The 144,179-nt window shown below is 43.8% G+C and overlaps 4 protein-coding genes across 4 annotated transcripts; 3 read left to right on the top strand and 1 right to left on the bottom strand.

Moving 5' to 3' along the window:
• Positions 1 to 11,855: 11,855 nt before the first annotated feature.
• Positions 11,856 to 60,593, top strand: EFCAB14 (EF-hand calcium binding domain 14). The gene is given in 13 exon segments (XM_049774807.1): positions 11,856 to 12,064; positions 12,938 to 13,382; positions 14,993 to 15,141; positions 23,526 to 23,671; positions 36,346 to 36,444; positions 41,395 to 41,505; positions 47,756 to 47,860; positions 49,106 to 49,297; positions 51,057 to 51,143; positions 54,713 to 54,824; positions 56,587 to 56,631; positions 56,634 to 56,711; positions 59,866 to 60,593. Coding segments are annotated over 12 exon segments (1,482 nt in total). The 5' UTR covers positions 11,856 to 12,064; positions 12,938 to 13,200; the 3' UTR covers positions 60,042 to 60,593.
• A 6,418-nt stretch (positions 60,594 to 67,011) lies between these two features.
• Positions 67,012 to 67,777, bottom strand: TEX38 (testis expressed 38). Its single transcript, XM_049775489.1, has one exon. It carries the CDS (start codon positions 67,775 to 67,777, stop codon positions 67,127 to 67,129), a length of 651 nt encoding a protein of 216 aa, XP_049631446.1. The 3' UTR covers positions 67,012 to 67,126.
• A 3,633-nt stretch (positions 67,778 to 71,410) lies between these two features.
• Positions 71,411 to 104,185, top strand: ATPAF1 (ATP synthase mitochondrial F1 complex assembly factor 1). Its single transcript, XM_049774917.1, has 9 exons — positions 71,411 to 71,957; positions 74,499 to 74,607; positions 81,788 to 81,838; positions 83,281 to 83,343; positions 85,755 to 85,805; positions 87,315 to 87,362; positions 89,665 to 89,760; positions 91,902 to 92,009; positions 103,119 to 104,185. Exons 1-9 carry the CDS (start codon positions 71,623 to 71,625, stop codon positions 103,311 to 103,313), a joined length of 1,056 nt encoding a protein of 351 aa, XP_049630874.1. The 5' UTR covers positions 71,411 to 71,622; the 3' UTR covers positions 103,314 to 104,185.
• Positions 104,186 to 120,499: 16,314 nt separating this feature from the next.
• MOB3C (MOB kinase activator 3C) lies at positions 120,500 to 135,272 on the top strand. The gene is made up of 6 exons (XM_049775491.1): positions 120,500 to 120,529; positions 123,854 to 124,325; positions 127,615 to 127,817; positions 133,659 to 133,845; positions 134,713 to 134,901; positions 135,154 to 135,272. Exons 2-6 carry the CDS (start codon positions 123,908 to 123,910, stop codon positions 135,270 to 135,272), a joined length of 1,116 nt encoding a protein of 371 aa, XP_049631448.1. The 5' UTR covers positions 120,500 to 120,529; positions 123,854 to 123,907.
• The last annotated feature ends 8,907 nt before the right edge of the window (positions 135,273 to 144,179 follow it).

Consider the following 144,179-nt stretch of genomic DNA (forward strand, 5'->3'; position numbering starts at 1 on the left):
TCAGGGCACTTGAGTGGTGAGGGTGGCCCTGATAGGTTCAGTCGTTCCTCCCACACTACTGTTATCCTATCAGTCTCTCCAGACTTGCTCCCCCATAAAACTTTTCCATTTTCATCCACTCAAAACCATTGCTTATGTGCAGAGTAGAGCCTGGTTGTACTGTGAATTCTGGGGCCTCACTCATTACCTTGCACACTTTGGGGTTGTTGGATGGCTGGACAAATGGATGAATAGACAAGGTCACCAAATGAAGGAGATACAGAAAACTCTGCAGTGTTTCATCTACATTTCCCATCACTTTCCATCACAGAATTCAGCTAATAGTCCCTGAGTCCCATTCTGAGTATCTAAAACACCTCTGATCAAAGAGAAAACTGAGGCTACTAAGTAAAGTATATAAGGTGTCAGCAATTTAGGCAGCTGCACCTGGAATAAGAGGAAATTCGGGACAGCCTGCACCTCTGCCTACAGGGTGATTGAATAATGCTGGGAACCTGTTGCTACTTCCAACTGCCCAGGACAAGAAGAAGAAAAACCATTGTTTCAGTGGCTATGTGACCCCTTTCCTACCACTCAATCCTTCCCCTTCCCATTGTCCTTTGGTCTTTCATCAGGGTACAGGATGCAGCTGCCAGCATAGCACCAAAAAGAATGGGGTAGGGTCTCGGGGAACAGATGAAGACATCTGAGGAGGAAGAGGCCTCCCTGAGGGTACTGCCCAGATGAGGCTATCTGGGCTCAGGCTGCAGCTCAGACATCAGAGGTGCAGAAATTAAACTCAAGCCTCAAGCCCCAGCTTCTGCCATGGAGGCACTATGTAGTCCCAGACAAACTTCTTTCTTTCTCTGAGCATCATCATCCTTCTCGATTAGAACAAGAATAAGATGCTTGCTCTTGAGGATGCAGCTTCATTGAGGCAATGAAGATCCACAGAAGGTTGTCTATTATGTTAACATTTTAAAAGAGTCCTTCCTATTTCTTCCCAGTTCCCTTCAACAATAGCGAAACACCTAGAAAGATGATAACAATGGGCATCATTTTTACAGAAAAATGTATTTTATGTGATGCAAAAAAAGATGATCACAGAGGTCAAAGCAATAGCACAGTGGTAGGGTGTTTGCCTTGCACATAGCACCCAGGACAGACCAGAATTCAATCTCCAGCGTCCTATATGCTCCTCCCCAAGCCAGGAGCAATTTCTGAGCGCATAGTCAGGAGTAACTCCTGAGCAACACCGGTGTAACCTAAAAACAAAAACAAAAGATGATCACAACTGGATTGTCATCAAAAGCGCATGTAATAACTCTAAAATAAGGGGCAGAGAAATAGCACAGTGGTATGGCATTTGCCTTACACACAGCCAAACCAGGACAGACAGTGGTTCAAATCCTGGCATCCCATATGGTTCCCATGCCTGCCAGGAAAGATTTCTGAGCACAGAGCCAGGAGTAATCCCTGAGCACCACCGGGTGTGACCCAAAAACAAAAATAAATAAATAAATAAAATCTAAAATAAATCTCATATATTACTTCATAATCAAGTTAATGAAGCAATTGCTATTGACTGAGCACTCATTAGGGGTCAAACACAAGACTCCTCCATGGCACTTCTGGGGGTTAGAAACCATCATGGAGGGGACTGGAGAGATAGCATGGAGGCAGGATGTTTGCCTTGCATGCAGAAAGACGGTGGTTCGAATCCCGGCATCCTATACAGTCCCCCGAGCCTGCCAGGAGCGATTTCTGAACGTAGAGTCAGGAATAACCTCTAAGTGCTGCCGGTGTGACCTCCAAAAACAACAACAGCAACAACAAAAAAGAAACCATCAGGAAGAGATTTGAAATCTTTGTGGAAGTTGGTCAGGGCAGCTGCACAGGTACCCTGCTTATAAGGTGCCCTATATGCAGGGTCTAGTCCCAAATTGCCATGTTGAAATTTATCAGCCCCCACTATCTAATAACTGTCTCATCAGAAGACCCCCTGAGAAGCCTTTCTTCAGCGTGAATGGCTGACCAACATTTCTGATAAGTGAGGGTGATATTTCTCATGCTTAGTAACAAACATTTATTTGGCCTAAATATGAATTTCCCTTCTGCTACATTAACTGTGTATATATTTGAGCCTTTACTTTCAAACATAAGAGTTTATATAGGCAAAGATAGCCTTGATTAAATTTCTCTTTACCTGGAAAACTCAGCATCAAAAGATACTTAAAAACAACTTTATTTATCATTGTTTTCTAAATGCCCTTGCAGTTTCAAACAAAGGAATATTCTTGTTTTGGGACATCTCTAAAGGACTTTGAATACTTGCTAACTAATTTTCACCTCAGAATTAACATCCAAAAAGTTTGGCCAGGATATAGCATTGGGCCATTGAGAAAACTTTACCAGGTATAGATTTGCACCTCTTTCAGATAAGCTTCTTTCTTCTAAAAACTATTTCTTAGTCAGACCTTAGGAAGTTAGTTATCTGCATTAACCTCTAAAACAAAACCTGTTCCCTCAGAAAAAGGAAGTTTAATAGGAAAAACCAAGCTGGCTCCTTGCAAAACCCTTAATCTATATCAATTTGACAGGCAGGGCCTTGCCAGACAGGAAGTGCTTTGAAATGTTAAAATTCATCTTCTCTTTGTAACTCTGGAGTCTTACTTGAAATGTATCTATTCATCAAGTCTGCATACCACCTAGAGCCATGTGAATTGTTGTTGTTGTTTTTTGTTATTGTTTTTTTTTTTTTTTTTGGTTTTTGGGTCACACCCGGTGGTGCTCAGGGGTTACTCCTGGCTGTCTGCTCAGAAATAGCTCCTGGCAGGCACGGGGGACCATATGGGACACCGGGATTCGAACCAACCACCTTTGGTCCTGGATCGGCTGATTGCAAGGCAAACGCTGCTGTGCTATCTCTCCGGGCCCATGTGAATTGTTTTGTAGAAGCTTCCATTTACAAGAGAGATATGTTGTAATTTAACATAGGAAAGCATTCTTTCCATACCATAGGAAAAAATAAAACTATTGCTGGCAAAATCCCCCACTTATACCCTATTCACATTAAAATCAGAACACTGGGCCGGAGAGAGAGAACAACAGCAGAGTGTTTGCCTTGCATGCAGTCGATCCAGGACAGGCTGTGGTTCAAATCCCGGCATCCCATATGATCCCCTGTGCCTGACAGGAGTGATTTCTGAGCACAGAACCAGAAGTAACCCCTGAGAGCTGCCAGGTGTGACCCAAAAACAAAACAAAACAAAACAAAACAAAAAAAATCAGTACACCTTGTTCTCCCACATAACCTTGTATTATTTCTTCTTATTCTTGTGCATTTCTTCTTATTTTGTTGTAAGTTGTTTGTGCACCCACTTTCCTAGAGAGGATTCAAAGAAGATCTTTATTGATCTCAGATCAAAGCCAGCTGCAGCAGAAATTCTCCATAAATATATATTCCATTTGGAGTCAAAGTATAAGTACAGTGTATGGGATGCTTGCCTTACATGCAGCTAACTCCGGTTCAATCCCCAGCATCCTATGTGGTTCCCTGAGCTCTGTCCCTGAGCACAGCCAGGTGTGGCCCCAAAAAAATCAAAGAACAACAACAACAAAAAAAATATTTCCCATTTGTGTTTTATAAGTAGAATCTCATAAGCAAGGGGTATGTGCTGGGCTCTTGGGGTGTCTCTTCCTGAGAGTCCTGCTTCTCATTATTTGCCCTATGGCTTTGTAGCTGCCTATATACACTCATCATTGTCCCAGAAAGAACACTGGATACAGAAAAAGGGCAAGAAGTTAGGAAATACATGTCAAATTAAGGGCAAGGGCCCCTGACCTCTGAGTAGCCCCTCCTCAGGAGAACAGGTCCCATTTGTGAATAGTAAGCAGCATGACAAGTTGAACAAGAGACAATATATTAAATGGGTGGGGGCAGTTGAGACACACATTGTTCTTGCAATTTCATTTGTGCTGGGCCCCAGAGATTATTTAGCTGATCCCAGGTACAATAATCAGTACCATATCATGGTAGAAACTGATGCTATCAAGTGACAGAGTTCAGACAGGACTTCAATCCTAGAGGAGAAGATCTAAAAGAGCTTCAGCCCAGGAATCAGAAGCTCTAGATTTGCTTCTTCCTGATCCTGGTCAAGTTTGCCTCAACTCGGTGTCTGTTTTCCCTTATAAAAGCTCATGTTCTAAGAAAGAGCATTAGATCTCAAGATCTGGTTTTGCTGGCAAAAATATTTTTTAAGTACTATTACTTACAAAGTGAATAACAGAGTTTCAAGTATTCAATGTCCCAACTCCACTAGTGTTAGTGTCTCTTTACTACTGAATGTAGACCCCCTTCTTTCCTCACTCTACTTCCTTAGCCAGCTCTTTATTTTTCTTTTAATTTCTTTGCTGTTACTTGGCTCATATATTTACACCAATGCCGACTTGTATGGTTTTGATGTTCATAGTTTGTTATATCTACATCACTGGATTATCCAAGGCCTTTGACCATTGTTCTGTTATGGCCAGTCCCTCTCCCCTATCCTCTCCCTCCTTGGCATTTTCATTTATTTTGTTTGTTTTTTTTGGGGGGGGGGGGCCACACCCAGCAGCACTTAGATTGCTCCTGGGTCTGCATTCAAAAATAGCTCCTTGCAGGCTCGGGGGACCATGTGGGATGCAGGAAATCGAACCCAGGTTGTCCCAGGTCAGCTGCGTGCAAGACAAACTCCCTATCTCTGTGCTATTGCTCTGGCCCTGGCATTGTCATTTCTAAAATCCAGGGCCAAGGGTTTGCCCTCATTTGATCCTCTCAATTTTCATCTTGTTTCTCTATATATCAGAGATAAGTGAGAATAACCAGTATTCCATTCTTCCCCCTCTGACTTACTTTGCTTGGCATGATGCCCTCCTATTTCATTTAGATAGCAGGAAATTGTGTGATTTCATCTTTTCTTGTAGCAGAATAGTATTCCCTGTGTTTATAGACAACTTTATCCATTCATCTGTCTTGGATATTTGGGTTGTTTCCATATCTGGGCAATTGCACTACATACTGCAATGAGCATAAGTGCACACATGCTTTCTTAATAAATCTTTTTTTGTGTTTTGGAGATAGATATCAAGTAGTTGAATCACTGGGTCAACTGGGTATTCTATTTTTTGTTCCTTGAGAAAATGCCACACTGTTTCCTATAGGGGCTGACCCAAACAATTTTCCACCAGCCATAAGAGCAATTTTCTTTGTTTGGGGGCCACACACGGTAGTGCTCAGGGGATTACTCCTGGCTCTGTGTTCAATAGTCACTCCTGGCAGGCTTGGACCATATGGATGCTGAGGGTCGAAACCAGGTCAGCCACTTGCAAGGCAAATACCCTACCTGTTATTCTATCACTCTGGCCCTGAGAGCAATTTTTTGTTGCCCATGTTCTTAAGCTATGCCGCCAAGTGGGTTCTTGGGAAGCTGCCTTTACTCCCCTTTCCCACAGAACAACTAAGATAATTCTATCCATAGCAGGAACCCCTCCCAGTGCAGGAAGCACTTTTTCCTGCTATTTCCTCCCTGAAAAGTACTGTGTAGAAAACTGCATGAGACATGGTTTTTTTGTTATTTTGTTTTTTTGCAGGGGTCACACCCCGCAGTGCTCAAGGGCTACTCCTGGCTCTTGTTTAGAAATCTCTCCTCCTGGGCCGGGAGAGATAGCACAGCGGCTTTTGCCTTGCAAGCAGCCGATCCAGGACCAAAGGTGGTTGGTTCGAATCCCAGTGTCCCATATGGTCCCCCGTGCCTGCCAGAAGCTATTTCTGAGCAGACAGCCAGGAGTAACCCCTGAGCACCGCCAGGTGTGGCCCAAAAACCAAAAAGAAAAGAAAAAAGAAAAGAAATCTCTCCTGGTAGGCTCGAAGGACCATATGGAATGATGGAATGCCAGGGATCACACTCAGATCTATACTGGGTCAGCAGCATGCAAGGCAACACACACACACACACACACACACACACACACACACACACACAACTCCAGCCCCTGAGGCACTTTCTTATTCCCCTTTTACAGAGAGGGAAGTAGATGTCCCCAAACTGCTCAGTGATTCACCCACTAACACTGCACTCAGACAGGTTTGCACTCAGCATGAAAATACAGGTCACAGCCTGAGAAGTCCTGGGGTTGAGGGATGGACTAACTGAGAGGGGCTGCCTTCACCATGGGGATGTCCCCTACAGTGGAAGCTATTTAGGAAGGTTTCCAAGAGTTCCTGAGAGCATAGAAACAGCTGGCTAGCTGCAATCAAAAATGACTCAGCACCGGATGAGATATTTACCCAGCCCAGGTGGGGCATTCTGTGCAGTCCATGGACAAACAGGCAGGAGGAGGAACTGAACTAATGACCTGCCAGAAGGAAGCTCACTCCTCCAGCTTTCCTACCTGTGCCCAGCATTGGCCTGTCCATTACTTAAAAGGCTGGCTCTGGCGGCCAGAGGTCACTACAGTTGCATGATGCATCCTCATTGCTGACCCTGATTAGCCTCCTGCACCACCCCCAGGTTCCTCTGCCCTCAGTTCTTACTGGGAACAGCTAGAAGGTCAACTATCTTTCCTGCCTCTCATGGCCAAAGATTGTGTTTGTAAAATGGTTCCTAAAGTCAAGATCCATGTCTGTTCACCCCCACATCCTACATCCTCCAAGATGTTTGAGGACAGAGTTGTCCAAAAATTACCCACTAATTATCAAGATATTCTCCTATAATGATAGATATTTTTGCCATATGGGGTTTGATAGTCACTAGATACGTGTGTTTATGGAACATAGAGACGAGTGAGTCTGGAACAAAAGTTAAGTTTTTATTTGAAATTTTTCGTTTTGTTTTGTGGGCAACCCATTGATCCCTAGGATATATTCCTGCCTCTGCACTCAGAGTTCACATCTGGCTACTCTTGAGAGAATGAGGGAGCAGTATATGCAATGTTGGAATTAAACCCGTTAGTCACATGCAAGACAAGTGCCTTAGCCACTGTGCAATATCTTTGGCCTCTTGAAATTAATTTTAATGATGTTAAATAGAAATTTAAATTGCCTTTTGTGGTTAGTGAACCCAGTAGTAGACAGCACAGCTCAAGAAACATAAAGGAGATAATAAAAACAATAACTGAATCCTTTGGGAGTTTTGAGAGCTTTTCATCAACATCTCATTTCTGTCCCTTTAGTAGATATTTATCCATGTTTCACAAAGGAAAAACTTAGCTCAGAGACTTTGAAAGCTTTTTTTGGAAACAAGATTTAATCCCACATCTCTCAAAACCTCTACTAAGCCCGCTCACAGTTATCACATATTCACTGTCTTAGGTGCCTACCTCTGGGCTAGACACAAAAAGACAAATAAGATATAAGTCCAATCTTTGAGCAGTATCTCTAGAAAAAGACAGTCTGATTGTCCTAATAGAGATAAGGCATCAAAATTAATTTGTGGCCGGCAAGGTGGCGCTAGAGGTAAGGTGTCTGCCTTGCAAGCGCTAGCCAAGGAAAGATCGCTACCGGTTCAATCCCCGGCATCCCATATGGTCTCCCCAAGCCAGGGGCAATTTCTGAGAGCTTAGCCAGGAGTAACCCCTGAGCATCAAACGGGTATGGCCCGAAAAACCAAAAAAACAAAACAAAACAAAACAAAACAAAAAAACAAAATTAATTTGTGACTTTCTTACAAGTGGTTTGTAAAAAGCTTTGCTTTTTTTTTAAATTACTTTACTTTAGTTGGCTTTTTTTTTTTCATAATTGCAAAGTTGTTCATGATTGAGTTTCAGTCAGACAATATACAATACCCTTCACCAGTCCACATTTCCCACCACCTCTGTCCCCAGCTTCCCTCCCACACTCTGCCCTGTCTGCCTCTGAGGCAGGTATTTTTCTTCTCTCTCTTTCTTTTTTCCTTTAGACACTGTGGATTGCAATATTGTTGCTGAAGGGAATATCATGCCTATCAATTTATCTCCTTTCAGTACCCAGTTCTTGTGCAGACTGACAATTTCCAAACTACCATTGTCATAGTGTCCCTTCTTTGCCCTAATTACATCCCCCCCCCCCATTTGTGGCAACCTTCCTACTATGGACTGGCCCTTGTTTCTATTGTCTCTGGATACTATTACCATGCTATCTTATTTTTCTATAATAAGATGAGTGTAATCATTCTATGTCTATCCCTCTGACTCATTTCACTCAGCTAATACTCCCCATACCTACCATGTATAAGCAAATTTCATGGTTTCATTTTTCCTAAAGCTGTGTAGTATTCCATTGTGTAGATGTACCGAAGTTTCTTTATCCACTCATGTGTTCTTGGGCACTTGGGTCATTTCTAGATTCTGGCTATTATGAATAGTGTTGCTATGAGCATAGGAATTCAGAGGTCTTGTCTGGATTGTGTTTTGGGGATCTTAAGAACATATTCCTAGGAGTGATATTGCTAGATCATACGGAAGCTCAATTTCTAGGTGGGTTTTTTTGTTTTGTTTTGTTTTTTTGCGGAATACCCATATTGTTTTCCAAAAAGATTGGACCAATCAATATTTCTACCAGCAGTGAATGAGAATTCTTTTCTCTCAACATCCACACCAGCACTAATTGTTCTTGTTCTTTGTGATATGTGCCAGTCTGTGGTGTGATATGACATCTGATTATTGTTTTGATTTGTATCTCCCTGATGATTAATGATGTGAAAGTGCTTTGCTTTAAATAGCATCTCTATCTGGTGACTCAATTATATATATTCCACCTTCCAAGCTCCATTCAAAGTGGTGATTGTTAGAATCCAGAGTTGAAAAAACGAGACCTCACAATTGGAGTAAAGTTGAACAAAACTTTACTCTGTCAATCACAAGCCCTATACTCACTGATCAAGGCTGTCTCCCAAAGAGGACCAATCCCAAGGTTGCAAATGAGGTTCTATAGGAAAGGGATATAGGGAGGTTGTAGCTTCTGATGATCTTTCAAATGATTGGCTGTTGTCCAGGGTATCTTTCTACTGCCCCCTTCTGTCCTTTCCAGATAGGCTACCTGATATGGCAGGTAGCTTGGGGCAGTGTGACTGTTAATATCTTTTTTTTTTTTTTTTTTTTTTGGTTTTTGGGCCACACCCGGTGATGCTCAGCGGTTACTCCTGGCTATGCACTCAGAAGTGGCTCCTGGCTTGGGGGACCATATGGGACACCGGAGGATCGAACCGCCGTCCATCCAAGGCTAGCGCAGGCAAGGCAGGCACCTTACCTCTAGCGCCACCGCCCGGCCCCGTTACTGTTAATATCTTGAGGAAATTAACATGGCGTACATGTGGTCCTTAGAAAATAGCATCCCTCCTTATTCAGAACTCCAAGTAATAGCAACAGCCCATCTGAATATTGAGTTGACTTTTTATATGTGACCCAAACATGCTATGCTTCATCTCTGTACATAATAATCAGTCCCCTTTCAGGAAGACAATTTTACTCTATATTCCTTCTGCCTTTCAGCAAACCTATAGCAAACACTGTCAGTGTCACCTCAGAAAGTGGTGAGAACACTCCTCATCTCTGCCAGTACATACTTAGTCTATCATCAGTGTCTATCCAGATTGTAAAAGGCTGTAGCCTTTGTACTGACCCTTCCCAATTTTCTCCCTCTCTTTTGTTTGCTTATTTTTGTTTTGCTTTGGGGCCACATCCAGCAGCACTCAGGGTTATTCCTGGCTCTGCACTCAGAAATCGCTCCTGGTAGGCTCAGAGGACCATATGTGATGCTGCGGATCGAACCCAGGTGATTGAACCTCAATCCACCACATTCAAGGCAAACAGCCTACCTACTGTACAATCTAGCCCCAGTCTCTTTTTTAACATTACTTTTTTTAAAATTAGACACAATAATATAGAATTTTTTTTGGGGGGGTCACACCTGGCAGTGCTCAGGGTTTACTCTTGGCTTTATGCTCAGAAATCGATCCTGGCAGGCTCGGGGGACCTAAGGGATGCCGGGATTCGAACCACCATCATTCTGCATGCAAGGCAAATACCTTACCTCCATGCTATCTCACCAGCCCCATAATGTAGAATATTTTTAATGATGGTTTTATATATACACTGTTCTAACACCAGTGCCTCTACCAGAGTGTACCAATTCCTACACCATTATCTTTTCCACACAGTTGTCACTGACCCTTTAAGCATCTAAGCCAAAGCATATGTCCTCTCAGCTGGAAGCACCAACCATTTTCCTAAGTTCTCACCATGAACCAGAAGGTCTGACAAGATCTAGTTCCTAAAGCGACAGGTTTGACCTCATTTCTAACAACTCTTTTTCTCTCCCTCTTCAGGTCCAGCCACATCAAGATCTTCCAGGTCAGTCCTTCCCCAAGGCTACCAATCATTTTTTGTTTGTTTGATTTTGGGGCCACACCCAACTGTGCTCAGGGATTACTTCAGGTGTGGCTTGGGTTCCGGGAATAGAACCCTGGTCAGTTGTGTGAAAGGCGAGTTCCTTACCTGCTGTACCAATCTCTCACAAGGACACTCCTTATCTCCTTTTTTTTTTTTTTTTTTAATTTTCCTCTTTTCTTTTTTATTTTGGGGCCACACCCAGCAGTGTTGGGGGCTGCTTCAGGCTCTACTCTGGGCTTGCTCAGATGATAATCAGAGTATTGAACTGTGAAGCCCAGACAATTTGCTTACAAAGCATATGGTCAGGCTGGTGACCTATCTATCCCTGAGGCCTTCCATTTTCTCAAGTCAGCACGACCTGACATTTAATTTATTAGCCTTGTTGTTGCTCTCCACCATAAAAATATAAATTGCAGTACTAAAAGTTGACAAGTGAAATACAAGATATGCAGTTAAGCTTGAACTTTAGATAAATAACGAATTAACTTTTCAGTATTATATGCTAAATGCTGCATGGATCATATATTAAAAAAAGAAGAAGAAAGAAAGTTTGGAGCTAGAGCACAGCGATAGGACGTTTGCCTTGCACGCAGTCAACAGACCTGGGGTTGACTCCAGCTTCATACATGGTACCAGTGCCTGCCAGGAACGATTTCTGAACGGAGAGCTGGGAGTAACTTCTGAGACTCGCCGTATATGGCCCCAAAACAAAACAAAAACAAGCAAACAAAAAAAAATTGTGTGATTGTTCAATGGGCTAATCTATGCTGAAGGAAGGGTGAATGAATCCTGAGAGCATAGTCCCCTACACATAGACCCCCCCCCCAAGCATGCTGAAATGTCCAGTGAGCCAGCCAGGTGTGGCCTCAAAACAACAAAAATAAATTATTTATTTCAATTTCAAATAGTCTAAGAATGCTGGGGTTTTATTGGCTAAATTTAGCACCCCTACTCAGGAAGGCAGGCACCCTGCTTAAATATTTCAGTTGCTGAATCTCCCATGCCAGAATTGCTCCTGATTCACAAGAAGCTCTTAATAAATATTTATTGAATGAATCCATGTGTTCAACCAGGTCAGTCATCTGTTACACACACCTAAACTTGGAATAAACAGCGAGCGAGTCAGAGGGGCGGGAACCTGGGCCTTAAGAGTCAACCCAACTCCCAGCTGGGAGCTTATTAGGACGGGGATGACCTTCCCAAACCAGTCAAGGAGCTGGATGCTTTTCCGGGCCCCGCCCAAGTACAGCACGGGAAAAAAACACTTCCGCCCGGACTCAGGTGAGCTTCAAGTGGCAGGTGACCCGCACGGGGGCGGAGCCTCCCAAACGATGGGCGGTACCCAACCTCCCGGGCAGCCAGAATCCCTTTAACGCCCCGCCTCCCCGGCACCACTTGCGCCTGGGTGTGACGTCACCCGCCCAGATGCCCAATAGGAGCTCGGGATACTGGCAGGCGGCGCCGGCGGCCCCTGCCAAAAGGGAAGTGAGCTGGGGCTGGAGCGATGGCCCGGCTCTGGAGCCTGCGGCCGCCGCTGCCGCTCCCGGCTAGTCTAGAGCAACCGCGACGGCAGCCGCAGCGGGGGCCGGAGTCGCGGCTGAAGTGGAGGCGGTGCGTGTGAACGACTGAGAAGTCGTCCGTGTCGAAATCGCTCCAACTCGGGGCGGAAGCGCTTCAGGTGGGGCTGTCGAGGTCGACCTCTCGCATCGCGCTCCCTTCCCTCCCGGGGCTGGGGCTGGGTGGGGGGCTCCTGGCTGGTGCAGGACTGGCACCTCCCTGGCTGGCAGAGTCTCTGTCTGTCCTTCTGGTCTCAGGCCCGAGGTCGTTGATCATCAGAGCCTGGTGTTTTCTTGGTGTCCAGGTTAGGTCGGGTTGTAAGCAGCTGGGAGCCTTTTTCTGGGGGGGCCCTTTCCAGCCAGGGGCTCTCTCTGTCTTTCTCTTTCTCTGTCTCTTTCGCCTTCTTCTGGGGTGGGGGCCCTACCAGCCAGGGCCTCTCTCTCTGTCTCTCTGTCTCTGTCTGTCTGTCTGTCTTTTTCTCTGTCTCTCTGTCTCTGTCTGTCTCTCTCGCCTTCTTCTGGGGGACCTCCTTTCCAGCCAGGGGCTCTCTCTCCGTCTCTGTCTCTCTCTCTCTCTGCCTCTTTCTCTATCTCTGTCTCTCCTTCTGGGGGGCCTTTCCAGCCAGGGGCTCTCTCTCTGTGTCTCTCTCTTTCTCTGTCTCTCGCCTTCTTCTGCCCCCCCCCCCTTTCCATCAGCCAGGGGCTTTCTCTCTGTCTCTCCTTCTCTGTCTCTCTCTCTCCTTCTTCTGGGGGGGTCCCCTTTCCAGCCAGTCTCTCTCTCTTTCTCTTTCTCTTTCTCTCCATTCAAGAACAAGTTTCTCTTTTCCCTCTCCTTTGGAAGTCCTGCCCCTTTAACACCTAGTTGTGTTTCCCTAGTTCCAGAGTCCTTTCAGAAATCGTATCTGCTTTCTAGGGCTTCAAATCTCCTCCTTGTCTTGCTTTGAGAGATAAAAGATTCCTCCTAACGTCTCTTAAATAACTGACTTCATGCCCAGGTCCTGAGCCATTTGGATCCCCCAACTTCGTGCCATCTCTGTGACTTCCTCCTCCACCTGAACTTCAGTTTCCTTTGGGCTCTTGTTTCCAAGCCCCAGCGCATCTGGTTCAGTCCCACACTGTGTGGGAGTGACCAGGGGGCTCTGGCCCAGAATTCCCCACCCTGGAAGGCAGCAGCTCCAAGACAGGGAGAGAACCGGGCGTTGTATACGAACCCGGCAAACCTAGAGTGGTGGGTGCTCCACTCACCCCGCACAAGAAGATGAAAAAGCGCAAAGAGCTCAATGCACTGATCGGCTTGTCTGGGGATGGCAAGAGAAAGAAGCCCAAGAAAGGCTCAGGCCACCGCCTACTGCGCACTGAGCCACCCGACTCAGACTCAGAGTCCAGCTCAGAGGATGAAGAAGAATTTGGTGGAGCTGGAAATCGCTCTGGCTTCGTCAAGTGAGTTTATATCATTTTGGTCGGGTGGGAGGGAGGAAAGCACTTCCTGGAATACTGTGGAGACCTTTCCCAGAAGAGAGTTCTTGGGATAAAGAGTGTGGAACTTGAAAGACAAAAGTATGTTAGGGAGATGAGCATATTATGAATGAAGAGTAACTTGGGAATCCGATTCTTTGCCGAAGGAGCCTTTGCTACACCCTCTGGTGCTCAGGACTTACTCCTGGCTCTGCACGTAGCAGTTATACCTAGTGATGCTTGGGGGACTATCTGGGATACCCTGGTATTGAACTTGGGTTGGCTACATGCAGGGAAAGAGCCCTACCCACAGTACTATTGCTCTGTCGTGGGATCTGATTTTGGGGTGGGTGGGGTCACATCCAGCGGCGCTGAGGAGTTACTCTTGGCTCTATGCTCAGAAATCACTTCTGGCAGACTCAGGGAACAGTATGGAATGCTAGGATTCGAAACAGTCCATCCTGGGTCAGCTATGTGCAAGACAAACATCCTACTATCTCTCTGGCCCCCTGGGATATGATTTTTTTGTTTTGTTTTGGTTTTGGTTTTTAGGTCACACCCAGCAGCACTCAGGGGTTACTCATGGCTCTACACTCAGAAATCGCCTCTGGCAGGCTGGGGTGGGGAGACCATATGGATGCCAGATTTGAACCACCGTCCTTCTGCATGCAAGGCAAATGCCCTACCTTCATGCTATCTCTCTGGACCCTGGATATGATTCTTAAGTTTAGAGAAGAGTTCTCTAACTCAGATGGGAGCATGAGCTAGAATTGCAAAGGGCTCTGGGATACTAGCTTGGGAGTAACAATTAACCTAACACCGGCACACTAAGCAGAGTTCTGAGGATGAGGCCTTTATTTTAAAAGTGTTGGAGAGGACCCGATGTTGCTCAGTAGTAGAGCACATGACCCGTGTGCATGAAATTCTGCATTCAATCACTGTTAGCAAATAAAGGGAGAGAGACAGGCAGTTGAGTCTGAATGTTGGCGATGGGGAACATGAATTTTAGAGGTATGAACCTTGAGAGTAGGTGGAGAGGAAGACCAAAAAGAAGGAGCCAGAGCCAGGGATGTAGCTCAGGGGTAAAGTGCTACCCTTGCATGTATGATACTCTGGGTTCCATATGAGGCATGAGGAAAATAATGAAAGCAGAGGAGACAGGGCTGGGGCAAGTCTTATCTTAATAAAGTGGAACAGGTTCCCTAGGGTGAGTGGGCATTGAGAGAGAAATGGGTAGGTAAGTGACAGCAGTAAGGTAGAATTACAGAGAAGCTCTGGTCTTTACACTTACCTACGCTGTACTTGGTCCAAAAACTAGGGCTGATGGTGACTGCAGTGAGCTTGAGGTTCACTATTTTTTCCTATGACCCACAGAACTTTGTGTTGTATATAGTTTAAAACCAATGTATCTGACAGGTGAGCTCTTTCTCAGCTATACTATTTAGTCATTCCAACCTCCTGTTCAAATGTATGTGTTCCGTGGTAATTCAGCTCTTTATACATTGGGGAAGGTCATTATCTGTGCATGCAATTTCCAATAAAGTTTGACTTGTAACCACTTTTGTGCCCTTGGTTAAATTTGTTCTTATGATTAGGGGAGACTACGTTCGCTGCTGCAAGATCTGTTATCCCCTCTGTGCTTTTGTCATCCTTGCTGCCTGTGTTGTGGCCTGTGTTGGCTTGGTGTGGATGCAAGTGGCTCTCAAGGAGGACCTGGATGCTCTCAAAGAAAAATTTAGAACAAGTAAGTGTCATCCTTTCTAAGTCTGATTTTGATTTTTTTTTTTTCTTTCTGGTTTTAGGAGAAAGTGAATCATACTTAAGTAAAGACCTTTGGCCGTTTTGATGAAGCATTGCCACATTTTTTTAAATACTCTTAGCTCCCAGATTGAATATAGTAATAGTTATTTGTTCTTAAGTATACAAACAAAACTTATTTTATGTTCATTCTGGTCAAATAGCTTCAGAAATAATGGAGTAGTCGTTAATGCTTAGGGTACAGAAGGAAGGCTAAGATTTTAGAACCTTGATTACCTTCCACATGTTAGCAGTAGCAACACTGGACAACTTCCTCCTTCCATTTAAGAAGGTATGTGGGAGTGTCTGTCAATCAGTTTCTTCTTTAGACAGGAACATAGGGATGGACAGTAATAATAGCCAGCTTCTATGGAGTGCTATGTGCAAGTCACAAATGTATACTTGTCTTATGAGTGAGTTTTAAATTTTGAGACTTTTTTAAGTTTAAGACTATCTAAAATATAAAGGTATATTTTCACATCCAATGTACTCTTCTGAATGGTGTACTTTTATGATTTTTCTCAGATAGATCCTGAACATTTTATATCTAATAGATGAATAAAGGTCTTCCTAGGTCATACTATTTTTTCATTAAAACCTCCTAGCCTGATTATTGTGTGTTCCCCTGTATTCTATGCTAAATCAACTCTTTATTCATTGAGCAAGACCATTGTGCAGTGATCTATGTATATTGTTTCTAATAAAATTACTCATTCACCTTATGATTTTTAATATTCCTGGTCCTAAATTTCAAGAATTTTCTAAACTAAAAATCAGCTTCACAAATATTTTTATTTTGTTTGGAGGGGCCACATCCAGTGGTTCCCAGGGTTTGCCCCACCCCCTTTTTTTTTTTTTTTTAAGTTTTTTGGCACAAACAAAAAAACCCCGGATATTCCTGGCTATGTGCTCAGAAGTCGCTCTTGGCTTGGGGGACCATATGGGACGCTGGGGGAATCAAACCGCGGTCTGTACTAGGTCAGCTCTGTGCAAGGCAAATGCTCTACTGCTGAGCCACACTCTGGCCCCCACTAGGGTTTGCTCTTGACTCTGATCAAATATCATTCCTGGAGAGCCTGGGTGATCATATAGGATTGGAACCTGGGTCAGCTGCATGCATGGCAAGCTCACTCTATTGTGTACTATCTCTCCAACCCCTTGACAAATATCTTTTTTTTTTTTTGGGGGGGGGTCACACCCAGCAGTGCTCAGGGGTTACTCCTGGCTTAGGCTCAGAATTCGCCCCTGGCAGGCACAGGGGACCATATGGGATGCTGGAATTTGAACCACCGTCCTTCTGCATGAAAGGCAAACATCTTACCTCCATACTTTCTCTCCGGCCCCATTGACAAATATTTTAACATTAATTATATCTACATTTATTATCACACCAGGAAATTGATCCCTGACTTTTTTGTTTTGTTTTTGGGTCACACTCGGCAGCACTCAGGGGTTACTCCTGGCTCTATGCTCAGAAATCACTCCTGGCAGGCTCAGGGGACCATATGGGATGCCGGGATTCAAATCACCATCCTTCTGCATGCAAGGCAAACGCCCTACCTCCATGCTATCTCTCTGGCCCTGAGCTTCCTAGATTTCTGCAATACTTTGTTTTGATCATATATAGCAGTTTTTTATACACTTCAAAACATTACTCAATTCTGTCTTCCAGAGACTCCTTTCTGTACCTGTATTTGTAGGACACCCTGTGAATAAATTCAGAGAACTTCTTTGTTTAGAAATACATTCTTAAAGTCTCTGAATACTATAGACCCAGCAGTCAATTTCTTGGTTATACCACCCCCTGGAAATATCATATGTAGATGCCAGGAATTGTATCTTGACTATGAAACCTGCCTTCTGCCACTGAGCAACATTGTCCTTGGACCTTGGTTACATTTATCAGCCAGCTAAATGAAGCAGGTTTAGTCTTGTCAATCCATCTACTAGTTTTGCTTTGATTTATTGCATTAGCAAACATCAGTAGCTATAACATCTAACGCAGGACATCTGAGGAGGATCAGGGACCTTAGCATAGTCCCTAGTCTGAACAATTGTTGGTCACTTGCTTTTTGTGTAAACCATAATCTTGACTGGTCAGTCTTATTAAGTTTAAGTAAATAATCTTTTTTGAGCTCATGCTTCTAATTTAAATATATTTCAATAGTGGCATTGTTCCTTGCTTTGTGAGAGGAAGTGGAAGTCAACCCAAATGAGACACACAAGCTCTCTCTCTCTCTCTCTCTCTCTCTCTCTCTCTCTCTCTCTCTCTCTCTCTCTCTCTCTCTCTCTCTCCCCCTCTCTCCCCCCCTCGTTTAATATCTGCAAGCAGCTGATCCAGGACCTAAGGTGGTTGGTTCGAATCCTGGTGTCCCATATGGTCCCCCGTGCCTGCCAGGAGCTATTTCTGAGCAGATAGCCAGGAGTAACCCCTGAGAACCAAAAACGAGAGAGAGAGAGAGAGAGAGAGAGAGGAGAGAGAGGAGAGGAGAGAGAGAGAGAGAGAGAGGAGAGAGAGAGAGAGAGAGGAGAGAGAGAGAGAGAGAGAAGAGAGAGAGAGAGAGAGAGGAGAGAGAGAGAGGAGAAAGGAAAGAGAGAGAGAGAACATAGGCAGAAGAGGAGAGAGAGAGAGAGAGAGAGAGAGAGAGAGAGAGAGACTCAAGATTCCCTTGTTCTTGGCTTGAATATATTTTCTAAAGCACTTATGTGCAATAGAGGCGGAACTGTTGAAATATCTGAAATAGAAAAAAAACAGGCTTGGTATTTTTTCTTGTGGCCAAAGAATAATTTGATCCTGGAGACAGAAGAACTGGCTAGCCTCAAAACTCTTAGGTTAGTTTTCTTTTTCCAGATTCAGGTACTTCAGATGTCCACAATTATTCAAAGGAAGTTCGTATTCTTTTTGTTGCTGTTGTTGTTGTTTTTGGTTTTGGGGCTACACCTGGCAATGCTCAGGGTTACTCCTGGCTCTGTGCTCAAAAACCATGCCGTGCAGTCTCCGGGGACCATATGGATTGAACCCAAGATGGCCGTATGCAGGGCAAATACACTACCCATTATGCTATCTCTCCAACCCCAGAAATTTCTATTCATAACCATTTCTCTTTGTCACTCAACTATGAGATGCTCGAGTGAAGGGAAAGAATTCAGAAGAGAAGTTGTATTAATGAATCAGACATCTTTCATGGTCAAATAGGCAGAGTAGCGATTTAGTTATGTAGTATAGAATTTAAAAATGGCTTTGCGGGCCTGGAGAGATAGTGTAGGGCAGAAGGTGCTTTCCTTGTATGACGCTGACCCTGATTCAGTCTCCTATACTGTATATAGTACCACCCAAACACTGACAGAAATTACCCCTGGGCACAACTGGGTATAGCCAGAAAATAGATCTGACAAGGAGGGTCTGTGTCAGCTAGAATATAGTAGTAAGAGTGATGGTCCTAGGAGATTTTGAATCATGACTTGCTCATTACTAGCTGTAAAACTTGGACAAGTCACTTATTCTTGCTGAGCCTTTATTTCCTATCCATAAAACATAAAGATGTATTTGTGCTACCAAGGCACTTTGGGCATTCCTCTGTTCTAACATCTGACATACTGCATAGTAATTATATAACAGCATCTCCCACTAGACTGAGAGCTTCAGGGTCTTTTGGATGCCTTAGAGTCTCGGAGTGCAAGACTGGGCACATAGCAGGGGTTTAATAACAAATCTAATGCATTAAATTTTTTTGAAACTAAAATGGCATCTAAGCATAAAAGTCTGCTATTTGCATTATGTACTATCTGAAACGGATATACAGAAATCTCCATTTCCTAATCTTAAGTTAGTTCTTAGTATTTATACACTAAATTTTAAATGAGTTTATTTCCATGTTGAAAGGACATAAATTAGTAATTATAAATTTCTTGTTTCTGGGCTTCCATATAGTAATCAAATGCCTTAACTTGCCTCAAATTTATTTATTATTCTTGGGTTTTGGGCCACACTTGGTGACACTCTCAGAAATCTCTCCTGGCAGGCTTGGGAGACCAGATAGGATCCCAGCAATTGAACCCAGGTCTGTCCCAGGTCAGCCATGTGCAAGGCATATGCCTTATCACTCCAGCCTATCTTGCCCCATATTAATAGTGACTGAAAGCCCCTCATTGTGGATCCTAAGGATTTAGATAGTCCTCAAGATTAAGAATATTTTAAGGGCTTCTCAGCTTTATATGTTTATTAATCATTGTAATCCAGGTAATTATGTGTTACGTGTTTATCTATTTCCTCATCCATGTCTATCATCTACTTAAACGGATTGTAGTAATAATACTGCAGGTAGGACACTTGCCTTCCTGACCCAGGTTTGATCCCAGTACACGCCAAGAGTGATCCTTGAGCACAATGCCAGGAGTATGCGCTAAGCATAACCAGGTGTGACCCAAAAACAAAACAAACAACAGAAGGCAGATTCTGTGTCACAATTTTCATCTTTGAGTAGCTGAGAATGGCAAACGTGTAAGGTGTGTTTTTATTTAACAACCTAATTAACTGAAAATGTAAAAGTTCAATAAAATTGTTGTGGGAGAAGAGTTCTTGGTATCAGATGAAAATACTCCTGCACACCATGAGTAAGTCAAATGATACATTATAAACACTTTAGGACTAGAAATTAGGGATTAAGGGTAAGAGTTAAGGTTAGGGGCCGGAGAGATAGCATGGAGGTAAGGCGTTTGCTTTTCACGCAGAAGGACGGTGGTTCGAATCCTGGCATCACGTATGGTCCCCTGTGCCTGCCGGGGCGATTTCTGAGCATAAGCCAAGAGTAACCCCTGAGTGCTGCCGGGTGTGACCCAAAAACCAAAAAAAAAAAAAAAAAAAAGAAAAGAAAAAAGAGTTAAAGTTAGGAGAAAATATACTGGGGCCATAGCAGATAGGGCGCCTGTCTTGCATGTGTCTGCCCCAGTTTCAATCCTATTCAGTATACATGGTCTCCACGGGCCTTCAGGAAAGAGTGATTCCTTAGCACTGCCACATTTGGCAACACAAACAAAAACAGTTAAGGATGTTTAATAATTTGTAAAGAAATCGTTACATTTTTTTTTAAACTTGATTGATTGATTGATTTTTTTGTGGGGGCCACACCCAACAGTGCATGGGGGTCACTCCTGGCTCTGCACTCAGAAATCACCCCTGGCAGGCTGGGGGACCATATGGGATGCTGGGAATTGAACTGGGTCCCTCCCAGGTCAGCCGCATGCAAGGCAAATACTCTACCGCTGTGCTATCTTTCTGGCCCCTGGTACATATTTTTAATCTAGTAATACTGACTTTAGGTAGCAGCTTATTTGTAGAAACTACCATTACCACTCATTTTTTGTGGGTATTTTTATTATTGAGTCTATTGATTCAAACAGACTCATTAAGTCTTTTGGGGGGGGGTTCACACCCGGCAGCACTCAGGTTTACTCCTGGCTCCACACTCAGAAATAGCTCCTGGCAGGCTTGGGGGACCATATGGAATGCCGGGATTTGAACCAATAACCTTCTGCATGAAAGGCAAATGCCTTACCTCCATGCTATCTCTCCAGCCCCTAAAAATGAGTTTTTTTTTTTAATGTTTTTCTTTAAAAAAAAATCTAATGGCATAAGATTACTTCATTTTATACACTGCTTGTTTCAGTAGGCAAACATTTGAGTGTTAGCTTTGCGCTGTCCTGCGCCTTGGGACTGAATGCCCATGTAAGACTTTGTTTCTGTCCTGAAATATCTGTCAGTCTAATGGAGACAGATGCATAAATAATCACCACATAGTAAGTGAAGTACAGTGATTGAGTTTGGAATGAGACAGTGTACAGAGGATAGAAGTGGTCTGAGATTGGAGCCCAGCTCTTCGTGCTAAGTTTTGAAAGTCATTAATTAATTTGGAACAAAGCACTATCACTGCAGGTCGGGCTTTTGCCTTGCCTGTGACTGACTTGGATTTGATCCCCAGCATCCCATATGCCCCCCCCCCTCAAGCCCACCAGTGATTCCTAAGTGCAGGACCAGGAGTGACCCCTGAGCATTGCCAAGTGTGGCCCAAAAACAAAATAAAAAAATTAATAAAGGAGCAAGCAAAGGTCAGTTAAGCAGAAAGAATAATGTATTCAGGGCCACAGAGGCTAAAAGAGGTTGGTATGTCATAAAATCTTTATGAAAAGGAAGATAAAGTGACAAGAAATATGGTTGAAAAGTATGGAAAGGCCAGATTTATTCAATCAGTAATCATTATGAATGGCCTGCAATGTGCCAGGTATTTAAATGCTGACCATACAGAAAAAAACATAAAAATGTCTTGAAACTTAGATTTTTGTAATTTGTAAGTCTTATTTTTGATCAATATTTTATGATCAGTATTTTAGAAAAGGAAAGATACTCTTTAAAGGAAGAAAAGGAAGTTCTTTTTTAGGCTTCTGCCTTCAGTTGGCAAATCTAAACCTTTCAGGAGATACTATTTCCTAATGGAAAGGTTATATTTCCTAATGGGATCATCTGATACTTAACATGTTTCTGTAGCTGCTGTTTCACTTTGAGCCTTTTGCTTGGCTTAAGAACACAGCATGCTTATGGCAAAAATGGAAAATTATGAGTCTTCATAAAAGTACTTCAAAGATGGTAAGAATTTAGGGCCAACAAGATAATATAGCAGGGAAAGTGCTTGCCTTGCACATGACTGACCCAGATTTGATCCCCAGAATCTCAGATGGTCCCTCAGAATTGCCAGAAGTAATCCCTGAGAACAGTGCCAGGAATAACCGCTGGCCACCCTGGAATGTGGCCCCAAAACAAAAACAAGCAAGAAAAGATGATAAAAACTCAATATTTGCATTTGACCAGTATGAGATAGATAAAAAGTAAATGTAAACCTCTAGAAGTATCACTTAGGAGGTCATCTTTTTTTTTTTTTTTGGTTTTTGGGCCACACCCTGTGACGCTCAGGGGTTACTCCTGGCTATGCGCTCAGAAGTTGCTCCTGGCTTCTTGGGGGACCATATGGGACGCCGGGGGATCGAACCACGGTCCGTCCTAGGCTAGCGCAGGCAAGACAGGCACCTTACCTCCAGCGCCACCGCCCGGCCCCTTAGGAGGTCATCTTGAGCTTTAAAGGACCAGTCTGTAAGTCTTCATTGATTGATTCAAAACATAGCTTCATAGAGCTGGTATAAAACTTGGCATTTATATATCTTTTAATTGTACACCTGGTCAGATGTGTTTAGTACTTTACATTTACTTTACATTACTTTTCATTTAATTCTAACACTCCTTTGAAGTATATTTTGTCTGTATCATTGATGAAATTGAACTTAAAGTTTTGAATAACTTACTCAAGATCAGATACTAAATTAGAGTTTAGATTCAAATCTAATTATTTCTGTTCATGTTTTGGTTACCTTTAGCTTCCTAACTTTTTTTTTTTTTTTTGTGGTTTTTGGGCCACACCTGGCAGTGCTCAGGGGTTCCTCCTGGCTGTCTGCTCAGAAATAGCTCCTGGCAGGCACGGGGGACCATATGGGACACTGGGATTCGAACCAACCACCTTTGGTCCTGGATCGGCTGCTTGCAAGGCAAACGCCGCTGTGCTATCTCTCCGGGCCCTTTCAAAAGTGATATTGCCAGTACTAAAATAGCCTCAGTAAAGGTTCTGGTGAGTATAGTTTTGCTGAGGAGTATTTTTCGTGAATGTAGAAGGCTCTAGGTTCAATCCTAGTACCACAAATAAGCAAAAAAATACCCCCAGTTAAAATTGAATTTTAAAGGGGCCGGAGAGATAGCATAGAGGTAAGGTGTTTGCCTTGTACGCAGCTGACCCAGGTTGGGTGGTGGTTCAAATCCTGGCATCCCATATGATCCTCCATGCCTGCCAGGAATGATTTCTGAGCACAAAACCAGGAGTAATCCCTGAGTACCGCTGGGTATGAACCCAAAAAAACAAAACAAATTCCGTTTTAAGTGTTAAAGATATGCATTCACATTGTTTAAAAATATAGTTGATAAGTATGAATTCAGCCATTATCTTTCCAGAAGATAACTTTTTTTTTTTTTTTTTTTTTGGTTTTTGGGCCATACCCGGCAGTGCTCAGGGGTTACTCCTGGCTGTCTGCTTAGAAATAGCTCCTGGCAGGCACGGGGGACCATATGGGACACCGGGATTTGAACCACCTTTGGTCCTGGATCGGCTGCTTGCAAGGCAAACGCTGCTGTGCTATCTCTCTGGGCCGATCTCCTTCTTTTCTAAGATATGATCATTTTATGTTTGAGTTGTGAGGAAACTTGATGATGATTTATTTATTTATTTTTGTTTTCAGTGGAATCTAATCAAAAGAGCTCATTCCAAGAAATTCCCAAGCTTAACGAAGAACTAATAAGCAAACAAAAACAACTTGAGAAGATTGAATCAGGAGAGTTGGGCTTGAATAAAGTATGGATAAACATCACAGAAATGAGTAAGCAGGTAACAGAAGTATAATTTTATATCTATGAAAGATATGAATATTTAATTTTGTTTGTTATTGTAAGTGTAATAAATCACTTGTTTTATTTCTTGCATGGTGATTCCAACACATTAAACATAGGTAAAAGAGGTAATAATTGGGGCCGGAGAGATACCATGGAGGTAAGGCGTTTGCCTTGCATGCAGAAGGGCGGTGGTTCGAATCCCAGCATCCCATATGGTCCCCCAGCCTGCCAGGAGCAACTTCTGAGCATAGAGCCAGGAGTAACCCCTGAGTGCCACCACCCAGTGTGACCCAAAATTAAAAAAAAAAAAAAGTAAATATTTAACAAATATTTAAAATGCTAGCCCTATCTGCAAAAGAACAGTTTTATTTAAATCATTTAGAGAAGATGGGAAATTCATCTTTTATTAAGATGTAGCAGAGGTGTCATTTAATGAAGAAAAATGGATAGACTGTTTTTATTAGCTAAGAGAGCTTATTTTGTTTAATAGAGCTTACAAATTTACAGACACAACCTTAGGGTATAATGCTATATCCTATTCTGAAACAACTGTGGAAGCCATCAACAGCAAATGATAGTTTTTTAGAATATCTTAGAAGGGGGAAGGAGAACTAACTTAACCAAGCACGGAAGCCTAACGCAGGAACTTTTCCAGTTCTGAGTTATTCAGCTCACAGTAGGTATTGATGTCACAGGAGAAAATACAAGGAATTTCATCCACAGAACTTTTTTGATTAAGAATTTCATGTGTAAGGTGTCATATTACTGCTGGATAATAATAGCCCATTTCAGGTTTGTTTGGGTTTTGTTTGTTTTTTTGTTTCTGTTTTTGTTTTTTTGGATTAGGAAGGACAAACCCATCGGAAAGAAACAGTGACTAAATGGTACATCTTATAAAGTGTTAAAAACAGATTTGCCCTCATCACTAAGAATTTTTCTTCTTTAGAGTGAAGGCTAGTTATAGTTAGTCTAGTGTCATTTGAGGACTGGGAGTACTATGCAAGAAAACTTAGTATTTGCTAATACTAGTACTTGGAAAGCTCTGCTGTCTTTGAGCTGTAGTTCGGGAACAGCATGTTCAGCACACTAGACTTGGAACAGTGGCTGTCAGAATTTGCTGGAACCTATAGTAAAAACATTGCCAGTAAACTCACGCTTAATACATAGCTGAAATGAAAATGTTTGAAAACATAGCTTACCCTTCATATGGTGATACCTTTTGATATTTTACTTTCTATACAGTTCTTTTTTTGTTTTTGTTTTTTTTTTTGTTTTGTTTTTGGGCCACACCTGGCATTGCTCAGGGGTTACTCCTGGCTGTCTGCTCAGAAACAGCTCCTGGCAGGCCCAGGGGACCATATGGGATTCGAACCAACCACCTTTGGTCCTGGATCGACTGCTTGCAAGGCAAACACCGCTGTGCTATCTCTCCGGGCCCTATACAGTTCTTTTTTATTAATATAATTTTTAATATATTTAAGCACCATGATTACAAGCATGATTGTAGGTGGGTTTCAGTCATAAACAGAACACCCCCCTTCACCAGTACAACATTCTTACCACCAATGCCCCCTCCTCCCTCCACCCCCACCCCCTTCCTGCATTTGAAACAGGCATTCTACTTCTCTCACTCATTAAGATTGTCATGATAGTTATTAGTGTAGTTATTTCCCTAACTGCACTCATCCTCATCACTCTTTGTGGTGAGCTTCATATTGTGAGCCGGTCCTTCCAGTCCTCATCTTTATTGTCTCTGGGCATTATTACAATAATGTTCTTAATTTTTCTTAAAACCGATAGATGAGTGAGACTATTCTGTGTCCATCTCTCTCCCTCTAACATATTTCACTCAGATAATAGATTCCATGTACATCACATATTGGAAAATTTCATGTCTTCATCTCCTGACGGCTGCATAATATTTCATTGTGTATATGTATCATAGTTTTTTAGCCATTCATCTGTTGAAGGGCATCTTGGTTGTTTCTAGAGTTTGGCTATTGTAAATAGCACTGAATGAATATAGGTGTGAGGAAGGGATTTTTGAATTCTATTTTTATGTTCCTAGGATATATCCCTAGGAGTGGTATAGCTGGATCATATCGGAGCTCAATTTCCAGTTTTTTATTTTTTTGTTTTGTTTTCTGGTTTTTTTTTTTTGGGGGGGGGGATCATATCCAGCAGCACTCAGGGGCTACTCCTGGCTCTACACTCAGAAATAGCTTGGGGGACAATATGGGATGCTGTGATTTGAACCACCGTCCTTCTGCATGTAAGGCAAATGCCCTACTGCTGATTATCTCTTCAGCCCCCAATTTCCAGTTTTTTGAGGAATTTCCATATTTTTTCCCATAAAAGCTGGACTAGACGGCATTCCCACCAGCAGTAAATAAGAGGTTTTTTTCTCCACATCCCCACCAGCACTGATCGTTCTTGTTCTTTGTGATATGTGCCAGTCTCTGTGGTGTGAGATGGTACCTCGTTGTTTTGATTTGCATCTCCCTGATGATTTGTGATGTGGAGCATTTTTTCATGTGTCTTTTGGCCATTTGTATTTCTTCTTTGAGGAAGTGTCTACTCATTTCTTCTCCCCATTTTTTGATGGAGTTAGATCATTTTTTCTTTTTTTTTTTTTTTGGGGGGGGTGAGTCATACCCGATAGTGCTCAGGGGTTAATCCTGGCTCTGTGCTCAGAAATTGCTCCTGGCAGGCTCGGGGGATTCGAACCAATGACCTTCTGGATGAAAGGCAAACGCCTTACCTCCATGCTATCTCTCCGGCCCAGATGATTTTTTCTTGTTAAGTTTTGTCAGTATTTGGAAAATTTTTTATGTTAGCCCCTTATCTGTTGAGTATTGGGTGAATAGTTTCTCCCATTGTGGGTGGCTTTTGTATCCTAGGCACTATTTCCTTTGAGGTGCAGAAGCTTCCCATCTTTTTTCTCTGCTTCCACTTGTTTGGAGAGTGCTGTTTCCTCCTTGAAGATGCCTTTAGTCTCGATGTCATGGAGTGTTTTACTATGTGTTATTCTATATACCTTATTGTTTCAGGCCTGAAGACAAGGTCTTTAATCCATTTGGATTTGACCTTTGTACATGGTGTTAGATGGGGGTCTGAGTTTGCTTTTTTGCAAGTGGCTAAACAGTTGCTCCAACACCACTTGTTGAAGAGGCTTTCCTTGCTCCATTTTGGATTTCTTTTCCCTTTATCAAAGATTAGTTGATCGTATGTCTGGGGTGCAGTTCTCTTTCATTTTGTTTTTAATTATGAAACAGTGGATTTGTGGGACCTAGTTAGTATTGCTACATTTGCCTTTCAACTCTTATTAACTAGGAGGAAACAGGTACTTACTCCTACTTTGCAAAAGGGATAAGATAACTGCTGTGCCATACTTCACAGAATAAATGAGTGGTTTGGCTGGAGGTGATATCAAGTGAAAGTAGACCACAGTGAAGCACTGAGGGAGAATTAGCATTTCTCACTGGGATAAGCCTGGACCCCAGGTGGAGTCAGGATGATGTCTGTCTTGCTGAGGTGAAGGGTTAGAGTTAGTTTTTTCCCATCTTATAAATCCACATGGGCAGAGTCACGGAGGAATTTTATACTTTTTGTAAGAGAACACAAGGGTTTTCAAATATTTTGGGGGGATGGGGTAGGGGCCCTCACTTGGAAGTACTCGGCTTACTCCTGGCTCTGAGCTCAGAGATCACTCCTGGTGGATTTGGGAGTGCCAGAGATTTGAACTTGGGTCAGCCACATACAAGGGCAAATGCCCTACCCACTACTATCACTTTGACTTATGGTTTTCAAATCTTTGGGACATATTGTGGTTTCTGAGTTGTCTTTAGTCAGAAAATCTGCAAACAAAATTCTTTTATTCTTGGCCAGTTACTTCCATTGCAAGGTGTTCTATCTAGGAAGGAAGGTCTGTAGAAAGTTTATGTTCAAGAGTTTCCTGATTAAAATAAGAGATCAAGTGTAATTCCTGTCCATTTTAGACTCAGGAGATTTTTAGAGATGATGAAAAGGATGTATGGAACCTACTTAATACACAGGAATTCCTTGCGGGTGTGTTCAGAGCATATGGGGAAGAAAGGAGAACTTTAAAGGAGTTCATTTTTCTCTGTTGGAGTAATCTTCTAAAATTAATATCACTATTTTGAATAGTCTGTTCAAGTAAGACATTTGTGAGCAACCAAAAGAGATTAAAACAATAAAATTAACATTTAAATATATTCCTATATTTTAAAGAGCAGCTCTATCAACTAAGATGCTTTTTTTCCCCTTGGGCCACACCCGGTGTTGCTCAGGGGTTACTCCTGGCTCGGGGGACCATATGGAATACCAGGGGATAGAACCCATATCTGACTTGGGTCAGCCACATGCAAGGCAAATGCCCTACCACTGTGCTACCACTCCAGCCCCAACTGAGATGCTTTTAATGGCAGTTTTTTAAAGCAAGTCATAATGTCTTAAACAATAGGAAAATAAAGTTTCAATAAGAAACTTTCAGAATCCAGTGGGAATTAAAAGTAATGCAGCCTGGGAGAGGATGGGACCCATCATTTTAAAATAAATTGAGTAGATCTTGCCTATAAATCTTTTCTTTTGGGGGGTGTTGGGCCACACACTTTGGCACTTAGAGATTACTCCTGGCTCTGAGCTCAGGAAATGAACCTGGGTCTGTCCCTTGTTTCTACTTTTTTTTTTTGGTTTTTGGTTTTTGGGTCACACCTGGCAGCACTCGGGTTCCTCCTGGCTCAACGCTCAGAAATCGCTCCTGGCAGGCTCGGGGGACATTATGAGATGCCGGGAATTGAACCATTGTACTTCTTCGTGCAATCAAATGCCCTTTTTCCACTCTCTCTCTCAGGCCCCTTGCCTCTACATCTTAAAGCTAATGGGACTGGGGAGGTAATACAGCAGGTAGGGCACTTTCCTTGCATTTGGCTGACCCTGGTTCAATCCCCATACCCTCTATGCTCCCCTGAGCACTGCCAGGAGTGGACTGAGTGCAGAGCCAGAAATTGCCCCCTAAGCATAGTGGGTGTGGTCCAAAAACCAAAAAAATTAAATAAATCGTAAAGTTGAGTATTAGCAGTTTCATTTTCGGGGCCAGTGAGGTGGCGCTAGAAGTAAGGTGTCTGCCTTGCAAGCGCTAGCCAAGGAAGGACCGCAGTTCGATCCCCCGGCGTCCCATATGGTCCCCCCAAGCCAGGGGCAATTTCTGAGCGCTTAGCCAGGAGTAACCCCTGAGCATCAAATGGGTGTGACCCCCCCAAAAAAAGAGTTTCAATTTTCATTTACTTTTCTGTTTTATGAAATCTCTGATGAAAGACTGTTCCTCCAACAAATGTTTAATGGATTAATTGAGCCTTGGACTCAAAAAGAACTCTCGAGTGAGCCCTGTAGGGCAGAGAGAGGTTAGATCAAATGAGTTCCCCAAAGAAAGAAGAGTGTTCTATTAAAACATTAGTATGGTTGATCCTGTCATTGGTAGATTCTATATTTATAAATCCACTTACTTGTTAACATTTGCTACCTCAACTGTCTTTTTAAAGCACTTTGTAGATATTCAAAAATATCACCAAAGTATTTTCAGGGACTTGGTCTTGAGTTTGACTTAGAAGTGATTCAGTCACTAATTTGGTGTTTGCTGACTTTATAGAACATGACTACTGCAAATAATGAGAATTAACTATGTACAAAGGTACAAAGGAATGAAAACCATGGCACACCACTGAAGTAGTGGTAGAAAGATTCAAAAGTGAAGTTCTGACAGCAAGAGTATTGTGGAGTCCCTGAGGACCCATCCTATGGTGCATTCTCCCTGTCAGTGATGCCCAGGGGTTACTTCTGGCTTTTTTGGACACACCTGGTAACGCCCAGGGATTACTTGTGGCTGTGCACTCAGAAATCACTCCTGGCTTGGGGGACCATATGGGACACTGGGGATCAAATGGCGGTCCATCCTAGGTTAGCGCATGCAAGGCAGATGCCCTGCTGCTTGCATCACTGCTCCAGCCTCTTCATGTCTCTTTTAGCACTTGGTCCAGTTACTTTATTTGATAGTTATATTTTTTTTTTGTTTTTTTTTGTTTTTGTTTTTTTGGGCCACACCCATTTGATGCTCAGGGGTTACTCCTGGCTATGTGCTCAGAAATCACCCCTGGCTTGGGGGGACCATATGGAACGCCGGGGGATTGAACCGCTGTTCATCCTACGCTAGCGCTTGCAAGGCGGACACCTTACCTCTAGCGCCACCTTCCCGGCCCGATAGTTATATTTTAATGCCTCTAATTACACTAGAAATTTTTTTTACATGTAGCTTTCAGCTTGGTGATGGTTATGGTGACAATAAAATTAATAGCTGTTTTCCTCGCTGCCTGCTTTATTCAACCACATGTATGAAGGTTCTTTAAAAAAAGAAAAAGAAAAGAAAGAAAATTAACTGGATAGAAAGGTAGTATAGGGTTTAAAATAGTTGCTTTGAAAATTTAATTCCTGTTACCGCATATGATTCTAAGCACAGTCAAAAGTGGCCCCTGGGAGCTGGAGAGATAGCCTGGAGGTAGAGCATTTGCCTTACATGCAGAAGGACAGTGGTTCAAAATCCCGGCATCCCATACGGTCCCCCGTGCCTGCCAGGGGTGATTTCTAAGCACAGAGCCAGAAGTAACCCCTGAGCGCTGCCAGGTGTGACCTAAAAACCAAAAAAAAAAAAACAAAAAAAACAAAAAAAAAAAAAACAAGTGTCCCTGAGCACAGAACCAGGAACATTCCCTGAGTGCTACTGAGTGTTTGCTCAAAACAAAACAAAAGCTAACATGAAAGTAAGTAAAGAAAAATAATGGGATTCTAGGGTTGGAGAGATAGCACAGCAGTAGGGTAGTTTGCCTTGTGCACGACCCATCCTGAGGAGCGCTTGGAAGTCACTCCTGACAGGCTCGGGGACCATATAGGATGCTGGGGATCAAAGCAGGGTCTGTCCTGGGTTGACCACGTGCAAGGCAAATGCTCTACTGCTGTTCTGTCTCTCCAGCCCAGCATACTACATTTTGAACTCCACAGCCCAAAAGCAGTATATCAGACTTTATGGTCTAATAAGCAAATAGTCTTCAGTAGCTTTTTAAATGTTCCTGATGAAAAGTAATATACGTAAAGATCAAGGATCACCTTTTGATTAGAATTTGCCTTTTATTCTTTTTTTTCCCCGCCCCCCTCAATTATTTTTATTTTTGGGGGGTTTTTTTGGGTCACACCCGGCAGCGCTCAGGGATTATTTCTGGCTCTAGGCTCAGAAATCACTCCTGGCAGACTCGGGAGACCATATGGGATGCTGGAATTCAAACCACCGTCCTTCTGCATGCAAGGCAAATGCCTTCTCTCCATGCTATCTCTCCGGCACGCCCCCGCCCCCCAATTCTAATAGTTTCTGCTTAATTGAATTGCAGTGTTTGTTTTTAAGCCATCTGTTCTTAGAACTTGCTCCTGCACGCAGGAATTACTCCTGGTGGTCCCAGGGGACAGTGTAGTTTCAGGGGATGCAGACAAGTACTCCAACTGCTGTACTGTGTCTCTGCCCCACTCTGAGTGAGTGTGAGAGAGAGTGTGTGTGTTGTAGAGAAATTTTATGTTCTGTAATGCTTGAATCCCATCTGACACTTTAGACTATGTCTGTCAGAGACACTCAGAATAGCCCCAGAGATAGTAACCAGAGAGGACCCACTTGTTCCATTCTAGCCACATACATAGCTTTACTATAGAATTCCACAGATTTTGGCATCATTCCACTAAAGAGAAGAACATTGAAAGATAAACTGCAATAGTACACTTATTCTCAATTTTGCATTCTACAGTTATTACTCATGGTAAGCCACATTCCAAAGATATTACATACAACAATGTATTTTAAGGAAGGGCACGTTTACCTCTTATAGCATACTATTATGATTTATAGTTCTGTTTTAATCACTAGTTACTGTTAATATCTTACTATCTCTAATTTATAAATTAATCTTTATCTGGGGGGCTGGAGTGATAGCACAGCAGATAGGGCATTTGCCTTGCGTGTGGTCAACCTGGGTTCGAATCCCCTACATCCCAATATGATTCCCGAGCACCACTAGGAATGAACCCTGAGTGCAAAGCCAGGAATAACCCTTAAGCACTTCTAGATATGGCCAACAAAAAACAAACAAATCAACTTTATCTGGACCAAAGAGATGGTACACTTGCCTTACATGTAACCAAACCTTGTTTGATTACAGAGCCCCTGCACCATATATGGTAACCCCAGGTATCACTAGTAGTGATCCCTGAGGGCTGCTAGGTGTGGCCCAAAATCCAAAATAGGGCCGAGAGATAGCACAGCAATAGGGCATTTGCCTTTCACACAGCCAACCGAGGACTGACAGTGGTTCGATTCCCTGCATCCCATATGATTTCCCAAGCCTTTCAGGGGTGATTTCTAAACGCACCTGAGCTGAGTGTAACCCAAAACAAACAAACAAAATAAATAAATAAACATCATGGGTATGTATAAAACATACAGTTTCCAGTGGAAGTTTCCATTGGCTTATATGGATAAGGAGAGAGGCAGCAGCCTTGAAAAGGGGTTCTGCTACTTTCTATCCACCTCTGCACCACCACCCCCATGATTGGCTGGAAGATCTGGATTTATTAAAGACTGCTCTGAGCCCCTCATGGCACAGACGTTAACGGTTTGTCAGGCAGCTGTTCAACTGCAACTGACATCCGCTTGTCCTGAACAACATCGCACTTGATCCTACACCCTGATTTATTGGGGAGCTATGGTCTCAGGCTGGGGGAGTAATTGCTCTTTGTAGGAAGGAAAGCTGATCCTAGTCCTTACCCAAGCCTTTCGGGTCCATTACCTTTCTCTCATAGAAAAGAATTTTAGTAGATGAACAGTGAAGTATAACAAATTTGTAGGGAAATAAAAGGAGGTAAAGGGAAAGGTATGGTAAGATATTCTCAGGCGAGAACCTAGGCATCTCCAGGGTGGAGAGAGCCAGTACACATCCCCCCATTAAAGTAGGAAAGTGTGAAAGTCCACCTCTCTAGAAGGAAGATGTGCTCCGTACCATATGTGCCGCAACATGGGCACTGGCAACACATCCACTCAGGCAGTATACATGTGAGCTTTCCTTGTCCAAGTCCAGATTATATATACTCTTCCCAAACTTACCATTTCCCAGTCCGTTGCTAGGGTGGTTGCCAAGGGGGAGTTTGGAACAATTGATTTTTTGGGAGGGGGGACGCTCAGTGGTTACTCCTGGTTATGCACTCAGAAATTGCTCCTGGCTTGGGGGGGACCATATGGGACGCTGGGGGATCGAACCATGATCCATCCTAGGCTAGCCTAGCGCGCACAAGGCCTTACCGCTACGTGCCACTGCTCTGGCTCCGCAGTTGATATTCATTTAATATTCTCCATCTGGCCTTTGTTGCACCGCTGGAGCCTTTCCTTCTGTTATTCAGCCACCTCTCCTCTCTGGGACCTTCTGCAGTTGTCCTGGTCTTCTTCATTTCAATAGTTTTCCAGGCTCTTGAGATGAGTTCCTTGTATCAGAAGCTTCTCTGCCTTTGGGATAGTCCAGGTTTTAGATGCTTTTTTTCCCAAAACACACATTATCAGGGCTCCCATCTTCCATCTTCATCTTCCAGCTGTAACAGGCCTCCATTGGGGGTTGTAGAGCATATCTCTAGTGGGTAAGAGAGGGAAGGACTCCTGTGTTTATGGAGTTTATTGCAGTTTATGGAAATATAGCCACTCATCTTAAAAAAAAATAGTGATATATATGTGTGTGTGGAGAGAGAGAGAAATAGTGTGCACAAGAGAAAGCTATCTAGATAGGTGAATAGTGTAAAGTTCTAAGTGATGTTTGGTAGTCATATAATTACCAGTCTAGGTCAGATCTGCAAAAACTACTGTTTAGGGGCCAGAGAGAGCACGGAGGTAAGGCATTTGCCTTGCATGCAGAAGATCGGTGGTTTGAATCCCGACGTCCCATATGGTCCCCTGAGCCTTCCAGGAATGATTTCTGGACGTACAGCCAGGAGTAACCCCTGAGCACTGCCGGGTATGATCCAAAAACCAAAAGAAAAAGAAAATACAATTTAAATAAGACAACTAATACATCCTGGGCCTAGAGAGTTTGGGTGTTGGGAAAAGAGGTATAGAACATTACCTTATTGCTTTGGCTTTTAGCTGCTCCTCTTTTAGGATATGTGCCTCTTTGTGGGCCCTGGCATTACCCTTCTTGAAACATTTGATTACAATAGATGCCAGAAGTTAATCACACAAATTGGTAAGACATTTGGAATAACCATATTCTTGGCCATTAAATGGGTCTTTTTTTTTTTTTTTTGGTTTTTGGGCCACACCCGTTTGACGCTCAGGGGTTACTCCTGGCTATGTGCTCAGAAATCGCCCCTGGCTTGGGGGGACCATATGGGTCGCCGGGGGATCGAACCGCGGTCCGTTCCTTGGTAGCGCTTACAAGGCAGACACCTTATCTCCAGCGCCACCTTCCTGGCCCCCATTAAATGGGTCTTAAGCCATTTCAGCATATGAAGTAAAGTGTACCTGGGGAAGGAGTCCGGTCCTGGAGCTGTATGATTGAGGGGAGTATCTTGGGAAGCCTCGTGGAGGGCATAGATAATAGGGTGAGCCAAGGAAATCAGTCAGCCCTCCAAATTTGTGTTTTTCTTTTGCCTGTGTGTATAGTAGTGAATAGTCTTGTTCATTTTGTTTTGAGGTCACACCTGCTAGTGTTTAAAGGGTTACTCCTGGCTCTGCAGTCAGGAATTATTCCTAGAGGAGTTTTGGGGACCATATGGGATACTAGGGATCTAACCCAGGTTAGCCACATGCAAGGCACGTGCCTTACATGCTGTACTATCTCTGGCCCTAAATAGTCTCTTTTCTTGGGTGGAGGGATGATGGGGACAGATATTAGGACCACATCTGGTGGAGCACAGAGCTTATTCTTGGCTTTTGGTTCAGGGATAACTCTTTGGCAGTACCCAGGGGACTGACTATATGCAGTACAGAAACAAAACTCAGTTCAGCCACTTAGAAGGCAAGCACTTTAATCCCTATTTATTGCCTCACCAGAGAAGTATGTCAGGGTTTAATTAATTAACAAGTAATAGGTTTCTCTTGATACTCCAGTCGTGGATGAATGAAAAGATTTCACCTTAAACACCTAAACATATATGTCCCTCCTAAAAGGAAATAACGGAAGGAACATTAGTGTCTTATTGGCCTGCCTTCTTTACATCTGGCTTGGGGAGTTCTATTTAAATCCTATGCATGAAACATTATCTGAATTGGTTTCCTGTTACCTTCTGTTAGAATTTGAATCCATGAGCATACAACTTGTGCTTTGTTTGCCATTGTCTCCATAGTGCAGTTCCCAGTGCCCAAGAAAGCTGCCAAATGTCTGTTGAAAGAGGTTGAGTTATACCTAATCTTAAGTCCATCTAGTGCCTGCCACAGTGTCAGCCATATAATATGGACCCAGAAACTTTAGTGATTACTCTGTGGCGCCACCTAAATATAATTTTTTTGTTGTTTGTATTTGTAACCCCGGTGGCACTCAGGGGTTACTCCTGGCTTTGCGCTCAGAAATCGCTCCTGGCAGGATCGGGTTGGGGGGGTTATATGGGATGCCGAGATTCGAATCACCATCCTCTGCATGCAAGGCAAATGCCCTACCTCCATGCTATCTCTCCGGTCCCATATCTAAATATAATTTTATTGATGATCTGTATCCTTATCTTACGAGTTTGGACTGGAAAGCTTGGTTTTGAGCTAATAGGAAATGTTAGAGCCACATACAAAGTTACTAGAATATATTCCCTGTAACTTGAAATTTAGGATCACTCAAGTTTCCCCAGTCTCTGTTCTAGAGAAAAGTTCAGCTATTTAGAATTCTATCCCTAAATAGCAAAAGAGGAAAGAGATTTTTATTTTGATCCAGTTCCTATTTTAATACATTCATTGCATCAGCCAGCTAGTCAGTAGGTATTTTATTGAGCCCCTTCAGGGTACAAAGTAGTGCTTTGGTTGAGCTATTGAGTTTGAAATATTAATCACATTGTTAAACCTAAACTAAATCCCCAAGTAGTTGAAAGTGCTGTTCAAGTTTTCCAGATACAGTTCTGTAGACTCTATTTTGTGATGATGGGCATTTACTTTATGATATATGTTCCCACATTGGGCAGGAACAAAAGTTCAGCAAATAAGATGTTATTTTTTATCAAAATGAAATCTTTCAGGGGTCTTTGATCATTAACTTTCCTCCTGTCCAATTGTTGAAAGATTGTGTGGTAATCAGTGCATTTTTTGAGTGATTTAAGAGTTTTGGATCTGGAAGCTGCCTAAAGTAGGGTTGAGAATAATACCTGCCTTTCTCTTTTTGGCACTAATGTTTCAATTCAGCAAGGAAAGAAGAGAGTTATGGTTTCTACCTCCCAGTGCTTGGGTCTATCTGAGGTTCCTCTGTTCCTGTGAGCTGACAGAGTGTATAATGTCTGAATCACAGAAATGCATACTATCCAATCAGCTGATACCATTAAGCGTATAGTTTGTGAAGGAAGAACACTACAAATTCCATTTTCATTATTTTTCCCTTTCAGGTGTCTCTGTTGACTTCTTTGGTAAACCACCTCAAAGCTAATGTCAAGTCTGCTTCAGATTTAATTAACTTGCCTACCACTGTAGAGGGACTTCAGAAGGTAAGTGCTATCCATGTCTAAGCACTGAGAATAACCTGCTCTTGTGATTCTAGATTCTTACAAGTTTTCTTTGGAAACCTGATATTTGAAATAAACTACTCTCTGGTATAGAGAGGAGTTGAAATAAACTACGCTAATAGAGAGTAGATACTATATTCTATAAAGCAGTGGTATTCAAACATAAGTCTTCAAAAAACTAATTGTAGCCAGCTCAGTGATCTAGGCAGACGTTTTTGCAGACTAGCACCAATCCATGGACCACTGAATGAAAACTGTTGTTCAAGAAAGCTCAGACCATGGCCATCGAGATAGCACAGCGGTAGGGCATTTGCCTTGTATGCGGCCAATCTGGGAGGGACCCACTTTGATTCCCAGCATCCCATATGGGCCTGCCAGGTACAATTTCTGAGTGCAGAGCCAGAAGTATCTCCTGAGCACTGCTCGGTGTGGCCCAGAAACCAACCAACCAACCAACCAATCAATCAATTAATCAATAAAAGTTAAAAGAAGGGGCCGGAGAGGTGGCGCTAGAGGTAAGGTGTCTGCCTTGCAAGCACTAGCCAAGGAAGGACCGTGGTTCGATCCCCAGGTGTCCCATATGGTCCCTCCAAGCCAGGGGCAATTTCTGGGTGCTTAGTCAGGAATAACCCCTGAGCATCAAATGGGTGTGGCCAAAAAAAAAAAAAAAGGAGAGAGAAAAAAGAAAACTCAGACCATCTGTATTAGTCTGGTTAGTTAGGCTTTTAATGTAGTTGGCATTTAAAATTCCTGTTCTGACTGGACTCTAAATGTATGTTTGCTATTCATCACTTGCCTTTCCAATTCATCATCCAAAGGGCCTTTGTTGAAGAAAATTGTACATAAGAAGAGATTTAGAACCAGGAAGATAATACAGGAGTTATGGTGCTTATCTTGCTTTCAACCAATTCTGGTCCATTCTCCATTACTATATTAGGTCCCCTGAGCACTGCCAGTAGTGATCCCTCAGCACAGAGCTACAAGCAAACCCTACATACCACTGAGTATGTCCCAATTTAAAAAAAGATTGTACGGGGGACCAGAGAGATATATGCTTACTTTGCTTACAACCAACTAAGGTTAAAGATAATACAGAGGGTAGGGCATGTGCCTGCACAATGTCAATCTGGTTTCCATCTGTACTCCATAAGATTCCCTGAGCATCACTAGGAGTAATTCCTGAGTGTAAACCCTGAGCATTGCCAGGTGTGACTCCACCATGAGAGGGATGGGGGGAGAGAGACTTTTAAATCCCTCTAAGAAGAGTATAAATTGGTATGATTCACTTTGGAAAATAGTTTGATATTTTATCCCCTAAGTACTTTATTTTTAGATTTATATTCTGGACTCTAGGACCTACACAAACAGTGATTTGAGATTTCTGTTTACTTGATCTTTGGGATTTGGGCCTAGAGCAAGACAGTGATTAGTCAAATGATTAATACTCAGGTTTTGCAAGCTGAGTAAGGAAACTGGAGAGGGGGAGGAAGGAAGAAGAGTGTCTACTTTGGGGTCAGAGAGGTAGTACAGCAGATATGGCGCTTGTCTTATATAAGGTTGACTCAGGTTCAATCCCTAGCACCCCAGATGATCTCCTGAGCCTTGCCAGAAGTGATTTCTGAGCTCAAAGCCAGGAGAAAGTGTTGTGCACTACTGGCAGGGGTTGCTCACCAAGAGGGGGAAATGGTGCATGCATAAAACCAAGCAGTATTGTGTCTCCTAATACTGCAGGAAGTGGATGAAGGGATTCTAGGCAAGGTAACACAAAATGGTGCAATGTAGGATCTCTGACTTTTAAAAGTAGACTGTTTGGGGGCTGGGGAAATAGCACAGCAGTAGGGCATTTGCCTTCATGCAGAAAGACAGCGGTTCAAATCCCAGCATCCCATATGGTCCCCCAACCTGCCGGGGGTGATTTCTGAGCTAAGAGCCAGGAGTAGCCCCTGAGCACTGCTGGGTGTGGCCCAAAAAACAAAACAAAAAAAAGTAGACTGGGCTAGAGCAATAGTAAAACAGATAGGGCATTTATTTACCTTGCATGCAGTCCTCCCTGGTATCTATCCCCTGGTATCCTATATAGCCTCCCAAGCACTGTCAAGAGTAATTCCTGAGCACCACTGGGTGTGGCCCAAAGACCAGAAAAAAGTAGACTGATATAAGCTTGATTTGATTGTGTATGTCAGGCTGTACAAATGTAACTTATTTTCACAAAGGAATGAGAAATATCTAAACCCTAAACAAAAAAAATGAGATAATTTTGGTAAATCATTTGCTTTTGTTCCCTAGAGTCAAGTGGGGTGGGGAATAAGCTTCCATGGCCCTTAGTTCAGAAGCCAATGGTTATTTTTTCATGAGAAAAGATATTGTGTTGTAGAGAGCTTTTGAGAGCTCAACAGGCTAAGTGCTGACTTTGCCTGTGGAGAGCCCAAGTTCAGTCCCCTGCACTACATAATCCCTCTCGCACTCCCAGAGTGGCCAAATAAAAGGGGGGGCTGGGGTGTATAAAACATTGTGGATAAAACATTATGGAGAATCTTCCAGTATGTACCAGGCACTTTGCTGTTGGTGAAAATGCTAGTTTCAGGGTTTCACTCTAAAAGTTCACATGCCTCTTGTCAGCTGCTTCCTTGAAACAAACAAGAGCTTACTATCTTCTTGCATCCCAATAGGCTCAAACATTCCAGCCAGTGAGGTTTCTTGAACACTAGGTTTCTTTGAATGCCTGCAGCAGTTTCTGTAACAACAGTTTGCTTAGATAATATCTCAGTGTATCCACTTCTGCCCAGTGTGTGTCTCTGCAAATATGTGTCTTTGTAATGTCAGGCCCTGCTTTTATTGTAGTTTGAAATAACAAATCATCTTAAGTTCCTAACTTCAGTGGGAATGGTGGAAATGTTATTTCTTGTTCTCTTGGATTCTGGTTATAATAGAATAAAAATGCCCTTGATTAAATGCATACTAATGTAACTATAATATTGACACTATCTCTTTTTTTTTCTTTCTTTGTTTTTGGTTTTGCAGCCCAGTGCTTACTGCTGACTCTGTACTCAGGAATTACTCTTAAGAGTTTGAGAAATTGTATGTGGTGCTGGAATTAAACCTGGATTCACCACATGCAAAAGCAAGCACCTTGCTGTATTATCTCTCTGGCCCTGACAGTATCTCTTCATAGATAATGAACACCTATGGCTGTTTCCTTAGGATAGGCCTTTGTGGGAGAGGGAACCCACACCAGCCAGTGCTCAGGGCTGCTCCCAGCTCCATCTTTGGGGAGGTGGTTGCTCCCTGTAGTGCCAAAGCATGTACTTGGCCTTTTCAGCTATCTCTCCCGCTCCACAATGAACCTTTCTATGAGAGAGTGGTTTGGGAATTACATCCCTATAAGAAAAAGTCCTTAAGATTTTCTTGGGCCTGAAAGATTATACAGGAGTAATAATCTCACTTGCCTCACCTGCAAATGACCTTAGTTCCATTCTCAAACATCATATGTTCAAGAATAGCCCCCAGATATGATCTAGTAACCCAAAGTAAACTTTTTTTTTTTTTTCAGACTTTGGGGCCCTTTTGACCCAATGAAAGCAAAAAAAATAAGCTACTACCTATATTTAACTCTGTAGTATTTGCTGACTCAAAAGGGTTCAAAAGTAAGGGAACAAATTCTACCAAGTAAAATTTCCCCTTTTCTCTGCATTGTTGGATTTCCCAAAGCCAAAAATTTCCACTAAAATATTACCATTTGCTGCTACATTTGTCTACAGTGGTAGCTCTGGCAGTCTGCCTGCCTGTTTAGCAAGCTGTGAGAGACACTCCTCTGTGGGTCTGGATAACTGAACTGGTTTCTTCTTTGTTTGGTTTTCCTCAAAGAAATTCCTTTAAATTGGGAGCATTGCTTATTTTCTGTAAATTTCCTATTAATTGTAGAAATATATGATATAGGTAATTCATAGTTTGAAAATAAGTTAAAAACACTTTGTGGTAGTAAGTCAGTGCTGAATATAAAGTAAAACTTTAATAACATATCATTACATGGCCACTAGAAAGGCTTAAATTGAAAAAACTTGATATTCATTAATTAGAACTTGGAGAAATCGGACTCTCCACTTTTATACACTGCTGTGAGAATTTAAAATGCTTATAGTTTGACAGTTTTTAAGAAAGATAGGGGGCCGGAGAGATAGCACAGCGGTAAGGCATTTGCCTTAGATGCAGAAGGATGGTGGTTCAAATCCCGGCATCCCATATGGTCCCTCGAGCCTGCCAAGAGCGATTTCTGAGTGTAGAGCCAGGAGTTACCCTTGAGCACTGCCGGGTGTGACCCAAAATATAAAAACCAAAAAAAGAAAGAAAGATTAATCATGGGATCGGCTATTGACCTCCTAGGTATTGTGAAGATGAGAACATAAAGACTTGCACAAAAATGCTGTTACAACTTTGTATTTAATACTCAAACACTAAAAACAGCTTGAATGCCCATCAGGTGCATAGAACTATGCTGTGATATGCCTGAACAATGGGATGTTGCTCAACCATATGTTGTATAGCTAATACATGGAACAAATCTCAAAATAAATACAATAAATGCAGAGCGAAAGAAGCCATTCCCCTTACACACCACCAACAAAATGCATAGATTCACTGATTCTATTTATATAAAAATTCTAGGGAATGAAGTATATAGAAAGAAAAGTGGATCAGCAGTTGCCTAGGAACAGGGAAGGAAGACTTACAAAAGAACATGAGGAAGTTTGGGTGGTATTGTCATTCGTTATCTTCATTATGGTAATGGTTTCACAGTGTGTCTGAGTCAAAATTTGTTGAGCTACACATTTTGAAGAGGTACAGCTAACTCTATGTCCCATATATCTTAATAAAGCTATTAAAATGGTTTAGACACTGAAAAATAAGTACTGACTACTTTCTGTTTCTGTTCAGAGTGTAGCTTCCATTGGCAGTACTTTAAACAGTGTCCATCTTGCTGTGGAGACAATACAGAAAACTGTAGATGAACACAAGAAAACCATCGAGGTACTGCAGAGTGATATGGTAAGGAAATTACAATTGCTCAAGAAAGCTTACTCTTACCACCATTTCTGTTTAGTAGTCATGATGCCAACTTGCCGTTTAGCTAGTTAGATGCTATTATTGCGCCTTTTTAGCAAGATGTGAAAAGCAGGCCAGAGAGAGATAGTATGGTTGCCTTGGGGCCAGAGAAGTAGCATAGGGTAGGCCATTTGCCTTGCATGCAGAAGGACGGTGGTTTGAATCCCAGCATCCCATATGATCCCCTGAGCCTGCCAGGGGCGATTTCTGAAGGCAGAGTTGGGAGTAACCCCTGAGCACTACTGAGTGTGACCCCCCCCCCCCCCACCAAAAAAAAGATGGTTGCCTTGAACATGGTCAACTGCAGTTCTGTCCCTAGCACCATATGGTCCCCCTGAGCATTGCAGATTATAGCCCAAAGACACACACAAAAATTAAAAGAGAAACATAAAAAACAATGTTTATTGATATTTCTATAACCTATAACTTGAGCAACCAAAATGGATAGAAGTCTTTGAATATATGCTAGAGGAGCCATAGAGATTATTTAGTAGTCACGGTCCTGCTTTGTATGTGCAAGGATCTAAATTCAGTCCCTGGCACCGCAGAACCCTGCAGCTTTGTTCAGTGTAGCTCTGGAGGCTCCCGAGTACTGCTGAGTTGCCCTGGTGGCCCCCAACACCACAAAGCCCAAGCACTGAATCATCTACTTACTGAGAATTGCCAGGAGAACACTGAGCACTTCTTGGGAGACTCTCCCTCCAGAAAATGTGCCAGAGGAGTTCTAATTATTTAGATAAAAGGGAAATTAAGAGAAGGATAGGGAAGTGTTTATTGCTGCATAACTAATCATTCCAAAACATAGTGGCATAAATCAGCAAGCTATTGGGTCTTACTATTCTGTGAATGAGGAATTTGAACAAGGTGCCTAGACTCCAAAATGATGAGAAGACAAATAAAAAGGAACTAAAGCAGAGGTTCCCACACTTACTATTCCTACTGTCCCTCTTGGACCCCTCCCCACAAAAATTTATTTATGCTCCCCCTGGAATCTATCATCTTTAAGGGGTAGGGGAGGAACAGAACAGAAAGCATGTTCCAGGGCCCGGAGAGATAGCACAGCAGTGTTTGCCTTGCAACCAAAGGTGGTTGGTTCGAATCCCGGTGTCCCATATGGTCCTCCGTGCCTGCCAGGAGCTATTTCTGAGCAGACAGCCAGGAGTAACCCCTGAGCACCGCCGGGTGTGGCCCAAAAACAAACAAACAAAAAAAAAGCATGTTCCCTCCCACTTGCACCTAAGAACTACAGCTGCATCTGCTGGGAAACACTTTCAGAAGCTAGCTACAGAACCTCCTCATGTAGATCTCATAACTTGTTTGTTTTTGTTTTGGGGCTACATCTAGTGATGCTCAAGGGTTACTTCTGGCTCTACAGTCAGGGATCACTCCTGGTGTTGCCCTGTGAACCATATGAGATGCAAGGCAAGCACCCTACCCACCATTGTACTACCACTCTGGCTCCAGCTCACATAACTTTAACTTTTTTTTTGTTTTATTTTGTTTTGGAGTCACAATTAGTAGTATTCACTCCTGGAAGATTCAGGGACCACATGGGGTGCTGGAGATTGAACCCAACTTAGTTGCATGCACCCTACCCACTATCCTACTTTTGGGGGGGGTTTGTTTTGTTTTGTTTGGGGGTCACACCCAGTGGCACTCAGAAGTTACTCCTGGCTCTGTGCTCAGAAATTGCTTCTGGCAGGCACGGGGGACCATATGGGATGTCAGGATTCGAACCACCATTCTTCCTGGATTGGCTGTGTGCAAGGCAAACACCCTACCGCTGTACTATCTCTCCGGCCCCTGTCCTTCGACTTTTTAAGAAATTTGTTTAAAAATTGGGCCCGGAGAGATAGCACAGAGGTGTTTGCCTTGCAAGCAGCCGATCCAGGACCAAAGGTGGTTGGTTCAAATCCCGGTGTCCCATATGGTCCCCCGTGCCTGCCAGGAGCTATTTCTGAGCAGACAGCCAGGAGTAACCCCTGAGTGCAGCCGGGTATGACCCAAAAACCAAAAAAAAAAAAAAAGAAATTTGTTTAAAAATTAATTTCTCTGAGGCCTGTAGAGATAGCACAGTGGTAGGGCATTTGCCTTGCACACAGCTGACCCAGGATAGATGGTGGTTCGAATCTCAGCATCCCATATGGTCCCCAGTGCCTGACAGGAGCGATTTCTGAGCATAGAGCCAGGACTAAACCCTGTGCACCGCTGAGTGTAACCCAAAAAAAAAAAATTTAATTTCTCTGATTTATTACCAGTACATGTTAGACTTGTATACCTATTTTTATATACCTATGTACTTGGCGTATCTGTGGCAAAGTTTCTGTGGCAAAAAGGCATCATAAGTGGGAAAAGATTAAGAAGCCTTGCTCTAGGACAGTGTTTCTCAACCATAAAGTCAATTTTTGGGGCCCCAATATATTCCAAGGAAGCCACAAGGAAAATCATGTAAAAAGGGAGCCATGGGGGCTGGAGCAATAGCACAGCAGTATATAATACCTTGCACATGGCCAACACAGGATGGACCCTGGTTCGAATCCCAGCATCCCATATGGTCCCCTGAGCCTGCCAGGAGTAACTTCTGAGCACCGCTGGGTATGACCCCCCCCCAAAAAAAAGGGGGGGAGAGCCATGGCTTGAGAATAGGGGATAGTACAGGAATGTGGGGGTCCCACAAGAAGGGAACAAATGGGGACCAGAGCAATAGCACAATGGCAGGGCGTTTACCTTGCATTTGGCCAACACAGGGCATACAGTGATTCAGTTCCTGGCATTCCCATATGTTCCCCCAAGCCTGCCAGTAGCAATTTGAGTGGAGAGCCAGGAGTATCCCCTGATCTTTCAGCAGCTAAAGCTGTATTTCTCAACCTCTTCCCAACTGTGACTCCATTTAAACTTGTTCCCTTCTTCTATTGGAATTGAGAAGTACAGCTTTAGCTGCTGAAAGATTATCTTATATGTTCCAGCTCTGGGAAAGCTTCCAGTTAAACATAGCCATGTTTGACCTCAGCCGTCTCCATGTGGAACAGGGCACTTTCACTGCTCTATCACCTCAATCAGCCATGGGTACGCAAGAGATAATCAATTGTTATCAGCCAGCCCCAGTTGGGGAAATTATTTTTTATGTGTACATGGTAGCAGAGACAGAAATAGACCCCTGCTGTGCTCAAAATTGCTCCCAGCTCTAAGTTTTCTGTAGTCATTCAGACACTAACTAGTTACCCAGAGGTTCCTCAGATTCATGAAGGAATCATGAAGGGTAAGATAGGAGAGCACAGCCCTTGCTCTCTTGCTAGGGAGATGACATATAACATAAAATCAGGATTATTTACAGCTTGTCAGGCATTTGACTTGCATGCAACCAACCTGGGTTTTATCCCTGGCATCCCATATGCCCTACCAGGAGTAACCTCTGAGCTCTGCTGAGTGTGGCCCCAAAATAAACAAAAACTCAGGACTGTTTAAGGTACGTAAAAGCTTCCTAACTTCTCCACTCATTTCTGATCCACATGTTCTTTTCAGAATTAGGTATTTCCTTTATAAACTGGGCAGTTTATGCCAAGGAAAACTGGACTATCTTCAAGCTCTAGTATAAAGGGATTTTCATTTTCCTTAGCACCTGAACTCTCCACTGTTACTTAATGGGACAGATTCAGAGGACAGAGCACTGGCTGGCCTTTTTATCCATACTCCTTGGGTTATAGTTCCAAATCTGCTGCTGAATAACTATGTGATCCATAATGATAAAGACCTTTCTAACCCTCTCTTTTATCATCTATAGCATTATTATTTAAATATCTTTTTTTTGGGGGGGGGGTTGGGTCACACCCAGCAGCGCTCAGGGGTTACTCCTGGCTCTAGGCTCAGAAATCGCTCCTGGCAGGCTCAGGGGACCATATGGGTTGCCGGGATTCGAACCACTGTCCTTCTGCATGCAAGGCAAACGCCTTAACTCTATATGATCTCTCCGGCACCTATTATTTAAATATCTTAAGCATTTTCTCAAGGTAATCAAATGTTTTGAAGATCCATGCTTGATGCAACCATAGGCATTTCCCCTGCGTCTTGCTTTTCTCTTATTGTTGTTATTTTTTGTTTATTTTTTATTAGTTTACTTATTATAAGAGTATGAATAATAAATTAGGGTTTTAGATTTCAGGGAAAACAACTTTTACTAGTTGCATTCTTTTATAATTCAGTCTACCTTATTGTTTATTTTGTTGTGTCAGGGCTTAACTCAGGGCCTCGTTGCTACAAAGCCTGCACTATCCATAAAGCCCCACCATAGTTCCACATTGGCTTTTATATTGGTTTTGATTTTTAAGCCACACCAGCATGCTCCTGAGATGTTGCTGGATGTTACTCTCAGTAATGCTTAAGGTACCATGCAGTGTCAGGGGTTGAACCCAGGCTTCCATGTATAGAGCACGTGCTCCAGCCCTTTGAGCTTTTCTCCAGCCTCACAAATCTTCTTTTAGATTTCTGTGCCTAACAATAGTAATCCTCCTGCTGGAACATTTTTTAAAATTTTTGTTGTTGTTGTTTTGGGTTGTTCCCGCTGCCACTTGGGGATTAGTCCAGGCTCTGCACTCAGAAATCAATCCTGGCAGGCTTGGACCATAGTGGATGCCAGGGATCAAACACCGGTCGGCTGCATGCAAGGCAAACGCCCTACCTGCTGTGCTATCGCTTGGGCCCATTGAATACTTTATTTTATTTTATTGAAACCATTGTGATCTAAGAAGTCCTTAATAGTTGAATTTCAGATTTACAGTAAATCAGGGCCATTTCCATGGGATACTTTTTTTTTTTTTTTTTTTTTTTTTTTTTTTTGGTTTTTGGGCCACACCCGTTTGACGCTCAGGGGTTACTCCTGGCTATGTGCTCAGAAATCGCCCCTGGCTTGGGGGGACCATATGGGACGCCGGGGGATCGAACCGCGGTCCTTCCTTGGCTAGCGCTTGCAAGGCAGACACCTTACCTCCAGCGCCACCTACCCGGCCCCGGGATACTTTATTTTTTATTTAAAAAATAATTTTGGTTTTTGGGCCTGGAATGCTCAGGTATTTCCTTCTGGCTCTCACTCAGGAATTAATCCTGTAGTGCTCAGGGGACACATGATGCCGGGGATCAGACCCAGGTGCCATCATGGAAGGCAAGTACCCTACCCTCTCTGGCCCTTGCTGGAACACTCTATACCAAGAAGTCATTGTATAGGCTCTGAAAGATTAAAGTTTTCCATTAACAGGGGGGGAAAAATGTAACGTATAGCTCAGAAGGCTACCATGCAGGAGCCTGCATTTAGTCCCCAGCACTATATGGCCTACCCAACCTCCATACTGAGGCAGTTACAGTGCACTGCTGGGTGTGCTCCATAACCGCCCCCCCAAAGGGAAAGGTATATGCATATGCAGTGACTTTCCTCTGTACAAAGAACAGTAGATCGGAAAAGAAGAATAACCCTCAAACATAGATCTTGGCATGTGTTAAAGTTTGAAAATAAATCATGTATATGTTTCTTTGTTGTGCTCAGTGCACTAAGCTAATAGTCCCATAGCTGCTGCTCTTTGAATGTCCAAAATTCTCTGAACCTGGGAAAGTCATAGCATTAGTCGTTTTTAGAATGAGTTGACCCCATAAATGTAATAAGTGATTGGAGAATCTATGTGTGAGTACAGTCAGTGAGGAAGAGGATGAGGTCTTAGGAGTTTGTTTCCTTCAGAGGCTGAGAAGCAGACTGGGAAGATCTCAGTTCCTGGGGTAGTCTGGGTGCTACTGGTCCAGCCCTGCTTCAAGATGGGAATTCCCTAGGGCCTGAACGATAGCAAAATGTAAGGTACTTGCCTTGCATGTGGCCAACCCAGGTTTGATCCCTGGCATCCCATGTGGTTCCCTGAACCTGCCAAGAGTGGTTTCCTGAGCACAGTGTCAAGAGTAACCCATGAGCACTGCCAGGTGTGCCCCCCACCCAAAAAAAAAAAAAAAAAAAAAAAAAAAACAAGCAGAAGACGGACATCCCCAAAAGCACCTGGTGCCCTAGCACAAGAGTGGTGACACTTAAGGTTTCTGGAAAATACTATCCACAGATTAATCTGTGGTTGTTCTGTGAAAGGATGGGCTGTTCTGGGACCATCCAGATAGCCAAGTAGGCTTAGTAACTATTACCTGTTCCTACTTGCATTCCTGTTACCAGAACCATCACTTCTTGATGGAGACCAGTGGAAGCAACCAGACATTTCCATCACCTTCAGCAACATTAGGACTTGGCAATAAAGTCCACAATGATAACGTGAAGCAGGTACTTTTTGTCTCTGCTTAACCCCCTAAAACACATTGGACTCTGCTACAGAGGAGTCATTTTGGACTCAAATGTTGTGGTACCTGGGCATGTGTGTCATGCTTTTATTTGCCTGCCTGCCTGGGTAGGGAGGGATGTGTGTTTTATCTTAAGGATCCAAATGCTTATCTTTCTTTCTCTCTCTGTGTTGTTGTTTTGCTTGGAGGTCACACCAGTGCATGGGTTTGACTTGGGTTCTGCACTCAGAATTACTCCTGGTGGACTCAGGGGACCATATGGCACCAAATGGTGCTAGGTATCAAACCAGTGTCAGCTATGTGTAAGGCAAATGTCCTGCCCACTCTACTGTAGCCCTGACCACCCAAATACTTTCTATCAGCTCTTTAGCATGCTGCCTTTTTTTTCCCTGAATGTCAGTCAGTGAAGTAAATTCCTTTTCACTCCTTGAAAATACATAGTATAGCCTGATTGTCTTGAAACTGTGAAAAACAGTAATCTGAGCAAGTTAAAGATGGATGAATAGCAGATTGATTCAGAGCGATTGCTGTTTTGAACCACATAAACACTAAGAACTTTACAAAGCATCCTTGACAAATGAGAATTTTCTAAAGACAAGAGGAGGAACAAGGATATTGAGTTTAGAATCACATTAAAGAGAATAAAGAAAATCTTCACTGAGAAAAATTCCTGTCCTGACCGTAATGCCCTTTAAAACCTATAGTCATCATTCCTTTTTAAGTAGCAATTAGTACTAGAGAATGTCAATAAAAATAATTGAATCTTGTACTAAATAATGCACCACTTGTTATGGTTTTGTTACATGAGCCAATTCAGTAATTGGTATTGTTCCTAAGGTAGTTTTGTTCTGACAAATTAGGTTAATGGGCATTTCAGTTAATAACCTAGTAAGCTTTTCTGCCAGCAGGTGAGATAAACATGGGAAATCAATTCCCAGGCTCTCAGCTTTCTGGGACCAGAAAGTGAATCATGTAGATAGTTCTCGTCATTCTTTCCCCCTCCTGTCCAGTTTTGGCCAAACAGTTCCGGAGGGAGTTAACTGTAAGCAGTGGGCCAGAGGGGGACTAGAGGAGCGACTAACAAGGCAGACAAGCCATCAATGATGGAAGTCTGGAAAAGGAGTTTTCTTCAGTAGCCTGATGCATGATGGTGGTTCAGTGCTGTTGGCCTGCTGGTCTAGAATATGTCTGTAGCTGGATTCCATAACATGATTTATTTCCACTCCAGGGCATCCTGTTCCTTCACAACTCTTTAGAGGAGGTAAACAGTACCCTAGTGGAGTACCAGAGACAGAATGATCTTAAACTCAAGGTGACAAATGAGACAGTCAGTAATCTTTCGCAGAGAGTCAACTTGGTCGAAAAAGATTTAGTTGCTATGAGCAAGGTAGAAAGGCAAGCAAACCTGTCTTTCAGCCTGGTAAGCCTTTTCAGATCTTTTGTGAATGTTCTGTGCTACGGTGTGTTTTGTCTCTGCATGGATGACATTCATTCCACAGTCTTTAGACAGTCTTTCATACTTCAGAGGCTATACATTTGTGTTTTTCTTAATCCTTGTTTCCTTTAATCCTTATGCTAGCTCTATGAAGTGTGTGGCACAGAGCACTGTTTCCTGATTTGGAAAGGGAGGTGGAAAGACATTCATTCACTTGCCAAGCCTGGTCTCAGTAGTTGTCATGTTATGACAGGCATCTTACTATGTTTCCAGGGACCCATCTGGTAGAAAAGCTGTGGCACGTATTTCCAAGTGAGATCTTTTTGTCACCCTACACTGCCAAGGTCCTGATGTGTATGCTCCACACTGTAACTCTGTTCTCAGCCCTCTGATCTTTTTATTATTAAAGTTGTCAGGGCTAGAATCAGTGACAGTAACAATAACTGAGGAACTGGTTGCCCTTTCTTCTTCTTCTTTTTTTTTTTTTTTTTTTTTGGTTTTTGGGTCACACCTGGCTGTGCTCAGGGCTCCATGCTCAGAAATTGCTCCTGGCAGGCACGGGGGACCATATGGGACACTGGGATTCGAACCAATGACCTTCTGCATGAAAGGCAAACGCCTTACCTCCATGCTATCTCTCAGGCTCCGGTTGCCCTTTTCTTAAGCCTAAACTTGGTTTTTATAGTCACTGTCCTCCTACTCATTAGGGGAACCTTTTCCCTCTAAAGCCAGGAAAGTGGAGTTGGAGTCAAAGCAGCTCTTTGGTTCTAGAGTCAGTGAGTGCTCCCTTTATGCTGTGTTGGCCACACCAAAGCCCCAGGTGCTGGTGCACCACATGGTGGTTTGCCATGTCAGGTTATCATGAATAAAATAATTTTTGTTTTTGGTTTGGTTTGGTTTGAATTTGTTTGTTTGTTTTGTCTATTACCTTTTCCATATACACTGTACTGGGATTCATATGTGTTGTTATTTTTTTTTTTTTGATAGCTAAAAGTCCCACCTTCAAAGATGCCAAACACCAATGATACAGACACAAATAAAAGATGGAAATCAGATACAGGAAAGAAATTGTGTCCTAAATTCACGTAGCCACCACTGTTGGAAGTAAGCCCCCAGTGATGTGGAACTCTGGTACATAGGAAGCAGTATTTGAACTGGCTCTGCCGCCATGGGCCTTGGCAAGTTGCCTGGACTTGCTTTGAGGGAGAAGTAAGAAGACCTGCTTCCCTCCCATTTGATGGGGGTGTGTAATTTACTACAAAGCTGTGAGGATTAAAGGAGCCTTATTTTTAAAAGCCCTTTTGAACTCAGCTAAACTTAAGTAGAGGCCAAGAATTTGGGGTGACTGGATATGTACAATATCTTAAAGGTTTTCGTAACTGATTGTGAAAACTTACCATCCTCACACTCCCACACGGTCCCTTACCTCATTTTATTTTGTACCAGAAGAGGAAATCATTAATCACATCCATCTGTCCTACAGGCTTCCGATATTATACCAGCCTAAGTTCTCAGGAAAAATTCAAATGTTCTCTTGTCTTTTATACTTCATAGATTTAATGTTTGTGAGTAAAACATATAGAATCACCAATTTGACCTTCCATCTCTGTGACTTCTCTCCCTCTCAGACTCATATTGGTACTTTTGATGAAACTGTTCTGGATTGGACCAGTTTGTTCCACCGTGCTAGTTGTTTAAGTTTTAAGTTCGCCTTTAATCTTCTCTTTTCTTCTTTACTCTTTAGCTAGGTAATAGAACTGCCTTTCTGAAAAGAGAGTCTTCGTATCAGGTGACCAACAGAACAAACACAGTAGCAAACCAAAACACCAAGGTAAATAACAAGAAGACTACTCTAAAATAAAAGATGCCTTGGCAATTTTGCATTAATGGACTGACTGCCTATTCCTCAAAAGAAGCACTTTGGTCTCATTTGCTGAAACCTTAAGACAAAGGAATGAATGGTTTAGCATTTTAATTAGCAAATAAATAATTTATTAGGCACATCACCTTTGCCAGGCACTTTGGTAGGACTTGGTGTAAACACAGTGAGCATGATATACCTGGCTTCTTTTCTGACAGTGTTTAAAGTTGTCAATCAGAAAATCAGTAGCATAATTGAGCAGCTACTTAATTACTCATAAGAATGATGAGCCCCACAAGAGAATTGTGGGGTATTAGGGTATGAACAGTGAACAGAAAGACTTTCCTGGGGAAGTGACTTTAAGCCAAGACTTTAAGTTGCTTATACTTTAATGAGGGCAACAAGGTCATAGAATCTTAAAAAAAGAGATACATAACTAGGACCAGAGATATGATACAGGAGTTATGGCATTTGCCTTGCATGCTGCCAACTGCTTTGATCTTCAGTGCTGCTGGGTATGAGGCAGGTGTGGATGGTAAAGAATATATGTATAACCTAAATATTATCCTTTCAGATGGTATCCTCAGTACATTTTATTTATATCTCAACCAGTTCCTTTTACTTTGTACTTTCTCTCTTTTTGTCCCAGACATATAAAACTGTGTTGTGTTCTGATAATCTAGGAAAGTTTGCCGCATCTTTGTGATTCAGGGGTTTACTAAAAGACCTGAGCTAAGCTAAAGAAAAAGTCAGAAAGATGACTGAGTGGCCATAAAACCATCCCGGTTGCATTTATGTCAGATTCAGAGGAAATGAACTTGTCTAGAACCATAGTGCAGACAGCTTTCATTGCAGTGCTTTCAACTGTTCTTTTTTTCTCCTGTCTCCGTTTTATATGGGTTTAGAACTTGATTTTACTTAACTTATATCTCTGTACTAGCTCCCTGAATAAACCAAGAATGATGATCTTCTACACAGTTACTAGTCGGGTAGAAAAAAGATGGGAAAGAATGAAATACATATTGAATAAAAGAATACTCTATTGAAACAGTCATGACTTTTCAAAGTAAACTAAGCATTTAGAAACTATCTTCATATGGGCTGAAGAAAGCTTATTGGATTGAGTGTCCATGCTCTAGGTTCTATCCCCTGCATTTCATGGTCCCCCCATCTTGTCCTACATTATGTATTATCCCCTACAGCCGTTCAGAGCCAGCTATAAAAGGGGTCCACCCCCTTTAAGAAAGATCTTCAGGAGCCGGAGTGGTGGCACAGGTGTAGGCTGTAGGCTGTAGGGCATTTGCCTTGCATGCGCTAGCCTAGGACAGACCTCTGTTCAATCCCTGGAGTCCCATATGATCCCCCATGCCAGGGGCGATTTCTGAGTGTATAGCCAGGAGTAATCACCCCAAACAAAAAAGACCTTAACCAGCTATTAATGGCTGGTTGGGGCTATAACCCTCCTTACCCCTCCAAGAGAGGCCGGGGTGGAAAGTTGGTGGCAGTTTGAAGAGGCAATTAAAGCAGCAATCTGATGGGACTGTTTCTACTCCTGGCGATGCTTTTCTCACTGATTTTGACAGACCTTCAGCTGTATCTTTTTGGACTGCTTATTGTTTACTTTGTTTACCTATTCCTATTACTTGGCCCCCAATCTGACCTTACCCTGGTCCCAAACCCAGGTGTCTCTCCTTCTCTTTCTCCCGGCCTATCCGTTTGTCATAAGACCTCTGGCCTCTATTTAAAAAGTCTTAAAGTATCTTTTCAGAGTCCTGCCTGCTTGGCCTTCGACAGAACCAGTGTCTCCCATAGATACTGCACCCCAGGTACTACCAGGAGTGACCCTCAAGCTCATTGCTGGGAGTAGCCCTTTACAGGGGCTCAGTGCGGCCCAACAACCAAAAATTTGAAATAATAAACTGCCCTCAAGCCTCATAAACAAAACTTCTCTCTCTCTTTTTTTTAATTTAATATGTTAGGCCAGAGAAATAGTTCAACAGGCTGCAGTTCATTTTTTGCATGCAGGGTTCAGTCCCTGGCACTGCACAGTTTCCCAGGCATCGTCAGGAGTGACAATATAGCTCAGAACTGACAGTATTCCCTGCATACCACCAGGTGTTCCCCTTGTCCCCAAGAATAAAAAACAGCTGGACTAGAGAGAGAGCACAGCAGTAGGGCGTTTGCCTTGCACAAGGCCAATTCGGGATAGACCTGGGCTCAATTCCCAGCATCCCATATGGTCCTCCAAGCCTGCTAGGAGTAATACTTTCAAAGTAAGAATAATAAGAACAGCCACCCAAAATTTAATGAAATTTTTATGCAAATTTAGATCATTCTGTGAATAAAGCCAGGAATAGGGAAAAGATGTTTTAAAAGATAATGTAGGAGCCAAAGAGATAGCACAGCAATAATGCATTTGCCTTGCACACAGCTGACCCAAGACAGATGGTGGTTTGAATCCCAGTATCCTACATGTTCCCCCAGTCCTGCCAGGAGTAACCCCTGAGTGCCGCCAGATTTGATCCCAAAACAAACAAACAAAATATAATATAAAAAGTAGACTGAAGGGCCCAGAGAGATAGCACAGCAGCGTTTGCCTTGCAAGCAGCCGATCCAGGACCAAAGGTGGTTGGTTCGAATCCCAGTGTCCCATATGGTCCCCTGTGCCTGCCAGTAGCTATTTCTGAGCAGACAGCCAGGAGTAACCCCTGAGCACTGCCGGGTGTGGCCCAAAAACCAAAAAAAAAAAAAAGTAGACTGAAAAATCTGATGGTTACCAGAGTTAAGGGGACAGAAGTGGGAGGAATTGGTAGGTAAATCACCCCAGTAGTGTGAGGGCTCTGAACTTTGATGGTACTTATGGAAGGCTTATACATATATGGAAGTGTAGAGCTGTACTTCTGTATTGCAAACCAATAGTAAATAAATTTTGTTTTTATATATATGTAAGACTTTTTTGGTTTTTTAATGTAAGAGTTTTAGAGATTTTACATCACATTTTCATATTCCTAACAGCTCTTGCCACCAGTTGAATTATCACAGTAGGGCCAGAGAAGGAATATCAGGGGAAATACTTGTAGTTTGGTCACCTTTTTGTTTGTTTCTTTTAAGAGCATAACACTCTGCCTAAAGTGATGTACTCATGAGGTAAAGTAAGTTATTCAGGAAAATTAGTATGAAATAGTTGGTTTCTTGAAAGCAATATCCCACTCATTTAGGAAATGTGTGTTACATAGGCACCTGAGCAAGGCTACATTTCCTTTACTGCTGACACATGCATGCCTTTCCCCATCAGCCAGATGCTTATAGAAAATCAGAATGTCTATCACATAATGTTCCCTTAATGTCTACCCTCAAATCCACCTAGGCCCTCATCAACACTGAGTGCAAAGATCTATCTACTGTTTGTTGATTCGTTCCTTCATTGCCTGGATAAGGGAGCCTACTGGGGGTCAAGCGCTACATGCTAAATAGATTCTGGGAGAATAGCCAAGAATCGACTGTGGTCTTACACCTTTTATCATCTTTGTTTTGGACAGAAAGAAGACATTTCCGATTCTCAGGTATCCAAGCTAAAAGAAAAACTGCAGTTGATCAGTGCTCTCACAAACAAACCTGAGAGCAACAGGCCTCCAGAGACCATCAGTACAGGTGAGAGCAAGGCTGGCTCCTAAATATTTCACGCAGATTGGGCAGCATGCCACCATAGGAGTGAGGAAAGGTGTTCCGGCAGGACTGATCGAACGTTGTGAATGACGCCTGAGTGCACCGAAGTGAAGCTGATACACTTTGCTTTCATTTAGAGAAAGCCCATTTTGTACGTGATTTGTACTCCAGTCTATTAAGGGGAGAATGGGTAATGTTTAGCTGGAAATAGACTTCTCCATGCTGTCTGCATCCAATTATAGTCAAAAATGTTCCTGTCGTAGAGTACATTAAACCATGTAAATGTTGTTTACAGAAATCTTTCATTTCTGTAAGTGCATAAAATTTACTTAATAATAAATATTAGTGCTTTTGAAAAACCATTAACACAATGATGGAATTATTGGTTGGAAGGGCCCTTTTTTAGATAAGCTACACTTCATCACTATTGATACTTGCATCAGCCTCCTGGTTTAAGCTCAGGGAGGATTTAGCTAGGTCCTGGATTATGTTGACTTAACCTCTGCTCCCCAACCCATATGTGTTTTGGGGGGAAAGGCAGTACAACCTGACTTAATCTCTTTTGAATGAGAGAGATAGACTTCATGGGAAGAGGTGTATCTCACATTGTATCCCTTCATTATAAGGTAGTTCACAACTTTCTTTTTTTTTTTTTTTTTTTTTGGTTTTTGGGCCACACCCTGTGACACTCAGGGGTTACTCCTGGCTAAGCGCTCAGAAGTTGCTCCTGGCTTCTTGGGGGACCATATGGGACGCCGGGGGATCGAACCGCGGTCCGTCCTAGGCTAGCACAGGCAAGGCAGGCACCTTACCTCCAGCGCCACCGCCCGGCCCCAGTTCACAACTTTCATTGGTTCCAGGGTACATTTCTCTATCATGACTACCAGGAAGACAACTATTCAATGCTGTTCTCATTTGCACTGCAATTAGGGGTGTGGTGGGGTAGGAAAAAAGGGGCATGCAGTTTTTGGCACACCCAGCAGCTTCAGGATTTACTCCTAACTGCTCAGGCATCACTTCTGACTGAATAGAACCATATGTGATGCTGGGGATTGAACTGGGCAGGGCAGCCACTTGCAAATCAAGCACCTTAGCCTCTCTTCCAGGGTTGGCGAACAGGATTTTTACCCTCACTCAAAATGGCAAAATGCAATATTTTTATATTATTTTATATGTTTAATATATTACTGTTAAGATTATATGCTTTTGTGTGAGTGTTTGTCTGTTTTGGCAGGTCACTGTGTGGTGTGGCTCTCTGACTCTCACAGTTTAAAATGTTGGCTCTTGCTGTCGAACTTGTTCACCACCCCTGCTCTATTCTATCTTACTGACTCTGTAACTTAAATTCTTAGTATTAAAAAGTATACAGTGGGGTTGGAGCAATAGTACAGGGGGGTAGGGCATATGTATGTATTTGACCCAAGTTTGATCCCCAGCATCCTGTATGATTCCTGAATGTAGATCCAGGAGTATTCCCTGAACAAAAAAGTAAAGCAAAATATGTATACTGTTAACTTTTCTGTAAACTCTTCCAATGTGATCAGCTTCAAATCTAATGTTATATAATACTAGTTAATCTTCAACAAAAGAGATTTTTCAGTCCAAACGTTGGATGTCAGAAATTACTAGTCTACATAACTTTCATCTCTTTGACAATAGAATACTGTTGGCCTGAAAAAATGATTTTGAATTCTGATTTAATTGGTATTAGACTTGGTAATACTGAAATGTTATGTGTTTGTTACAGATGAAGTACAGAGTTCCACATCAAAGCCGTCAACATTACCAAAATTTCACAGTCTCTTGGAGACCAAACCAGAAACACTGCACAACTAAGACCCATCTCCCTACCAGGAATTTCTAACATTCAAGGTAAAAAATATTTTATGCCATAGAATAATAGAAATATTAAAAAAAGATAATAGAAATATTCAAACTTAAAACTTTAAAATATTATTTACCTTGTAGGAGAAAGAAATATCTCTTAACATTTATGTGTTGTAACATTTATTGTATTCCTTTGGGTCAGAAACTTGTTATGCATTATATCTTATAATCCTGATAATGTAGATATAAAATTATATTCATTTTACTGAGAGAGAAACAGCCTAAGTACACATATCAACTCAGGAACAACTCTTTTTGGGGGGTAGGGGTTTGGGTTTTGGGCCACACTCAGTGACGCTCAGGGGTTACTCCTGGCTATGTGCTCAGAAATCGCACCTGGTTTTGGGGGACTATATGGGACGCCAGGGGTTGAATACAGGTCCATCCTGGGTCAGCTGAGTACAAGGCAAATACCCTACCACTGCATTATCGCTCCAGCCCCAGGAATAACATTTTTTTAAATTAACCTCAAACATTCATTTGTATAATTCACTAGAAGGACCTTGGGAAAAGAATGGAAAAAAATTACTATTGACATGGGCCTCTTGCTTTCAAATCCTGCCTTTCATCCTGTTGAGCATCTCTCTGATCTTTTGGGAAGGAGATTGGAGAGTTGTTTTTGTTTTTGTTTTTTGTTTTGGAGCCATAGCCGACGGGGGTTACACATGGCTCTGCACTACTGAGTGATTACTGAATCACTCCTGGCAGTGCTTGGGTCCATATGGAATGCCAGGGATTGTCTGCATGCAAGGCAAGCACCCTACCCACTGTACTATCTCTCTGGCCTGTCCCCTCTTTCCTTTATTTTGTTTTGTTTTGAACCCCATCAAGCAATACTTTTAAATATTTCTGAGTCAGTGCTCAGGGCCACTTCCAATAGTGCTTTAGGAATTATACTATCCATAGATTAAACCCTGCCTCTCATCTGGAGAGCATATTCTCAACTCTGAGCTATCTCCCACACAATATTTTTGTTTTTAAGGTGTGGGAATTAACTCAGGGCCTTATTCATGCAAGTACCAGTTGGCCCCTTACACACTTTTCAGTCACATTTTAAATGACCTGAAGTAACAAATTTATCTTTGAATACTACTACCAAGTGCTTAATACAGTGTATAAACTAATGTTCATAAACAAATAAAAACATTTACTATCTAAGGCTGGAGAGATATATAGGGGCCAAAGTGTTTGCTAGAGACAAGAACTGAACCCTGCTGAGTAGGTGTGGCCAAAATCAAAACTCTCTCTCTCTCTCTCTCTCTCTCTCTCTCTCTCTCTCGATTTGGGGCCACAAATCTTGTTGTAAAGTGTAGAACTTAACTCCTAGGGCTGGAAAAATAGCACAGCAGTAGGACATTTGCCTTGCACACAGCCAATTCCAGACAGATAGTGCTTTCAATACTGGCATCCCATATGGTTCCCCCATGTCTGCCAGGAGCAATTTCTGAGCACAGAGCCAAGAGTAAACCCTGAACACCGCTAGGTGTGATCCAAAAAAAAGAACTTCTGATCTGTTCAGAAATCTCAGTGGGGCTCAAGAGACCATATGTAGTGCCAGGGATCAAATGCAAGGCAAGCACCTTATCCATCATACTATTTCTCTGACCTAACAAAAACATTTTCTATGTACTTACTTTGTTTCTATGTATGTTTTTATGTTTCTTTATTTCTTTGTTTTTATCTTGCACCCGGGAACAAGTATCCCACTTGCTGTTCAGATTTGAGGGAGCTTTTTTTTTTTTGTTTTGGTTTTTGGTTTTTGGGTCATACCCGGCAGCGCTCAGGGGCTACTCCTGGCTCTACGCTCAGAAATTGCCCCATATGGGATGCCAGGATTCAAACCACCGTCCTTCCACATGCAAGGCAAACGCCTTACTGCTGTGCTATCTCTCCGGCCCCATTGAGGGAACTTTTGAGACATGAAACTCTTCCTAGGATTGAAAGTAGGACCCTGGAGCCTGCGAGGTAGTGCTAGAGATAAGGTGTCTGCCTTGCAAGCGCTAGCCACGGAAAGATTGCAACCACGGTTCTATTCCCTGGCGCCCCATATGGTCCCCCCAAGCAAGGGGCAATTTCTGAGTGCTTAGCCAAGAGTAACCCCTGAGCATCAAACGGGTGTGGCCCGAAAAACAAAAACAAAAACAAAAAAAAATAGAAAAATAAAGTAGGACCCTGAATTCAGAGACTTTCTGCTAAACTCCTCTACTATGTATGCCCTACAGAGCTGTTTCTCCTCCCATAAGGTTATTTCCACCCTTTCTAAGTGCCAGACAGCAGGAGGCCTATTGAATCTAGACTTTGGGTTGAATAAATGATGAAAGGAAAGTAAAGGAATTGGAAAGGTTTCAAAAAAAAAATCTTCTGATTTTCTAAATTATATATGTTACTCCTAAGTTTTTATTTAAGAGATCCCTGAGAAATTAGCAGAAGAGATTATTGATATGAATTCTCTGATCCTATTGATCTAATAACTTTGCTTTTTCTTCGATTTTTGATTTGGCTTTTGAGTCACCTCTGGCATGCCAGGAGCTACGCTTGGTGGTGCTTGGGAGATGTAGGTGGATCACACCCAGGCTGTCTGCTCACAAAGCATATGCGCTGGTCCTTTGATCTCTATCTCTAGCCCAAATAATATTTTAGGGCATCAAGAATTGGTTTTACTGGCGCAGGGAGATAGCCATAAGGGTTGGAATGCGTGCTCTGCATATGGGAATTCAGTCCCCTGCACTGCATAATACCCTGAGCATTGCTAGGGGTGACCCCAAATAATGAACTGATAATAACCTCTAGTAGCACTGGGTATGGCCAAAAAACAAAATAATTCATCTTTCTCGTTTGGAAAGCTGCCTTTAAGGGCTGGAACCCCAGGTCAAATCCCCGATACCACTTTGGACCCCTGAGTACCATGAGTATAAGTAAATAAATCTTTCTGGTGTACTAGGATCCTAAACTTTTGCCTTTTGGAAATAAAACTTGAAAAATTGTTTGTTTTTTTAAAATAGTTTTATTTTAGTTTTAAATTTAGCTTTAAGTTCAGTTGAAGTTTTTTTTTTTGTTGTTATTGTTGTTGTTTTTACATTATTAACTAAACTCAGCTTTATATAGAAAGACTTAAACTTTCGCAATTTCCTTTCAACAGATCTTCAGGATTTGTTCCACAAGACTGGCCTGGACATAGATGGGAAGCTGACCTACCAAGAAATCTCGAACTCCTTGGATTCTGCTGTGCCAGAACCAGATAATTTCAGAGAATTTGATTCTGATGGAGATGGGAGATATTCACTCCCGGAGCTAAGAGCAGCATTAGGCATCTAGCGTCAGTGGCATATATTAGACGTGGATCAGTATCCTGGACTACCTAAAAATCTCCGCACTTCCCAAACACAACCCTGTTTACCCATCAACCATCTAGCCCTCCAGACTACTGTAGCAGACAAGAAATACCTTTTAACCTGTTTGAAAAAAGCTATATAAAAGTTATTTTTTTAAAGAAAGAGTACTTAAGATATTCAGGAATCTATGATTTTTTTTTGAAATGACTAAGATCTTAATTTTAAAATCTATCAGATAAAGGTTGCCCCCAGTTTTATTCTTTTTTTTTTTTAATTAGAGGGGAGGAGACTATCTTTTAAAAATGATAAATGTATATAAGAGACTAAGCCACCTTTTATATTTCACATAAATTTGCCTTAAATTAGCTGCACTTTATACAGACTCAGAAAATGTCTTTTCTTTAAAAGATAGACCCTTTCTGTTTGTAAATATTTAAAATGAAAAAATTGTTCATATTTTCCAGGAATTAAGAGGTTGTTCTGAAGCATAGAAGTACAGAGGACATATTAAAGAGTTTACTAATCCTGTCTGGCAGCAGCTGCAGCTCTGTCTGTCTCCTCTGTGCAGCCACAGTTTATTTAGCTTGATGGCGGGGAGTGGGTATAGGGAGTAGACTGGGGAAGCAGTGCTGCCTTAAGGCTCAGGAAAGTAAGGTTCTGGCACTTTGTTCTTTTCCTCTCACCTAGCCCCAACCATGAGCCAGAGAATTCTTATTGAAAGCTTTTCTCATTTTCACTTCTAGCTCAGGATTGATGAGTATAAAATACTATTTTATGAAAAACTATGTTTCCCTCCCAAAGTCAAGCAGATCATCTTCTCCTTCCATACCTCTTGCCACTCTGAAAGCTGCAGAGAGACAGCCACACACCTACTGGGAAACTGGCAGGAGTGAAGAAAGCCTCAGCCAGGGCCTTGGTACGAAGCAGCTGACTTCTAGTGGGAAAGGCCTGTGGCTTCCTGCCTCTTCACTTCTCCTCTGGTGGTCTTGAGTCAGACTTAATCTCCCACAGGTCACCACATTAAAGAGAGGGGAACTTTTTTATTTTAATTGAACCTGGGTCAACCACATGCGAGGCAAAAACCCTTCCTGCTCTGTTATTGCTTGATCCCTTGAACATCTTATCTTTTTTGTTTGTTTGGTTTTTTTGGGTCACACCCATTGATGCTCAGGGGTTACTCCTGGCTATGTGCTCAGAAATTGCCCCTGGTTTGGGGGACCATAGGGGACGCTGAGGATCAAACCCAGGTCCGTCCTGGGTCATCCGCATGCAAGTCAAACGCCCTGCTGCTGTGCTATCACTCCAGCCCCTGAACTGCTTATCTTTTATTTTCTAATATATATAAAATCTTTATTTAAGCACCATGATTACAAGCATGATTGTAGATGGGTTCAGTCATAAACAGAATACCTCCCTTCACAAGTGCAACATTCCCACCACCAATGCCCCCCTCCCCCCCGTATTTGAGACAGGCATTCTACTTCTTTCATTCTTTAGCATTGTCATGCTAGTTCGTGTAGTTATTTCCTTAACAGCATTCACCACTCTTTGTGGTGAGCTTCAAATTGTGAGCCAGTTTTTCCGATCCTTCAAGCTCTTAACTATTGTCTCTGGGCCTTACTACAATAATGTCTTTAATTTTTCTTAAAACCCATAAATGGGTGAGACTATTCTGTGTCTATCTCTCTCCCTCTGACTTATTTTACTCAGCATAATAGATTCCATGTACTTCCACATATAGGAAAATTTTATGACTTCATTTCTCCTGACGGCTGCATAATATTACATTGTGTATATGTACCACAGTTTCTTTAGTCATTTGTCTGTTGAAGGGCATCTTGGTTGTTTCCAGAGTCTGGATATTGTAAATAGCGCTGCAATGAATTTAGGTGTGAAGAAGGGTTTTAGTATTGTGTTTTTGTGTCCCTAGGGTATATTCCTAGGAGTGGTATAGCTGGATCATACTTCCAGTTTTTTGAGGAATCTCCATATTGTTTTCCATAAGAGCTGGACTAGTCCCACCAACAGTCAATAAAGAGTCCTTTCTCTCCACATCCCCACCAGCCCTGATTGTTCTTGTTCTTTGTGATGTGTGCCAGTCTCTGTGGTATGAGATGGTACCTTATTGTTTTGATTTGCATCTCCCTGATGATTAGTGATGTGGAGCATTTTTTCATGTGTCTTTCAGCCATTTGTATTTCTTCTTTGAAGAAGTGTCTATTCATTTCTTCTCCCCATTTTTTGATGGGGTTATATGTTTTTTTCTTATTAAGTTCTGTCTGTACATAGTATATATTTGATATTAGCCCCTTGTCTGATGGATAGGTATTCTTCCATTTTGTGGGTGGCTTTTTTATCCTAGGCACTGTTTCCTTTGAGGTGCAGAAACTTCTCAGCTTAATGTAGTCCCATCTGTTTACCTCTGCTTCCACTTGTTTGGAGAGTGCTGTTTCTTCCTGGAACATGCCTTTAGTCTCAATGTCAGGGTGTTTTACCTGTGTGTTGTTCTGTATACCTTATGGTTTCAGGCCTAATATCAAGGTCTTTAATCCATTTGGATTTGATCTTTGTGCCTGGTGTTAGATGGGGGTCTTAGTTCACTGTTTTGCAAGTGGCTAACTAGTTGTGCCATCACTACTTGTTGAAAAGGCTTTTCTTGCTCCATTTTGGATTTCTTGCCCCTTTATCAAAGATTAGTTGATTGTATGTCTGGGGAACATTCTCTGAACACTCAAATCTATTTCACTGACCTTGGGAAAAAGAATATGGGAGAAATTACTTTCCCCAATTTTAAACTATTACAAAGCAATAGTTACCAAAACAGCATGGTATTGGAATAAAGACAGATCCTCAGATCAGAGAGGGGAATTTCCTAAACACACCAAAACCTGAGTTAGCTAATGCTGTGACTTACCTTGACTTTGCCCTCTAATATTTTTGTTCTGAATGCAGGACTGAAATCATGTCATAGCTTAGACTCTCCAAGAGCTTTAGGAGAGCTAATGAGAGCTAATGTCTTTCCTGTTGACTTAGGACACTCCTTGAGATTTTATCTGAGGGCTAACCAAAAATCTAATGTGTTTCTCTGTAGACTGACTAGAACCAAGAAGATTGTGAAATGTATCACATGAAATCACATTAGATTTCCCTAACAGTTGTCAGCTCTCAGGAGCTGGAGACATTTTGCCCAGAGGATGCCGAAAGGAATAGGGGCTTTGTCTGATGATGATGATGATGATGATGATGATGATGATGATGATGATGATGATGACATGTGTTAAATCTCATATAAGCAGCTGTAATACTTCCTCCTTCCAAAGGCTACTCAAGGGCTTTGGCTGAGAGGAGTCAGACCTCCAGTCTAGTTAGAAGCAAGACTAGAAGAAACTATGGCAGCTTTTGTGGCACACACTTCAGTAGAGCTCATTTCCATGTTCATGTTGGCCAAGTTGTTTGTCTGCCAAGCATGAGGACTATTTTTGATATGTTTAATTTTTTTACTTCATTTGACTGTTGAGCTTGTTGGATTGCTTTCATTAAAAAAAATAATAGTGGGGCCGGGCGGTGGCGCTAAAGGTAAGGTGCCTGCCTTGCCTGCGCTAGCCTTGGACGGACCGCGGTTCGATCCCCCGGTGTCCCATATGGTCCCCCAAGCCAGGAGCAACTTCTGAGCACATAGCCAGGAGCAACCCCTGAGCGTCACCGGGTGTGGCCCAAAAACCAAAAAAAAAAAAAAAAAAATAATAGTAAAGTTTAAAGCAGGATAAAGTCTTTCCCGATGATCTGTCTCCTTACCATATTATATCTTGTTTCTCATACTTCTCTCTCATAAGAACATTTCACTTATCCATTGGAGATATTTCACTCTCTTGAAAAGATTATAGTACAGGGGCTGGAGCAATAGTACAGAGGAGTAGAGCACTTGCCTTGCATGCAGCCAATCTGAGTTTCATCCCTGCCATCCCATATGGTCCCCTGAGTCCCACCCGAAGAGATCCCTGAGCACAGAACCAGGGTTAAGCCCTCAGCCCTGCTGGGTGAAACCAAAAAAAAAAAAGTATAGTACAAAGTTCGACTGGCACTTTAGGTAACTTGAAGATGACTTGTAGTCTTCTGGCTGCCTTTCATTTCCCTTCAAAACCTCCCTCCTCCCATTTTAATATATATGCCCTTACAGATTTTGTAACAACCAAATAAAATTCTAGCAATAAATTGAATTATACTGCTCTATTTGTATATACTGTACCATAGATAGTTTGACTGTACCTGGAAGGTATTTTTTTGGAGAACTGATTTATATGAAATATACTTGAGGGTAATGTAGCTTGTCCTTTTTAGTTTCAAATTCTTATTCATAGGCAAGTACTTTGAGAACACCTTAACTCTTTGTTGTGTGTGCTTTTCTTTCATGTCAGTTCACTATACATGGAGAAGTCAGTCTGTTTTTTAATGTGTCCTTCATTCTTCCCACCTCAAGTTTATCTGGCTGGCATCATCGTTGATGCTGTTGACACCAGCGTCCTCTCCTGCTGCCCAGTTTGGCAAAGGTGTGCATGCCATGCTCTCAGGCCTGTAACTACCCTTGTGCTGCCTTAGAAAGTGTCTTGTCCCTGGCAGAACTGGCATGTTTTGATGAACTGAGCAGACTCTGGCTTCAGAAGAGAGTTTTCTAAATGCCTGTTATGCAGTGAAGTTGTGGCCTATATCAGCAAGCTGTCTTAGGCAACATGTGACTTGGGCAGAGCTGTCCCTGAATTTTATCTGCCCCCTGAGCTGAGAGAACATGGGGTCATGGTGGTGAGTTTTCAGATTTTTCACTCTGGCAGCTCCTGCTGCTGCTCTCCTGAGGTACCCAGAGCACTGTTTCTAGGTCTTTTACCTGTGATACTTGGTATCACAAATCTGAGAGGTAAAAAGCAGGAAGAAAAGCAGCAGAAAGCTAAAAGAGACCTGTAGAGGCATCTGAAGGGCATGTAGGACTGTCCACCGCTTAGCTGTGGGGGGGAGGGGACCCCCACTGTGCTGCTCTACCACCCAGGTTTCCTTTCTATGGCATATCTGCACTTTATCGCCACTGGACAGAGCCCCCACCCCACTGGCCTTGCTGGTCACAGTTGAAGATTTGACTGTGATGGGCTCATGCACATAATGGCCTGCTCTTGACTTGCTTTTAGTGAGTGACAGCTTTGCTCCACACCTCATTGGCTTGCTTCCCAACACCAGCTAGATATGGGCCCTTCTTTCATATCCAAACCAGAACACATTTGGATATTTCTGAGACTTGATAGAGTGTGTCTTGTTTATTATATGAGCCTCACTTACCTTGCTTTCTGTATTAAATGTAAATCTGCTTGGGTAGAGCTACTTTGGTTATATATATATATACAATTTTGGTTCTGTTTGGGGAGTAAATTCATGATTAGAGTATTGCTTATTTCATATCAGTAATATGGCCATTTTAATTGATTAAAATAAAGCATTTTCTTTTTCTCTTACTGTGTATGACTTAAAAGACCCTCAACCCTGATATTTTATGTTTCGAATTCATTTTTGCTTTAATTTTTTTTTATTTTTGTTTTTGGGCCACACCCAGCAGTCTCAGGGGTTACTCCTAGCTCTGCGCTCAGAAATTGCTCCTGGCAGGCTCTGGGGACCATATAGGATGCTGGGAATCAAACCCGGTTCCATCCTGGGCTGGCCATGTGCAAGGCATACAGGTATGGACACCCTGCACATACCCGTGTTTGCCAGGTATTTTGTCATGTTAATCAGGGAAGAGGAACCATAGTAAATGTAAAAAGATCATGATCTTGATGCCAGTCTAACAAATTTGAGGACTGAGATGGCAACATAAATATAATGTTGCAGGAGGGCCAGAGTGACAGTACAGCAGGTCCAGGATGTTTGTCTTGCATGCAACTGACCAGGTTCAATTTTCAGCATTCCACATAATCCCCTGAGCCCTTCCAGGAGTAATTCCTGAGTACAGAGTCAGGAGTAACCCCTAAGCATTACCAGTTGTGACACACACACAACACATACACACACCCCAAAATGATACAGACACATACACACACACACACACACACACACACACACCAAAATGATATGGCATGGCTATAAAGCTTGATGTACAAACTTCATATACAAAAGCTCAGGTTTTGGATCTCTACAATTGGCCCAACACTGCCATGCGCAACCCTCAGGAACAGCCTCTGAGCACTGCTAGGTGTGAGTCCCCCAAAAGTATTATTGGGTCAGAGACATCAGTATACAGGAAAGGCTCTTGCACATGACTGACCCCTTGTGATGTACATATAATATGTTTTGCCTATGATGCAGCCTTTAAGAATTGCTGTCACTTGGGGCTGGGAAATAGAAGAGTGTCTAGGTTCAATTCCTGGTACCTGTCTAGGTTCAATATCCCTCCAAGGACCTCTATATGCAATCCAGGAGACCCCAGAATAGCTAGGGTGGCCCTGGTACCACGGGGCCCAAGCAGCATCATATCCACTACCTTTGCATAGAACTACTGGCTCTGTTATCTGAGAATCACCAGTGTAATGTAACCCCTGTGCCTTTTGAGCACCACTTGGAAGATGTCTCCCTCTTAATATGCCCAGAAAATAAGGAATAATGCTCTTACAAAGAGCCATTGGTCTTTGTAATAAGGACTAATACACTTATAAAGGTAATGCACTTACAAGAGCCATTGCTCTGGAGGCAGCTGTACCTGACAACTTACAGAAAGCACCCTGGGGCCTTGCTCATATTTCATAAATAGCCAATAAAGGGACAATGGACCCCAACAAGAACTCATTCAAGGAGTCTGCACAGGTGACCCTCCAGTTCCCATTTGTCTTGGAAACTGACTGGCGCCCTGGTCAGCAAAGTGACCCCCAAAATGGGACAAAGTGTTGCTCCCCTGACAACAAATGAAGCACAAAGGTGCCTTGTTTGTTTTAAATTTTAATGTGACAGAGGGGCCTTGATCTCTGCCAATTTTAGCTCCCCAAGGCAGCTCAATCTCCTCTGCCTTTTTCTCCACTTCCCACTAGTGAGAGGAAACTACACTTGTTTAGTAGCAGTCTTGGCATGAGCATAGCTCTCCCCCTGGGTCAGTGTGGGGAGTGAGTGGAAGCGGACGTCCCCTTTGGGATGAGTGGCTATTGGGTAAGATACTGCATGGTTCAGCATCGGAGGAAGGTTGCACAGGGAGAGGGCAGAGGGCACCTCCTGAAAGATGGGGAGTGGCACTGAGGTGGTGATGCTGGACTGAGACACTGGGGAACGGAGGGGCTGAGAGACCAGTTTCGAGGCAGGTCGCAGTGAGGCAGATGCCTGGGTGTTAGTGCAGCGGTCTTGGGCAGCATTGTCTCTGCTCTCGAGGATGTCTACCTGCCACACATCTGAATTCTGGGCCTCGGGCTCAGTGTTGTTGACAGTTGGGCGAGGGCTCTTGTGGATGGCCGTGTTCATGCCATACTGCCGTCGTTTGTTAATCCAGTACAGCAGCGGGCTGTAGCTGAATGTGGCTGTTTTCATGGCCTCCACCCACTTCCGAGCACGCAGTTCCCGTCGCAGGTTCTTCCTCCAGTGTAGAAAGAGAATGCAGATGCCGGTTACCACAGAACACAGCCCCAGGAATCCAAGGTACAGTGGGACCCACACTAAAGCAGTAAGGAAAAAATACAAAGATGTAAGCAGGCTGGTAAACATCTTTAGCTTGGGGGCAAGCCATTTCTCCTTAACCCACTCATCACTTCCATCCACTTATCCACTCTTTTTTTTCTTCCTCCCCTCTTCATACCCAGTAAAGACAAAAATCTCAGGGCCTGAGTAATAGTGGTTAGGGTCCTTGGCTTGCACCATCCAACCTGAGTTCAATCCCTAGCACCATATATGCTCCCCCAATTCCCAACAAGAGTGCTTGAGCACAGAGCCAAGAGTAAATTTTGAGCACCATTAGGTGTTGACCAAGCAAACAGACAAAAAAAAAAAAAAAACAAAACAAAATCTCTAGGAATCCCTTTACAAATAAGAAAAACGAGGCCAACAGAGTGTATGGCCCATCCCAGGCATAGGCAAGCTTCTGGTTTCCAGTCCTAGACCAATCCAACCCATTCCATTACAAAACTATGCTTGAAGCCAGGGTGATTAGGGTATTTTCCTTGAATGTGACAGACCCAGGTTCTATTCCTGGCACCCTACAGTGATACCCCAAGTACCACCAGGAGTGATATCTGACCACAGAGCCAGGAGAAAGCCCTGAGCACTACCAGGTATAACCCAAAATTAAAAAAAATAAAACCTCCTTCCTTGCCTTACATGTGGTGGACTTGGGCTCAATCCTCAGCACTCCAAAGGGTCCCCTAAGCCCCGCCAAAAATTTTAAGAGGGAATAAGAGACAAGACTTATCAAAGAAGTATAAAATTACCAGAAGATAGAACACTAACCCTTCCCCCAACTTCCCACCACAGGTTTTAACCCTTCAGCAATGATGGTCCTGGAGTGCCCCCAGCCATAGTAGTCATGGTGCCTCCCCTCTAGTTGGACAGAGAAATGTCTCTGCGTTCACAAAATCTTCCATTTTCTAGAGGCATCATATCCTAACAGCTAAATACTCCCCCCCCCCTCTGACATCTGTGCAAAGGGCTTCCCCCCTATGTTGGACCCCAAGCCTATAGTCACAAAGCACAGTGTCAGGGACATTTACTACCGGGTAAGCTCAGGTCTTCCCCTGGAAGCTCCATAAGGCCAAGCCTTGGTACCCAGCCGGCAGCTCTGGAGAGAAGAGCTCACATACCCATCTGTCCTGCTATCCAGACTACATGGAATACCCAGGTCCCATTGTTCCCTCAAGACCAAGTCACTAGGTTCTGAGCATCATGCATTCCAGAGGACTGTTGACAAAGTCTTGGATCAATGGTGAGGTTCCCATAGTTACTTGGCCTACTGCTCTTTTTTTCAGGAAAAAAATAATTATTCAGGCACCCTTCTATTGTCTTAAACTTCTATGTCAAAGACAAAACATTTTGTTATTTTTTCCATCGCATGTTAGGATATAAGCACCTTGAATTAATGTAAACAAGGAAATATCTAAAAATTTTGTAGAAATTCAAGATAAGGGCCCGGAGAGATAGCACAGCGGCATTTGCCTTGCAAGCAGCCGATCCAAAGGTGGTTTGTTCGAATCCTGGTGTCCCATATGGTCCCCCATGCCTGCCAGGAGCTATTTCTGAGCAGACAGCCAGGAGTAACCCCTGAGCACTGCCGGGTGTGGCCCAAAAACCAAAAAAAAAAAAAAAAAAAAGAAATTCAAGATAAAAATAAAGTTGTGGAATACGAATATAAGGGATGGGGGCCGGAGAGATAGCACAGTGGTAGGGCGTTTGCCTTGCACATAGAAGGATGGTGGTTCAAATCCCGGCATCCCATATGGTTCCCCAAGCCTGCCAGGAGCGATTTCTGAACATAGAGCCAGGTGTAACCCCTGAGCGCTGCCAGGTGTGACCCAAAAAACAAATAAAGAATATAAGGGATGATAGAAACTTAAATCAAGTCTCTGAGGTATTGACTTATACACTGAATTTTGTCTTGTTTTGTGACACTCATTGATGCTCAAGGTTTACTCCTGGCTTTGCACTCAGGAATCACTCCTGGCTGGCTCAGGAGACTTTTGGGGTGCCGGATCAAACCTGGTGGGTCAGCTGCATGCATGATTTGAGCCTTATCCAATGTACTATCTAGCCCCACTGATTTATGAACTGAGCTCTAAGCTCTAAGGAGGCAGACATAGCCAGTGCAAAATTCCAAGGTAGGAACAGGCCAGGAGGTTTGAAGAATTTACCAGCCAGACCAGGGCCCAGGGCTGGTCTCCAGGAGTGTGAGTTACAGAGTTGTGAGGTGAGCAGATTTGAAGTTTTGTTCCTGACACTGAGAGACACCATTCAGGAGGATCCAGGTGGACCAGTCTGAAAGGTCAGTGATTCAGTGCCTTCTCAGAGGACCTGCTCCAGACCACCTGTCCCTGTGTCAGGGACACTGAGCTATGCTTTCAGTCAGGTCAATGACCCTGATTCTCCAGCTCACACCTGGTTGGGAATAGGGGAGAGGGGAGAAAATGGTGGCACTGAGAAAAGTAGGATTAATGGGTGGAAGAGAATATTCCAAGGACCAATGGAGTACAGATACTCCTCGCTTAACGACCTTCCTGTTTAGTGACCGCTTGCACTTACGACCATCTCTTTACCATTATTTTATTTTTAATATCCTTTTTCCATCTTGTACACTCTATAGTACAGTACTGTAGTTTGGTGCTTTAATGTACCTACTTTACTAACTTTATGTTCTGTAATACATTGCAGTACTGTGTGTAAATTACACAACCTATGCAAATTAAAACAAGTGGCAGTTTTCAGTTTGATCTTTCTTGTTATTTTACTTATTCATAATACTGTATTGTCAAGTACTATGCATATACTGTACTACTGTACAGAGTACATGCAGTTCCTCACTCAAGGACCAAATCTTTGACACGGAACTTGGTTGTTAAGCGAGGAGTATCTGTACTTAATATGGGACAGGCAGGTTGTGAGATCACCCCAGGCACCATGTTTCTAAACCCCAAGCAGAGGGGTCTGAAGAAGATGGGTAGCTTCGAAGAAATAATTAGCCAAGTCAGTCAGGAGAGAGCCATGGAGCCAATCTGCGCTGGTGGTATCTGAGTGCCAAGCTCAAACTGACTCTTCTTTATACCAATACCAATCCACCAGGAGGAGGAAGGTGAGTGAGACCTATGCAATGGGCTTTTACATACCAAAGGATGAGTTTTAAGGAAGGAGAAAGTTAGGGGAACACCTTTGTTTGGGAGTGATAGCTGGGTATCCTCTTTTGTAGGTACCTAACTTAAATGGTAGTGCATATCCAAAGCCCTGGGTTCCATCCCCACCACCGCCTGCATTTTCCCCTTCTCTCCCTTTAGCTTCAGGAGTGGTCCCTAAGAAAAAAATAAACGTGAGCAACGGTGTGTCAAGGATAAAAATCAGATTTCTCTTCCAGGAGGAGGAAGGTAATCTTCTGGCAGGAGCTAGAGTAGATGTGAGGAAGCAGAGGAAAGAAAGAATGAGGACTTGAGAGAGCAAAACATTTGGAAGAGTCAGATCTCAAGCAGCTCAGCTTCCTCATCTGTAAAATGCTCTCCCTGAAAAAAATAAAATAAAATAAAGTGCTCCCCCTGTTTCAAAGGAAAGGAAACACTCTTCTGCACGCAGGAGCTTTGGGTTAAGATCAGTAACAACACAGCGGGTAGGATGCTTGTATGGGGCAGACTCGGGTTCAATCCCCAGCATCCCATTGGGTCTTTGGAGCCTGCCAGGAGTGAGGTCTGAGCGCAGAGCCAGGAGTAACCTCTGAGCGCAGCAGTGACCCCAAAATCAAAAAGGGGGTGCAAAAAGAACCCCTTTGTCCCGGCCCGCCTCTGCGGGCTCTCCTGCCCCGGCACCCGGAACCTTGGGCGAGCGGAACCTCGGTTGGAGCGCAGGCGCGACGGACCCGGAGGGCCATGGAGGGGACGCGCGGGCTGCGGGCCGAAGCCGACGAGGAAGAGGAGGAGGAGGAGGAGGAAGAGTTGGAGGAAGAGGCGGGGGCCTCCATGGCGGCGGCGGGGGGCGCGGGGCCGGCCGTGCTGCAAGTGGCCGGACTCTACCGGGGCCTGTGCGCCGTGCGCAGCCGCGCCCTCGGCCTGGGGTTCGTGTCCCCCGCGCAGCTGCGCGTCTTCCCGGTGCGCCCCGGCTCGAGCCGCAGCCCCGGGGGCTCCGACGACGGCGGGGTGGGGGCCGAGCTCGAGGCCAACCCCTTCTACGACCGCTACCGGGACAAGATCCAGCAGCTGCGCAGGTGCCGGGCCCCCACCCTCCAGTCCAGCCAGGCCTGCCACCCCCCAGCCCTGCCAGGTGCCCCCAGATAGGCAGAGAAGTTGGGTCGCTCACTTGCCTACGTTCACACAGCTAGGGAGGGTTGGGAGTCTGTCTGTCTGTCTGTCTGTCTCTGTCTGTCTGTCTCTGTCTGTCTCTGTCTGTCTGCTCTAGTTCTCCAAACCAGGAGGTGGATCCCCTTCTTTGGCAGATCCAGACCCTGTCCCCATTACAGAACTAGATAAAGTCTTCCCGGGAAGAAACTTGATTTGTCCAAGGTCATAGATTGGGTCAACTGAGGCAGGGCCCTGCTGGGTGGACGTTCCAGGCGTTTTGGCTAAGGGCCCTTTCTTTGGTGAGCACATGAGATTATTGGGGCTTGGGAGCAGGGTCACAGCTGAGTCAGCAGGAATAGATCTTTCTTCTCAAGAGGTGGGAATTGAGAGAGAGAAAAAAAAGTCAGATTTGGCAGAAATCACGTAGCTGGTCAGGTTTATTTTATTTGTAAACAAATGGATGGCTCTTTTTTTTTCTTTCCTGTAAACTTATTCCCATCAATATTTGTGAATACTGAACTTCTCCCCCGGCTGGAGAGATGATAATAATAGAGTGTTGCATGCAGCCGACCCGAATTTGATTCCTGGTATCCCATATGGTCCCCATATGAGTGAGTCTCGAGTGCAGAGCCAGGAGTAAACCCTGAACACCACAAAGTGTGAACCAGAAGTTGGGAGTGGGTGGGAGTGAGCTTCCCAAGGCACACTGCAGACCTCTGAAGAAGGGCCCTGTTACCTATTCCTCAGGCCCTTACACTCCTGCTGGTCTCCTAGCTTTATCTAGGTCCAAAGCTGGTGGCAAAGGACTTTGGAAATGGGGGTGAGGGGTCAGAGCTGTAGCACAGCGGGTAGAGCGTTTACCATGCATGGGGTCCACCCAAGTTCAGTCCTGCATCCCCAAGCCTGCCGACAGCGATTTCTGAGCACAGAGCCAGGAGTAACCCCTGAGCGCTGCCGGGTGTGGTCCAAAAACAAAAAGAATCCCCCCTCCCTCTTGCATGCTTGTGCAGCAAACACACACACAATTTTCTTTCTGTTTCATTGGCTGGAGGTTGTATTTACTCGTTTGCAGTGTTTGTATGCTTCTTACTGCATCTCTCTAGCTGCAGTGCTCAAATACACTTAGTAGCGTTGCTCTGGAGAGCATACATTGTGTTGTCCCCCCTTGGGTCTCTGCTATCACACACACACGCATGGTAGCAGATTGAGCTCTTAAGGAATTTTCCCCAAGATTCCCTTAAGAATTGATTGTACCACACCCTGCTCAGGGACAACTCTTGATGATATTTAGGAGACCATTTGATCTGGGGATCAAATTTGGGGCTCTTGCATGCAAAATATATGCTCTAGTTGGCTGAATTATCTCCCCAGCCCCTGATGCTTTACTTTGGAGGGGCCACATCCAAAGGTGAATTAGGGGTTGGTTCAGGGAACCGACCATATGTGATACCATATATGATTGAACCCAGGTTGGCCACATATAAGACAAGTGTACAGTCACTCCAGCTCCACCCACCCACCCACACACCCTAACACATTCTTAAGAAAGATGGCTGCCTCAACCTGGACGTTTTTTTGTTGTTTTTTTTTTTTGTTTTTGGGCAACACCCAGTGGCACTCGGGTTACTCCTAGCTCTGTGCTCAGAAATCACTCCTGGCAGTTTTGGGGGACCATGTGAAATGCCGGGAATCAAGCCCAGGGAATCGTCCCAGGTTGGCACATGCAAGGCCACTGTGCTGTTTCTCTGACCCCTCAACCTGGACTTTAGGCCTGATGACCAGCCCCACTATGGCTTCAAGGGCAATTTTGTTGATTGTACAAAAGCAGGTTTCACTGGGAAAAGAATCAGCAAAACACTCAGGTGTTAAATTTCTTGCTTGGAGCCAGTCTGCTTGAAGCCTCTGAATCATCTAGATATGACTGTTTTCCTGGTTATGATGCTGGGAAAGGGAGAGATGGTCACAAATGAAATGTGTTTCAGTAAAAGTTAGACCCCTACAATTGCAGCCTGTAGAGAGGACCGAGCAAGATGAACTCAAAGTCCCCTTCCCATCTTGAGGATTTCAGGTGTCCAGAATCTTAATTCTGAGAGACCTTTGAGAGAGGCCTGCAGAGAAAAATGTAGTAGGTGAATGACTGGATTTTTTTTGTTTTTGTTTTTGTTTTTGGGTCACACATGGCAGCGCTCAGGGGTTACCCCTGGCTCTACGCTCAGAAATCGCTCCTGGCAGGCTCGGGAGACCATATGGGATACTGGAATTTGAACCACTGTCCTTCTGTTTGCAAGGCAAACACCCTACCTCTATGCTAGCTCTCCGGCCCCTTTTTTCATTCCTTGAATTGTAGGTCTGTGCTCAGGCCTAACTGAACCCATTGTCCTTTTGTTTCTGAATATCTGTGTGGCAGTACAGCATGAGTTTTTGTTATTTGAAAGTGTCTGATAGAACCTTGGTTTTCTTCCAACCAGGTCTGACCCAGCTGCTTTTGAATCCCGACTGGAGAAACGTAGTGAGTTTCGGAAGCAGCCAGTGGGGCACTCCAAGCAAGGTGACTTCATCAAATGTATGGAACAGAAGGTAGGAACTGCTTGCTGGGTGTGTGTGTGTGCGTGTGTGTGTGTGTGTGTGTGTGTGTGTGTGTGTGTGTATGTGTGTGTGTGTGTGCATGTGAGAATGCATACCACCAATGCTCTTACACCCCAACCTCTATCTCTGTCTTCTTAGTGTCTTGATGGATTAGATGGATGAACTGAACACATTCTTTCTGCTTAGTCCAGAGCCATACACAGATGGTTTTCTTTAGGAAGAGGTGTTTTCACGATCTTTTTAGGATAAAAGAATAGTCCCTAATTCCCAAAGGGTGCAGCTAGGTGTTCCAAGCAAGGCACACACGGCACTGGGCAGTAAGGATGGGGGAAATAATTGCTTAATACATATTAACCATATTTTTTGTAGGGGCCACATCTGGCAGAGGCTACATACAAAATTGATAAGTAGGGACATGTTGCGATTCATCTCTGTGTGTGTCTTACACACAGTGGGCTTGTATTCTGTCACTTTCACTCTCTCCCCAGCCCCTTAATCCAGGGGTCTCAAACTCAATTTACCTGGGGGCCGCAGGAGACAAAGTTGGGGTGAGGCAGGGCCGCATAAGGGATTTCGCTTACTGAATATTCGCAATAAAAATCACATTAGTAAGAAAAAAATTGCAAAAAATCACATTAAACATTTGCAAACCCCGAACGGAACTGCTCGGGGTATACGAATGTTTAATGCGATTTTTTTCTTACTAAAGTGATTTTTATTGTGATTATTTGGTAAGCAAATAATCGTGAATACTGTGATATTTGAAGGCTGGCCGCAGGCCACAAAATGTTGTAGGGAGGGCCGTTTGCGGCCCGTGGGCCGAGAGTTTGAGACCCCTGCCTTAATCCCTCTTTTTATTTTGAGGCAGGCACAGGGGTTTGTTTGGGCCACTCCTGACTCTGTGCTCAGGGATTATTCCTGCTGGTACTCACAGAGCCATATGTGGTGTCAGAAATCTATCTGGGCTCAGCTGTATTCAAGGAAAAAGTCCTACTTCTACTGTCTCTGGCCCATAACCAGGGTCTGTCCTGTGTTGGCTGTGTGCAAGGCAAACATCCTACCACTATGCTATCACTCAGACCCCCTCTATTATTATTTTTTAAGTAGGCAAAGAACTTTATTAACCTTTGTTTTAAACTTTATTCCCAGACTTAATTAGCTACGAAGAATGATATATATATATATATATAGATAGATAGATAGATAGATAGATAGATAGATAGATAGATAGATAGATAGGCAAAAACTATAAAGAACTACAGTGTTCAAGGGGCTTGAGCTTAAAAATTATAGATCTAAATCTTATTAGATTCTTGAACAAAATTTTAAAAAGCAATATAATATAAAATATAAGCTCCCAATAACTTCAAGTTTTATCTTCTTTAGAAATTGATTCAATTCATTTTGCTTCATTCTTAGAAGCCTCATCAAATTCTCCATGAGTCAAAAGTGGGGGGGGGGGGGCAGAGAGATAGCATGGAGGTAGGGAATTTGCCTTGCATGCAGAAGGACAGTGGTTCAAATCCCAGAATCCCATATGGTGCCCCAAGCCTGCCAGGAGCGATTTCTGAGCATAGAGCCAGGAGTAACCACTGAGCACTGCCGGATGTGACCCAAAAACCAAAAGAAATAAAATTCTCCATGAGATCTGGGAACTTCAGCATCATCCTCTCCAGTAGCAAGTGGTGCTTTTCCATCCACAGATTGTTTTGGAAGAGCTTTAGCCAATCTCCTTAAATTAGTCAGACTGTTTGCATCAAGCTGTTTTAAAATGCTGAGAAACATTTCTGCAAATGCTTTGTCTCAGCATAGCCTATAATAGTGAAAGTGTTTGCTGCCAGGGATGCCTGAACTTTAGGGTTGTTAAAGTGAATCACTGTTAGCATGGAGGTAAGGTGTTTGCCTTACATCCAGGACAGTGGTTCAAATCCCAGCATCCCATATGGTTCCCTCGTGCCTGCCAGGGGCGATTTCTGAGCCCAGAGCCAAAAATAACCCCTGAGTGCTGCCGAATGTGACCCCCCCAAAACAAAACAAACAAAGGTGAATTACTGTTTCTTGGTTTGTGAACATATTCACCTCCTCAGTACCAGAGATAATATAGTTCATCCCTTCTTCATGAAGAACTGACGTTTTCTATCATTTGCTGAAGCTGTTCTATGAACCACCTTCTTTCTGCAAATAGTTCCTTTCCCACCAGTGAGCATTTGTGCCTGCAATTTGGCATCATTTCTTTCATCTTGTTGGAGCTGAAATGGGGTCCCATGGCAGTTATCGGGGGATTGGTTATCAGGGGATCTCAGCAGACAAGCAGAGATAAGGCCCACACACATGGGGCATAAGATGGCAACTAGCCCATTATTTTTATGGTTTTATTTTACTTTAAAGAAAATGCATCACATAGTTGGCATAATACTTTTGCTTCCAGGTAAGTGAGAGCAAAATTATTAAAAAAAAAAATAGAAAAAAGGAAGAGAAGAAAGAAAATTTTAAAAAAAGAAAGGGCTGGAGAGATAGCACAATGGTAGGGCATTTGCCTTGCAAGCAGCCAACCCAGGACTATCAGTGGTTCAAATCCCAGCATCCCATATGGTCTCTCCTGAGCCTGCCAGGGACAATTCCTGAGAGTAGAGCCAGGAGTAACCCCTGAGCATCGCTGGGTGTGGACCCCCCCCAAAAAAAAAGGAAGAAAAAATAAATATAGTGGCAAGCTAATCTGTGAAAATCATTGTATCTCCAATGAAGTCATTAATACAGTGACAGAAGGTTTAGTAAGCTCTATTTGTTAGCTGTCCATTCCGTTAAGTTGTTGTATTCCTATAGGAATGCCAGCATCAAACAAATGAAGTTGTCTAGGAATTCAAAATACTATTTTATTATTTGAATAGTATTCAAAATACTATTTTATGGCTTTTGTGAAGCATGTTCTCAGCTGCCAGACCTCCCAGAGGAAGAAAGAAAAAAGGGGGAGGATGCCCACACCTGTTCAAAAAAAGCCCAAATACTTGCACACCTGAAGTTTGGTCACATGGGTGTCCCTGGAGAGAATTTGTAGAGGAATGGCAGAGCCATAGGCAAAGTGGTGATTCTAGGTGATAGATGCAGGAGAGAGGATACCTATCCTCTCCTCCCGAGAGTGCCAGCTTTCTGCTGTATAGCCATTGTTTCCATAGTTTTTCACAGCTTTGTTTACATCTCTTTCAAGAAAAGAGTGAGTCTATGGAGCTGTCCCACTGTGAGCATCTCTATTATATTTAATTAAGAAAAGAAGGTTAAAAACTGTGCATTATAAAATTAACCAAATATAATATTTTTAAACTTTAGGGGCCAGTGATAGTAGAGCAGGCACGGTGCTTGCCTGGCATGTAGTCAAGCTGGGTTTGATCCCAGCACCACATCCCCCGAGTTCACCAGGAGTGATCCTTGATCACTGAGCCAGGAGTAAATGCTAAGCACTGTGGGGTACAGCCCCAAAACCAACTATATATGCATTATGTTGTAGTTCCTTATATTCATGTGTGTATGATTATAACTAAAATGATTATTTTCCCCTTCTTTCTTTTTTAGCTTGTCATTATATCAGTTATCAGAACATACACTATTGTTTTCAGTGCTCAACCACTTGATTGTGGTACCAGCACACACTTGGTTTTGCTGTGACGGATCACACCAACAGAGCTGAGGATTACACTAAACCATGTGGGCCATTTGGCATCAAACTCAATTTCACACATACAAAGCAGGTACACCACTGAGTCACATCTCTTGAGTCCCTGCAGCAAAATCTTTTATAAATGTGTTTAGACTGGAGAAACAGTACAGGGGGTAAAGCCCTTCTTTGCATGTGACCAACCCCAGCACATATGGTCCTCGAGCACCTCTAGGAGTGACCCCTGAACACAGAGCCAGGAGTAAGCCCCGAGAACATCTGGATGTGGCCCCACAACCAAAAAGATAAGTAAATGAATAAAACAGTGTTACTTTTACTATGTACCCAAGCACTGTCTTTTCTTTTTGGATTTGTGTCATATCTACCAGTGCTTAGGGTGCTGCTCTGGGGTTGGTGTTCAGGGTTGTCCAAGTTGGTTTGAGGACTCTGCATTGCCAAATATTGAACCATGGTTTCCACATACAGAGCCTGAGCTCTAGCCTTTTATGCTGGCTCTCTGGCCCTTTCTCCCTTCTCTTTTTTTTTTTTTTTTTTTTTTTGTGGTTTTTGGGTCACACCCGGCAGTGCTCAGGGGTTATTCCTGGCTCCAGGCTCAGAAATTGCTCCTGGCAGGCACGGGAGGACCATATATGGGACGCCGGGATTCGAACCGATGACCTCCTGCATGAGAGGCAAACGCCTTACCTCCATGCTATCTCTCCGGCCCCTCCCTTCTCTTAAAGAACATAGGCCACAGTCCAGTAAATGATTTCATGAAATTGAATTTTAAAAATAATAATTTGGGTGGTACATGGAACAAATTGGAGTAGGCCAGAACCCAAAGAATGGTCTAGGCATGAACTGGGGACCCTACGGTAAGGAATCATTTAGAAATTTGGCAGATTTATTCAACCTGGAAAATAACTTGCTTGCCTTGGTTATCTTAAATTTCAAAAATCCAAGGCCAGAGAGATAGCACAGCAGGCAGGACACTGCTTTACACATGGCTGACCCAAGTGCAAACCCTGGCACCCAAAATTGTCCCCAAGCACTGCCAAGAGTGATTCCTGAGTATAGAACCAGGAGTAACCCCAATACACTGCCAGGTGTGGCCTCCAAAATCCAAAAATTGTAGGAATCTGATCAAACTCTGCTCTGATTAAGTTCTGTAGTTAAAGGGTTTAATCATTAGCAGGTTGAAGAGCAAACCCACCTCCTATGACATAGTTATAAGTTTATGTGCAAGGAACTTTCAATAAATATTTTAACATGTAATTTCCTGTAATAAATATTTTATCGTGGCAAGGTTACAGATAGTGGAATATTGGGACTATTACTGTGTTTTAAACTTTCTTTTTTTTTTTTTTTTTTTTTTTTGGTTTTTGGGCCACACCCGGCGTTGCTCAGGGGTTACTCCTGGCTGTCTGCTCAGAAATAGCTCCTGGCAGGCACGGGGGACCATATGGGACACCGGGATTCGAACCAACCACCTTTGGTCCTGGATCGGCTGCTTGCAAGGCAAACACCGCTATGCTATCTCACCGTGTTTTAAACTTTCAGTGTTATATTGGGAAGAGTCTCTTTCTGCTTTATTTACTTAGATAGAGGAAAGCTAATGGTTTACCCATAATCTCCATTCCCAAAGCCTTTTCTTTACTTTTGTGTTTTTTAAGAGAAACTCACAGGAGAGCTATCATTTCCCTTTTATAATATTTTTTTTTAATTCTTCCCTTTTTCACCCAAAAGATAAACATTATAACCCATTCACAACTCATTCAATACACAGTTTCAGAGGGAAAAATACCAATGTAAAGCCCTAACCATAATAGAAAGGAAAGTATTTTTCCTTTTATTTTAAAGTACATATTTTATTTTATTTTAAAGTACATATTTTAGCGTGTAACTGCTTAGACACAGCTATGCAGTGAGATCTTGGACAGTCGTTAGGTGTGCAGTGCTTGTAAGTCTACAACTTGACGTCTATAAGTTCTTTATTTCTGTAAGTGAGAATATTAGTGAAGGATGGATTCAGGGGACACATACCCGAATCTCAGTGAATAAAAGATGGAAAGCAACTGTGCACATGAAAGGTTTTGTTTTCACACAAACACCTGAGGGAGAGTGATATGGAAAGAAAATTCTCGGTTTTGGACAACTAGCATGTGGAAGAAAAGCTATTTTAGGATGCTGCCAAATGTGACCCAAAAGATCTGGCTATACTGTCTTCTATACTGTTTTCCTTTTTTTTTTTTTTTTTTTTTCCCCAGGGGATTGGGCCATACCTGGTGTTGCTCAGGGGCTACTCCTAACTCTACTCAGGGGTCACTCTTGGTGATACAAGGCACCCTAGATAGTGCTGGAGATCTGACTCAGGGTCCAGGGTCTGCCTCATGCAAGGCAAGCACTTTACTTTCTATACTATTTCTCTGACCTCAAGATAGGTTTTTCTAAACCAGTGCTTTTGAGTAATCTCATTTGAGCTCTGTAGGCACCATTTGTGAAAGAAAGGTTTGGATTTGTTGCACAACTAAAGGAGGGGTCTTACGAATGAATGTGTTCAGCCTCAGAATTCTTTATGTAGATTGTGTTTTAATTTTTATGTATAATATTATGAGATGAACATTAATCAGGCACACCATATGTTAAGCAGCAATACTTTTTGTGGATTGGCAGGAAATTTCTCCTGGTGGATAGTGTTTTTGAATAAGCCATTGAAAACCACTGCTCGAGGTGACTGAAGCGGCCCCACTAGCTGTGCTGCCTGAGACAGTGAGAGCAGTCTGGGGTAACACAGCTCTGACTTTTGACCTCTTTTGTGGCTTGATGTGGAGCATATCTGAGGGCAGAGCACATGGAATCCAAGCGAGCCTTGTTCTGGGCAGGACTCTGTGGCCTAAGGTGACGAGTCTAGAAAGGACTTGAAATGCTAGCCTATGGTGGTTACAAAAAAGGAAATCCTTTTTCAGAATCTCAGTCTAAGAAAAGTTGTGTTAAATACTATTAGGGGCTGGAGCACAGCAGTAGAACGTTTGCCTTGCATGCTGCCTACCCTAGACGGACCCAGGTTTGATCCCTGACATCCCAAATGGTCCCCCGAGCCTGCCAAGAGCAATTTCTGAGTGCAGAGCCAGGAGTAACCCCTGATCATCACTGGGTGTGGCCCAGAAACAAAAAACAAAAACAAACAAACAAAAAAACCTCTTAGAACAATATGTAGAGTTACTGTATAGAGTAGAGAATTCTTAGGTGCACAGTTACTCAGCTATTGAACAGCTCACCTAAAGAAGATTGGAAGTCTATTTTTGTTTGTTTGCAACTCTGGCAATTCCCAGGGGTTATGCCTGGTTTTGCATTCAGGAATCACTTTTGGTGGGTTTCAGAGTACCAGGAGGCCAGGGATCCAACCCAAGTTGGTTGTGTGCAAAGCACATGCCCTACCTACTGTACTATCACTCCAGCCCCAAAGATTCTTTTTCCTATATGTAAGTTATAGATTGATATCTTTTCTGATCTTTATTTCAGGCTGATGCCTCGGGGAAACAATCTATGAGCAGAGGATTCACTAAGGACAAGGTAGGTTTCTAGTTAATTAAGTCTAAAGTCATATGAAACATCTATAACAAGATTTGCAAATTTAAACATATCCTCTTTGGTTCATTGATTCCATTGATTCCATGCAAGATATTTTTACTAGACAGTATTTCTACGAATTTTTGTCTTTGATATGACCCACCCCCCAGCATAGTTTGGATACTAGAGGGCTAGAGGAAATGTGGAGGCATGTAAGGAGGCCCTTTGTTTCTTTTTTTTTTTTTTTTTGGTTATTTTTGGGTCATACCCAACAGCGCTCAGGAGTTACTCCTGGCTCTGTGCTCAGAAATCACTCCTGGCAGGCTCTGGGAACCATATGGGATGCCGGAATTCCAACCATCGTCCTTCTGCATGCAAGGCAAAAGCCTTGCCTTCATGCTATCTCTCCAGCCCCTAGGCCCTTTGTTTCTTTTTTTTTTGTTTTTTTGTTTTGTTTTTGGGTCACAAGGGCAGTGCTCAAGGGTTACTCCTGGCTCTAGGCTCAGAAATCACTCCTGGCAGGCTCAGGGGACCATATGGGATGCCAGGATTCGGGATTCGAACCACCGACCTTCTGCATGAAAGGCAAATGCAACCTCTGTGCTATCTCTCCGGGCCTGAGGCCCTTTGTTTCTATAGGATTAGTTTTGCAAAGGCATTGGAAGGGGAGAGCCATGACTGAGCTAAGGCCTCTAACTGGTGAGGTGTGTATGCTGCTAATGAGCTATATCCTTGGCCCCAGGATCTGTTTGTTTTTGGGCCACACCTAGCTATTGCTCAGGGTTTATTCCTGACTCTATGACTCAGAAATCACTTATGGCAGGCTTGGGGGACCACCTGAGAGACCAGGAATAGAACCTGGGTTGGTCCCAGATCAGCCACCTTCAAGGCAAATGCTGGTCCAGGAATTATTTCTTTTTAATTGAATAAAACTATCTTTTTACCTAATTTGCAGATTTGGAGCCACCCCACTTTGAAAAGCACTTAAATTAAACATACTCACCAGGGCTGGAGAAATAGCACAGCGGTAAGGCATTTGCTTTGCTCAAAGCCAATCCAGGACGGACAGTGGTGGTTCAAATTCCAGCATCCCATATGGTCCCCGGTGCCTGCCAGGAGTGATTTCTGAGCACAGAGCCAAGAGTAACCCCTGAGTGCTGCCTGCTGTGACCCCCCCCCCCAAAAGAACCCAAAATATAGTCACCAAACTTTTCTTCATATAACTCCAAAGCTATAAGATGTAGAGTTCATAGATGAGGTGAAACATTGGCAGTACCTGGTGACATGTAGCTCCTCCTCCCTGGGAAGTAGAACTGTGTGTGACATTCTGCCAAGCACGGAGCCACATATTCAGCCTGCCCCTTCCACAGATTTATAAAGTTCAGTTATTTTGTTTTGTTTTTGTTTTTTGGTCAGGGCTAATTGTCTCTTATTTTTTCTTTCAGACTCTCAGTTCAATCTTTAACATTGAAATGGTTAAAGATAAGACAGCAGAAGAAATAAAACAGGTACCATATTTTTGGATGTATAAGATGACCCCCTAATTTTACAGTTAAAACATAGGTTTAGGCCTATATTTGCTGTATAAGACAGAATGTTCCTGTGCTGCAACTGTATCTTCCACAGTGAGCCAATCACAACAAGCAAAGGTCCAAAGGTTATACTGTAATAGATGTCCTCTCTGACTCTGGCCAATCTGAGCAGGCTTTTTACAGTGTAGATTCGGGTCCAGAACATTGTCTAATTTGCATGCATCAAAAGCCTGCTTGGATTGGCTGAGTCAGAGAGGCGGTCTGAGCAGCCTGGCAGTGATTGGTACAGGATCGAGTTGGAAAATTCATTTTGTGGCAATATTCAGATAATTTTCGTTTAGCGGCATATTGAAACATTTTTCGGAATATTCTCAGCGTATAAGACGACCCTCAATTTTCGGTTATTTTCTTATACGCCGGAAAATATGGTAATTGCTGTGAATGGGATAGCATCCTTTATGTAAATGTGGGATTGTGTGTTTTGAGAAACAAATTTGAAAACAGGAAGTTTCCTGGCACCAACTCTTACCAAAATGAAAGGTAGTCGAAAGAAAGCAAAAGTTAAGATTACAGGAAAAATAGTGGCATGAGAAAACCTGTCTTTCCAGCTTTGCTACGTATGTCTAACAATTTATATGTCTTCTTTTCCACTACTTTACCTATAACTTATTTAAGATAAGCATTGCTCTACCTGGATTTTTATACTGTCTTTCTGTTCTTATTTTTTTTATTTTTTTTTATTTTGGGGTCACACTTGGTAGTATTCAGGGTTACTCCTGAGTCTGTGCTCAGGGATTAGGGGTCACTCTTGGCAATGCTTGGGGGTCCAGATGGGATAACGAAAATTGAACCCAGGTCAGCCACATGCAAGGCAAGTGCCTTACCCACTGTTACCTGGTTCCGGATCTTTCTGAATAACTTTTCATTTTCTCATTTCCACCATTCCTCCTTCCCCTGACACCCTCTCTAACTGACTACCCTTTAAGTGCTGCTTTCACATGCAGAAGTATGGCGCATTAGTTAGGACCCAGGCTCTAGAACCAAGTTTAAAAATCCTAGCTATGCTGCTTACTAGAACACATTTGACAAATTAATTACCATTTCTTGAGTTGAGTTCTCCTCTCTGTAAACTGGAGATAATAATAGTACGTTTCTCATAGTTATTTAGGGAATTAAGTGACTTAATAATTTTAACACTCTTAAAATAGTTTGTGGCACAGAGCAAGTGCTATATTTGTGCTTTAAATAAATGAATAAAAATAAGTTTAAAGTCACTGCTCAAAATGACCTCCCATGTCCCTGAACTCACAGCATCCTCCTTTATTATAGGATCTTCTGCAGGAAGCTTCCTGAATGCCTTCTTTCAAAGAACTCAGGCTCTAGCCTGCTTGTTTGGTAACTCCATGTGCCTTGATTGCATTGCAGTTTACATTTTCTTGTCACACCTTCCCCCCAATTAGATTATCATATGCTGTTTTTTGACATTCCTTTTAGTTTCATGCATTGATGTTTAAGTATATTGAAAGAATCAAAATAAAAGCAGTACACCATGTATCAGATATAGGATTTACTGCTTCATATGCAAGATTTCATAAATTCACATAAGCACCCTATCAAGTACAACTGAAGAAGTCATGAGAGCTAAGTAACATCATCAATGGTAAAGCAAAGACTCAAACCCTGGTCTACGTGACTGCATCACTAGGGGGTGATTCCTGAGTGCAGAGCCAGGAGTAACCTCTGCACACCCTGGTGCGGCCCAAAAGCAAAACAGCCAAATAAAAAAGGCACTTTGAGCTCTGATTTATATTGTAATTCTCATAAGTAAAGCACAGGTCTACATTATTTCAACCAGTCTTCAGAGCAGTCCTATAAGGTTGATGTTATTGTTGTTTTATTGATGTAAATTACACTGATATTACTTAGTTTCGGTAATTTGCCCGAAGAAACATTATTAGCAAATAATAGGAGCTGGAAATTTGCAGCCAATCTGCCTGACTCCAAATCCTGTTTTCTGAATGACTTATATGTTGGCTCTTAGAAGACCCACACAATTGGCTAGGGAATGTGCATTTGGGGAGGAAGAGAGACGATGTGAAAAACAGAGCCTGTCTCCTACACACATCTTGAAAGAAATTAATAACAAGGTCATTGAATCCATTTCTCTGACAATGATTTGTTTTTAAGAATTACAGTTTAATCACCTAGAAGAGTAGGTGCTATTAAATCTTTTTTGCAATCATGTACTACTAGTAATAAAAGCATGATGCTGGGTTTTCTTCTGTTATCAAATAGCATATTACTGTGAGCAATGAAAGCTGTCATCATTTCTTGGCGCAAGTTGAAAGGATCACCCACACGTCACCCTCTCTTTTTTTTTTGTACAGATTTGGCAGCAGTATTTTGCAGCAAAAGATACAGTCTTTGCCGTTATTCCTGTAAGTAGTTTGGAGGGAAATGAAAGTGTTATAGCATGAAGGTCAGGGCTCTAACCTTAGCAGGCATTTCCCTTTACTTTTTCTATGTTTATTGCCTCTTGAGAACTTGCATTTATAGCTCTGAGGTTTTTTATTATGCCCTGAGCACCAAAGATTGGAAGCTCCATATGGTATATTTATGGCTCTTGTTTTTCCTCTTTCTAGTTTAGAAATGTCTTTTTGAGTCAAGTCTCTGACAAGGGAGCACAGTATAAGTTCATGTTGCTGAGCAATTTCTGAATGTCTGTTATTTCTTCTTGGTGTTTTCCAATCTTGTTGTTGGAATTCAGGACAGAGCTTCTAGCATAGTTTCTTCACTTCTGCTCTGTCCTGTATCCGGGCTGACTTGGATTCTTCACCTAGTCTTTTTCTGGCCTTTTTTTTTTTTTTTTTTTTTTTTTTTACCAAGAGGCATGTTCTCATTTCCTGCTTAAAATTGCTATCTTGGAGGTTGTCAGCGACTACTGCTAGATCATTAAGCTCTGTGACAAGGAATGGATGTGGCTATCTTTTTCTGATTTGTCTTACTGCTAAACTTGTAAAAAAAAAAAAAAAGCATTTGATGTAATGTTTATCCACCGGTTTTCCACTTATTCTTCCATGAAGAATAATAGCCAAAGTTTATATCAAATACATAGTATGTACTAGCCTTATGTGTATTAGTTAAGTATAAGACTAAGGAAGGGAAAAAAAAAAAAAAAAGACTAAGGAAGGAATAGAGGCCAGAGCAATGGTACAGTGGGTAGGGTGCTTGCCTCGCATTTGACCGACCCATTTTCAGTCCCCAGCATCCCATATACCTGCCACCACCACCCCCACAATCTTGCAGGAATGATTTCTGAGCACAGAGCTCTGAGCACCACTGGGTGTGGCCCCAAAAGAAAGGAGAGAGGGAGGAAGGAGGGAGGGGGATGGAGGGAGAAAAAAGGAGGGAGGGAGGGAGGGAGGAATGAACGAACGAACGAATGTAGGTTACTATAGGTGGATTACTATTTTCTTCATACCAGGGCCCTGATTTTGCAGTACCTGGTATTGAACTCAGGGCCCCACTAGGTCTGTGCTAAGCTGCTTGAGCTGCCACCCACAAAGCACTATCTTAAGGATTCATCAGTGATAGAAACTAAGTTTTGTCATTTGAACTGAGATTCTAAAATTCAGTCTTGGTGAATTTAAATATTAAAACCTTTTGTGGGGGGCCTGAGAGATAGCACAGCGGCTTGCTGTGCTATAATAGGGGCGTTTGCCTTGTATACAACGGACCCAGGAGGGACCCATTTCAATTCCTGGCATCCCATATGGTCCCCCAGACTGCCAAGGGTGATTTCTGAGTGCAGAGCCAGGAGTGGCCCCTGAGCACTGCTGAGTGTGACCCAAACACTAATCAATCGATAAATAAATAAAGTTTAAAAAAATGAAACCTTTTTTGGATTCTTGTTACTAATTAATTTTCTTTTTTTTTCTAATCTACAGAAAGAGAAGTTTGATTTGATCTGGAACCGGGCTCAGTCCTGTCCAACAGTAAGTCCAGTGACCATATAAGAATTGCTTGTCTTGGGCCCGGAGAGATAGCACAGCGGCGTTTGCCTTGCAAGCAGCCGATCCAGGACCAAAGGTGGTTGGTTCGAATCCCGGTGTCCCATATGGTCCCCCGTGCCTGCCAGGAGCTATTTCTGAGCAGACAGCCAGGAGTAACCCCTGAGCAACGCCGGGTGTGACCCAAAAACCAAAAAAAAAAAAAAAAAAAAAAGAATTGCTTGTCTTTATTTTTAAATAAGAATGTTTTCTTTTTAGGTGGGGGTAGTCCAAGGTTCCACAAGGCCTCTGCTAGCAGTATTTTACTTAACCACTGCAGGCCTTGCCATTAGTGCTCAGACCTGGCAGAATCAGGCTGCTCGAGCTCGCCTAGGATGGACCGCGGTTCGATCCCCCAGCATCCCATATGGTCCCCCAAGCCAGGAGTGATTCTGATCACATAGCCAGGAGTAACCCCTGAGTGTCACTGGGTGTGGCCCAAAAGAGAGAGAGAGAGAGAGACACGGAGGGACAGAGGGACAGAGGGATGGAGGGAGAGAGGGCCCGGAGAGATAGCACAGCAGCATTTGCCTTGCAAGCAGCCAATCCAGGATCAAAGGTGGTTGGTTCGAATCCCGGTGTCCCATATGGTCCCCCATGCCTGCCAGGAGCTATTTCTGAGCAGACAGCCAGGAGTAACTCCTGAGCACTGCCGGGTGTGGCCCAAAACCCAAAAAAATAAAGAGAGAGAGAGAGAGAGAGAGAGAGAGAGAGAGAGGGGGGGAGAGGGAGGGAGAGAGGAAGGAAGGAAGAAAGAGATAGGAGAAAAGAGATAGGAGAAAAGAAAAAAAGAAAGGAAGGAAAGAGAAAGAAAGAAAGAAAGAAAGAAAGAAAGAAAGAGAGAGAGAGAGAGAGAGAGAGAGAAAGAAAGAAAGAAAGAAAGAAAGAAAGAAAGAAAGAAAGAAAGAAAGAAAGAAAGAAAGAAAGAAAGAAAGAAAGAAAGAAAGAAAGAAAGAAAGAGAAAGGGAAAGGAAAGGAAAGAAGGAAGGAAGGAAGGAAGGAAGGAAGGAAGGAAGGAAGGAAGGAAGGAAGGAAGGAAGGAAGGAAGGAAGGAAGGAAGGAAGGAAGGAAGGAAGGAAGAGAAATCTTGACAAACCTCAAGCTCACTAAAGGTCAATCTAAGATTGTTTTCTTCTAGAAGTAACGTTTATATTTATATTTGAGTTAATTTTTGGATCTAGTGTGAGATATGAGTGCAGTTTTATTCTTTTCAATATGGATATCCAAAAGTTCTAGTATCATTTGTTGAAAAGAGTATCTTCCCAAACATCAGCAACTGTATTGAAAAGGGGAGAAGCTGACCCTTTCTCCCATCTCCCTCCACAGTACTTTGCAAAACCTTAGGGTGTGTCCTGTGGAGCCTGCAGTGCTCAGGGTCATGTGGGAAAGTGAACTGAGGCCCTCCTGGCTCTGGCATGGAATCTTATTGATGGCCTTGAGCATATGGTGTTTTCCTTGCATGCGGCTGACCTGATTCAATTCCTAGCAGACTGGGAATGTATAAGATAGGGGGTGGGAGCTAAACAGTTGCCTTGCACACAACCAACGGGGTTCAATTCCCATTATCCCATAAATTCCCCCAAGCACCACTTTTAAAAATAATTTCTACGTGCAGAGCTAAGAGTATCCTGAGTATTGCCTGGTGTAGCAAAAAAAAAAATTGGACTGTTTATAATTTGTTTTGTATATAACCATCCTGATTTTAATTATCTTGTGAATAAAATCAATTCCTTTTTATAATTAATAATGTAAAGACATTTATTTGGGGTTAGAGGATTTTTTGTTTTAACTAATCAGTAATTCAAAGATATTTCTTTGAGTGCCAGTGAAATGAGTTCCAAGAGGGATTCACTTGTATCTCTAACGCCTTTTTCCTTTCGTAGTTTGGGAACTATAATATTGGTTTTTAGATTGTATCATCACATAAATTTTGTAATTAAAAATATTTTTGGGGGCCGGGCGGTGGCGCTAAAGGTAAGGTGCCTGCCTTGCCTGCGCTAGCCTTGGACGGACCGCGGTTCGATCCCCCGGTGTCCCATATGGTCCCCCAAGCCAGGAGCAACTTCTGAGCACATAGCCAGGAGTAACCCCTGAGCGTTACCGGGTGTGGCCCAAAAACCAAAAAAAAAAAAAAAAAAAAAAATATTTTTGAAGCCAAATGGTGAAGAAATGGAGTGAATAATTCAGGAGGTTGGGTGTTACTGATAATCTTAATTCATTTCCTCCTCGTTGTGTATTTGATTCTCAGTTTCTGTGTGCACTACCAAGAAGGGAAGGTTATGAGTTCTATGTCGGGCAGTGGACAGGTACTGAGCTCCACTTCACTGCACTTATAAATATTCAGGTAAGTAGCCTGTGCTCATTTCCTGAAGAGATGAGGCCTACCCCATAGTGGAACTAAGATCTCTTGCTCAGACCTAAAGGAAAAGACTATCTGATAGCATCCATGGTATTTGCTGTGAGATATAAAACTGTCATACTTGATATGTTGGGTTAGTGTTTTGAGGCCTTGTTGAATATCTAGACGTGGGAAAGACTACACACTTAGGCAGCTAAATTGCATGTGGCCAACCGGGATTTGAGCCCCAGAATGCCGTATCGTCCCTTGAGCAGAGATCACGAGTAGTAATCCCTGAGTAAACTCTGAGCACTGTTGGGTATGGATCAGAAAGGTTAGTGGGACTGGAAAGATAGTACAGTAGATAGGAAACTTGCCTTGTGAACAACCAACCCAGACTTTATCCCCAGCACTACATAGGGTCTCTCAAGCCTTGCTAGAAGTGATCCCTGAGCATAGAGCCAGGCGTAAACCTTTAGCACTATCAGGTGAGGTCAAAAAAAAGAAAAGGGGGCCGGAGAGATAGCATGGAGGTAAGGCGTTTGCCTTTCATGCGGAAGGTCATTGGTTCGAATCCCGGAGTCCCATATGGTCCCCTAATCCTGCCAGGAGCGATTTCTGAGCATGGAGCCAGAAGTAACCCCTGAGCACTGCAGGGTGTAACCAAAAACAAACAAAATAAAAAAAAAAAAAAAAGAATTTAAAAAAAAAAAAAAGAAAGAAAGAAAAGAGGGGGCCAGTGAGGAGGTAAGGTGTCTGTCTTAAAAGCGCTAGCCAAGGGCCCAGAGATATAGCACAGCGGCGTTTGCCTTGCAAGCAGCCGATCCAGGACCAAAGATGGTTGGTTCGAATCCCGGTGTCCCATATGGTCCCCGTGCCTGCCAGGCCCTGAGCAACGCCGGGTGTGGCCCAAAATCCAAAAAAAAAAAAAAAAAAAAAAAAAGGCGCTAGCCAAGAAAGGGCCTCGGATCCCCCCTCATCCCATATAGTCCCCCCAAGCCAGGGGCAATTTCTGAGCGCTTAGCCAGGAGTAACCCCTGAGCATCAAATGGGTGTGCCCCCCCCCAAAAAAAAAAAAAAAAGAAAGAAAGAAAAGAAAATGGGACCGGAGAGATAGCATGGAGGTAGGGTGTTTGCCTTGCATGCAGGATGGTGGTTTGAATCCCGGCATTCCATATGGTCCCTCAAACCTACCAGGAGCAATTTCTGAGCATAGAGCCAGGAGTGACCCCTGAGCACTGCTGGGTGTAACCCAAAAACCAAAAAAAAAAAAAAAGAAAAAAAAAAAGAAAACCAGGCCAGAGCAATATTACAGCAAGTAGGATGCTTGCCTTACACAGAGCCATTCCAGATTTGATCCTTAACACCCCATAGGGCCCCCTGAGCCTGCCTGCCAGGAGTGATCCCTGAATGCAGAGCCAGGAGTAACCCCTGAGCATCACCAGGTATGGCCCAAAAACCAATGAAAAGAAAAGAAAACTTAATAGACAAAGTTCAGGTTTTTTTTTTAAGGTGGTAAGTATTTCCTCCTACACTGAGATGTTAGTGAAGTGAGAGGAAATCCATGTTCTTCCATCTGAACTTGAAATCTGGTAACCTGCTTCGTCCATTCTATATGAAATTATGGTGTTCCCATTCTTTTCCTCCCATCCTCTACCCAGGTTATTTTTAAAACTGCATTACAAATCTGACCCATGTGCAAACTCTCCAGCTGTTTGCTGCAGCTTAAAAGAGCTCAGTCTTCAGAGCCAGCCAAGGGGAGTAGATTTCAACTGTAAAATGCACTAGCCCATAAAAGTGGCAATTACACAGGCATATTGCTTTCTTTAGAACTTGATTTGGTAGCTGCTTGTGCCATTTTGTTTTTAAATATATGGCCATGATGAAGGATTCACTGCCTATTGTAAACATTTTCTGGGAAAAAAGCCAAACCTTTTTCAATTGAAGACACAAATAACACCTTGCAAACTGTCAGTTTCACAGTACCTTGGCAGGCCTCTCAGCCCCCTGCGTACCAGTCCTCCAGCTCACTAGCAACCAGGGGCTGTTAAGCGTCAGAATTTCCTCTAGACTCTCTATTGCTCTGAAATTGTGGGTTTTTTTGTGGTGATATCTTATTGAGTCTTGATAAGTGTTCCTTCTTACAGACCCGAGGGGAAGCGGCAGCCAGCCAGCTGATTTTATATCACTACCCTGAACTGAAGGAAGAAAAGGGCATAGTGCTAATGACTGCAGAAATGGATTCCACATTTCTGGTAAGAATCACCTTTTCTCTCTTTGGATTTATCCAGTGGCCCTGAAAATATTTCTTCTGCCAGAACTCAAGAGGTAAAGTTCTAGAGACATGTATTTGTTTCTTAAAGTTGACAATACTTTTGTCCAGCTCAAATTCCTCCAAGTTGAAGTTAGTATAGATACTCATTCCCTTAGAAATGATTTAAGGGCCTGGAGAGATAGCACAGCGGCGTTTGCCTTGCAAGCAGCCGATCCAGGACCAAAGGTGGTTGGTTCGAATCCCGGTGTCCCATATGGTCCCCCGTGCCTGCCAGGAGCTATTTCTGAGCAGACAGCCAGGAGTAACCCCTGAGCACCGCTGGGTGTGGCCCAAAAACCAAAAAAAAAAAAAAAAAAGAAATGATTTAAAATTTGGGGCTGGGGAACTAGGTAGTATAGGGGTTAAGACACTTGTCTTGCATATCGATTCCCTGCACTGCATATGGTCTTCTGAACACTGCCAGGAGTAACTCCTGAGCAACACCAAATGTAGTCCTAACGCCATCCCCCAAAAAATGGGGGCCAGAGAAATAGCTCAATTAGCTGAAGTGATGCTTTGCATGTAGAAGACCCAGGTTGGATCCCTGGCAATGCACAATCCCTGCTCACCAGAACTGACTGGATTCTTTTTTTCCCAGCCATATCTAACAGTGCTCAGGGCTGACTCCTGATTCTGTACTCTGAGATCATTCCTGTTTATTGAGCATAGAACTGAGAATAGTTCCTAAGTACCACTGGGTATGACCCATAAACAAACCAAAAGATTTTTTAAAAAGTTCTGAAAACAAAGTTTTTTATCTCGAACCTTAGCGGTAGGGCATTTGCCTAGCACATGGCTGACCCAGGACAGACCTAGTTTTGATCCCCAGTGTCCTATATGGTCCCAGAGCCAGGAGCAATTTCTGAGCGCATAGCCAGGAGTAAACCCTGAGCATCAACAGATGGGGCCCCCCCAAAAAAAAAACAAGCAAAAAATAAAAGACAAAGTTTTTCATTTAGCTTAAACTCCTCTGTAAATAAATCACAGATGCCCACTTTTTGACCTTATTTATTATTATGGTATAGAATTTGTACACATTTTACTAGGTTTATATTAATATGCTTACATATGAGAATCTACATTATACATAGTTACATAGTACCTACACTTATCATCTTTCTAAAGTCTAATATTTTAGTGCCAGGAAGATGACTCAAAGGAGAGAGGCCTCATGTTTAGTACATGGCACTGCAGGCCCTCAAGTCCAACAGTGCCATGTCGTTACCTGAGTATTGCTGAGTGACCTCCAGACTACCAAACACGGCTGGGGTGTCTCCTTCTCCATTAAAATAGTAAAATCCAATGATTCTAACTGCATGCCTAACTTTTCTATAGAGAAATGTGAAGGACTTCAGAGTAGGGATGAATTCAAAGTTTAGAGTCAATCCATCCTTCATCCTCCTCCACATTATCCACAGATGTAGCATTTATAAGACATTAGTGATTTTCCCTCTGATTTTTTCCATTTGTGGAGATAAAGCATTGACCATAAGCTCATAAGTGCTGATTTCCACTCTTTGTTATCTGCACACCCAAGTTCAAGAACCATTCTATAATAACTGTACAACCTCTTTGCCTAATGCCTGCTCATTTAAGTTCTATTTATTTAGTAAGATTTAAGTTTAGGATAGTTTTAGTAAAGTAGGTGTTTCTTTCCCCTAAGATTTTTTTTGTTTGGTTGGTTTTGGGCCATATCCAGAGATGCTCAGGGGTTACTACTGGCTCTGCACTAAAAAATTGCTCCTGTCAGGCTTGGGGGACAATATGGATGCCAGGGATGAACCCAGATCTGTCCTGGATTCTGCTACATGAAAGGCAAATGCCCTACCACTGTGCTATCACTCTGGCCCTCCCGTAAGATATTTTTATGGGGGAAACATACCTAGCAGTGCTCAGAGTTACTCTTACTCTGTGTTTTACTGCTCAGAGACCATGGGTGCCAGGGATTGATTGCACCAGGGTCAGCCATGTGTGAGGCAAGTGCCTTAATAAGTCTTATACTATCTCTCTAGTTCCCTGCCCCCATATTCTTTAGTACCATACCCCCTTGTTTTTATCTCTCAAAATCTACAGAGAGAGGCAGTGTTAGCTCATAATAGTGTTGAGCCCTAGATCTCAGACAGTTGTAATTGTTTTTCTATTATTTCAGAAACTTTTCAGTTACATTTCTCCCATTCTTCCTTCTACCCATCACACTCAACTGGAATCATTCAAAATCTCATCCAGAGGAGGACCTGCTATTACTGAATAGACAGGATGATCAGGGACAGGTTTAGGATAATCAGCACCTTATTTTATACTTTGTAAGTCAAGTGTGGTTGTTAGATATCCAAGTAGTCGATGTGAGATATATGAGCCTGGAGTTCAACAGAGAGGTCCAGATTGGAGACAGAAACAGGGGAACTATCAGAATGCAATCTTATTTAAAGTTTAGAGGCTGGGACCCCTACCATTGGGATAAGGCACTTGTTTTTCATGTGGCCAACCCTGATTTGGTCCCCCAACTAGCATCAGTAGTGACCCCTGAGTACAGAGCTAGTAGTAGCCCCTGAACATTGCAGAATGTGGCCCCAACTAATAATAATAATGATAATTTTTGAGACTAAATTAAATCATCAACTAGTAAATGAATATGGTGAGAACTCTACCACTGAACCACCCATTTATGCGTAGTAAATTATAGAGGAAAGGTATCTTAGATGAGGCCTGAGCAAGGATATTTAGTCAATGAAGCACTTGTCTTACATGTGGCCAACCTGGGTTCTATTAGTGACACCACATATAGTCCCCTAACCTCCTCCAAGAGTGATCCCTAAGTGCAGAGATAGGAGGAAGCCCTGAGCACTGCTGGTTGTGTCCCCTCCACAAAAATGTTTTGCATATGCATTCTAAGGAAAATGAGGTAGTATTAACAAACAGGTATAAAGAGAAAGTCAGGAAAAGGTAAATAAATGGAAGAATACCCTAGAAATTAAGATATAATATTTCAAGAAATTGAGACTAACCAGCTGGCCACAGCTCAGTAATAGAGCAGATAGGAGGAGGATTGAGAATTTACTAGGTTTCAGAATATGGATGTCTTTGGAAACCTTTATAAGACTGTTTCAAATGAGGGTTATATTAAAAAGAATGATTAGAATATATTTAAGGGAGAGTGGAAAAGAAATTAGACCATAAACAAATCACTTTATGGGTGAGGGGATCTCCCACTACAGTGTTCAGAGATTGACGGGATCTCCAACTGCAGTGTTCAGACTGATGGGATTTTCCAAGTACTCTGAGGCAATGCTTGGGTGACCTATCCCAATAATTCTTAAGACCCAGGATGGAGGTCCCATGTCAAGGAATCATGTGGTACAGAGAATCAAACCAAGGTTGACTCATCCGAGGCCTGTGCCTTAACCTCTGTGTTACCTGAGTCTCCTCCTCCCAGGTTGTTTTTGGTTTGGTTCCTTTTTTTTTTTTTTTTTTTTTGGTTTTTGGGCCACACCCAGCGTTGCTCAGGGGTTACTCCTGGCTGTCTGCTCAGAAATAGCTCCTGGCAGGCACAGGGGACCATATGGGACACTGGGATTCAAACCAACCACCTTTGTTTCTGGATCGGCTGCTTGCAAGGCAAATGCCGCTGTGCTATCTCTCCGGGCCCTGGTTTGGTTCCTGAACCACATTGGGCTTGGGAACGTCTCCTGACTTGGGTCCCAGGGATCCAGCATGCAAAGCACCTGCTCCACTTGTTTGAGTTATCTCCCCAACCAATAATGTCTTTTAAGGGGTGTTTCTTTGAAGGGAACGAGATCAAGGAGAATCCTTTAGCTGGTGGGGGAAAGTAAAAACGAGAATTTTTTTGTATTGGTTTAACTGTGAAAGAAATAACATTGTATTTGTAGACTGATGGAAACATCCAGTAAAAAGAGAAGTATTGATAATGTAGGAGAGGAGACAAACCGGAATAGAAGGATATAGTCAATGGAAAAGGGCAACAGCTTGTAGACTTTTTCTTCAGATTGCTTAAAAAGAGATCTCGGTGCTGGAGCGATAGCCAACAGCTAAGGCATTTGCCTTGCATGTAGCTGACACTGGTTGATCCCTGGCATCCCACATGGTCTCCCGAGCTTACCAGGAGTAATTTCTGGGCACAGAGCCAGGAGTAACCCCTAAGCATTATTGGGTGTGGCCTATAAACAAAACAAACAAAAAAGAGAAAGGTCTTGGGCTACAGATAAAGTTCAGGGATTAAAGCGTTTGCTTTGCAATGATCCCTAGCACTGCATATGGTCTCCTGAGCCCCCACCAGGAGCGATCCCTGAGCATTGCTGAATATGGACCAAAACAAACAAAACACAAGTATGTTCTTAGTGACCAAGGAAGGGACTCCAGTAGCTGGAGCACATGGCCTGCATGAGACCCCTGGATTCAATCCTCATGAGCAAGACAAATATTACCCCAGTAGACCCCAGCACTATTAGCAGGTATCTCTTCCCCAATGCCCTAAACTTTCTGTTGAAATGTTAATCCCTTCTGGATGGTCAGACCTGCTCACACCTGGAATGGACAGGTGATTTTGAAGAAAGAATAAGAGTCTGGCAGAGAGGAAGAGAGAAGCTAGGAAGCATGGAAAGCAGCAGGAAGAGAGACAGAGCTCCTGAGAGAAAGAGATGAGTTGGCGGAAGGGGCTAGAGGCACCAAGGGAGGCCTTACCCAATACGTGAACTTTATACTTTATTAAATCAACAGGTCCCCACTTTAATTTAAAAAAAAAAAATAGGGGCCGGAGTGATAGCACAATGGTAAGTAGTTGTACGTGGCCAACCTGGAAAAAGACTCTAAATCAATCCCGGCATCCCATATGCCAAAGCCTGCTAGGAGGACTTCTGAGCACAGAGCCAGGAGTAACACCAAAAACAAACAAACAAACAAACAAAATAAAACATCAAGTAACTCCTGAGTACCACCGGGTGTGATCCAAAAATAAAAAAACAAACAAACAAAAAAAAGATTTGACACAGCAATGTCGTTATTTTATTTTCTGATCTATCTTAAAAGTGGTTTCTAGAGGTAGCGGAGGCCCTTGCTGCTTTGGCATTTCACACCTCACTTGGCAGTCTCCAAATGCTGCACATCATCATTCAGACTTGCTTTCTGCTCATAACATTCACCAGCATACCAGACAACATATGTTTGCCTTGCAAAAATCAAATGAATTGTGACTTTCCAAAGTAGCACAGAACTGAACATGTTAGGATTTATTGTAAAGATAATGATTAAGAAATGGAAAACCAGGGCCAGAGTGAGGTGCAGGGGAATAAGGCAGATGATTTGCATGTAGCTACTGTACCCATGACCCTGATTCAAACTCCCAATTGGGTGTGCCCCCCCAAAGAAAATGTCTTTAATGTAAAACCTAGAAATGAAATATAAAAATCTGAGCTAGAATTTATAGAATTTCCAAATACTTTAAAACAAGTGACTAGAAATACACAAAAACTTGAAATTTCTTTTGAACTAATTAGCTTTAATGCTGAAAACTGAATAGTATATGCAAGTGGCTAGCCTAATTTTATCCTATATCTGTGCCAATAGATGATTTCATTGAAAATATAGAAATGGTCTTCTTGGGGCCAGAGAGATAGCATGGAGGTAAGGCGTTTACCTTTCATGCAGAAGGTCATTGGTTCGAATCCCAGCATCCCATATGGTCCCCCGTGCCTGCCAGGAGCAATTTCTGAGCCTGGAGCCAGGAATAACCCTTGAGCACTGCCGGGTGTGACCTAAAAACCACAAAAAAAAAAAAAAAGAAAAAGAAAAAAAAAGAAATGGTCTTCTGTCAGGAAACTTCAGGGGTAGGGTCTCCTTGTACTTAGGCCAAAGTTTTTCCTTTCCATGACCCCCATACTTTGGTGGGCCCATGCAAATGATAATTGCCACACTAACATTGTTTTTACAGTGCTCCTTTGACTCCAAACCTTAAAAAAAGTTGATGGTCACTATCACTAACAGGTATAAATAGCACAAACCTGAGAACAATAATCCATGTTAATTTATAAGAATTGTGTCCTTGTGGTATCTTATAAATAATGCACTGTATGCAGTACTGAATAGTTGTATCATGCTGATATATTTAATTTTGTGTGTATCCTGTAATTATGTTATAATGTTTTCAGAGAACTTACTGTAAAGAACAAGATATACCCTTGATGTACTATACTAAGCATTGAATGTGTTTGAGTTTAGAATGGTAATACTTCCTTATTAAAAAAATAATAATAAAACATCTAATACTGTAAAAAAAAAAAAAAAGAAAATGTAGTAAGGACTAGGATAAAGACATGGGTGATTGGCTCACCATGATGATTGGTAAAGGAGGTAAAATTATTCCGAAAATGACACCCGGACTGAACAGAAATGTAGCCAAATAAGGAGAAGGGATTGGAATAAAGGCTTGGAAGCATAAAAAGACTAAGGACTGAGCAAATGCTCTGCATTTAGGGGTTCTAGGTTCTGTTCCCAGCACCACATGTTTACCAAGTACCCAAGTAGCACTCTGAGCAATGCCAAGTATGACCCACAAACCCAAAAAGAAAGAAAATAGCCTGGGATATTGTAAACAGTATATATGAAATATGTACTGCTTATAGGATTGTGCATATAGGTTTGGCTTTATCCTGAGTGCACAAAGCATTATTAAAAGACTGAATGCTGGGGCTGGAGAGATAGTACAGCAGGTAGGGCATTTGCCGTGCATGCAAACAGTCTGAGTTCAATCCAGACTGTGAATTGTGGTATGGCTCCCTGTGCCCACCAGACATTTTTTGTTTTCTAATTTGGGGGTATCACACCCAGCGGTGCTCTGGAGCTACTTCTAGGTCTAGGGTCATTCCTGGCAGTGCTTGGGGTTGATTTGGGATACCAAGGATTGAATCAGGGTCAGCCGTGTACAAAGCAAAGGCCCTATCACTGTGCTATTACTCTGGCCCCAACCTTTTAAACATTTTTAAAACTCTAGACTGATTAATGTGATCAATAGCAATTACAATATTCTATATGAGAGATAAGAAAGTCCTAACCTGGGGCCGGGCGGTGGCGCTGGAGGTAAGGTGCCTGCCTTACAAGCGCTAGCCAAGGAACGGACAGCGGTTCGATCCCCCGGCGTCCCATATGGTTCCCCCAAGCCAGGGGCGATTTCTGAGCACATAGCCAGGAGTAACCCCTGAGCGTCAAACGGGTGTGGCCCAAAAACCAAAAAAAAAAAAAAAAAAGAAAGTCCTAACCTAGAACAGGTGGTAAGAATTATGGAATAGAAAATAATCCCAGAAATACAGAAGGAATAAAGTGGGCAGGATTTGGTAAATTATTTGTATCTATGAAAATGAAAGAGGGGAGATCAGGTTGTTAATTTGGCTTCTTGTTGAACACTATGGGGAATAAATGTTTATCTTCAGTATTGGAAAAGGATTACAGCTTGGTGTGGAGAGTTCGGAGTAAACTCAACAGACTGGCATACCTGCTTTGTCATGTGAATGGTTCAGTTTTGATCCCTTTTACTGTATAGACATCATTGTCAGGAGTGACCTCTGGCCCTAAGAACCTAGCCAAGATTGTCCTTTCAGGGCCGGAGAGATAGTATGGAGGTAAGGCGTTTGCCTGGTGTGCAGAATGTCAGTAGTTCGAATCCCGGCATCCCATATGGTCCCCCAAGCCTGCCAGGAGTGATTTCTGAGCATAGAGTGAGGAGTAATCCCTGAGCACTGCCAGGTGTGACCCAATAACCAAAAAAAAAAAGATTAGCCTTTCATCATTATAAGATGTAGCACCAGTAAAAGGGGACAGAATGGAGAGGGTTGTGGTCATACCTCTCCAGGAGAGAAGGCTTTCTGTATCTCCACATTATTCACCTCCAACTACAATATTGACAGTCCTCAAACTAGTGACTACAACCTTTATTTAAACAAAATCATGGGGCCAGAGTGATGGGACAGAGGTAGGGCATTTGCCTTGCATTCAACTGACCTAGGACAAACCATGGTTCAATCCCCCGGTGTCCCAGATGGTCCCCCAAGCCAGGAGCGATTTCTGAGCACAAAGCAAGGAGTAAACCTTAAGCGTCACCAGATGTGGTCCCCCCCAAAATAAAAACAAACAAACCATATCATGTCATGTAAAAACCTCAGGATATAACCACTTGAATAGGAAAAGAATCAAGGCAGCTTTAGAGAGGTTCCTTGGACACTGCAGTTTGAACCCTGCTATTCTAGAGTGAATCCAGTTTAATTGACTTCTACCTTTGCATCCTAACCGAAGACCATGTTGATTGACAGGCTTCAAGAGCATGGCATCTGCCTCAGATGACTGCATGCACTTGCTTCTGAAATTGTTTGCACTTGCATTTTCCTCTGGCTCTTCTGCTCTCTTTCTTATGGTGCCAAATCAACCCCCAAGGCTTCCCACAAGCCAGACCTGTACTCTGTCTCAGAGCCATATCCCCATCCCGTAAGTTGATTGCTCTTGAGGCATGTTTGAGTGTAAATGATAAAATTTGATGAAGTGGAGTTACTGACCTTGACTATCTTAATTATCTTGCACTCCTGGAACCAGTGTCCAGGAGAAGTGGAGGGAGGGTCAGTTGGGAGTCCAGAGGTCTGCCATTTGCTAAAGTATAACCTTGGGCCTGTCCCTGAACCTCATCTATTTTGGTTTCAGACCTGTTAAATGAGGCCTGCATGATCTCTGAGTCCCCTTCTAGCTCTAAAATTCTATTAATTTAAAGTAGGCAGCATTTTAGAAAAAGGCTTTTGATTGAAGATCTTGTCTTAGAGATTAGTGCCTGCTTGTGAGAAATGACCCGATCATCCCATGAGGGGAAGTACGGGGAAAGTGGCCTCAGGTACTTATAAACCTGACTTCATCATTCTGTAGATAAATATATAGTGCACTTTGAACACAGATTCTTGTAGGAATTTCTCATTCTCTTTTGGGTTTAAGTTTGGCCATATGAACATGGTGCCTCGTTTTCTGACACTGAGGTCGCTGACTGTCAGAAACACATTTTGTAAAGAATTTGTCTGATCAGGCAAGAACTTATTGTTCCTAATAGTTGGAATTGACCACTGTGGGCAAGAACTGGGTATTGAAAGGAAGTAAAGTGATACACATTATACCCCTTTAGTAACAGTATTACAAACCATGGTTCCTAAAAACAAAAATTGGGGGGAGAGAAAGAAGTATGGTATCTACCATAGAGTCAGGCTGGAGCATATGGGAACAGGAGGGAAACTGGAGAAATTGGTGGCGGGAAATGAACACTGGTGAAGGAATGGGTGTTGGAACATCGAATGACTTAAACTCAATATCAACAGCCTTTTAACTCTGTACCTTGTGATTTTATTTTTTTGGTTTTAGGGCCACAATCAGTAGCATTCAGCTTACTCCTGGCTCTGCACTCCAAAGTCACTCCTGCCTGGCTCGGGAGCCATATGGCTTGCCAGGATCAAACCTGGGTTGGCCACATGCAAGGCTATATACCTGCTATGCTATCACTCTGGCCTGGTGATTTAATTTAAAAAAATATTTTTTAAGAACTTACTGTTCTGGGCCGGAGAGATAGCATGAAGGTAAGGCGTTTGCCTTTCATACAGAAGGTCAGTGGTTCGAATCCCCGCATCCCATATGGTCCCCTGAGCCTGCCAGGAGTGATTTCTGAGCATAGAGCCAGGAGTAACCCCTGAGTGCTGCCAGGTGTGATCCAAAAACCAAAAAAAAAGAAAAAACTGTTCTGGACCCGAGCGATAGCGCAGCAGTAGGGTGTTTGCCTTGCATGTGTCTGATCAAGGACAGACCTCGGTTCTATCCCCAGCGACCCATATGGTCCCCCAAGTAAGAGCGATCTCTTTTTTTTTTAATTGGATTTTGGGTCACACCCAGCTGCGCTTAGGGGTTACTCCTGGCTCTACGCTCAGAAATCCCAGAAATCCCCCCCAGCAGGCTTGGGGGATCATATGGGATGCCGGGATTCGAACCACCGTCCTTCTGCATGCAAGGCAAACGCCTTACTGCTGTGCTGTCTCTCCAGCCCCAGGAGCGATTTCTGAGCACAAAGCCAAGAGTAACCGCTGAGCCTCACTGGGTGTGGCCCAAAAACAAAACAAAACAAACAAAAAGAACTTACTGTTCTTTCACAGACCATTTTTTGATCTGGATAATTATCACTTCCCCCACCTACCTCTAAGTCACACTTAGGGGCCAAGGATAGGGCTCAAATGACAAAGCAGAACTGGGTTCAGTCCCCAGTGATCCTGCCTGTCCCCACCCCAGTATCATCAGGTGTGACCTGCACAATATATTTTTAAATATTTCTGTTTTTTGTTTTTTTCGGGCCACACCCGTTGATGCTCAGGGGTTACTCCTAGCTAAGCGCTCAGAAATTGCCCCTGGCTTGGGGGGACCATATGGGATGCCTGGAGATCGAACCACGGTTCTTCCTTAGTTAGCGCTTGCAAGGCAGACACCTTACCTCTAGCGCCACCTTGCTGGCCCCTAAATATTTCTTAATTTATTCAACAAATGTTCCCCAAATATTACTATATTCTGGGACACAAAATGAACACATAATTTAGGAATTCCTGCTAGGAAAGAGACAGTGAAGAAAGGGAAAGGAGAAGGGCCAGAGCAATAGTACAGTGGGGAAGGTACTTGCCTTTCATGCAGCCAACCCAGGTTTAACCTTCAGCACCCCAGATGTCCATTGAGCCCATCAGAAGTGATCCCTGATCACAGAGGTTAGGAGTCAGCGCTGAGCATCATTGAATATGCCTCTAAAATTTTTTAAAAAGAAATTGGCACACAAGCACCACAGCATGATAAATAATGATACACATATGCATGAAGTAATTTTGGGATCTGAAGGACACCCAACTAAGATGAAAAGTCAAAGAGTTAGAGAGGCTTTCAGAAAGCAGCAACCACTGAGAGAGGCACCCCATCCATCACAAAATGCAGACCCAGAGTTCTGGAGCCAGGTGCATTGAAGGACCTTACTATTCTTTTTCCCTTGCAGAATGTTGCTGAGGCACAGTGCATTGCCAACCAAGTTCAGCTCTTCTATGCCACTAGTCGGAAAGAGACCTATGGGTTGGTGGAGACTTTTAACTTCAGACCGAATGAGTTCAAATATATGTCTGTCATCGCTGAACTGGAGCAGAGTGGGCTTGGAGCACAACTAAAAAGTGCTCAGAACCAGGAGAAGACTTAGAGCCGTAAGGGTTTACTTTCAGAGTCTGCCCACCTTGGACAGTGTAGAGCCCTTTGACTTCTCTGGAAGGAGCTCAGCATCTCTCATGAACAATCTCTAATGAGTCATCATGGAGGCCATTACTTGATATTCAGGAATGAAGGTACCCAGACATTCTGATAATGATCTTCCCATATATCTGAGGTTTCCCTTGAGTGTTTAAGGTTATAACCAGAAACAGCCAAGGATCCATAGGATCCATAGGATGATCTTTTTTCATGTGATAGTGCATTTGCATTCTGGCCATGTTGACTGTGCCCGCTTTCATGTGACTAGTTCTTTATCTTCATAAATATGTGACAGGATAAATAAGCTTGAAGGCTTGCTTTAGTTAGATCTAGCTTCCCTGTCCCTTCCTGTGCACCACTTGGCTGGCCCAAGACATCATTCAAGTAACCTTAAATCCTAGACTAACCAGATATTGCCTCAGGATTGAGACTTCACCTAGATTTCCCCTCATAGTTGCCTTTACGGTAACTATTTTGGAGTATCCATAGATTTCAGGTTTAGTTACACACATAGGTACAGCATCTGCATATTTTTAAACCATAATTGTGATACCCCCTCCACTGATTCTACTATTAGAAGCTGTGTATTGGATGGGAGGCAGATTAGTGCAGTATAAATAAATCAGTGCATCTATACAAAAAAAAAAAAAATCCATCCAGGTGTGCATGCTTTTTTTTTTAAATCAGAAATTGTGCCAATACTGTATTTTTTAAGTGAGTGGAAATAAATGCTCACAGGTTGAAAGTGGGGAGAACATAGCAATAAAAAATTAAGGCTGACTTATCATTTTTCTTACATGACATAATAAAAATCTAAAGTATCAACTAGCTCTCCATAGTCTCAGTACTGTGGACTGATCTGATCCAATTTTGTCTTTGGACTCAGCAGTTGATTAAAACACCAAAAATTAAGAAAGAGCTCCCTAACACTTGGAAGCTCATGATTGTCTGTCTTGTCTCTGGGGTTACTTTAAGCTCAGTGATACCAGAGGGCAATGGTTACATACCAGCCTCTGAGCCCCCAACCCAGGGCTGCCCCATATTGTTTCAATCCTCTCTGCTCTCCCTTTCCTTTTCTTGATAGAACATACTCTGCTCTCTCTGCTTCTCCTACCTCAGATCTGGCTATATGTCATGAATATATGTTGCCTTGGAATTTAATGGGTTTTTGTGGTTTGTGTATGACTGTTTTCTTCATTACAGAGAATTTTCATAGGCTGGGCCATTCCTCAAACTCTTTAAATGGGACTGGATTGCCCAATCTCTTCTGAGCTGTGTCTGTTGTACTTTTGAAATCTGTGTGTAGAAAAAGGCAGGTAGTTGTTTTTTTTTTTTAACAACCTGGAAAAGCTGCTATCCTTTTACAATTTTTAAAAGTTGAGCTGTTTCTAAATGCAGATTCTGGGCCTGCCTCTGAAGTTGTTTTGTTTGTTTTTGAGAAATTTGTAGATGTTTTGAGTTCCCAGAACTTTGACATCAGATAGGGTTTTTTTGTAGGTATCTAGTTATGTTTGCTTTTCTTTTCATATATACCCAGTTCTTAATATGTTTTTGTAACATCTGTACTAAAGGTGAGGAAAATTATGGGAAAAGTCATAAAAACTCTTGGTTTGGGGCCGGAGCAATGGTGCAGCTGTAGAGCGTTTGCCCTGTATGCTGCTGACCCAGGACGGACCTCGGTTTGATCTCCAGCATCCCGTATGGTCCCCCAAGCCAGGGGCGATTTCTGAGCGCATAGCTAGGAGTAATCCCTGCTTTGCCCTTACTAAAAGAAAGATATTTCTGTGGATGATTACATTGAGTATGAACATGATCAAAGTACCATCTGGCTTTTATATTTAGTGTGAGATCTGACAAAGAAAATTGTAATATTTGGGGTCGAGTGATAGCACAGCAGTAAGCCATTTACCTTATATGCAGCCGACCTGGGAAGGACCTGGGTTTGATCCCCAGCATTCCATATGGTCCCCCGAGCCTACCAGGAGTGACTTCTGAGCACAGAGCCAGAAGTAACCCGAGTGCCACAGGATGTGGCCCAAAAACAAAACAAAACAAAATTTAATATTTCATCAGTAATTTATCTCCCGGTGAATGGTATATACAAAGTGGATAGGCTAGGGCCGCTTATTTAGTGGTTATTTCTGAGCACAGAGCCAAGAATAACCCTTGCTTACCGCCGAGTGTGGCCCAAAAACAAACAAAAGAATTGGACAGGCTTTTTGAGTTAGATGAATCTGCATTCATCAGCACTATAAAGTTGAACAAATTATTTACATTCTAATTGTTTTTATCTGAGAAAAAAAGCATGATAATATCTACCTCATAGGATTGTTGTAAGAATTAATATGTGCAGACTACTAGAACTTAATGTCAGCACTCTTCCTCTTCTCTACTTCCACTGTGTCCCCTTAGTATTCTCAAATGAGTATTTCAGATGTGTGGATCAACTGGGACTGGGTGATAAGGGTACTTGCCCTGCATGTGAGAGACCCTAAGTTTCATTTCTGGCACCACATGGCCCCCAAGCACCTCTGGGTATGAACAAAATACAAAAACAGATCATTCTCTATTCCAGTTAAAGGGGCAAACCTTACCTCATAGTTTGTCAAACTTTAAATTGTAATAGAATGCAGTGGAGAACTTTAAAAAGGCACATTTTCAGGTCTCAAAGCCCAGCCTTCTGCTGAATAAATCTTGGCAGGAGGCACTGGGAATATGCATTTTAATACCTGCTCAGGATTCTTTTGTTATAGGTAAATAGTACCTTATGTATTAGTCTTCAACAAAAAATTCCCCATTAGCCAGATCTTTCTTTCCTGCTAATATGAACTATAGGATTAGATTGTTCTGCTTTTTGCCTTCCACTCTGGTCTTCTTTGGATAGTCTACATTATAGCTACTCATGTGTCTTTTCCCCCTTAGACTGTGAGCTCCTTGAGAGCCAGGGTTTATCTTCATTTCCAGTGCCAAGGGCATGGAAGATGCTCCATTGTTTATTGAGTGAATAAATTATATGGAATTAAGCTATATAATCTTGATCAAGTGTATGTGTGTGTTTAAATACGATGAATTTAAGAGAATCTCAACACAGATTAAGAACTCACTAAATAGAAATATTTGCAAACCAAGGTACCCAGTGATACATCTCACCTATTCCACTGGCACTATGACTCTGGTGGGTTTCGGCACAGTCCAGCAATTGATCATACCCTGCTCTAGAGTATTATGTCAGGTGATGAGCAGGACAGAAGTTGAGCAGGGTTTTCCTCTCTGTGGTCCTCAAACCCATAACTACCCTGCCAGTCTTGCCTCTCATTCTTTCTTACTTTTAGTACCTGGTTAGCATTTGCCATGTGTCATCCACAGGTAGTTTTGATGATACTTCTCCCTCCTGTTTGGAAGCATGATTGACATGTACTGTCTTTTGCACACTCCACAATACTAACTTTTTGTTCTGTCTTGGAGAAAAGGTAGAAATCTTTATTCCCTGAGTCATTTGCTTTAGCATCACCCCAGAGTTTATTAATATTGAGCAGGGCCTGAACTACAGCACATCAGATGGGATGTTTGTCTCACATATGGCTGACCCAGGTTCTATCCATGGCATCCTATATGCTCCCCCAAGCATTGCCAGGAATGATTCCTGAATGCAGAGCCAGGAGTAACCCCTGAGCATTGCCAGATGTGTCCCCCCCAAAAAATATATTTCTTGAATGCCAAGCACAATTATAGAAAACTGGGGAACCCAGGGACTAGAACAATAACACAGCAGGTAGGACATTTACCTTGCACATGGCAGACCCAGTTTTGATCCCCTGTATTCCATATGGTACCCACACAGAACACTGCCAGGTGTGGACCAAAAATCAAAAATAAAACAAAATTAAAAAAACAACTGGGGAACCTAGCAATGAACAGGATAACTGTGGCCCCCTTTCTTGGGGCTTCTGTTCTTAAGATTATTTCAAATCCTGAGTGCTTTGTAAACTTTCAAAACAAAACTGATGTGGTAGACTATGGAGTAGAGACAAGAAATTGATGGCTGGACAGTCATTCCTACAGAGGGCACAGTTGGTACCTGAGTGGGGCAAGTACCAGGCAAAGAAAAAACAGTCAGTGCTGAGACCTTGAAGCAGCACCAAGCTAAGCATGTTTGGTTCTGGGCAGATGGAAGGGCTCAGTCCTAGCTCTCGAGAAAATTACAGTTCAGCAAGGAGAGATATAAATGATCACAGTTCACACAAATCTTGTAGATGGTGAAGTGCTGATGGCCAAATAGGAAAGAAATAATAGGTCATTAAGTCTTAAAAAGGACTGTATTTCATGCAAAGATGCGTAAGTCCTTGTGAACTCTGTGTGTGTGTGTGTGTGTGTGTGTGTGTGTGTGTGTGTGTGTGTGTGTGTGTGTGTGTGTGTGTGTGTGTGTGTACAGGAACCATTGCCTTTGTTACTGGGCTCTACCAAGGTACAAACACGTGTGTGTGTGTGTGTGTGTGTGTGTGTGTGTGTGTGTGTGTGTGTGTGTGTGTGTGTACAGGAACCATTGCCTTTGTTACTGGGCTCTACCAAGGTACAAACACTTGGTGAAGCCCTATAAGTTAGTCACAAGCCTTCCCTGGACCCTCTGAAGCCACTGCCTAAGGGACAGGAACTCACCCATCCCCAGGTGAAATATACTGCTGTTCTTCCAGTTCCTGTCCTTCCAAGGTACAAACACTTCGTGAAGCCACCCTATAAGTTAGTCACAAGCCTTCCCTGGATCCTCTGAAGCCACTGCCTGAGGGACAGGAACACACCCATCCCCAGGTGAAAGATACTGCTGTTCTTCCAGTTCCTGTCCTTCTACATCTCCAGCTCAGAAAGAGGACAACTTCCTAATCACCCCAGCACCAACAGCTAACTCAGGCCTTAAGATGCCACGGATGGCATTTCAGTCAACCCTTGCTCTGGGAAACAAGTGTGCCAAGTTTTTCTGCTGATAGCTAAAAATATTCAATTTCTCCAAAGACTGTCTCTTCTACTCAGGAAGACTTTTTGGGGGTGCCATTTTATGCTGTAAGGAACACTTTGGTCTTGATGGTCCTGATACAGTAGACTGGGAGCAACATTTCTACCCTGTGCTGAAGGAAAGACCTGGCAAGTTGCATGCTTCAGGAGCCCAGTCAAGAATAGGTGAGTGTCCACACAACAAACCAAAGGAGTCTTTAGTAATGGCTGCAGGTTCCCTCACATTCACAAGTTGCTTCTCAGTCTCAGGACCTTGGATTCAAATAATATAATTTCTCCATGCTCATCTCTGGCTATGAGCAATGCTCAGAATTAGTTCTGACTCCAACCAGTACTTGGCATTGAATCTGGCTTTCTGCATGCAAAGCATGTGTTCTCTCTCTCTCTCTCTCTCTCTCTCTCTCTCTCTCTCTCTCTCTCTCTCTTTCTCTCTTTCTCTCTCTCTCTCTGTCTCTGTCTCTCTCTCTCTCTCCCTTGCTTAATGTTTTTATTTGGATACCTCCCAGCCATCAAATTAAATTTTGTTTATCTTTCAAAACTCTGTTTGGAAAACAATTCAATCAGACTTTTCCCTGACACTCTATGCTGCTGCCTTTGCCCATCATGAGCCCATCTTCCATGCTTCTCTTTACTGGGGTTTCTCACACTTGTTTGAAGTCAGAGATTACATCATAACTCTTGTGTACAGAAGAGAGCCCAGAGAACAACGCTCTAGTGAATCCATTTGAAATTCCTCTTAGATGGCTATGGCTCTCAGCCTATGTCTACAGGCTTCCCTTGCCTGGACGATATATTGTCATTGTGTCCACTTCCCAGAGAGTGGCCATTTGGTGCTCCCCTGTTGCAGAGGCTACATGTGGAAAACTTAAGAGAAAGGATCATTCAGAGAGGCATTGAGGCCCATAATTTGTACAAAGAATTGAAATATAATGAAACAACTTAGGATTCTTTCCATTTCAAGCTGGCATATTCGAGCTCTCTCTTAATGTCCCAAGTATTGACATTTAAATAGGATGTGGGGAGACCAGAGAGATAGTACAGGAAGTAAGTCATTTGTTTTGTGGCAGTGATGGCCCTAGCTTGAATCCTGGACACTACCAGGAGTCATTCCTGAGAAGAAAGCCAGATATATTCTCTTGAGCCTCACCAGATATGACCCACCAAAGAAGAAAAATTATAAAAAGGATGTTGGTGCAGGTGGTACATGCTTAATGTGAGGTCCTGAGTTCAGTACCTGGCACCCCATAGCCCTTTAGCACCACTGATTGTAGTCTTGGTGGATCCAGCACCACTAAGCCTGAGCTGCACTGCATGCCCAGCCAGAGCATTTGAGTTATCAACATTCTGTCACTAGACTGAACATTGCTGGAAGAGGTCCTAGGTCCTCCACGCTCTGCTGGGATGTTCGCTATTTTGTTTTGTTTTGTTTTGTTTTGTTTTTGGGCCACACCCAGTGATGCTCATGGGTTACTCCTGGCTATGTGTTCAGAAATCGCTCCTGACTTGGGGGACCATATGGGATAATGGGGGATCGAACTACAATTCATCCTAGGCTAGCATGGGCAAGGCAGATGCCTTACCAATTGCGCCATCGCTCTGGCCCCCCTATTAAAAATAATTGTAATAAAAAGGATTTTAGAGATTGCTAGTCACTTAATTTTTAACTATGCTTCCAGAAATTTTTTTTTTGGTTTTTGGGTTACACCCAGTAACGCTCAGGAGTTACTCCTGGCTCTACGCTCAGAAATTGCTCCTGGCAGGCTCAGGGGACCATTTGGGATGCTGGGATTCGAACCACTGACCTTCTGCATGCAAGGCAAAAGCCTTACCTCCATGCTATCTCTCCAGCCCCAATTATGCTTCCAGAAATTTTAATAAGAGACCAGAGATGGTACAGTGTGTAAGACTCTTACCTTGAACACAGCCAACACCAGGTCAATCCCTGGCACTACATATAATTCCCTAAACCCCACTAGGATTGATCCTAGATTCTTAGCCTAGGTAGATAGAAGTAAGACCCAAGCACTGCTATGTGTAATCCTCAAACCAAAACAATATAAAGAAAGAAGTCCCACTGATTTCTGAGCAGCGTCGAGTGTTTGCTCTTCAGCCCACTCAGCCAGAGACAGGTGAGGTTACTGGGCTTGCCCTTTGCTGTCGTTGGAAGAAGTTTCCAAGAAGGATCAAATACTTCTGTTTTGTTTTGCTTTTTGTTTTTTGGGTCACACCCAGCAGTGCTCAGGGGTTACTCCTGGCTCTATGCTCAGAAATCGCTCCTGGCAGGCTCAGGGGACCATATGGGATGCCAGGATTCGAACCACCGTCCTTATGCATGCAAGGCAAATGCCCTACCTTCATGCTATCTCTCTGGCCCCAAATACTTCTAATTTTATATTACAGGCTCCTCTCAGGCACCCTCTAGCCAGTGGACATCTGTGAAAACTCCCTAGGCTGGAGCTCTCCATCCTGCCCACCTGTCACATAGTGCTGGGATCTAGAAATTCTCTCACTTCGATGGTAGTCTGTCTGCCCCTCAGGCCTCATTGGGTTTTGTTCTGCTGCTCTAACCTTCTAGAACAGTTTGCTCACTTTTCTTTCTTCAGCATCTCCTGCTGATGTGTGCACGCAGATCTCAAATAGCCTAGGAGATCTCAAATAGCCTAGGAGTTTTCATGCAGTTTAAACAACCTTCCATTTTTCCTTAAATAATGCAAAACCCCAGCCCCTCACTCTCTGGTCCTTGAGAGTCTACCTCAGCATTTGGCCTGGTGGAGGGGCTGCCTCATTACCTGTGGGTGATTTATCTGCATCTGGTTTATCTGACTCCTGGTTATCCCATGCCAGGTCATGTTATCCCAAAACAACACTTGACAGCTTCCTGATACCAAAAATTCTACCATTTTCCTACCTCGTTGCATCAGAAACACTTAAAGAGCCAATCAAAGATGTTGGTCCTTGGGACCCACTCCTGAAATACAGATCTTGTTAGTCTGGGTTGGAGACTGAAAAACTATTGCAGGGAGAATGGTGGGTGTGGATTACCAGGGATTGAATCAAGGCCTCACATGTAAGGCATTTGTTCCACCACTGAACCACATCTCAAGTTCAATGGGAAACTTTCGTTTGCTTTTTATTCAGCTAATTTTGAAGCTCAGCCTGGTTGGGGAACCCAAGCAACATAATTAGTGATTTTACTTTTACAGCCCAGAAAAGGCCCCAACCACCTGACATGACCCTTCAGTTCATACATGGTATCAGTAACACTATTCCTCCCCTTGGTTGCAAAGTCTCTGGGGAAGAATGTGCTGGTTGGCTGTTTCTAAGGAAGATGTCTTCTAAGGAAGATGTCTTGGATAGGACAGGCTGGAGTTGCTTCAGTAATGACCTTAGGGCCATTGTGAAAAAAAGCATACACTCTCCCACATTCTAGGTGTCCAGATGGCCTTATTTGCTTTGTGGAGCCTAGTTCCCCCAAGCTCCTGACCCCTGGAGTCAAAAGCTAGATTATTTCTTGCACCAGATTATCTGTGCATGACCCCTGCAGCTGCAGGAGAGAACCACATGCTGCCTATGTTAGCGGAAGTGCCCATCCATCCCGGGTGCATTTGCTCTCGCCTGCGGTGAGAGAGCAGAGGGGATGATGTATGGGGAGGCTGGCAGGCAGCAGTGAATGGGGAGGGACAGGAACTCAGCTCCTGGGCTCAGCTCGGAGACTCACACCCCATTGGAGCTGGGATTGATTGGCTGCAACTTCCATGCCCTTCTTCATTTGTCTCCAGGCCAGCAGCCTGCACCGTGTTCTCTAGAGCCTCTAAGGAGAGGGAATTGCTGTCAAGGTCAAACTGGGCTTCTCTCTGTGGCAGACTGTCACAGGCCTTCTTCCAGGGGGACAGGCAGCAACTGTCCACTCCAGCAATCAACCACTCCTCAATAGCTCTTTGTTCCTTTATCACTTCACTTCTCTATGCTGGATCTCCTCCTGGATCTCCTTTTCTACCCCAGTTCCACAGAACCACCTTCCCTCTGAGAGGTCCCTGCAGAATGTGTGGAATTTGACCTGCTGATTGTAATGGGGTACAAAGAGTAAGCAAGAAACCCAATGTGGGGGCCTAGAGAGCACAGCGGTAGGGCGTTTGCCTTGCATGCTGCCAATCCGGGAGGGACCCGGTTCCATGTGGTCTCTCCCAGCATCCTATAAAGTCCCCCAGCCTGCCAGGGTCCATTTCTAAGCATAGAGCCATAAGTAACCCGTGAGTGCTGCTGGGTGTGGCCCAAAAACCAGTCAATCAGTAAGTAAAATAAAAGTTAAAAAAAAAAAAAAAAAACGGGCCCAAAGAGATAACACAGCGGTGTTTGCCTTGCAAGCAGCCGATCCAGGACCAAAGGTGGTTGGTTCGAATCCCGGTGTCCCATATGGTCCCCCGTGCCTGCCAGGAGCTATTTCTGAGCAGACAGCCAGGAGTAACCCCTGAGCACCGCCGGATGTGACCCAAAAACCAAAAAAAAGGAGGGGCCGGTGCAGTGGCGCTAGAGTAAGGTGTCTGCCTTGCCAGCACTAGCCTAGGACGGACTGCGGTTCGATCCCCCAGCGTCCCATATGGTCCCCCAAGCCAGGAGCGACTTCTGAGCGCATAGCCAGGAGTAACCCCTGAGCATTACCAGATGTGGCCTAAAAACCAAAAAAAAAAAAAGGAAAGAAACCTAAAGTGGTATTTTGTACCTGGATGGTTAATGCTATTAATGGAACCAGGCACAAATATCTAACTTATCAACTACCAAGTACTTTTCCAGGAATTCAATTTTAGAAAATCTCCTTCTAAGATGTTCCCTTTTCCCTAACTTGGTGGGTCTTGAGAGATCTTGTAGGGGGGCACTTACGGGGCCTGTCAGGCACTATAGGTGGTGGTGAACTGCACTCAGAGACCTGAGTTTGAGGCCCAGCTCTGACTCACTAAAGATGTGTCTCTTGGTGGAGCCATTTAACCCCCATTTTTTTTTCAAATAAATTTTATATAGTCATAATGAAATTATAAATTTATTCATGATTGGGTTTCAGACATGCAATTTTGGGGTTTTTTTGGGGGGGGGTTTGGGCCACATCCGGTGATACTCAGGGGTTACTCCTGGCTATGCATTCAGAAATCACTCCCGGTAGGCTCGGGGGACCATATGGAATGCCAGGATTTGAACCACCATCCTTCTGCATGCAAGGCAAATGCCTTACCTCCATGCTATCTCTCCAACCCCGACATACAATGTTTTAACACCAGTTTTTTCACCAATGTCCACTTCCCTACACCAATACCCCCATGCCCTCCCATCAGTGTCTGTTTCTAAAAGAGGCACATTATATATATATATGTGTGTGTGTGTGTGTATATATATATATATATGCAATATATGCAATATATATATTGCACTGTTGTTTACAACAGTAAACTTGTTACTATTGCTGATAGGGTTTCAGATAATACACTTTACCACCTTTCAGCACCACTTAATCTCTTTGAGTCATACTTAATCTCAGGATTGTTGCAGAACTCAAAAAATATTTAGAGAGGGGGCCGGAGAGATAGCATGAAGGTAAGGTGTTTGCCTTTCAGGCAGAAGGACGGTGGTTCGAATCCTGGCATCCATATGGTCCCCTGAGCCTGCCAGGAGTGATTTCTGAGCATAGAGCACTGCCAGGTGTGACCCCCTCCAAAAAAAAAAAACAACCATATATTCAGAGAGGGGACTAGGGTGCTTGCTTTGCATGCAACCAACCCAAGTCCAATCTCCAGCATCCCACATGGTCCCCAGAGCACCAGCACGAGTAATTCCTGAGTGCAGAGCTAGGAGTAATCCCTGAGCATCACCAGGTATGGCAAAACAAACAAAAATGACCACAGTGGTGCAAGATGTTGTGAATCACAAAATTCCTTAAGTCTATCATTTGTGGGACCAGAGAGATAGCATGGAGGTAAGGTATTTGCCTTGCATGCAGAAGGTCAGTGGTTCGAATCCCGGCATTCCATATGGTCCCCTGAGCCTGCCAGGAGCAGTTTCTGAGCATTGAGCCAGGAATAACCCTGAGCACTGCTAGGTGTGACCCCCCCCCAAAAAAAAAGTCTGTTGTTTGTTATGGGCCAAAGCAATGGCACAGGTGTAAAGCACTCTCTTTGTATGTATGCAGCTGATCAGGGTTCTATACCCAGCACCACATAGGGAAACCAGCATCACTAGGTGCAGCCTCAGTCCCCACCAGGTTCCATTAGGAGAAGGTAAATAAACACTTTTCAGGGTTTACAGAACAAGGAGGAAGTCAACTTTATCACCTTGACTAAAGTGCCAGTAGAAAGCACTGGAAACTTTCTTTGTCCAGGGCTCCCCCTCCATCCCTTGAGGAATGTAACTCCAAGCAGCACTGTGACTGGGAAGACTTCCTGGAAGAGAAGGACCCCCTTAGTTCCATTTGCCTTGGGCAAAGCTGAGCTTCTAGAGTTGTTTCTTGGAAAAGCTCCACCACAGACCCAGTGACAGTGCCAGATTTAGCTACTCAAATCCAGGCGGCACTTCAATGGTCTCCACATGAGGATTGGAGGGGTCACCACCAGGAAGTGGCCCCACACATCAGAGTTGCCTCATCCCAGCTGTAGGTGTGCCCCTTACCCATTTCTAGGAAAGGAAGCTAGAAATGAAACCTAGGGTTGTTCCAGAGTGAATTGCTGGGTGTTTGGAATATTATTGTGATCTATCTAGCTCCATCTCCCCCACAAGAATATTGTCTTTTTCTTTGTTTTCTGAGCCACATTTAGCAGCACTCAGGGCTTATTTCTGGCTCTGCATGAAAGAATTAACCCTGACGAGATCAGGGGATCTTATGGGGTACCAGGGATTAAGCCCCAGTTAGCCACATGCAAGGAAATCTTTCCTTACCCTCTGAACTACACCAGAGTAGTTCAGAGTACAGAGTAGTACACTCCAGCCCCACTTTCTTTTTCTTTCCCCTGTCTCTGTCCCTCTTTCTGGAGGGCAGGAAAACTTGACAGTGGGTGAAAGGAAAAGAGAAGACAGTGCTTCTGGACTTTACACATAGCTAATCCAGATTTGCTTGGTGGACCTCATATAAGCCCCTGGGAATGATCTAAGAATGTAGAACCAGGAGTAAACCTGAGCACCACCAGGTATGGATCAATAAAAGAAAGTAAAATGTGCCTTCTCACAACTGTTAATAACCCAGCCCTCCAGTACGTCTTTATTTCTATCCCACCCCCCAAATCTAAGCAACTGTGTTAAAGTCCAGCTCAGGATTGGATTGTCCCAGGCACGAAGGAGACAGCTGTGAAAAGGGCAGTGCTATCAGGGTAACTGCCTGCACTTTCCATGGACCCCACCATGCAGGAGCTGTGAGTTTTGTAGCCCATTCTGGGAAGGGTTAAGGAGGAGCTAGCTGGACAGAATTTGGAGATTCTAGCCAGAATTTGGAAACAAACTCATTGCCCAAGAACAGGTGGGTAGATAAAGAAGCTATGGTATTATAGCTGTTGAGGGAAAAAAAAAGTCATAAAATCAACTGACCTGGACTTGATCCCCAGCATTCCATATGGTCACCTGAACACACCAGGAGTGATTTCTGAATATAGAGTTCAGGAGTAATCCCTGAGCAGTGCCAAATGTGGCCCCTTTCCCAAAAAATTTGCTCATATATGGATTGGATATGAAGAATATCATGCTGAATGAGATGTCAGGAGGAGAGGGACAGACAGAATGATCACACTCATTCTAGGGATATAAAAAGACATATACAATAGCACAATGGGTAGTATGTTTGCCTTGTATGCAGCCGACCCAGGTTCAATCCCTGCCATCCCATATGGTCCCCTAAACCTGTCAGGAGTAATTTCTAAGCGCCACTGAGAGGTGTGGCACAAAAACAAACAAAAAGACATACATGAGAATAATATAAAAGATAATAGAAACAGGACTGAGAGATAGCACGGCAGTAGGGTTTGCCTTGCACACAGCCAACCCAGGATGGAAGTTGATTCTATTCCTGGCATCCCATATGATCCCCCAAGCCTTCCAGGGGCGATTTCTGATGGAGAGCCAGGAGTAACCCCTGAGCACTGCCGGGTTTGACCCAAAACACAAACAAACAAACAAAAAAAAAACAATTGAAACAAAAGACAATACGACTGGTCTTTAGCAGAAATTTGCCGTAGGTTGGGAGGTCAGTTTGGACAGAGAAGGGACCACAATGACAATGATAGAGAGATGATCACTTTGGACAAGAACTGTGTGCTGAAAGGAGGTAAAGCAATACCTTTTAGATGATACTCCTTCAGTAACAATAACCCTTTCAAAATAGTGTCTAAAATGAAAAAGAAAAAAAAGTGAAAAGTGACTTGGGTGTGTGTGTGTGACAGAAAAACTGTGGAGTTGAAGGAGGGAATTGGATGGGTCAAGGGATTGGCCTTCAACATTGTAAGAAGGAAACTCAGTCATGAACAACTTTATATCTCATGGTGACTCGATTAAAAAAAAAAGAAAAAGAAAAGGGGCTGGGTAGAACCCAGAGATAGGCAACTCTGTCCTCACTCTTTTGTTGGAGTCACTGGTACCAACATGGACAGGAAGCAAGCCTGATAAAGCACTTGGAATGGTTTGGCTCTATCTTTCTCTTGTGCAGACAGAACTGTGACCCAGTGAGCAGTAGGCACTTTTCAGAGACACAGCTGGACAATGTGCGAGCCAGGGCTGAAGCCCAGGGTTGGACATCAATCGTTGCCCATGGAACTGCCATGGGAGTAGACAACCTTCGTGCCATGAAGCAAGCCTCACCTTCCTGGTCCTCATTGGTTCCCAGCATTCAGCAGGGATAAAACCTAGTTTGAACTAAGCTATTTAGCAAACTCAGGAACAGAGCAAGGAACCGTGTCGGTCCTGTGTAGGTAGGTATACATGGCTACTGGGTTCCACAAGTTCTCAGACAGTAGAGGTCACCTGGGTCACACAGCCAATGTGTGGGAAAAACAGGTTCTTGATGTAAGGTCCGGTCTTCACAACCCCAGCAGAGCATTACTGAAGAAACTAAAGCTCTAGAGCACAGAGTGAGAGCTGCAGGAAGGTGGACAGGTGCTTAGAGGTTCTCTTCCAAACCCACCCCTCTGCCTTCCATATCTCTGTCAGCTTGTCCACAGAGACTGAGGCAGACACCAAGGGTTTCTGTGGTAGAAATTTCTAGAGTTCTTTCAAAATGGCTCCTCTGGGACCAGAGAGATAGTACAAGGAATAAGGCACTTGCCTTCCAGGTGGCTGGCACCTAGTATAATCCCTTGCCATAGCACATGATCTTCAAAGCCCTACTAAAGTCTTACTTTAAGTACAGAGCCAGGAGTAAGACCTGAACACAGTAGGGTGTGACTTGAAGCTCCTTCAAAAAAAGAGAAAGAGACAAGAAAAATAAATAATCCCTCTATACTTTTACAAGAAAATTCTGACAAAGTTGAGACAAAGACTCACTTTGTCTGAACTCCTGTCTATTTTATAAAATTCAGCTCAGAGGTCCAGCAAATGACCAGGTCCAAAACCACAGAGTAACATCACATTCCAGAGAATCCTACAGACCCTGATCTCCGGCCACAGTGCAATATAATTAGAAGTCAACAAGAAAAAAAACATAAACCTCCCATAGGATGAAAAACTCAACAACACACAGCTAAATCACATTTGAATTAAAGAGGAAATGGCCCTGAAATTGTGAAATGTCCAGAACTGACATGAGCACAGGCTCACAGTTTCCAGATTTTCTATTACCCCTCCAGAGACATTTTCCATATTTTTATCCCAGCCCTAGGCCACAGGTGATCACTGCTGTGGGCCCTTCCATTGTGGCTTTGGAAGGATTTGGCCAATGCAGAAGCATCGCCAGAAAGGAAAGAAGGAAGGCTTGTGAGGCCCTTGGCACTCCCTGTCCTTTTGGGCACATGTGCTGCTAAACTGGCTCTGTTCTTCAAGCTCAGGCCATTGCTCTCTTTGCACCTCCTGCTGTATCCTTGTGACTCCACTTTTACCACTCCCTCAGTCTAGCAGTTACAGTCTAGAAGTCAATCCTCTCTGTATCGGGAAGACTAAAGGAGTATCCCAGGAGATACCTGGCCCTGTGGCTTCCACACCTAGCTGGCGCCACACAGCTTTTTTGTGGGGAAAGGAGTGGGATTGGTGCTCAGGACTTTGGTGGTACTCAGGGAACCATTCACATTGCAAGATGGACCACTTAGGACCATTAGGCCACTTTAAAGGTAAGGTTCTTACCTCCTATATTGTCTCTCCAGCCCTACACAGCTCACTTTCTTCTTTTGGGGCCACACTGAGAAGTGCTCAGGGTTACTTCTCCTGGATCTGCACTCAGAGATCACTTCTGTTAGTGCTCAGGCAAATATCCTGCCTGCTGTATTTTTATTCTAGCCCTTGCTTCTTCCTCTGGAGGACTTTCCATATTTGGGCTTTCCACATGCCAACCTCAGGTAATCCCACTCTCAAAATGTTCTCCCCCTCGGGGCCAGAGGAATAGCACAGCAGTGGGGCGTTGGCCTTGCACGCAGCTGACCCAGTACGGACCTGGGTTTGACCTGGGTTTGATCCTTGGTATCCCAGGTGTTCCTCCCGAGCCAGGAGCAAATTGGTCTTACCTATGTTTTTTGTTTGTTTGGTTGGTTTTCTGGGTCTCACCCGGTGGTGCTCAGGGGTCACTCCTGACTCTATGCTCAAAAATCGCTCCTGGTTCGGGGGACCATATAGGATGATGGGGATGGAATCCGCATCTGTCCTGGGTCAGCCAGCATCGTGCAAGACAAACGCCCTACCACTGTGCTATCACTCCAGCCAGGTCTTACCTATGTTTGATTGTGGTGCCCAGGAGGTCATACTCTTTAGTTACAGTGCTCCCCTGAGACAATACACTCTGATGTGGTGCTCAGGGGTCCCACACAGCAAAGCTGCAAAATGGAAGCTGGCAAGAGAGAGACACACTTGTCAGGCAGCACTTTTGCTAGAATCTTGCCAGGGCCCCACACCTGCGATTCTTGGAAGATCTCCTCAAACTTTTTAAACAGGGGGCCAGTTCACTGTCCTTCAGACTGTTGGAGGACCAGATTATAGTAAAAACAAAAATTATGAACAAATTTCTATGCACACTGTATATATCTTATTTAGAAGTGAAGAAACAAAATGGGAATAAATACAATATGTGGCCCGAGGGCCGTAGTTTGAGGACCTTTGAAAGCATTCTTTTTTTTTTTTTTTTTTTGGTGGTTTTTGGGTCACACCCGGCAGTGCTCAGGGGTTATTCCTGGCTCCAGGCTCAGAAATTGCTCCTGGCAGGCACGGGGGACCATATGGGGCGCCGGGATTCGAACCGATGACCTCCTGCATGAAAGGCAAATGCCTTACCTCCATGCTATCTCTCCGGCCCCCTTTGAAAGCATTCTAACGACCTGGAACAACCCAATTAAGATGGGTGTGCACGGTGGAATCCAAAGGTCATGATAAATGTCCACCATCCGCCTTGACTCTCCATTACCCCCACGTCTCCAGTGACTTCTGCAGCCAGTTTGCCTTGACCGGCCTCTCATACCAACTACCCTTCCTGTCTGTGCCAAGAGGTGAGGGTATGTATGACTGGGGCAGACCAGATCCCTTGACTATGCTCAGACACTGGCAGACTCTGACGGGCCTAGAAATACAAGCATGATCTAGCAGCGTTTCCATTTCAGCTCAGACACAAACTGAGCTTGTCCCCATTTTACAGTCTGGGAAGTTGAGTCCAGAAAGGGACAGTGTCAGAAGCTCGGCTCAAAGTGAAGAGGAAAAGGGGGGGAAACTGGGCACTTTCCGGGAAGGTGGGCGTGTGCCTGCTTTGGGGATGTGGGGTTGGGAGGGTCCCTTTCCCCGCCCCTTCCCCGCCCCGGGGCCGCGGCGTGGGGGACCCGGGCGGGCCGGGGCGGAGCTGGAGACGACAACCCCGGTGGGAGGGCGGCCGCCAGCCCCGCAGGGCAGACGGACAGACGGACAGTCGGACGGACAGACAGACAGACGGACGGACGGACAGACAGACGGGCCAGCACAGCGGCGGGAGGTGGTGGCCAGCTGAGGATCCGCGGCGCCCCACGAGGCGGGACGGTGAGTGACTCGCCCCACTCAGCCCGGCCGGCCCCCTCTTTGCTCTCCCGCCTCCCCACCACGACGTCGGCTCGTGGGCAGACTCGGGGGGCCCGGCGAGGGTCGGGCGCTGGGAGTCGGGGCCCGGAGGCGGCGGCCGAGGGGCGTGTCTTCATAAGCGGAAATGTCAGGCCTGTTCCCCGGGTCCTGTCACCCGCCCATCCTGCCCCCGCTTGAGGGGTTCCCTTGGGATCCCCAGCAGAGAAGGGTTGGGGGTCTAGTGCTGCGGGAATGAGTGGGGAATCTCCCCTGCTCTGGGTTTCCCCTATATCTCTAACTACTACGGGGGGCCCCTTCCTGGTACAGCCCTCGATTGGATTCTGGGTTCCAGCTGCGGGGGTTGAGAGAGATCTTGGGCCAGCTTGAGGAGTGGTAGGTGTGACTGGCTCAGTAGCTAGCCCTTCACTCGGGACCTCCAGATGACTCACGCTGGGGGTGACTGACCACTTTCTGGGTGAAAAAGAACAGAAAACGGAGCTAAGGGCAAGAATGGCCACACACACACACACACACACACACACACACACACATTCTTACCCTAAATTATATTTTAATTATATTGTTCTGGGAAATGATCCATGGGCCCTGAAGATCCATCAGGATCCATCAGGAGGATGGGGATGGATGGAGCTCCCACTTTATGTACACTGGTGGGGCAGGAATGGAGTTGGTCTAATTGGTGGGAAGACTCCCTTGCCTGCCAATCTCTCTTCCCTACTTGCCCCTTCACCTGACGGGGATGAGCCCCACCCCCTTACAGAACATCCCCTTCTTCCTGAGAACCTACCTGACATCTGGGACTTCCATCTATTCAGGAAATGACTTATAAGGCCCTTTCTTTCAACTTGATTTGTAGGATCTTTTCTTCCAACTTATAATTTTTGTTTTATTGTTTTTTTAGTTTTTGGTTTTGGTTTTGGTTTTGGTTTTTGGGTCACAGCCGGCAGCGCTCAGGGGTTACTCCTGGCTCCATGCTCAGAAAATCGCCCCTGGCAGGCACGGGGGATCATATGGGATGCCGAGATTCAAACCACCGTCCTTCTGCATGAAAGGCAAATGCCTTACGTCCAAGCTATCTCTCCGGCCCCCAACTTATAGTTTTGATTCAAAGCTTTCCATGAGGCCTGTGAAAATCTGATCTAGGCTGAGCAGTGGGATGGATGGGGGACATTAATGGTCAAAGAGCAGTCCCCCATCCAAGGATCAGTAGAGGGGATTCGTCCATACAGTAGTATTAAACTTGACTATGTCTAGTCATGGGAACTACACTTTCACTTTTCGGGGGAGGAGGTCATGTTTAAGCAGAAATTAAAAGGAAAGTGAGTGGTATCAAAAGCCAGCAGGAAACACATACTAAAAGGGGTTGTGCAGAGGGAGAGAATCCCCACCTCATTGCAGCATGAGTGGTTTTGAAAGCAGCGATAAGAGTGCAAACTGCCCTCCTGAGTCCGGAAGCTCATGTTCCACAATGAGAACAGGGGATGAGAAGATGGATAAGCTCCTTTTGGGAAAGTTTCCCCGTCTCAACTCTCTCCTCCATTTCATTGCCTGCCTTGTTAGCTGGTGAGAACAAGGTAGAAAACCCTTGTTCCAAACTTCTCCACTAACTTTCTATTGTCTGCTATAACAACTGCCCCCAATCTATATATATATTGAGTCTTTGATTACATCCAGTCATCAAATTGTTCCCCAGTCTGGGGTTGGAATGATTATACTGCAGATCAGGTGATTGCCTTGCACACAGCTATCCTGGGATTGATTCCCCCACCCCATTTGGTCCCCAAGCCCCACCAAGATCACTGGACAGAAGGCCAGAAGTAACCCTGAACACAGACAAGTGTGGCTTGAAAACAAAACAACAACAACAAAAACCCAAAAATCAAAAAATTAAATTGTTCCCTAATTCTGTCCCAGATTTACTACAGATGTGAGAGAGGCGGTGGTCTGGTGGCAGCACTGAGGTCAAGATTAGTAACGCTTTGTGACTGTATGTAAGCCTCACTGGAGAGCTTGAGTCTAGAACTTCAGTCGATGAGACTCAGAGCCAAGTTAACAATCCCCTTCACCCTGAGCCAGAACCTGTGCCTGTTAGCCTTTGTGTACTCCGTTTGTGGACAAGTGCAAGTCTCATGGGTATTTGAGTCTGCATTTCCCAAGAGATCAGATATCTGTCCTGAGAGTCCTTGAAACATGACCCAGCCAGTTGCAGGGGCCTAATCCATCGATGCCTATGTCCAGGTCACCCAATCTTGGTCAGGCTAGAATAAAACCCAGGGTTCCTGCCTGAAAGGACAGAGTTGATCATTACTTGTAAAGGCTAATGTAAGTCTGAGATGCTTCCGTTGTAAGAGGCAAAGCTCATACATCATCGAAATTCAAGGTGGGCTGCTCACATGTGTGGATCATGCTTGCTTTTCCTATGTCACACTGAGCCAAGCACCCAGTAGGCATGTTCAGACTCGTGCTAGGTCCAAGTGAGGAAGAACTGGTAGTTGCTTTCTAGCTAGAGGAGGCTAGCTTTAGGGGAGGGATCTCTAGCCATTGCTGAAGGAAGTGGAACCCTTTGCCCCTTTTCTCTATCCACAGCAGAATCAGACCCTGCTCTCCATATAAGGTTCCTTTCCTCTTTCAGGCTGATGAAAGGACAGGACATTTTTGGTAGAAAAGTCCCTTCTACAATCTGGGAAACCCCGGTGGCCGGATGAACAGCGGGATATCCCAGAGGAAGCATGGAGGGGGGCTACTTGCCCCCAGCACAATGCAGCCAAGTTCTCCCACGCAGCATAAGCTGGCCTGTGCACCTCCACATGTCAGGGCAGTGCTAGCAGAGGCTACAGGCGGTCACTGTCCCTTGATGGTAAGCAGCCAGTCTACTGAGTGTGTCTGAGCTCTAAATATCTGTTAGATGCAAGCAAAATGAGGAAACAGCCAGATGCAAGGGCCGGGGCCTGTGACAAGGAACTCTGGTGCCTGGAGGTGCTGGATCCAGGCAGGAGGAAGACTTAGATGCCAAGTAAGGAGGCCACAGTGATAGATAGTGGGTAGGATGCTTACTCTGCACACAGCCAACCCAGCTGCTAATCCCTGGCATTTCCTATGGTTCCTTGAGCACCATCGGGAGTAACTCCTGAGTGCAAAACCAGGAGTAACTCTTGAGCATCGCCTGGTATGAACCCAAAACAGACAAAAACAAAAAACAGCAAGTAGACTACAGTGATTGTCCAGACACTAGAGGTGTGAGGGAAACATTGTGTTGGTCTTACAGGTCTGTGCCCTTGCTTCTAGGAGGGCAACCACAGATCCTGATCCTGGACACTTGGCCTTCCATCTCATCTGGCCATGGCGCTGTGCCTGAAACAAGTGTTCTCCAAGGACAAGACGTTTAGGCCACGGAAACGCTTCGAGCCTGGCACGCAGCGCTTCGAACTGTACAAGAAGGCTCAGGCGTCGCTCAAGTCAGGCCTGGACCTGCGCAGTGTGGTGCGGCTGCCACCCGGGGAGAACATCGACGACTGGATCGCCGTGCATGTGGTGGACTTCTTCAACCGCATCAACCTCATCTATGGCACCATGGCCGAGCGCTGCAGCGAGAGCAGCTGCCCGGTGATGGCCGGTGGGCCACGTTACGAGTACCGCTGGCAGGACGAGCGCCAGTACCGGCGGCCAGCCAAGCTCTCAGCACCCCGCTATATGGCCCTTCTCATGGATTGGATCGAGAGCCTCATCAATGATGAGGATGTCTTTCCCACCCGTGTTGGTGAGTGCAGGGGTTCAGGGAGGGAGTGAGTACCAAGTAGATGCATTAACATTAACATGACCAAGCACTCTAAGTAGGGTGCAATTTGTTTTGGCAATTTTGGGGTGTTTTTGTATGTATGTATGGAGGTGGGGTTTGGTTTTGGTTTTGGTTTTTGGGCCACTCTGGGAAGTTAAATACTCAGGAGCTATAGCTACCTCTTGGTCCAGGTTGGTATGTAAGTGCCTGGGATTGAATCAGCATACATAGCATATGGGGTAGAATGGGGTGGGCTATGTAGGGGGTTAAATTCAAGGCCTCACATGTGCAAGGCAAGTGCTTTACCAGTTTCCCAACCCCTACTGAGCTACAGGCCCCTGCTGGTTCTTTCTCAGTTTCAGTCTGAAAACTATACTGGCCAGACCTCAGACACTATCATTCTCAGAATCTTCCACAACTAGGTGCTTCTAAGAACCTAGATTGCATGGGTTAATCTGACTAGTGCCTCCTTGGGGCGTTCCTTCTAGCCTCTGACTCAGAAAAGGGAAAGGGTAGGTGCTCAAACTTATCAACATCTCAGGGAGTCCAGAGGGCAGAATTCTCCTTTCTGGTAAGTAATCACCTGCCTTTTCTTATCTTGAAATGGCTGCCTGGACTATGGGGGGGAGGGCATGGGTGTCCCATGGGGCAGAGGGAGGGGGCCCACCTGAGGCTCAGCTGTGAGACACTGCTAGTCACCAATGCCTCACCCCTCACATTCATTCTAGTAAGCCTGGGGAGCCTGAGATAGGTGGGGCAGGATGGGCCACCCCAGGGGAGGCTGGCCCTGAGTCACCATACCTATGGCCCTCCCGGCCAGGGACCTGCACCATCTTGCCTTGCCAACAATGAGTTTCTTCATTTCACACTGGTGGAAACTGAGGCTGAAAAAGTCAGGACACTGAATCAGAAGAGATTCAGAACTAGAGCTTTAGCCCAAGATGGGTGGGATCTGGGTTGGCCAGAGAGAACTCTAGCTCTAAGAGAAAGGGCTGCAGAAGGGGTATATAGGGGCTCTTAGAACCCTGGGGTCAGGGGCCAGAGAGATAGCATAGAAGTAAGGTGTTTGCCTTGAGCGCAGGACAGTGGTACGAATCCTGGAATCCCATAATGGTCGCTGGAGCCTGCCAGGAGCAATTTCTGAGTGTAGAGTCAGGAGTAGCCCCTGAGCACCACCGAGTATGACCCAAAAACAAACAAACAAAAAAAAAAAAACAAAAAAACAAAAATTATAAAAAACCCCTGGGTATGAGCACCTCTAGATGTGTATGCTTCTGTGCTTTATCTTGAGGTGAGACTGCCCAGAGAAAAAGTCATCCAAATCGCCAACTTTTAGTAGTGGGGTCATGTTGAAATTGTTCTTGTCTACAGGTCTGGAGGGTTCCTTCTTTGATTTGTTTTTGGGAGTCATACCTGGGGGTTCTACAGTCAGTCATTATTCCTGCTGGTATTCAGGGCACTCCCATAGGAGATACCAGAGATCCAACCCAGGTCAGTTGCAGGCAAAGCAAAATACCATATCTACTGTACTTGTACTCTCTCTCCTGCCCCCTGCTAAAGTGTCTCTAAAGTGGGATTTGAATCATTCTTCTCTAAGAGTTGCTCCCCTTGGGGTGCAAAGTGGGGTTGAATTTTGCTTCCAGTGTGTGTACTACTTAATAGTTAGGTGACTAGGGCAAGTTTATCTTTGTGCCCTTATAGTCTGTTTTCTGTGGAATGAGTCTCATAACCGTCCCAACCCATCCCACTTGACAGGGACTAAGGATAAGAGCAATTGGGCACTCAGGACTGGCTCATAACTAGAAGGCTCTTTGTAGAAAATTGGAAAGAATGAGGTGGATTTAAACAAGTGCTTGAAGAGACAGTCATTTTCGGGATCCATGTCAAGAGCCTGTTGGGTGAATTGAGGAAAGACTTCAGCATGGCTGGCGGGGAGATTCAGCACTAAAGACTTTGAGTAGGAAGCACTTGAGAAGTTAGACAAAATCCTGAGGACATTTTTTTCAGGGGCCAGAGAGATAGCATGGAGGTAGGACATTTGCCTTGCATGCAGAAGGACGGTGGTTCGAATCCCAGCATCCTATATGTCCCCCGAGCCTGCCAGGAACGATTTCTGAGTGTAGAGCGAGGAGTAACCCCTGAGCGCTGCCAGGTGTGACCCAAAACCCAAAATTAATTAATAATTAATTAACTAAATTAAAAAAATTCTGAGGACATTTCTTTTTTTTTTTTTTTTTTTTGGTTTTTGGGCCACACCCGGTAACGCTCAGGGGTTACTCCTGGCTATGTGCTCAGAAGTTGTTCCTGGCTTGGGGGACCATATGGGACGCCGGGGGATCGAACCGTGGTCCGTCCAAGGCTAGCGCAGGCACCTTACCTCTAGTGCCACCGCCCGGCCCCCAGAACATTTCTTTAATGGACCCCCAATTTTGATGGACTGCACCTTGATGTTGTATTCAAAGGTGTCATGTGTGCATCTGGAGATGTAAATATTTCTGGAGAGGATTTAGAGTGAGTTTTCATCATAGTCCATGAAGGATTGGTTTATGAGCCCAGCTGTAACATCCAGCTCAGGGAATAGGAACATGTGGGTGATGATTTTCGTGGGTTTTTTGTCTGCTTGGTTTTTGTTTTTTGGGCCACACCCAGCATTGCTCAGGGGTTACTCCTGGCTCTGCACTCAGAAATCACTCCTGGCAGGCTCGAGGACCATATGGGATGCTGGGGATTGGACCCAGGTCTGTCCCAGATCGACCACGCGCAAGGCAAATGCCCTCCCACTGTGCTATCACTCTGGCCTCTGATGATTTTTGTGTCAACAGGGGGAGAGGCACAGCTAGATTTGTACTTTGTTAAGGATCCTGGAATATAGGTCAAAGGTTGTGTACTTGCTTTGCAAGTGTGGGTTCAAACCCTGGCACCAACAACAATAACGAAAAAAAAAAAAGAAAGAAAGAAGATAAAATAGAAAGGAAAGTATAGGCCAGAAAGTTAACTCAAACAGTAGAGCCCAGATAACTCCTGAGTTCCATCTGATTTAAGCACTGTGCTGCTGGGCCAGAAATCAGCAGGAACATTCCCACCCCAAGAGGTTTCTATTTTGAAAAGTGGGGAAGAATGGGAGAAAGCAGACAGAGTCCTCATGTCCCCCATAGGGAAGTGCTAGAGACAAAGCATCCTGAGTGAAGATAGCCTTTCCCAGGGAGGGAAGCGCTGGGCAGTTTTAGCACCAGGGTGTTGACACCCCCACTTCTGCCTTCTCTCTCCTCAGGAGTTCCCTTCCCCAAGAACTTCCAGCAGGTCTGCACCAAGATTTTGACCCGGCTCTTCCGAGTCTTCGTGCATGTGTACATCCACCACTTTGACAGCATCCTCAGCATGGGGGCCGAGGCACATGTCAACACCTGCTACAAGCACTTCTACTACTTCATCCGAGAGTTCAGCCTGGTGGACCAGCGGGAGCTGGAGCCTTTGGTGAGGCTCACCAGCACTGGCTCTGAGTTTTCAGATCCAAATACCACTGCTTTAGAATGGGGGCTGGGGAGATCATCCAAAGAGGTGAGGCTATTGATTTGCGTGTGACTGGCTCTGGTTATAATTCCTGGCACCACACAGTCACCTAAACACAGAATTGGGAGTAGCCCTAAGTACTACTAGATGTGTTTCCCCCTCCAGTTCTCACTCCACTTTACCTCCCAAAAAATGAAAGAAGAAATATATAAGAATGAATCCAGGCCTGGAGAGATAGCACAGCGGCGTTTACCTTGCACGCAGCCGATCCAGGACCAAAGGTGGTTGGTTCGAATCCCGGTGTCCCATATGGTGCCCTGTGCCTGCCAGGAGCTATTTCTGAGCAGACAGCCAGGAGTAATCCCTGAGCAACGCCGGGTGTGGCCCAAAAAACAAAATCAAAAACAAAAACAAAAACAAAAAAAAAGAATGAATCCAGGGAGATGGTTCAAAAGGCTGCAGTGGTCCTCAAACTATGGCCCGCAGGTCACTATTGTATTTGTTCTTGTTTTGTTTCTTCACTTCAAAATAAGATATATGCAGTGTGCATAGGAATTTGTTCATAGGTTTTGTTTTTGTTTTTGTTTTTTTATTTTTATTTTTTTTGGTTTTTGGGTCACACCCGGCGGTGCTTAGGGGTTACTCCTGGCTGTCTGCTCAGAAATAGCTCCTGGCAGGCACGGGGGACCATATGAGACACCGGGATTCGAACCAACCACCTTTGGTCCTGGATCGGCTGCTTGCAAGGCAAGATGCAAGTTTGCAAGGCAAACACCACTGTGCTATCTCTCCGGGCCCTCATAGGTTTTGTTTTTACTATAGTCTGGCCCTCCAGCTGTCAGAGGAACAGTGAACTGGCCCCCTGTTTAAACAGTTTGAGAACCACTGGGCTAGAGCATTTGCCTATGGGGACTCCATGTTGATCCCTAACATTCCAGGATCCCTGGAAAAATACCAAGCATTGCCCACCCTACCCCCCAGGGCGGGGGGAAATCTCGTGCCCAAGTAGATATATATGGGAAAGACAGTTTATTTACCAAGTAATTCTTTTTTCTTTTTTTAATCTTTTTTGAACCATAACCAGTAACACTCAGTGGTTACTTCTAGCTCTGCACTCAGAAATTGCTCCTGCCAGGCTCAGGGGATCATATAGGATGCCAGGAATAGAACCCTGGGACCGTCCTACGTCAGCCACATGCAAAGCAAATGCCCTACCACTGTGCTATTGCTCTGGCACCTATTTACCAAGGAATTCTATATTTGGATGCAGCATTTCTCAATTTAGGCCCCAGAATATTCCAAGAAGCAACAGGAAAAAAATCATTTATATTTTTGGCATGTACATTGAAACTTGGGGGTCAGTCAAGAGGATGGGGGCAGGGCCAGTAGGGAAGATAGAGGAGGGTTCACAGGAGCCAAAGGAAGGAGGTCATAATCAGAAAAAGGTTGAGAAATCCTGCTTTAATAGACAACTCATTTTGTTTTGTTTTGTTTTTGTTTTTGTTTTTTTGGGGTCACACCCAGCATCGCTCAGGAGTCACTCCTGGCTCTATGCTCAGAAATCATTCCTGGCAGGCTAGGGGGGACCCTATGGGATGCCAGGATTTGAACCACCGACCTTCTGCATGCAAGGCAAATGCCTTACCTCCATGCTATCTCTCCGGCCCCTAATAGACAACTCATTCAAGCATCAATTTAGTGCAACAAGGAGTCAGTGGGGGCAGGGAAGCAGTAAAGGACCAGGTTGAGACCCAAGAGTTGGGGTCGGGAGGGTCTGCCCCCCTAGGTAGATCCCCAACTAACCCACCTCCATCTTCCGTTTCTGCAGAGGGAGATGACAGAGAGGATCTGCCTCTGAGCCCAGGCGTGGATGTTGCTATCGGTTAATGGACCATCCGAGCATAGAGTGACAAGACGAGAGGACCCTCAGGAGTCTGGTGGCACAGGAACTAGAAGGCCCTGAGACCCTTTCACATCTACACATCCACATATCCCTGGACTTTATGGTTCTCAGGAGACAACCTGCTTGTGAATGGGAAGGGAGAGCTTGTGGTTGGCAGACAAGAGAGGAGGAGTCAGCCCTGGTAGGACGTCTGAAGCCAGGTTGCTGAAGGATCTCTGCTCTGATCTGCAGACCTGCCTTAGTGTTCTTAATAGTTACAGCTTCCTTGTTTGGGAATGTGATGACAAGAAAGGCAGAAGAGAATGAAATAACCTGTTTGTATGAGAGGGGTAGAGTGGGTGAGAGAGAGAGAGAGAATATGTGTGTGTGTGTGTGTATGTGTGTGTGTGTGTGAGTGTGAGAGAGAGAGAGACAGAGACAGAGAGAGAGACAGAGAGACAGAGAGAGTTAGAGTTTAACTGAGAGAGAGTGTATATGTGTGTGTGTGTGTGTGTGTGAGAATTAGAGTTTAACTGAGGTGTTTCTGTAAGAACCAGCTGCCTCATGCCCTCTCTGGTACATGGTAGCATCTCCATACATGATAGATAGCTGGATGGATGAAAAGGAGGGTGGAAGGGAGGGATTTCAGTTATCAGATCATGAGCACTGCTGGAGGAGTGGTGGCATATCAGTGTCCCTGCTGGTATGTCTCACCATGTGTGTAAGTGCTCAAGATGTGCTTGTAGATATATCATGGGCCATCAGCATCAGGAGTGTTGGGAAACTGAGGGATAGAGAAAAGATACCTAACCCCCTGGTTCACAGCAGATACAGGATCTGATGTGCTTAGCCAGGAATTTTTGAGAACTGTCATTATCTTTCCTAAGTAAGACTTCCCAGGGCTACCCTCTTGTCTACAGGGTACCATGGTTTTTAAATTTGATATCTAGCTCCCAGAATCTATAGATGTGACTCCCGACATAAGCCTTCATCTTGAGGAACTAGTGGAACTTTAATTGGGGAACTATTATAGAGTTTTGTCTCCCATTCTGGGCTATTGAAAGACCAGGTTCCTAGCAAAAGGACTCTCTGAGGTAGGGTGATCCCTTTTCCAGTTAGTATCTACTATTTTCCACCCCTGATACATTTCCCCTGGTAGATTTCAGAGCATGGATCAGAGACACTGGGGTATTCATTTAGCAACCCCATATCCAACTCTTTGCCCTGATTCACAGGTGGGGAAACTGAGGTAGAGACTGGGACCTTCCCTCCTGAAAGGAAATTCTTTCTTGGGAGTTCTGGACATGAGGATCATCTAGGCTCATCCATGTGCATGAGAGGAAGCGAAGGCAGGAAAAGAGGAAGAAAGTTGAAGATCTCATGGCAAGGCTTGTATGAAATTAGAATTGAAACTGGGGTCTCGAATTCCACTCCAGGGCTGGTCAAGAAATTGGGGTGGGGGGCAGGATGAGAGGCACATAGAGGGCTTGACTCTAGGATACAACTGTTCTTAGGGGGAGAAAGATACCAGAATGCTCCAATATCCTTAGCTTGGCTACTAGTGTCTGCTGAGCCTCCAGAACTGAGCTTCTCTCTAGCCCAATAGCTGCTGATTCTCTGTTGGGATCCTGGGGAGTCAACTGGACCTGGGGTAACTTCTTGTAGGCAAGTTCCCCAGGGAGACACATCAGGCATAGCAGCTTCTCCAGAGGCTTTCCAGTTAGGGGCTCAGAAGTCCCCAAGGGCAGACTCTGGATTGGATGTAGGCTGTGTGGTCGGTGCTAACTGTGGAGGGGGGTGGGAGGGGGAATCTATTTTTGTCAAATAAAGGAAAAACTTTATTGTTATTTTTGGTAAATAAAGGAACAAACTAAAGAGACACTGGATATAGCTGTGGTCTGGATATCAATGGCTGCTGGCTAGGCTGTGGAAGCAGTGGGGACAGGCGATGGTAGGGACAGGCTCTTTGTCTCAAGAGCTGGAGCTATATGGGAGACTGGCAAGGATGGTCAAATCAGAACTAGATCTCCAACATGGAGATTTTATAGTTTTCCCCAGGTCTTAGAATTCTGGACCAGATTGGCCTGGGAACCTCCAAATATGGTGCAAGGGGCTGGGAGATCTCAGTCTTGGAGAAGTCTTTCCTGGTCTCAGGTCAGATCACCCTAGCACTTGGCCTGTCTTACCTACCACCTTAATCAGGATAGGTTATTGGAATAGATAGGTTAAGGGACAAGACAAGTGCAGTCCTAACCCTAATGACAACCAAAGAAGCCCTTTTTTAAGAGAAGGCTGTTTTGGGGTGCTGATTAAAGCTTCACATGTAGATACAGGACCTGGGCAATCTCCTGAGTTTATTCCCCAGGATACCTATTAGTCTTTTAGCTCAGGTCTTGCTATTATTCCCCAAATGACCAAGCTGCATAGATAGCTGAAAAATGGTTCTGAAGAGTTAGCAAAGATCCAACTAGAGATCTCCCCTTGACTTAAGAAAGACAGAGCCTGGCTTTGTGCATTGATTCCTGGGTTCCAAACCCAGGTCAGGCCAAAGGTCACCACAGCTTTTTTCCTTTCTAAACCTCAGTTTCCCCTAACTAGCTGTGAGAATAAGGAACAATTGATTTCTATGCTTCATAATTCAGTCAGTGGATCATTAATAATAACACTATGTGTCAAGCACAAGTAAAAATAAATCAACATACTAATAGGATCTTATTTGTCCTTAACAAGCTTTCACTCTCTAGTGTCCAACATCCTCCTAACTACTCTAGGATCTATAAGGCCCTGTACTCAGCTATGCCTTTTTTCAGCTCGCAGCAGGGCCCTAGCCTAGCTTCCTGAAAGATGCTCTGCTTGCACGCCTCCTAAGGCAGCCTTTGTACCAGCAGTTCAGACTCTTGAAAGTTCACTCATGGTTCATAGTTGTTTTGAAATACACCCTGACAGTGAGATTAGGTTTTCTCACAACTGGGTGGCTAATGTCTCTAGCTTATAGGAGAATGTGGGTACATCAGGAAGTTGTCACAACACTACTCTGAGAATTCAGAGAATAGTGTTTGGAGATTAAATGGGGGCAGAATTTAAGGAGACAGAAAAGAAACTGGGGCCTCAGCAATGAGACAAAACAGCCTCCCCACAAGACACAACATACCAAGAGAGGAGCCTGAAGAGGTAATGTATTGAGGTTAAAGGGGTAGTGCAAGGCTCCACATCTATAATCCTACCCCAGGGAAATTGGGTCTGGATCCAGGGTCACCACAGGAAGTAATTCAAACCAAGCTGAGGAGGGTGAAACACCTATGGTCCCAGAGCTTTCCACTTCTTGGAGCAAGAGAGGGAGGCCCACCACAAATGGCAACAAGACCATCCCATGGGTGGATGGGTGGGGTGGAGTGATGGTGATGTAGGGGAGACAAAGGGCCTATCTAGAAACTCTTCCCACTCAGGTGAGTCTTTGACATGTAAAGAGGGCAGGGAAAGAGGCAGGAAGCTAACTTTGTTTAGGATGAAAACAGGTTGTAATCCAACTGGACTGGTTGGAAAGCCAGACTGCAGAAGGCTTTGTTTACTTCTTGACTTCAGATCTATAAAAGTAATCTGGAAGGTCAGATAAATAGTACTGAGCATTCATTCTTCTAGATATGACTGTAGTCATAACTCTGGTTTGAATCCCAGTATCACATGGTTCCCCAAGTACAGAGCCAGATAGGATTTAAAACCAAACAAAAACATTTTCTTTAGTTTGGTGCAGGGAATGAGGAAACAAGTCATTCTTCCCACCTTGGAGCATCTGTCTGTTGAGTGTTGAGTCAAGGCTGCCTCTCACCCTTGGCCATCATGAGCCTTCCCTCCTCCTCCCCCTTGCTTATTCTCTTACCCTCTCCTTCAGTGAACCCTTTCTTCTCTGTCCCCCTTCCCCACAGACTTCATCTCTGGTATTAATTGACCTTGGTCACCATGTGGAGGATATAACAATTTTTCTAGAAACTGGATTGGAACAGGCCCAAGTAACTCAGGGCCAGCTGGCTGTTGAGACTTTCAGGGAACGGGCCAACCCGGTCTCTCAGGACATGAAATTTGGGTGGGCCTGGAAAGTGAGGGGTGGAAAAGGTCAGGCTATACAGGAACAGGGGTCTCCACAGGAAATTTAGCAAAAACCTAAATAATCTCTAATATTCCAGGCTTCCTCCAATGATATAAATAAGAAATCTTAGCCCAGAAGGCAAAAGGGGAACAAATATTTGTCAGGCTGCTGGTGAAAAGGAAATCCAGGTGGCTCTTTAACAAGCCTTGTTCACCAGAGCCTCCCAACAGTTCCCAGACATTCACATTCGGGGAAAGGATGTTTACTTCCATTTGCAAGGAGGAAACACTCGGAATCAGAACTTGAAGTAAACCCAACAAGTAAGCATCCTTACTCTCTCATCACACCTCCAAGGAGCTGGTCAGAGAGTGGCAGAATTACTTTATTTACAGTTGCTTTCTCCGAGAAATGAACTTTAAAAGTTTTTAAAATTCATTTTAAATAATTGAGGTAAAGCAGTGCTCAAGGAGTCAATTCTCCCAAGCGAAATATGAAGCACCAAAACCTTTTAAATTCCCCAGTATTCGCTAATAAAAATTGGCTTTAAAAGCTAAAAATTAGCTTTTTTAATTCTTTTCCTAAAATTACCTTTTAGAAAAGCTAATGAAAAGAACACGCAGATAAAAAGGCATTTCAATTCCCTTCTGGCATGTAGAAGCGCTCAATAAACGTTAATTACATCTGCTGCCAGGCCTCCCTCCAGCGCAGTTCTGGCTTCCCGACTCGGCTAAAAGCGTCTGGGCCGCCCAGCCTACAATGACTCTCTAACTCCCTGACCCTCTACTATCACGCCTGCGCAGTTTACTCAGCTCGCCCCACCCTCCCCTGGTGTTAGTCTAAAGCGCATGCGTGGCCCCGCCCACAACTTCATTCGTCCCGCCTCTCGGGGGTAGTACCGCCTCTTCCGCCTTCGGGGCGGAGAGCTCGGCAGGTTCGCGCCTGGGTCCCGCGGGAAGTCAGCTGGAGTCAAGGCAAGACATCGGGGGAGCGAAGTGGGGTGACAGGGGCTGAGAGTGGGGCGCTGTCCCTCAAGCGGGACGAGTCACGGCCTTCAAAGGCTGCCGAGGTCATGACCCGATTTTGTCAGGGGTGGGAAGCAGGCCAAAGTGGAACTCTTCTTTGGAACTTTGCTGGGCTCCATCTGGGACCAGCTCAGAGCTGCGAGTCCTCGGATGGCGCTGGGAGTGTGACAGGTGTCCCAGGTCAGAACTTAAGTCCTGGACCTGTGGGAGACGCGGCTCTGAGGCAGGGTGCGAGTCTCAGGCAAGTTCCATGTCATGCCCAGGCCCCTGTGAGGGAGGAGGCCACCACACTCCTGTGTCCACTTTTTTTAGGGGAGCCCCCGACGTGGGCAAGTAGGGGGACCACGAATGTCCCCCCGGACTCTCGGGAGGGAGGTCCTGACTTAAGGGTTGTCCTGCTTCAGGACTGCAGCATCGAGGTGCTTGCTTGACTTTGGGCTCAGTTGTCCATCTGTCATCCATCCCGACCCGGGTTTGAAGCTATCTACCACTTACCTGTTGTGACTTCCCCGGGTTTTGTGGCCTCCCTAAAGTTTCATTTCTCAGAGAGGAACGAAGTCACTGGTGTGACTGTGGAGTTCAATGCCCTTCCCTGGGCAACCCAGGTTAGCACCGTGCTTCTTACTTGGTAGCTGAAATTGCCCAAATGAGGGCATTTTGGAAGGGGTGCTGCAGAGACCTGGGAAGGGTTTAGGAAATTCAGAACTTGATGCCTCCCTGCAGAACTGACGTGGCAGGATGCAAAGTGAGCTAATATTTAGTGACCAGAATCCTAGTGTCCAGTGCCAGAGTGGGCAGCTGGTGTTGACTTTTTTTTACCCACCAGCCAAGTGTTTTCAACCCCATCAGCAGAGCTTAGCTCCTATATAGGGGTGCTAGGCTAGAAGTGATGTAAGAAGGAGACTCAGCAGCAATTTGACCCAGAAATCTTCCTTTTTAATTTCTCCAACCTTACCTCTTCCTTTCCTGAGACCCAGAGTGGGGTGAACTGGGTTGTTGGCTCTGTCTGGGTGACTGAAAACTGGAGCTCCACGAGTCCAGCACATGCTTAGGAATGGCCTGTCCCGTTGTCCCATTGTGATCTAGTTTGTAGGTTCTTTCTGCACATTCATGAGTGCACTTTCCTGAGACATGTTCTCAGCATCTCCTGTCTCCACTCACAAGTAAATGGGCTTCATCATTTACTCGAGAGTTGGGTTCCTCAGCCTCATACTCTGTTGCCAAACCACTGTCTTGCCCTATTCCCCTTTGTTCTCCCAAACCTACACCCTGCATGGAAGTTTTTGTTCCTCAGTTCCTCAGATGCATGTTTGCTGGTAGTCAGTCCCTCTTCCTGAAGTTCCCTCCTCCTCATTTTTTGGTTTTTGTTTGGGGGACACATCCAGCAGTGCTCAGTGCTTCATCTGAATTCAGGAACCACTTCTGGTGGACTGAGGGGCTCATGATGGCGATTGAATCCAGGTCAGTTGTGTGCAAAGCAAGTGCCTACCCACTGTACTCTTTCTCGTCCCTTCTTCTCATTTTTCTAGGCCCATGTGTTACGTGATCTTCTCTTTCATGTCTGAAGCTTCTTTAATTCTTCTGCTGGAATAGTTGCTCAATCCCCCAGCTTATGTACCAGAGGATGAGCACAGTCTGTTTTATGGACTATCCTGAGAACATAGGTGACAAGAGACCATGTATGTCTTTTCCTCCTCTACTTGGACATAGTAGTCCTCTACAGTGTCACTGGTTGACTGAGTCAGTGTTATGTCTTCCTTGTCTTGCTTTGGACCTTTTATGAGTTTTCTTTTTCTTTTTTTTTTTTTTTTTTTTTTTTGGTTTTTGGTTTTTGGGCCACAGCTAGCGGTGCTCAGGGGTTACTCCTGGTTGTCTGCTCAGAAATAGCTCCTGGCAGGCACGGGGGACCATATGGGACACTGGGATTCGAACCAACCACCCTTTGTCCTGGATCGGCTGCTTGCAAGGCAAACGCCACTGTGCTATCTCTCCCGGCCCCCTTTTATGAGTTTTAAGGTTCAGAATGGGTTTTTGTTTTTCCTCTCTCTTTGTGAATAAGGAGAATTCTGTTTTAGATGCCTAGTGCCCTAATTACAGGCATTAAATGCAGGAAAGTGCAGGCATTCTACACTGGAGAGGAGTTATTTCAATCTTTTTCCTATTGTTTTCAGGTTGTTTGTGTGTTTTACTGAGTATTTGGCTGGTTGGTTGTACTCTGTTCAGGGTCCTGCTCTGAGTGTGAGGTCACACATGGGAAAGTACACAGGTGACTTATTTTCTCTGTGTATCTGACCTTGACTTTCTACCTGGAGTCCAGAAACTTTAATTTACATTTTATTCTGAACAACTGCTTTAGCATATGAAACAACAGGTGCTTCCATGGCTGTAGGAAAATATATATTGTTGATGGTTAAGGTGGTTAGGAGCCACTTACTTTTACACTTTGATTTACCTAGTGAGAGGAAAGGATTTCATAAGGATTATACAATGATTTAGTCAGTAATTCTAGAAGTGAAAAGTTCAGACTTTTTTTCCAGTCTTCTGTATCATTAATGTAATAATTTACATTTTATTGAGCACTTGCTCAATAAATATTGAGCAGATATTGTTTGGGGATTTTCCCATTTTAAAAATAATTTTGTTTATTCATTGATTGACTGACTTTTTATTTTAGGCCACATCCAGTGGTACATAGCTATGGATTACTCCTGGCTTTGCACTTAGAATCATATGGGATGCTGGGGATCAAACCCAAGTGGGCCATGTGTAAACTAAGCATCCTACTCACTGTACAATCTCACTGGCCCCTTTGTCCCTTTTATGATAGGTTCTATACATAGTGGTGCTAGCAGTGTTCAAGGAACCCAGGGCCATATTTAGTAGTGCTAGAGGCCAGACTAGGGTCTTAAACATATAAAGGTCTCTATCACTTGAGCTCTTTTCCCAATTCCTGTAACTGATACCTTTTTATTTTCTTTGCTTTTGGAACCACAACTAGCATTGCTCAGGGATTACTTCTGGCTCTGCAATCTTGGGAGATGCTTGGGGAACCATATAGGAAGCTGGGGATCAAACCCAGGTTGGCTACATGCAAGGCAAAGGCTCTATTCGCTGTATTATTGCTCCAACCCCACAGATAACAGTTTAAATGTATTATTTTACAAGTTTATTTTTAAAAAATCTATTTTATAAATTTGGAAATGGGAATATAGAAATCATTTGTCTACTTTATTATTTCACAACTTTAGTTAATATTGTTTGGTTTAATTTTTGCTTTGAGTATCACATTCAGTGATTCGGGGGGCTTTTCCTGGCTCTGTATTGAGGAGTCAATCCCAGAGATAATTGGGAAATCATGTGGTGATGGGATTGAATCTGGGGTTCCATAATACAAAATATGTGCTTTAGTACTTTGAGCTATCTCCTCAGTTTTTTTTGTTTGTTTTAGTTTTGGGGTTTTTTTGGGGGGGGCCACACCCAATAACACTCGGGGGTTACTTTTGGCTCTGTGCTCAAAAATTGCTCCTGGCAGGCTTAGGGAAACATATGGGATGCTGGAGATCGAGACCAGGTCAGTCCTGGGTCGACCACATGTAGGGCAAATGCCGTACTGCTGTGCCTCATATCTCCTCAGTTGTAATGTTTTTTGTTTTTGGTTTTGGTTTTGGGTCACACCCGGTAGCGCTCAGGGGTTACTCCTGGCTCTATGCTCAGAAATCACCCGTGGCATGCACAGGGAACCATATGGGATGCTGCGATTTGAACCATCATCCTTTTTTTTTTTTTGGTTTTTGGTTTTTGGGCCACACCTGGTGACGCTCAGGGGTTACTCCTGGCTATGCGCTCAGAAGTCAGAAGTTGCTCCTGGCTTGGGGGACCATATGGGATGCCGGGGGAATCGAATCGGGCCACACCCGTTTGATGCTCAGGGGTTACTCCTGGCTAAGCACTCAGAAATCACCCCTGGCTTGGTGGGACCATATGGGACGCCGGAGGATCGAACCACAGTCCGTTCCTTGGCTAGCGCTTGCAAGTAGACACCTTACCTCTAGCGCCACCTCGCCAGCCCCTTGAACCACCATCCTTCTGCATGAAAGCAAACACCTTACCTCCATGATATCTCTCCGGCCCCAAATTTTAATGGTTTTAAAGGCAGTCATCTCCTAATCATTGGGTGAAACAATATCTAAAAATCCTTCTCCCAGTTCTCCATACTCCTATAAAATGAGAAACATCCTTTTGCCAGTTTCTCCCTATATGTGGAGAAGAATCCAAAGTGTGTTGAAAGAAAGAATGAAAGAACAAAACAAGACAAAAAGAGTATTAGTGGATCTTAGTTTAGGAACATTAGTATACCCTTAACAGGAGTATATTACAAAGACAGGCAGTAGGGGCCGGGCGGTGGCGCTAAAGGTAAGGTGCCTGCCTTGCCTGCGCTAGCCTTGGACGGACCACGGTTCGATCCCCCGGTGTCCCATATGGTCCCCCAAGCCAGGAGCAACTTCTGAGCACATAGCCAGGAGTAACCCCTGAGCGTTACCGGGTGTGGCCCAAAAACCAAAAAAAAAAAAAAAAAAAAAAAAGACAGGCAGTAAATGCAAAGTTTTAGAATAAATTCAACCCAGGAGCTTTCTATAGAGCCCAGTGAAAAGTAGAAAAATTCAGTTAAATGCATATTGTACCAAGAAATATACACAGAAAAAACAGCACATTTTCTGCTCTTCTCTGTCTTTTATTTATTTGTTTGTTTTTTGGGCCACACCTAGTGATGCTCAGGGGTTACTCCTGGCTCTGCACTCAGAAATTGCTCCTGACTTTGGGGACTATATAGGACGTGCTCCGGCCCTTCTGAGTATCTTCTTAGAGCTTTCTGCCTCCTGCATAATTGGGAGATAGATAAATATGTGCCACGGCAGCTCCAGTGGGGTCTGTGTAACATGGCAAAAGCCATGCTCTTGGACCTGAGACAAAAGCTTCACAGAAGTTAGTCTCCTGGAACAGTTGCAGGGGTCCCGGACAAGAAAATATTCCCCACGTCATGTACTGCTTCTGGGAACAATGATGATTGTTTTTCTTACTCCATGCTACAGTAACCTGAGAACACTGGGTTCTATAGAAAACCTACAACATAATTATTTGGAAACACGTTAATGATTTTACGAATCACACAATAACTTTCGAAAATGATTTTTTAGAAAAGAAGTTTAGCAGAAAATCAAGGAATTTTGCTTAAAAGCCATCACTAATATTCTGTGCTTAAAAGCTATCATTAACATTCTTTTATTTTTTATTTTTGTTTTGGGGCCACACCCGGTGATGCTCTGGGGTTACTCCTGGCTGTCTGCTCAGAAATAGCTCCTGGCAGGCACGGGGGACCATATGGGACACCGGGATTCAAACCAACCACCTTTGGTCCTGGATCGGCTGCTTGCAAGGCAAACGCCGCTGTGCTATCTCTCCGGGCCCAACATTCTTAAGAATAATAATAGTAAGGATCCTTTAGCCACAACTTTGAGTCAGTTATAAGTAGAAAAGTCTCTGATAGAAGAATCTAGGAAGAAGCCCATAGCATAAATCCTGACAGCTAGAGACACTCGAAGGACTGTGACAGATTCATATGAGTGTCCCTATAATAAGGCAGAAATAGATCCTAAGAAAAAGCAAGGCACATGATGGTTATATCTAATACAGGGCAAAAGATGGGAACCACCTATATATAGGACTAGACTATGGCCCACTTAGCATAGGATTAACTACGCCTGATCCCTTACCTTATACAGTAGTGTATGATAAAGCTGGTAACAGAGGAGCGGTGCATGAAGGAAAAAGAGTGTCTTATTATAAATTGCCCTTTTTAGAGATATTATTAAGAGCAATGCCTCTTTAACTCCATCTTACACAGAAACAAAAGGATTTACTAAAAAACCAAATAAAGAAGGCTGTGGAAGGCTTGGCCCAAAGCAGTAAATGATTGGAGACATAAACCTGGACAACCAGACATAGATTTAAAATGGTGGATTTATAACATATTAAACATAATAAAAATCCTGCTTACAGCTCAGGCTGGTCAGGTTGCTAAAATCAAGTAAAGATTAACCACATTAACCATTAGTCTTAGATCATAGGTCGTATAGTTAATATAGACAATCACCAGAATGCCATTGTTTAGAAATAGTAAGATTAGATCTGATTCTTTTTTTTTTGATTTTTGGGTCACACCCGGCATTGCTCAGGGGTGATGCCTGGCTCTATGCTCAGAAATCGCTCCTGGCAGGCTCGGAGGACCATATGGGATGCTGGGATTTGAACCATCATCCTTCTGCATGCAAGTCAAACACCTTACCTCCATGTTATCTCTCCGGCCCTAGATTTGATTCTTGATGAGGTTAGCATGCTTAGAAAATTGTTAATAATTTGTTGAAATGAGGATCCTGTAAATTGATGTATTTTGATTTTTGCCAATATTCTGCTGTTAAATGTATAAAAAAAAAACCTAGAGAAATAAATGCAGTTGCTCTGTAGTGGAGGCTCAAGCCAAAGCTCTTAGCCACTTTTCAGCACCCAAGTCTTTTGTTACGCTGACCCCTTGCCCACCTATCTTCGAGGAGGACCCAAGTGTTGCTCTCTGACGACTGAGTGGTCTGTGGCAAGTATGGAAATGACTGCAATCAGACTGACTATGGTAAATGTTGTGAAGAATGTAATCAAAGTGGGAGTTTGAGAAAAGGAGAAATTAGGCTCAGCATGATCAAAGAGGATTCGGTGAAGGGCCTGGGAGAAAGTTCATTTCTAGGAGGAGCCGTTTGAATTGTATGTTTGTGGATGTGTGTAGGAGAGAGGAATATAGAGTCATTGAGGAGAGGAAGTAATATGGTAGATTGTGGCCAATATGTAGAGAGAGAAATGAGAACACTAATGTTTATCAAATGTTTGTAAGTCTTGCAGTGATGCTTTCCACACTATAATTTAAGGAATTCTCATAGTCATGTAAGATGGGAATATTATCCCTAACTATAAAAGTAAAGGCATGTGCTGGAGAGAAAGAGGTTAAGGTGCTTGCCTAGCACTGGTTCAAATTCTGACACTGTGTATGATCCCTGAATAGTGCCAAACATAGTTCCTGAGCAGAACCATGTGAGCACTTGAGCACTGCTGAGTATGGCTCAAAAATCAAGAAATAAAAGAACCCAATTTCAGGGTAAAATGACTGGTTCTTGGTCAGGGCTATCACTTACAAACATACTAGTAGCTCTTTCCAAATGCCATGATTAGATCCCTATGTACTTTATTTTACAGAATGGAGGCTGGACCAGAACTAAAGAGATCTCAGATGAGGGCATTAGTGAGGAAACTGAAATAATTCGTACATCCTTAAACTGTGAGCCACTTACTGATCTTATGTGGGAGCTGCCTGATCTAGCGATTCGTTGGTGTGAGCTTTCTGACAGCTCTTGCAGTGTCACAGATCAGAACATTGCTATTCTTAGCTAGTAAAAACTTAAAATTCGTTTATAGGGGCTGTTGGAATCTTTGTTTTCATGCTCATGTTTTTCTAATATGAAATTAACAGATCATTATTCAAGTATGTCTGAGAGATCCTTTGGCATGTATTGTTTCTTCATTTTCTCATCTTTAAATTTAACAAGAATCTATAATAGAAGAATGCAGACTCTTGAAATCACAAACTGACATTTGGGGCTGGAGAGATGCATGAAGATAAGGCATTTGCCTTGCATGCAGAAGGATGGTGGTTCAAATCCCGGCATCCCATATGGTTCCCCGAGGTTGCCAGGAGTGATTTCTGAGCGTAGAGCCAGGAGTAACCCCTGGGTGCTGCTGGGTGTGACCCCAAAACCAAAAAAAATAAAAAGAGCTGACATTCAATCCTGGTTCTGTTCATTATCATCCATATTTTGGTTCACTTCTAAGAAATGTTGCTAATGCTATGTCATGCTTTGCTTTGCCTGGTTTGGGGCAGATTAGTATAAGAGAGTATGGTTGAAAACATATTCTGGGGCCCGGAGAGATAGCACAGCGGCGTTTGCCTTGCAAGCAGCTGATCCAGGACCAAAGGTGGTTGGTTCGAATCCCGGTGTCCCATATGGTCCCCCGTGCCTGCCAGGAGCTATTTCTGAGCAGACAGCCAGGAGTAACCCCTGAGCACTGCCAGGTGTGACCCCCCCCCCAAAAAAAAAAGAAAACATATTCTGAAAACAGAGACTGGAGTTTGAATTCTACCCTTTTATCTTTTGGGGGCTTTTTGAGGGGTATTAGAGATCAAAGCCAGGACCGTATAAATCTGAAGCATGCACTTTACTCCCCAGCCTTATTCTTATGTAGGTGAGAATATGTAGATGTAGGGACACTAGAGTTGTACCTTTTGGGTTATTTTTTGTTTGGTTGGTTTTGAGGTGATATTTAGTACTGCTCAGGGGCTATTTCTGGCTCTGTGCTGAGGAGTGATCCTTAGCAGTGCTTAAGGGGATCATATGCAGTGTTTAGGATTGAATCATACAAGGACCTCTGTACTATCTTAGTTTGAATGGCTTGAGTTTGAGTTCTAGCTCTCTCTTTGCTAGTTGTGTGACTTGGCAAGCAATTTAATATTCCTATCTTAGATTCTTTTTTTTTTTTTTAGGCCACACCGTTTGATGCTCAGGGATTACTCCTGGCTAAGCGCTCAGAAATTGTCCCTGGCTTGGGGGGACCATATGGGACGCCAGGGAATCGAACCATGGTCCTTCCTTGGCTAGCGCTTGCAAGGCAGACACCTTACCTCTAGCGCCACCTCACCGGCCCCGACTATCTTAGATTCTTTATATGTAGTGTTACCTGCCTCATGAGATTGTGATATCTTTTACTCTTTCTTTTTTTGATTTTTTAAATATATATAAAATCCTTCACCAGTGCAACATTCCCATGACCAATATCCCAAGTGTCCTTCCTCCCCACCCCACACCGGCCTGTACTCTAGACAGGCTTTCTACTTCCCTCATTCAGTCACATTTTGTTATGATAGTTCTCAGTGTAATTATTTCAGTGACTGCACTAAATGATCCCTGTAGTGAGCTTTATGTCAGGAGCTGGACCCTCCAGTCCTCCTTTATTTTGTCTCTGAGAATCATTACACAAATGTTTTTCATTTTTCTCAAAACCCATAGATGAGTGAGACCATTCTGTATTTATCTCTCTCCCTCTGACTTATTTCACACAGCATAATAGATTCCATATACATCCATGTATAGGAAAATTTAATGACTTCATCTCTTCTTTTTTTTTTTTTTTTTTTGGTTTTTTTGGGTCTTACCCGGCAGTGCTCAGGAGTTACTCCTGGCTCC

The sequence above is a fragment of the Suncus etruscus genome, chromosome 6 (assembly GCF_024139225.1).
Source record: "Suncus etruscus isolate mSunEtr1 chromosome 6, mSunEtr1.pri.cur, whole genome shotgun sequence".
NCBI classification, from domain to species: domain Eukaryota; kingdom Metazoa; phylum Chordata; class Mammalia; order Eulipotyphla; family Soricidae; genus Suncus; species Suncus etruscus.

Excerpts from the sequence above, each read along its gene's own strand:
- MOB3C (XM_049775491.1), top strand. The coding sequence starts at position 123,908 with ATGGCGCTGTGCCTGAAACAAGTGTTCTCCAAGGACAAGACGTTTAGG. Across the intron at positions 124,326-127,614 it reads TGTCTTTCCCACCCGTGTTG|GAGTTCCCTTCCCCAAGAAC; the intron begins GTGAGTGCAGGG and ends CTCTCTCCTCAG. Across the intron at positions 134,902-135,153 it reads CGAGGTCATGACCCGATTTT|GGGAGCCCCCGACGTGGGCA; the intron begins GTCAGGGGTGGG and ends CACTTTTTTTAG.
- TEX38 (XM_049775489.1), bottom strand. The coding sequence starts at position 67,777 with ATGTTTACCAGCCTGCTTACATCTTTGTATTTTTTCCTTACTGCTTTA.
- ATPAF1 (XM_049774917.1), top strand. The coding sequence starts at position 71,623 with ATGGAGGGGACGCGCGGGCTGCGGGCCGAAGCCGACGAGGAAGAGGAG. Across the intron at positions 87,363-89,664 it reads GGGCTCAGTCCTGTCCAACA|TTTCTGTGTGCACTACCAAG; the intron begins GTAAGTCCAGTG and ends TTTGATTCTCAG. Across the intron at positions 92,010-103,118 it reads AAATGGATTCCACATTTCTG|AATGTTGCTGAGGCACAGTG; the intron begins GTAAGAATCACC and ends TTTCCCTTGCAG.